Source organism: Mustela putorius, unplaced genomic scaffold, assembly GCF_011764305.1.
Source record: "Mustela putorius furo isolate JIRA1106 unplaced genomic scaffold, ASM1176430v1.1 tig00003834_pilon_pilon_pilon, whole genome shotgun sequence".
NCBI classification, from domain to species: domain Eukaryota; kingdom Metazoa; phylum Chordata; class Mammalia; order Carnivora; family Mustelidae; genus Mustela; species Mustela putorius.
In genome coordinates this window covers 63,985,684-64,092,172 of record NW_025421987.1, presented here as the reverse complement: position 1 = coordinate 64,092,172, position 106,489 = coordinate 63,985,684, and the positions used below count along the sequence as shown (strand labels likewise).

General features: G+C 36.9%; 2 protein-coding genes, 1 non-coding gene and 1 pseudogene across 9 annotated transcripts; 3 read left to right on the top strand and 1 right to left on the bottom strand.

The window, feature by feature from the left end:
- The first annotated feature begins 3,017 nt into the window (after positions 1-3,017).
- On the top strand, positions 3,018-3,261 carry LOC123394406 (annotated as a pseudogene).
- Positions 3,262-16,602: 13,341 nt separating this feature from the next.
- On the bottom strand, positions 16,603-39,691 carry LOC101693456 (vasodilator-stimulated phosphoprotein-like). Of its 5 annotated transcripts, none has more exons than XM_045088576.1 (3): positions 38,823-39,691; positions 27,136-27,203; positions 16,603-16,731 (listed from the first exon to the last, which is right to left on the bottom strand). In XM_045088576.1, exon 1 carries the CDS (start codon positions 39,689-39,691, stop codon positions 39,239-39,241), a length of 453 nt encoding a protein of 150 aa, XP_044944511.1. In that variant the 3' UTR covers positions 16,603-16,731; positions 27,136-27,203; positions 38,823-39,238. The 5 variants fall into 5 exon arrangements, with proteins under 5 accessions (XP_044944511.1, XP_044944513.1, XP_044944512.1 ...); XM_045088578.1 differs by having other exon boundaries at positions 39,153-39,691; XM_045088577.1 differs by lacking the exons at positions 16,603-16,731; positions 27,136-27,203 and adding exons at positions 33,467-33,596; positions 34,013-34,167.
- Positions 39,692-39,726: 35 nt separating this feature from the next.
- Positions 39,727-97,323, top strand: KPNA4 (karyopherin subunit alpha 4). Of its 3 annotated transcripts, XM_004755671.3 has the most exons (18): positions 39,727-39,863; positions 40,431-40,552; positions 62,716-62,760; positions 63,653-63,742; positions 63,854-63,883; positions 63,966-64,018; positions 66,087-66,182; positions 66,919-67,004; positions 72,719-72,805; positions 74,852-75,021; positions 75,114-75,158; positions 78,472-78,603; positions 83,477-83,605; positions 85,001-85,105; positions 88,475-88,546; positions 89,744-89,906; positions 92,640-92,734; positions 95,341-97,323. In XM_004755671.3, exons 2-18 carry the CDS (start codon positions 40,541-40,543, stop codon positions 95,437-95,439), a joined length of 1,509 nt encoding a protein of 502 aa, XP_004755728.1. In that variant the 5' UTR covers positions 39,727-39,863; positions 40,431-40,540; the 3' UTR covers positions 95,440-97,323. The 3 variants fall into 3 exon arrangements, with proteins under 3 accessions (XP_004755728.1, XP_004755727.1, XP_004755729.1); XM_004755670.3 differs by lacking the exon at positions 40,431-40,552 and having other exon boundaries at positions 39,735-39,863; XM_004755672.3 differs by lacking the exons at positions 40,431-40,552; positions 88,475-88,546 and having other exon boundaries at positions 39,735-39,863.
- LOC123394655 lies at positions 83,817-84,143 on the top strand. Its single transcript, XR_006609406.1, has one exon.
- Positions 97,324-106,489: the final 9,166 nt, after the last annotated feature.

Here is a 106,489-nt window from a genome sequence, read left to right as displayed (position 1 = left end):
ATTTTTAAAGTTGGTAATAGTATAAAGAAATACATTGCTGATATCATTGGTGTAGGAAAAGAGTCTTGACCATGATTCAGATTTTATGCAGTTCTGTTTCATTTTAGCTAAATTTTGACAATTATGGTTCTAGGTAGTAATTAATGAATAATTAATTATTACTCCCCTATCATATACTACCTTATTAACTGTGTCAATTGTCCCCTCATTTCCCAAATATTTAAGTGCCAGATGCTCTGCTACATGATGGGATCATTAACAATGAACAAAATAGATATAGCTCTTACTTCCACAGGGCTAGGTATTTTGGCAAGACAGAGAAATAAATCAGAAGTTAAAATTGCAGAGAGACAGTAGAGTGCAGAGGGGTGCGCATAAGAACACTTCCCCAAAGCCATTGGCTGGGAAAGTGAGAGACTGATTTTTGTGTTTTTGCAACCAGTGGAGCTCAAAGACAGGAGTTTGAGAGGTGGGTGGGCTTGGTTGGGGTAGAGACCTGAGGGTGCTGCCCTACTTCTGGAGAGAAGGCAGGCAAGCAACCCAGGACAGATGATGTGATCTGAGGATCACCTAAGGTCAATGGAGAGAGTGTTGTTCTTGGAGTGCATCTGTGGGAGGTGGCATTCGCAGACACACCTCTTTGGTGACAAAAGAGCCAATGGGCACCATTTGCCCCCCCCCCTCCCTAAGCACATGCACAGAGACACCTGCTGAGGGCAGCTAACCCAGACACTATTTAACCTGTTTGTTCCAAAACCTACGCCCTTGCACTCTGATGCCCTTCTCACCAAACTTGAATCCATTCTAGCACAAACAGACCTTTCCTTGGAAAACCAGCACAGGGCCCTCCACAGCACATTCCTCAAGTTTTTGTTTTTAAGATTTTAGTTATTTATTTGACAGAGAGAGAACACAAGTAGGCAAAGAGGCAGGCAGAGAGAGGGGGAAGCAGACTCCCTGCTGAACAGAGAGCCCAACATGGGGCTCGATTTCAGGACCCCCGAGACCATGACCTGAGCTGAAGGCAGAGGCTTGACCCACTGAGCCACCCAGGCGCCCTCAAGTTTGAAGTTTTAAAAGTCAGCAGACTTGGCTGGGATAGAGCCCAAAGTGTACTATGCTGCTTCAGGCAGGCAAAGACAGATAGTATGAAAACAGAGATCTGAAAAATGCCTGGGATGCAGGAGGGGGAAATTATTTACTCTTCTGGAGGGTTTCCCTGAGAGCAGCAAACCCTCTCTGGGTACAAAGGAATTGGTTGGACACATTTCCCTCCCCCATGCCTCAGCATAAACCAACTGCAGTAAATAGCACAGCACCAACACTGGCTCCCTAACCTGCTTAGAGAACTATACATCACAGAATGTATAAAGAACTATACATCACAAGAATACACTTAGGGAACTCACTGACTCCATCAAATGTAATAGCATTCATATTATAGCAATCCTGGAAGAAGAAGAAGAGAGAAAAGGGTGCAGAAGTTTTATTTGAGGAAATAATAGGTGAAAACTGCCTTATTCTGGGGAAGTAAACAGACATCCAAATCCAGGAGGCACAGAGAACTCCCATCAAAATGGCTGATATCAAGACATATTGTAGTTAAATTTGCAAAATATAGTAATAGGAAAAAATCCTAAAAGCAACAAGATGAAGTCCTAACTTACAAGGGAAGACCCACAGAGCTAGCTGTAGCTCTCTCCACAAAAACCTGACAAGCCAGAAGAGAGTGGCATGATATATTTAACATGCTGGATGAGAAAAATCTGCAGCCAATAATAGTCTATCCAGCTAGGCTGTCATTCAGAATAGAAGGAGAGATAAGGAGCTTGCCATACAAACAAAAGTTAAGGAGTTCATGACCACTAAAACAATGCTACAAGTAAAAGGGCACTCTGAATGGGACAGACCAAAAGTGACAGACTAGAAAGGAACAGAGAAAATCTCCAGAAACAATAACAAGACATGTAATAAAATGGTACTGACTACACATCTATCAATAATTACTCTGAATGTAAATGGAATAAATGTTCCAATCAAAAGACATAGGGTCTCAGAATGGATTTTTTATTTTTTATTTTATTTTTTATTATTATTTTTTTAATTTATTTAACAGACAGAGATCACAAGCAGGCGGAGAGGCAGGCAGAGAGAGAGGGGGAAGCAGGCTCCCCGCTCAGCAGAGAGCCTGATGCGGGGCTCGATACCAGGACCCTGGGACCATGACCCAGGCCGAAGGCAAAGGCCTAATCCACTGAGCCACCCAGGCGCCCCCAGAATGGATTTTTTAAAAGAAGCTATATATGAATATATATATATATATATTCATATATAGTTGTTGTTGTTTTGTTTTGTTTTTTAGTTTCTAGATCATCTATTTCTGCTCTAATCTTTATTACTTTTCTTCTGCTCATGACCTGAGCCGAAGGCAGAGGCTTTAACCCACCGAGCCACCTGGGTTCCCCCAAAATGGACTTTAAAACAAAGACTATAACAAGAGACAAAGACAGACACTATATAATAATAAAGGGGACAATCTAACAGGAAGACCTAATTATAAATATTTATGCAGCCAACATAGGAGGACCCAAATACATCAAATAGTTAATAACAAACATAAAAGAACTAATTGATATTTTACAATAATAGTAGGGGACTTTAACACCTCACTTACAGCAATGGACAACATTTAAGCAGAAAATCAACAAGGAAAAAAATGGCTCCGAATGACACATTGGACCAGATGGACTTAACAGATATATCCAGAACATTTCATCCTAAAGTAGCAGAGTACGTATTCTTTTCAAGTGCACATGGGACATACTCCAGCATAGATCACATACCAAGTTACAAATCAGGCTTCAACAAATACAAAGAGATTAAGATCATACCATATATTTTTTTCTGCCCATAACACTATGAAACTTGAAATCAACCAACAGAAAAATTTGGAAAGACCACAAATACATGGAGATTAAACAACATGCTACTGAAGAATGGATGGGTCAGCCACTGCCATGAATAGCATGGGGGAGGCCTGTACCAGCGTGAAGTGTGAGTTTGACCAATGCTTCAATTGGTGGTTTGCCAAGAAGTTTTAAAGCGTCGGCTCGGAAGACCCATACACCAACCCCTTCGAGTGCTATCAGCAGTATTCAGAAAGCAATAAAGGAGAGATTCCCACTGCAGGACTGGAATTCATGGGCCATGGCAAAGAAAAGCCCGAAAACTCTTCTTGAACTTGAAAGTCACCTTGACAGTCACTCCTCCAGTCAGGAAATTGAGGACACTAGATTTCATCAATTAAGACTGTGAAAAAAGTCATCAATTCGATGGGTTTAGGAAGGAGGAAGTTTCTCTCCTTCCTGTCCTCTCTCTTGTGAAAGATGATGAACCATCACTCTGCTTTGAGATGATTTCTCACTTGCTTTGGCATCCTTGCAGGAACTCCATGTGCTAAAACCAAACGATTTCTTGGATTATGGTTGCAATACTTGGTCTGGGATCAGCTTTAAATATCCTTTGTATGTAAATACTGATAAACTTGTCAGAATGATCAGGGTTGCCTGACCTCTTGAGTTTTGTGGTATGTTGTATATACAACCAAGTATATTGTATATACACTTGTATATACAACCAAATATATTGGTAGGAGGTATAATTCATGCAAGCAATTAATTAGGATCACTCTTTTCTCTCAGGGAGCTAAGGCTTTGAAAAGGGATCCCAGCCCAGTAGTTTTAACCAATGCTTGGGAGCACGATTTCATTTTCATATAATAACTTTTAAGATTGCTGGTGGATTGGGTTAGCCAAGAGGAAGACAGCTTAAACAGACAGTTCCCTGCCTTAAGAAGAGGTGTCAATTTCTAATTAAGTTGTGAAAGCTTGAAGAATGTTGCAGTATACACATTTCAGAGCTCATAGTGTAAGTTAGGAAATAAAATCCTTGGAGTAACAATGGAGGAAGATACTAAATTGCAAAATTTGCTATTGCCAGCTTTCAGATCAAGTCAGTTAATGAAGCCAACCTATATTATCATTAAAATTGCCAAAATGCTGCATCTGATTAAATGGAAGAAGAGTTTGTTTTATTTGCCTATGTACCCACCCTGTCCTGTGATATCTGTAATCATGAAGATGGAATAAATAGTAACATTTAGTTACAAAAAAAAAAAAAAAGAATGAATGGGTCAACCAAGAAATTAAAAAATACATGAAACCAAATGATAATGAAAACATGACAGTCCAAAATCTTTGGGATGCAGCAAAAACAGTCATAAGGGAAAGTATATAACAATACAGGCCTATCTAAAGGAGCTAGAAAAAGAACAACAGATGAAGCACAAAGCCAGTAGCAGAAGAAAAGTAATAAAGATTAGAGCAGAAATGATCTAGAAACTAAAAACTAGTTTTTAAACTAATGATCTAGAAACTAAAAAACAAAACAAAACAAAACAACAACAACAACAACAACAAAAAACCCAGTAGAATAAAACAATGACACCAGGAGCTGGTTCTTCAAAAAAATGAGTAAAATTGATAAACCCCTAGCCAGACTTAACAAAAAGAGAGAGAGGGAGAAAGAGAAAGGACCCAAATAAATAAAATCACAAATGAGAGAGGAGAAATCATAACCAACAATACAAACAATTATAAGAGAATATTAAGGAAAATTCTATACCAACAAATTGGACTATCTGGAAGAAATACATAAATTCCCAGAAATACATAAACTACCAATACTGAAAGAGGAAGAAATAGAAAACTTGAACAGACTGATAACCAGCAAAGAAATTGAATCAGTAATAAAAAATCTCCCAACAAACAAAAGTCCAGGGCCAGATGGCTTCACAGGATAATTCTACAAAATATTTATTTTTTTTTTAAAGATTTTTATTTATTTGCCACAGAGAGCGAGCGCAAGCGAGTACACACAAGCAGGCAGAGAGGCAGGCAGAGGCAGAGAGAGAAGCAGGTTCCCTGCCGAGCAAGGAGCCTGATGCGGGACTCGATCCCATGACCCTGGGATCATGACCTGAGCCGAAGGCAGTGGCTTAACCCACTGAGCCACCCAGGCGTCCCCTACAAAATATTTAAAGAGAGTTAATACCTATCCTTTTCAAACTATTCCAAAAAATAGAAATGGATGGAAAACTTCCAAATTCATTCTGTGAGGCCAGCATTACCCTGATTTCAAAACAAGAGAAAGATCCCACTAAAAAAGAGAACTATAGGGAAAGAAGGGAGGGAGGGAAAGAGGAAGGAACAAAGGAAGGAACGAATTATAGGCCAATATCCCTGATGAACATAGATGCAAAAATTCTCTACAAAGTACTAGTAAATCAAATCCAGAAGTACTTTTAAAAAATCATTCACTGTGATCAAGTGGGATTTATTCCTGGGCTGCAAGGGTGGTTCAATATTCACAGATCAGTCAATCAATGTGATATACCACATTAATAAAAGAAAGGATAAGAGCCATCTGATCCTCTCAATAAATGCAGAAAAAGCTTTGGACAAAGTACAACATCCATTCATGATAAAAACCATCAACAAAGTGAGGGTAGAGGGAACATACCTCAACATCGTAGAGGCCATATATGAAAAACCCATATCTAATATTATTCTCAATGGGGAAAAACTGAAAGCTTTTCCTCTTTTTAGGAACAAGACAGGGATGTCCACTCTCACCACTGTTACTTAACATAGACTGGAAGTCTTAGCCTCAGCAATCAGACATCAAAATTAAATTTAAAAAGCATCCAGATTGGCAAGGAAGAAGTCAAACTTTCACTCTTTGCAGATGACAAGATACTCTATTTAGAAAGCCCAAAAGACTCCACTAAAAAAAATTCTTAGAACTGATGCACGAATTCAGTAAAATCACAGGATGCAAAATCAATATACATAAATCTGTTGCATTTCTATACACCAATAATGAAACATCAGAAAGAGAAATCAAGGCATGGATCCCATTTACAATTGCACCAAAACCCACAAGATAACCAACGATAAACCCAACCAGAGAGATAGAAAATCTGTACTCTCAAAACTGTAAAAACATTGATGAAAGCAATTGAAGATGAGACAACAAATTGGGAAAACATTCCATGCTATAGATTGGAAGAACAAATATTGTTAAAATATCTATACTACCCAAAGCAATCTACACATTTAAAGCAATCCCTGTCAAAATACCACCAGTTTTCACAGAACTAGAATAAAAAAATCTTAAAATTTGTATGAAACCACAAAAGACCTCCAATAGCCAAAGCAATCTTCATAAAGAAAAGCAAAACTGGAGATATCACTTCCAGACTTCAAGTTATATTACAAAGCTGTAGGGACCAAAAAAGTGCCGCAAACACAGACACACAGATCAACGGAACAGAGTAGAAAACCCAGAAATGAACCCACAACTATATAGTCAATTAGTCGTTGACAAAATAAGAAAGAGTATCCAATGGAAAAAAGACCATCTCTTCAATAAAAGGTGTTGGGAAAACTGGACAACTGCATGCAAAAGAATGAAACTGGACCACTCTCTTACACCATACACAAAAATACATTCAGAATGGATAAAAGACCTAAATGTAAGAACTAAAACCATAAAAATCCTAGAGAAGAACACAGGCAATAACTTCTTTGACATTGACCATAGCAACTTCTTACAAGATAGGTCTTCTGAGGCAAGGGAAACAAAAGCAAAAATAAACTATTGGGACTTCATTAAGATAAAAATCTCCTTTGGAATTAAAAGGCAACCAATGGAATGGGAGAAGATACTTGCAAATAACATGTCTGATAAAGGGATAGTATCAAAAATATATAAAGAACTTGTAAAATGGAACACTCAAAAACCAAATAATTCCATTTAAAAATGGGCAGAAGACAAGAATAGACATTTGTCCAAAGAAGACACATACATGGCTAACAGACACATGAAAAGATGCTCAACATCACTCATCATTAGGGAAATACAAATCAAAACCACAGTGAGATGCCACCTCACACCTGCCAGAATGGCTAAAATTAACAACACAGGAAACAACAGGTGTTATTGAGGATGTGGAGAAAGGGGACACCTTTTGCACTGTTGGTGGGAATGCAAACTGGTGCAGTCACTGTAGAAAACAGTATGGGTGTTCCTCAAAAAGTTAAAAATAGGGACATCTGGGTGACTCAGTTGGTTAAGCATCTGCCTTCGGTTCAGGTCATGATCCCAGGATCCTGGGATCAAGTCCCACATGGGGCTCCTTGCTCAGCAGAGAGCCTGCTTCTCCCTCTACCTGCTGCTCCCCCTGCTTGTGCATGCTTGCTCACTCACTCTCTCGCAAATAAATAAAATCTTTAAAAAACAAAACAAGTTAAAAACAGAACTACTCTACTATCCAGCAATTTCACAACCAGTTGTTTACCCAAAGGATACAAAAATACTGATTCAAAGGGATGCATGCACCCCAATGTTTATAGCAGCATTGTCAACAATAGCCAAATTATGGAAAGACCCCAAATGTCTATTGACTGTTGAATGGATAAAGAAGAGAGGAGTCTGGCTGACACATTACTCAGGCATAAAAAAGACTATTAGAAATTCTTTTTTTTTTTTTAAGATTTTATTTATTTATTTGACAGAGAGAAATCACAAGTAGATGGAGAGGCAGGCAGAGAGAGAGAGAGAGGGAAGCAGGCTCCCTGCCGAGCAGAGAACCCGATGCGGGACTCGATCCCAGGACTCCGAGATCATGACCTGAGCCGAAGGCAGCGGCCCAACCCACCACTGAGCCACCCAGGTGCCCAAGACTATTAGAAATTCTTAAAGGTTTAGAATCTTTAGAAGAATTAGACTGCATCTCAGCTTATTGTGTATTCAGGAACCCACATTTTCACGTCTAAGGTACAGGTTAGGGTTGGGGTAGGGTTAGGTGCAGAGTTAGAGTAAGGGTATGTGCCTGGTATCCAGCAGTTCAAGATTTCTCCTGAGAATAAAACTCCAGACTTCTGCTGGGGTTATAATATATATGGCAGTCTTCTACCAAGCTGAGGCAATGAGGGGATATGTGTCTAAATACTCTTAAAAAAAAAAAAGCTACAATTTCATGTCACAGATGTATTATGGGGAAGTAGAATATTACTTCCCTGCTATTGGGGAATAAAGCAGAGGCAGTAACAACCAGAAGAAAAATACTTGCTAAAGAAAATAATATCTAAGCTGAAATTAGTTCCTTCAGAGCGGAAATAGCATGCTGTTCCACAAGATAAAGATTGCATGGTGTAGTCTAGGACCTGAGAGAAGTTCATTAAGATTGCATGGCGTAGTGCAATTGCTGGGTCATAGGGCAGTTCTACTTTCAACATTTTGAGGAACCTCCAATTGCACTACTGGGTATTTACCCTAAAGATACAAACATAGTGATCCAAAGGGGCACGTGCACCCGAATGTTTATAGCAGCAATGTCCACAATAGCCAAACTATGGAAAGAATCTAGATGTCCATCAACAGATGAATGGATCAAGAAGATGTGGTATATATACACAATGGAATACTATGCAGCCATCAAAAGAAATGAAATCTTGCCATTTGCGACAACATGGATGGAACTAGAGCGTATCATGCTTAGCGAAATAAGTCAAGCAGAGAAAGACAACTATCATATGATCTCCCTGATATGAGGAAGTGGTGATGCAACATGGGGGCTTAAGTGGGTACGAGAAGAATAAATGAAAGAAGATGGGATTGGGAGGGAGACAAACCATAAGTGACTCTTAATCTCACAAAACAAACTGAGGGTTGCTGGGGGGAGGGGGTTTGGGTGAAGGGGGTGGGGTTATGGACATTGGGGAGGGTATGTGCTTTGGTGAGTGCTGTGAAGTGTGTAAACCTGGTGATTCACAGACCTGTACCCCTGGGGATAAAAATAAATGTTTATAAAAAATTAAAAAAAAAATCAAAGATTGCATGGCGTAGTCTAGGACCTGAGAGAAGTTCATTATGTCTGGACCTAACGTGTGCTAGAGAGGGAGCAAGGAGTGCAATAAATGATGCTAGAGAAGCCAACCCAGGGAAAGCCCTATAAGCCCTATGAAAGTAGTAAAGATTTTATTATGTGCATATTATGTGCATGACTTGACATGTGTCCTAGACATAATATTCTGTCTCCAGTGTGACAAATGAACTTGAGGAAGGTAAGACTACAGGAAGAGAGACAGCTTGGGAGGCTGTTGCAGTAAGCTGGCTAGAGTGATGGTGTCTAACGCAATAGACATAAATGCAATAGAGATGAAATGAGAGATATTTAGAGAAGTAGAAACAATGGGACTTGAAGATTGTTTGGCTAAGCAAAGCAGAGTGAAAAGTGAAGGCTGACACCCAGTTTCTGGCTTAAGCAACTCTGTTGGCAGTGAAGCCATCCCCCAGGATAGGGAATATATAATAAGGAGTACTATCTTGCTAGTTTGCTAGTTCGAGGAATTTTGAGGAGGTGAGGGGGGAAGCCAATGAGTTCTGTTATGACTATCCTGTGTTTAAAGTGCTTATGAGACAGCGACGGAGAGATATTTAGAAAGTATTGGTGCTTAGGAGACATAACTGTCCTGAAGAAATAAATTTGGAGGTCAGCACTGTAGCAAGATTAACTAAAGCAATGAAGTAGAAACAACCTAAAATCACCCCTAAACAATATGTAGAATGGAAAGATCAACAGATACTGTATACAACACTGAGAAATACTCACCTTTAAATGATAAGCAGAAGAGAAAGAAGGTCTACTGAGGAGGAACAAAGAAGAAAGAAACCAGAAGATCATGTGTACAGAAGCTAAAGGAAGGAAGGTTGTTCCCCAAAAGAGTGGCAGGTGGGCAACAGGGCCAAATGTTGCCAAGAGGGACGCCTGGGTGGCTCAGTTGGTTAAGCAGCTGCCTTCGGCTCAGGTCATGATCCCAGGGTCCTGGGATCGAGTCCCACATCGGGCTCCTTGCTCGGCAGGGAGCCTGGTACTCCCTCTGCCTCTGCCTGCCTCTTTGTCTGCCTGTGCTCGCTTGCTCTCTCTCCCTCTGTCTCTGACAAATAAATAAATAAAATCTTTAAAAAAAAATGTTGCCAAGAGATTGTGTCAGGGAAGTCCTGGTGATCTTAACAAGAGTAGTAGCAGAGGAGGTAGCTGCCAAATTTCAGTGGTTGAGGACTGAATGGGAGGTGAGATGGTTATTTCTGATTCTCAAATATCCACCCACTTTTCCAAAATTGGAGAACCCTCTTCCTCTGGCATTTGAGTAGAGTACTAGTTTTAGACAACAACAGTACACGCTCACTAGTTTAAATAGAAAGAAATTTATTCCAAGATTTTGGTTAGTTTATAGGACATTAAGGCCAAGACACCAAGCTTAGTTATCGAATGGTCACTGGCAAGACAGCCAGGAAAAAGCCCAACTACAAGATGGGAACTTTCCAACAGATATGTTCTTTTTGTCACCACCTGATGCTTGATATCCATGAATCAGGCTCTGGTCACTAGGATCTCTACAACAGCTGCAGTAGAAAAAACAAAAGCCTCTATGATCTGCACTTGCCAGAACTGTTGCCTTGGCCTTGCCAAGCCTGGCAGGGGCACATCTGCCTGGCAGAAAGCATGGGTAACCCTTGCTGCACTTTATGGGAGTCTTGAAAACATACTCTTTAGCTTTCTATCTCCTAAAACCCAGAAAGGCATGCTACAATGGATTGGAAAGGTGTAGAATGAGACAACTGGTAGTGATTGCCACTGTCCATCCCTTTGCCTATTCAGCATCAATTCATCTTTCTCCCCAAACTTCAAATTACAAACCACAAATTGCAACAACGTATAGATTCCTGAAGTTTTTCCATTGCTTTTGCCCCTGGGCATGGTAGTAGAAGGAGGCAAAGGATACTCTCGGTTCTAGATCTGCTCCCCCTTGCCTTCATTTTGTGGTAGAAACCCTACTTCCCCTTTAAAATCTTAAATACTCCAGCCAGTACATGTAATCCCCCTCACCTTGTTCATGAAGCATGAGGAATCCAAATAGACCAGGTGTCAGTCTCAACCTCTACTTCACTGTAAGCCCTTTTGTTTCCTGATGGACTCATCCCTTCCTTGGATAGTAAGACTATTAAACCATCAAAACTGAAAGTTGTAGGGATAGAGAGAAAATTTTTGAGAATGGGTCATTAGGTTTATTGTAGGAGGTATCCCTCTTACTTCACATCCATTGTTTTCTGACCCTATGTATTGTGGCCATGAGAGATACATACTTAGTGCCTTCTGACTGACAGCTTTACAGCCGCACAGCTGGTACGTTCATTGGGTCTCCCCAAGGACTGTCTGCTTTTCTAAAAGCCCACCTGCTTTTGGGTGATGGGATACATGGTAAGATCAGTGAATCTCAACCGCATTAGCCCTATGCTATACTTCATTCATATATAAACAAATTCTCCGGTCAGAAACAGTAGTTAAAACAATACCATGACAACGAATTAGGTACATAATAGGACTATAGGTAATGATGCAGGTAAAATTTTGGCAAGCAGGGAAACTCAACCTAAATTTATAGTAAATACATATTTACAGTGAGGAGAATTGCTGCCCTCTCCATGATGGAAGAACCCTAGTTGTTAAACTGCCACTAGATGGTTGTTTGGTGTTCCAGAGCTGAGGGCACGATCAGGACGCAGCTGTTGATCACTACAGCAGATATGTTAGGCACTCAGGAGTAATAGTAGCCAAGTCAGTTCCAGCACTGGGGGGACGACAGAGGTAATATTGAACCTAGGAGTAATCTCCTTCCTTGCCACCACAAAGACTTTTTAAATGAGCCTACTGAACAAACACTTAGATGCCTGGGAAAAGGCCAGTTTTCGAATATTGCCCATCTCCTCTGTAGGAGTCCCTGGCAAGCATCCTTGTGGGACATAGTCCTCAGTCTGCGCACAATCTGAAGATGTCCATCTATGCATTTCTTTCTCCGTATCTCTTTGTTACAATCTTTCATCCTTGTTTTTTCCATGGTCCGACTAGCTCTTCACATGAATCAATATAGATCCACACCTCACAAGATGTCCTTCCAAATAAAATAGAACATAATACAATCCTTCCAAAACTTGCACGAATGCATCTAGAAACCAAGAGGATGATTTCTTTTTCCCTGTGAAGAAGAGGTAAAGTCACCTGCTAATACTGAGGGAAGAAAGTGACAGAGTCAGAGATTAATACAGAAGTATTAAAATACCCACACATGAGAGAGAGACAACTTGGAAAACGAAGAAATGAGGTGGAGACAATTGTAAAGAAGTCAGACTACATGGTTATGTGATTTTCCTCCAGAAGCAGCACTTTAAGCCACTAAAAGCAAAACCACCACAATGGACAAATAAAGCATGTTTCTTGCAACCTCAAGACTTCACTCACCTGCATTTAAAAATATTTGCTAGCTCACAAAATTAATGTACTGGTAATTGTAGCTAAATCAGGGTTATTATTTAGATATTATATTTGTTAATATAATCTTTTGTCCAAGAATATATAAGAATAATATATAAGAAAGTATTATTTGGGATAATCATCTTAAAAATCTGTAAAATCAAGTGATATCAAGTCCCTGAGAAGGGGGATTAGGGGACTGGAAGACAAGAATGGAGGGAGATATACTTTCACTCCATACCCTTTTGTACCTTTTGAATTTTACATCTGTATGAAAAATACCTATACAGTCTCTTGATGTATCCAGCTTCACTTGATATAAGTATGTTTCTCTGAGAGGACAGGGATCTCTGCAACTCTAGCCCATTGGGTCTGCTTTGTGCCAAATGGCACGCAGAGATGGTTTTCTTTACTGTGTGTGAGTGTGTGTGTGTGTGTGTGTGTGTCTAAATATTTTATTTATTTATTTGACAGAGACAGAGATCACAAGTAGGCAGACAGGCAGGCAGAGAGGGGGAAAGCAGGCTCCCCACTGAGCTGAGAGCCTGATGCGGGGCTCGATCCCAGGACCCTGAGATCATGACCTGAGCTGAAGGCAGAGGCTTTAACCCACTGAGCCACCCAGGCACCCCCAGAGATGGTTTTCTAAGCCATTTCTCAATATCAGCTAACCAGAAGTGTTTTTTCCAAAATCCTTGTGATGGGAATAAATATTTTGTCATGTATCTACTCATTCACTTGTCTATGTAGTCAACCAATTTTTATCAAGGCTTGTGTGTTTTCTAAAAATCCCTATAGAATATGTTCTAGGAAACACAGAGCTACAAAGAAAAGGCCTCTAGTTAGTCACCTCAGTCTTTTTGAATGGGGCAGCATGTAAGCAAGGAGTGATCCCCACCCTCCATTTATTTACAGACAGATATGTAGGAAAGTCCTCAATAGAACAGGATGATGTAAAGCTGTATGTGACAAATGTTGTGCTATAGGAGTGAAGAAACAATTCATTCTGGGCATATCAGGAAAGATTTCACAGGGAAAAAAAAAACACATATCTGAACTAGATTGTGAATAATTATTAGAATTTTAGAGAAGAAAAAGAGATGGAAAATGCATTTCAGATTGAGGGAACAGCTTAAGCACAGGCATAAAAACACCAATATGTGTGGCAAATTTGGGAAAACGGTCATCATTTAGTGAGATACGAATGTAGTGTGCATGGAAATACAGGAGCAGGATGCCTAAAGGAACAGACAGGTTATGTTGCCTGAGACATGAACTGGAAGCCACTCAAAGTTTGTGAAAAGGAACAAGTTTCCCTCATGTTTTAGGAAGACATTATATTTAGGCAGTGTGATAACCTAAGAATCATAGGCTTTGATGTTAAGCTGACCTAAACTTGAATCTTATCTTGTACTCACTAGAAGAGTCATTTGGGGCAAGTCACTTAACTGCTCTATTTTCAGGTTCATCGTATCAGACCCGAGTTAATGAATGAGCAAAGCATACTTGCATGGCACATAGCAGAGGGTAAATAAATTGTAGGTACTGTTGTTGTTGTTGTTGTTATTTTAAAGATTTATTTACTTATTTGAGAGAGAGGACATGACAAGTCAGGGGAGGAACAGAGGGAGAGGGAGAATCTCAAGCAGACTCCCTGTTGAGTGTGGAGCCTAATGCGGGGCCTAACCCCACGACCCTCGAGACCATGACTTGAGCCAAAATCAGGAGTCAGTCACATAACCAGCAGGTCCACCCAGGTGCCCAGTATTATTACATTTATGGCAATATGGAAGGTATATTAGCAAGGTAGAATATTGAATATATTGGCTAGTTCAGGGACTGAAATGGCATCTAGGTGAGGAGATGAGAGCCCCCAAATAAATGATGACTGTAGAAACAGAAATGGCTGAACATAAGATATTGGCATCTAGTGGGCAGAGGCCAAGGATCCTACAATGTATAAAACAGTCATCAAAAATGAAGACTTATTGGGCTCAAAGTTCAGTAGTGCTCAGGGTGGAGAAACCTTATATAAATGGATAGAGATCAAAGAACAGGTTGAATGACCTTTCCTCATTTTTTTTTAAATATAAACTATTCAAAACATATTTATTTATTTATTTATTTTTAAGGATTTATTTATTTATTTGACACGGAGAGATCACAAGTAGGCAGAGAGGCAGGCAGAGAGAGAGAGGAGGAAGCAGGCTCCCTGCTGAGCAGAGAGCCTGATGCGGGGCTTGATCCCAGGACCCTGAGATCATGACCTGAGCCGAAGGCAGCGGCTTAACCCACTGAGCCACCCAGGCGCCCCTTAAAACATATTTAAACCATAATAAATACCCACATGCTTATTACTAAAATTTAAGAAATATTCATAACATGGTTCATCGATATCAAGGAGAATTCTCGGTGGAGCCATGAGTCTGAATAATTCTTGAGAAACACTGTAGCCCTGTATGACAAAGAATCAGCTGTATCTGTTGGAAGAGTACTTAAATATCTTCAGGTAAAGGTCCTTTGCTCCCCCTTCATGGAACTTTAAAATGGAAAGTTTCTGAAAGGAATAATTTGTTAAGAGTAAGAATTTTCTCTGGCTCATTAAGCAATATTAACAAATATCATTAAGATAGCATAGTATCTGGAAAAGAAAGAAAAATTGCAGTATGCTATAAAGAAAACTTTCAGTAAGTGAAGTGTGACATTTCATGGGGACTTTGCTTAAATGGAATCAGACAGAGAACCTAATCTAGTTTTACAAGACCCTCATAGTTCCATCAAAATATGACATTGGGGAAGGATTCAGTCTTAGCATGGGCAGGACCCCAAGTCTGTATATTTCCACTACACATGTGAATCCTCCCCTAATGTGCCACAAACATAAATGATTAAAATTAACTGACTCCTTCAGGCTTTTAGTGAACATTAATGCTTGTGAGATAAGTAGAGAAATACAGACAAGGCAGGTCAGACAGGCTTATGCCCCAGCAAAGGGACTGCTCCTGTAATCAGGCCAATTCAGATTCATACCACAACAAATTTATAAGAACTCCAGCAAATTCACAAGAGTCTCTCTTGGGCAGGTATGAAATCTACACATGCCAAGGATCCATTGTATAACTATTACATCATTGTACTTACAATGTCTCCCTTCTTTGATCCATGCCTGCCTAGCCACTCAAATCTTGTTTTATTTACCTATGTATAAAGGAGATATGCATTTTTAAAGATTTGTTTATTTATTTATTTTAGAGAGAGCACAGGGAGGAGAAGAAGAGGGAGAGAGAAGCTTAAGCAGACTCCATGCTGAGCTCAGAGACCCATGCAGGGCTCAAACCCACGACCCTGAGATCAGGACAGCTGTTGAAACCAAGAATTGGACGCACAAGCTACTGTGCCACCCAGGCGCCCCTAGGACATGCATTTTTAATTCAAAAGAATCCAGCTGCCTTATGCAGAATTTTATATGGATTGTGATGTCAGTGGTTTAACATGCTCATGTAAAGCTCTAAAGTTGTGTTTGTTCAATACACACTACGTTTTTTATGATTATGCTCAGTTAGCCAACACATAATACATCATTAGTTTTTGATGTAGTTTTCAACAATTCATTAGTGTATTACATTTTTTGAAGATTTTATTCATTTATTTTATAAAGAGAGTACAAGAAAGAGCAAGGGGAGGACCAGAAGGAGAGGAAAAGGGAGGAGGAAAGAATCTCAAGCAGATTCTGGGCTGAGCAGAATCCTTCACAGGGCTTAATCCCAGGACCATGAGATCATGACCTGAGATGAAACCAAGAGTTGGATGCTTAACTGACTGTGCAGCCCAGGTGCCCCAACAATACATATGTTCATTAAGCATGTAAAACATGGCTAGTCTAAATAGAGATACACTGCAAATGTAAAAAAATGTGGAATTTAGGGACGCCTGGGTGGCTCAGTTGGTTAAACGACTGCCTTCGGCTCAGGTCATGATCCCAGCGTCCTGGGGTCGAGTCCCACATCGGGCTCCTTGCTCAACAGGGAGCCTGCTTCTCCCTCTGCCTCTGCCTGCCATTCTGTCTGCCTGTGCTCGCTCTCTCTCCCTCTCTCTCTGACAAATAAATAAAATCTTAAAAAAAAAAAGTGGAATTTCAAGGACTCACTTTAAAAAAAAAAAACAAACAAAATATCTCATTAATTTTATTAAATTGATTACACATTAAAATTATACTCTTTTGGATATCTTGGGTTGAATAAAATATATTATTAAAATCAATCTTCCTTTTTCTTTTTCCTTTTTAAGTGCAGCTCCTAGAAAACATAAAATTAAATATGTGACTTGCATTATATTTCTGTTGGATGGTGCTAACCTACAGCTTACCCTTACACATCTAGCCATTTTTAGGAATAGATACATTCTAATTCAGACATACAGCTAATGTAATAGGCATGGTATGGAACCAGACATTCAGACACCAGTTTTCCAGAGAAATAGCTTTAGACTGTATACTCAATAAAAGGCACTGTGTTAGATTACACTGTGCTAGCATGCCTGGGTGGCTCAGTTGGTTAAGCGCTTGCCATTGGCTCAGGTCATGATTTCAGGATACTGGGATCCAGCCCTGCATCAGGCTCTCTGCTTAGCAGAGAACCTTCTTCCCCTTCTCCCTCTGCTGCAGACACCCCAATGATACATATGTTATTGAGCATGTAAAACATGGCTAGTCTAAATAGACTAGCCCCTGCTTGTGCACTCCTTCCCATCAAATAAAAAAATACAATCTTAAAGAAAATAAAAAGGATGGACATTGGGGAGGGTATGTGCTATGGTGAGTGCTGTGAAGTGTGTAAACCTGGCGATTCACAGACCTGTACCCCTGGGGCTAATGATACATTATATGTTTATTAAAAAAATTTAAAAAATTATTAAAAAAAATAAAATAAAAAGGATTACACTGTGCTAGAGTAGGAGTTGTCCTATTCATGATAGAGATTTTGCCAAGGAAGGAGTAGCTGTAGTCCTATTTCCTTGAGACTGGAACTGATGCAATCAATTATGAAAGGTATTACTTTTGAATATGTACATACATGTGATCCCTGGGCACAGAAGGAATAAGTCTAAGCATTCTTTTTTTTTTTTTTTAAGATTTTATTTATTTATCAGAGAGAGAGAGGGAGAGAGAGCGAGCACAGGCAGACAGAATGGCAGGCAGAGGCAGAGGGAGAAGCAGGCTCCCTGCTGAGCAAGGAGCCCGATGTAGGACTTGATCCCAGGACGCTGGGATCATGACCTGAGCCGAAGGCAGCTGCTTAACCAACTGAGCCACTCAGGTGTCCCAAGTCTAAGCATTCTTAAGGCAAGAGTTATACTTGGTTAGACACTTTTTTTGTAGGTAAATAATTACATGTAGGAAAAGAAAGCTACAATATCTGTTTCCTCAAAATTCATTATGTCCAAATTCCATGCTGAAAGGTATTTAAAAATGATTGGGAAATAATGTCAGAAAAGCATCTCAGTCAAGGATAGAAGTATTCTAATACATCTATTATCTATTGCTGCATAAAAGTATTGCTATAAATTTAGTGGCTTAAAACAAGACACATTTATTATCTTTGTTTTGTGAGGTTAATATTAGAATACAGCTTAACTGGGTCCTCTGCAAGATGCAATCAAGGTATTTTCACCCAAGATTAGACTGAGGGATCTACTTCTAGACTTATGTGGTTGTTGGCAGCATCTAGTTCCTTTCAGAATGTCAGACTAAGATCTTCAGTTTCTTGCTAGCTGCTGGCTAAAAGCTGCCCTCCATTTCTAACTCTGTGATTTTCTCCCTAAGGAAGCTCACAACACAGCAGCTTGCAAGAAAATTCTTCAGTAAGATGCTATAACCTTAGTAAGTAATCACACCCATGTGACCAAGTACATCCCATCACCGTTACTGTGTTCTACCTGTTGGAAGCCAAGCCACAGATACCACCCATACTCAAGGGAAGGGGATTATGCAGAGCAGAATACCAGGAGGTAGAGATCATAGGGCCTCCTTACCATCTGCCCTATGCAATAGGGAACTGGCTTAGAGATAAAAACTAGGAAGAGGTTATCACAGTGGTGCCCAAAGGATGTCAAGACCATTTCAGTTAGTATGTTTCAAATGATCTGGAAGAGAGGAGAAATAATTTCATTTATTTCCAATGAAAATAATTTTCCAGATAGTGCATGTCACTGAGAACAAGTAAAGAAAGAGTGGTAAATGGAATCACAAGCAGCAACAGTAGCAGCATCACTGGCAGGCAGTCTGTGGACTTATATCTGAGAACCAAGGCACAGAAGCAATAATTGGAACAGTCTTGGTAGAGTCTCAGAGCAAGACAAGGTGGCTCCCTTCATGAGTGTCAGGTAATGCTGCCCAGAGAAGTTAGCAACAGTGGAGGAAAACATGCTGGGCAGACCCACAGCAGAGAAAAGTAGGTGCATGGTGAAGTTTCTCAGAAATTTAAAAAAACTTTCCAATGAAAGGCCAGACAAGATAGACTCTGTGACTGCTTTAAAAGAGACAGAAATAGGAGCACCTGGGTGGCTCAGTTGATTAAGCATCAGACTCATGATTTCAGCTCAGGTCATGATCTTGGGATTGTGAGATCAAGCCCCATACTGGACTCCATGTAGGGCCTGAAGCCTGCTTACAATTCTCTCTCTGCCCTCCCCCCACTGCTCATGCACATTCTCTCTCAGAAAAAAAATTAAAAATTGATAAAAGAGACAGAAAGATAAAAAGATTTGTATTTGACTCAATAAGACAGGGGTATTTGATATGTACAAAGTTGACTAGGCCATAGTCTGTGGCTCTCAAAGCTCAGAAAAGATAACCAATTGGTTAGTTTCTTGCTGATTGATTACAGACTCACTTCTTTTTTTTAGATTTTATTTATTTATTTGAGGGACAGAGAGACAGAACAAGTGGAGAAGGGGCAGAGGGAGAAGCAGGCTCCCTCCTGAGCAGAGAGCCCGATGTGGGGCTCAAGCCCAGGATTCTGGGATCATGATCTGACCTGAAGGCAGACACTTAACCGATGGAGCCACCCAGGTGCCCTTAGACTCACTTTTCTTTTTAAATTAACATATATAATGTATTATTTGCCCCAGGGGTACAGGTCTGTGAATCCTCAGGTTTAAAGCACTCACGGCACTCACTATATCACATTTCACAGCACTCACTATATCACATACCCTCCCCACTGTATAACCCAGGCACCCTAGACTCACTTTAATACTGCAATTCTCATAAACTAAACTCTACTGTGTTTTGGTATCTACCCTCATTTGTTTTCAACAAATATTTGTTGAGCAGTTTTTGTGCTAGAAAATGCTCTAGGGACTTGGAATACAATGTGAAAAAACAAACAGGTAAGGTCTCTACCGTCGGAGAGTTTATAATAGTGGGAAAGGTGGACATTGGATGAATAATTACATAAATAACCATATAGTTATTTTTAGTGACTGTTATAAAGAACAAGAATAGAGCATTTTGAGAAAAGTATAACAGGGGAATCCAATCTCGCCTGTAGGATCAGGATTAAAAGAAAAGTGACATTCAAGCTGAGATCTGACAAAGCGTTTCCCCACCAAGAGGTGGTGAAAAAACAAGGAAGCAGAGGAAACATTAAGAAGGTCCTGAGATGGAAAGGAGTTTGAGGGGTATGGAAGGAGGAAGGAGGTCTCTATAGCTGGGGGCATGGTGAACAAGGGCTCAAAATGACTGACAATTACATAGGCCCTGGAAAATCGTGTTAAGGATTTTAAAATTTTATCTTAAGGGCAATGAGAAGCCACTTAAAGATTTTAAGCAGAGAAATGACTACTATGGTAACCCCTCTACCCAATTCTTATATAAAATCCTAACCCTCAAAGGTGATGGTTATTAGGAGGTGGGGACTTTGGGAGATGATTAGGTCATGAGCCCTCCTGAATAGGATTAGTACCTGTAGAAAAGAGATTCCAGAGAGATCCTTACCCCTTCAACCCTGTGAGGGCACAGTGAGAAGGTGCAGACTATGAACTAGGAAGAAGACCTTTACCAGAAGGCCTTGATCTTGGACTTTGAGGCCTCCAGAGCTGTGAGCAATAATTTCTGTTGTTTATAAGCTAACCAGTCTGAGGCATTTTGTTACAGAGCAAGGGCAGGCCAAGACAAGTAACATACTGTGATTTCTCATCAAACTGTCACTCTCGTAGCTGTTGAGGATTGGATTGGAGAAGAGGCGAGTGTGAATAAGGAATAGCCAGTGAAGATTTTCACAATCATCCAGAGAGACACTTGTTGGCTTGGACTAGGGCAATGACCATGAAGATGGAGAGAGGTGGACAAATTCAACAATTATTTTGAAAGTAGAAAGGTCACTGATTGAATGTGAAGTACCCTTCACAAAGAGGTGGGATTTCCAAGCACGACAACCAAGTTTCTAGCATGAGCAACTGGATAGGTAGAGTTACCATTTACTGATAAAAGGAACAACTAAATGGGAATAAATTTGTGGAGAAGTTCAAGAGGCTTCAGTTAAAAGATGCAAGATGCTCCTTTCTTTTGCCTGTGGTGGTGGTGGTAATATTTTTTGTTTGTTTATTTGTTTGTTTTCTTTAAATTCAAGTTTGTTAGCATATCATGTATTATTGACTTCAGGGTAGAATTTAGTGGTTCATCAGTTGCATAAAACACCCAGTGCTCATTATATCAAATGCTCTCCTTAATGCCCATCAGCCCATTACGCCAATTTTGGGTACTGATTAGGTAACAATTGAAATACATGGTTTTTGCTTTTCAATACAAAATATGACTTAACATTTAGGAGGTAGAGTACATCTGCTACAGAAATAGACCATGATGTTACAGAGAAATCCTTGGACTTTTTCTACCATTTATTTCTGAATGGAAATACAAATGACACTCTTTAGTTTGGCAATGTTCTCCATAATCAACTCTGGCAAGTTAGTACTAAGCAAATGAAGTATGCCTAGTTACCCTTACTGAAGCAATAGCTACCCAAAAGGTAAAACCTTTCAAACTAGGACGAAAGAATTCTTTCAGAGTTCATAGAACACAAATTAAAATCATGAATGACCAAACATTGCTCCTTTAAATATAATGGAAGACTATTTCTGAGCTCTTGTCCAATTATCTGAGGATAGCAAGTATCTATTTCTCTAAAATAAAATAAATTAAGCTTATTCTGCCAACATTATTATTATGTTTCACTGTGATACCTATGGTGGGTGACCATATTTTGAATCTATCTTCTGTATTAACATTTTATAAAACTGATTCATTCAAGTATGTTTTGCTTTTCCGTGAGAGGGTTGGCCTCTCGAGCCAAACATTGTGAGGGTACTAGAAGTTGCACTATGTCAAGGTGCCTCTGTGGCTGTCTGTTAAGTGTCTGCCTTCAGCTCAGGTCCTGATCCCAGCATCCTGGGATCTAGCATCTGGGCTACCTGCTCACTGGGAAGTCTGCTTCTCTCACTTCCTCTGCCCCTCCCCCTGCTTGTGCTCTCTCTCTCTCTCTTGCTTTCTCTTGGATAAATAAATATAAATAAATAAAATCATAAAAAAAAAGAAAAGAAATTTAAAATACTTAAAAAAAAAAAAAAAGAAATGGCACTAGGTGTTATCCAACTTTGAGCCATGGTAGATATTCATGTTTGCTGGATAAAGAAAGGAATGTTTATAGTATGGATTGTAAAACATAGTTAAGAATAACAATGGCTGTAAAAATGCAGAAATATGACAAGTGAATTCAGTATAGATAAGTGTTAAGAGAAATGCACTGGAAGAAAATAATTCAAATCACACTAACAAAATATTGGGTTCTGGGCTACCAAAATACAACAACAACAACAAAACAAAAAAAACTAGAACAAATACAACTTTTTTTCACAGAAAATATCTATTCTATGTTCGCTCTAGGATTGTAGCTTAATGCAAGGAACTGTAAAGGGAGACTATATCCAATATAACTTAGAAATGTTGTTTTCAGATATCAAAAACAAGCAGATATTGACCATGAAAAGATAAGAAATTTCTTTTTTTTAAAAGATTTTATTTATTTATTTATTTGACAGATAGAGTTCATAAGTAGGTAGAGAAGCAGGCAGAGAGAGGAAGAAGCAGGCTCCCCGCTGAGCAGAGAGCCCAATGCTGGTCTTGATCCCAGGCCCCTGGTATCATGACCTGACCTGAAGGCAGAGGCTTTAACCCACTGAGCCACCCAGGTGCCCCAAGATAAGGAATTTCTTTTCTTTTTTTTTTTTAAGATTTTATTTATTTATTTGACAGAGAGATAAAGAGCACAAGTAGGCAGAGCAGCAGGCAGAGGGAGAGGGAGAAGCAGGCTTTCTACTGAGCAGGGAGCCCAATGTGGAACTCAATCCCATGACCCTGGGATCATGACCTGAGCCGAAGGCAGCCACTTAACCGACTGAGCCACCCAGGTGCCCCGATAAGGAATTTCTTATGTGAAAAAAATATATATAAAAAAATCAATGAATGAGGGGCACCTGGGTGGCTCAGTGGGTTAAGCCGCTGTCTTCGGCTCAGGTCATGATCTCAGGATCCTGGGATGGAGTCCTGAGTCGGGCTCTCTGCCCGGCAGGGAGCCTGCTTCCCTCTCTCTCTCTGCCTGCCTCTCTGCCTACTTGTGATCTCTGTCTGTCAAATAAATGAATAAAATCTTAAAAAAAAAAAATCAATGAATGAAAAGATAAACATTTACAATTAGACTTACACAAATAGAAACGAATTTATCTTTAATACACCTATCATTTTGAAACTCCTATCAAAGATAACAATTAAACAGTCATTCATAACAGTGAGGGTTGGGGAATATTCCATAAACCATAACTTCAAACCATAAACCAACTTTCATAACCATTATTTCATTTTAATGAAATTGCTTTAAATCTCTGATGCCTGTCCCACTTATCATTTTTTCCCATAGTTTGGTTTCTTTATCATAGTTAAATTGTAACCTGAATGGTACCTAGCAATGATCCATAATAGAGCATTCTAATTTTTATTGTGCAACAATTTGTAAACCATGGATCATGTCCACTTTAAATGTAAGCAACACCAGTGATGACTCTCAGGAAACGAGTGCTGTGTGGCTCTTTCCTACAGTGCTAAGATTTATAGCCCAACATGTTTTTGTTTTGTTTTTAAGTCTTTGAAAGACTAAGATTGAGTTGCAAAAGGATTAATGCACCACCTGCTCGTCAACCTTAGTTTCAGAAACTGTTGTCTTATTTAGAGGGAAACTTAGTTTGGGGAGATCTGGGAGGAAGATTTATTTTTTACTTGATAACTCCCTACTGTTTAATTTTCTTTATGTATTTTTACCATGTGCGTTATTTATTACATTACAATAACCACAAACCACATAAAGAAAACATAAAACACAGCAACAATTTAAAAAAGTACATAAGTAGGGGTTTTTTGTATCTGCCTTGGAGATAGTGCTTTCCCCAAAGGTCCATAGAACTTGCCTATATTCCTTTTTTTTTTTTTTAAGATCTTATTTATTTATTTAAGAGAGAGTGCCCACAAGAGAGCAAGCTTTAGCAGGGAGAAGGGCGGAGGGAGAGGGAGACAAGTAGACTCCCCATTGAACCAGTAGCCCAGACAAGGGGCACTGTTCCATCCCAGGATTGATCTTGGGATCACGACCTGAGCTGAATGCAAACACTTAACCAACTGAGCCACCCAGGAGCCCCCTAATATTCTTACTATAAAATTCTCTAGGGCGCCTGGGTGGCTCAGTGGGTTAAGCCGCTGCCTTCGGCTCAGGTCATGATCTCAGAGTCCTGGGATCGAGTCCCGCATCGGGCTCTCTGCTCAGCAGGGAGCCTGCTTCCCTCTCTCTCTCTCTCTGTCTGCCTCTCCATCTACTTGTGATTTCTCTGTCAAATAAATAAATAAAATCTTAAAAAAAAAAAAATTCTCTATTGTGTTCTGTAAAAACAAAGCCGAATGTCTACATAGTCAATAAGAACAAGTTAATTTTCTGTATTCCCAGGGTCATGGTATCAAGAATAAATCGGACTCTTCAACATTCAAATCTCATTTTAATTAGATATTTTGATCACACCCCAAGAAACTTTTTTTAAAGCTGCTAATGAGAAATAAACTGGGCTAAGTCAAATTGAGTTTAATTGTCTCATTTCTTAGCCTCCAAGGTCCAATGAATGTGCCATGAACAGTGAAAATGCTTTTTTTTTTTTTTTTTTTTTTTAGAAAAAGAGCAGAGAGCTGGACAAGTATTAGAGGGATTCAGCCACTAGGTGAGAAAGAATTGGCTGTGTTTAGGCTCTGAGGTTAAGGTGCTAGGAAACAAAGCAGGCACAACTCACCTGGAGTCCAGCGTCCAAATTTGACCCAGAAATGAAACCCAGATAAATTGACTAATGTTATCTGTACTCATGTGTGGCTCAATTGTACCGGTAAATTAACTTATTTTGAATAGTGGGCAAAGAGATCTAGTTCACCTTCATTCCTTTCTTGGTGAGGAAGACCCGCTCAGGGATCCAAAGACTGGCTCTGAAATTGTTCTGGAGAAGTCCATATCAGAGTCTCTTATCTCTACATTCATCAAAATCCAGTAAAAGCATTTTCTTTGCCCTTCAGTTCTATGTTGGTTCAGAGAAATGGAGCCAGTTATGGGGAACTTAAAAACAGCTTGCTGACAAAGCCATTGGTTTTCCTTTAAGACTTTTCAACATGCATTTAACTTGATGTTTTGTGTAACAAAATTCAGGGGTTGGAAAACTTCCCAGGATCATCTACACTAGAATACATAACCTCTGCACATAGTCCAGATATCTCTCCAATTCCCCTTAATATTTCATATTTGTGGTTTTCAGTTAGGATAGGATGGGCTTGACCTGTGTACTCTTAGTTTGGAAAATATCCCACGGTGATTTGAATATAGTAGGTCTGCACCTGCCCACCCCTGGTGTACACTTGATACACACACACACACACACACACACACACACCTGGGTCTATATCATTATGTCAGATTTTACTCTATTCCATTATAGTGCCTTCTCACAGTAGACAAGTCATCCACCAACTGAATGGATTTTATCAAGCTTATTTTTCTTGGGTTATATTAGGAAAACAAGGGTGTGTGGCTCAGTTGGTTAAGCATCTGCCTGCAGCTCAGGTCATGATCTTGGAGTCCAGGGATCGAGCCGCACAGTGAGCTCTCCACTCAGCTGTGAGTCTACATCTCCCTCTCTGATTTCTCTGGTTCTCAGTTTCTCTCAAATAAATAAATAAAAATCTTAAAAACAAAACTATTATGTTAGGAAAACAGTAGTCATATTCTTAAAATTGCATATGGTCTCCTACCCTGAGAACCACTGTTCTAAGTTTTCTATTCAGTTCTTCTGCTAACAGCATCATTGTCCTAAAGATATTCCTCACACCTTTATGATGGCAAAATTCCAATTCATAATGATGTAATATGACATTACAGAAGATTGCTCAAATACATTTTGAGTGAGTTTATACATAAGTATAATGTCTCCATAATATATTATGGAATTTGCCACCATTTATTGATTGATATTGCCACGACTTTTATGATTCTGGCTTCCAAAAAACTGACTCACTTTTCACAAAATTGCATTTGGCATAGGAAGGCACCACTTGTCTTTGGATGGCAATGACAGGGCCTAAGATTAAAATGATAATAAAACAAAATGTTCATATTTTATTTAAAATAAGCATCTTTACTAAAATTACTCCACACTTATTATTTTAAAATATTTTAAGGCCACTTTTAAAAGTAAAGAGATTTAGGACCTTTATTAATAAACCCAGAGGCAGCTGCCCCAGGAGTTCTGTGCTGGGTCCAGAGTGCAGAAGCCTTGTAGCCAGGCTCTTGAGGAGGCCCACCTGAACTCTGCTTCTTTAATTTTGAATTCTTTCTTGAAGTTTCTTACTTCCTTTATGAATTCTAATTTATTTTGGTCTTTCATTTCTTATATTATTTTCTTCATGCATTTTAACCTCATTTTGAACTAATATAGTGCTTTGGACCTGCTTTCTCAAACATGTCTTTCGGGTATGCCTTTATTGTCTGTATGGATGTCATTATACATCTTATTCTTTATTCTTATAACTTCAAATGCCATCAGACCTTGATTTCTTTCTACTGCTCATTTTTATGTGAATTTAAGTTTCTTGAACTTGAAGAAGGAAGGCTGGTATAGATAGTATTTATAACTGCAGTTGTTAAAAATAGGGCAGTTTGCTTTTCGAGGTTTCCCGAGTAGTTCCCTCTCCCATATTGGTCTGGACCTTCTCTTTCCTTCTTTGCTGTTCCCATCCTGCTGAATTTTCATTGTGTGCCCAGCCATTTTTCTTCACCGTGAGACCCTAGCCTCCAGATGAAACAAATGCATCAGTGTTGAGAGTTTGTGGCTTTAAACCACCCTAGTCCCTATAGGCCTTCCCTTGAGATCCTCAGTGTTATAGCCACCCACTAGCTGTGTGACCTTGGACAAACTGCTAGCCTCTGCTTCCCTATTTGAAAAATGGAAAAAGTAATAGCCTAAGGAGTTTTCATTCAAGGTGGTTAGAATACCATTTGACTAGCAGTGATAACTTTTTGAATGTTTAATAAATAAAATACCCATCTGCACCTTCTTTATGAACTCACCTTTAAGTTGTAGAAGCTCTCAGGTCAATTGATGGCAACTATCCAAAATCCTTGGTGCCTCAGGAAGTCTGTTCATGTGATAACCATAGTTAAGGCTTTGATTTACTCAGTCAACATACCTCACATTATTTTGGTTTTAATAAAAAAAAAAAAATCAAAAGAAAAAAAAGCTGCTTAGTGTCTTCTTACTGAGAACAAAGATGTCCTTGTCTCCAGAGGTTAGTCATTTCTCATTATATCTACTTCACTTTTGTTGCTCCCTAGACTCTCTAGGAACTAAGAGGTCATTTTATGTGTATATAATCAAATAGGACTTCTCAATACCTGGTACTATTAACAAATGTGTGGCAATCTTTTTAGAAAGGCCCTAAGACTTTCCTTAAAAACCTAGGGCATTGGGACACCTGGGTGGCTCAGTGGGTTAAGCCTCTGCCTTTGGCTCGGGTCATGATCTCAGGATCCTGGAATAAAGCCCCACATCAGGCTCTCTGCTCAGTTGGGAGCCTGCTTTCCCCCCTTTCTCTGCTTGCCTCTCTGCCTACTTGTGATCTCTCTCTCTCTGTCAAATGAATAAATAAAATCTTTAAAAAGAAAAAAAACCAAAAACAAAAACCTAGGGCATTAATGAAAGCATTTTGAAATTTTCATTTTTTCTAGTTAATGATTTACTGCTGCAGATTTCTATTATTTATCATCAGTATCCTACCTCTTTAACTTTTGGATCTTATTTTTCCTTTTTTAGCAACTTTACTTTAAAACATGTAAATACAAAACAACAAAAACAACAATTAACCAACCAGGTTTTTGAAATTCAGGTTGCCGAAAAGTATTTTTTTTCCCATCAGCCTAGTATTTACGAAAAAAGTATGTATGGTTAGGGACTCATGACAACTAAATGTAATGTGTGATCTTGGTATGAATCCTGAACCAGAAAAAATTTTTTCTTTTTCTATAAAAAAACTATTGGGAAAATTAATGAAATTTAAATAATGTGTACAAATATCAATTTTGAATTAATTTTCCTGATTTAGATAAATACACTGTGATTCTATAAGAGAATGAACCTAGAACATTTCGGGTAAAGAGTCATCATCATGCATGTAACTTATTTTAAGAGTTCAGAGAAAGAGCAAGATGTCAAAGCAAATGTGGTAAAATGTTAACATTTGGGGAATCTGGGTGAAGGGTATATGAAAATTCTGTGTATTGGTGTCTCACAGCTTCAGCAAAAATCTGAAATGGTTTCAACATTTAAAAAATGTTTTAAAAGTTTGGGAGGTTAAGAGCAGAAAAATAGCAAGGTCAATGTCCTGAGGGTTTATTTGAGCACTTACAACATCCTTTTTACACATGTTAATGTTACACATAGAACACAAAACCCTTATTTTGAAAGAAAACATGGGAACTTAGACTGCCTCAAATAATTTGCTCAGGAGACCTCTACAAAATCTCTCTCTCTCCCTAAAGGTACTCACTTTATGTTTGATGTTTGGTTCAATAAACTCCCATTCCATATTAGCAGAATCAATGATATCCCAGTGATCTAATAACTCAGGTTAATGCCATTAGAAATACCAGCAATATCAGATCAACAGAGGTGAAAGTGAGTTATTATGCTAGCATGGGGAGCAACAATGCAGGGTAACCATGGTGCCTATAACCTGTTGGTGGGATTTAGATTGATATAACCTAGTGTAATCTTTTGAGGAACAGTCGGGTTGTATGTGTCACATTTTAAATGTCCATACCCTTTGACTCAGCAATTCTACTTTTAGAAATTTATCCTAGGGAAATAGTGGGGCAAGTGAACAAAGATGTATGCTGAAAGATGTTCACTATCACAGCAAAGAATAGAAGACATACATGTCCATCAGTAGGTAGTTAAATTATGGTTTATCCATACAAGAGAGTATTCTTCAGTATATCCTTAATATATTAAATGAGAAAGCAAAACTAGTATATATAATATGATCCTATAATATTTACATTACTTATTTACATTTGAAATAGTATTTTATAGCCTTTTTTTTTTTTTTTTTTTTAGATTGAAGGAATACATGCTAAAAAGAGTTGTGGGTAGGGAGGTATTTAGGAGAATATACACTGCATTATCCAGCGCAGACTATATAATTTGCAAGGCTCAGTAGAAAATGAAAATGTGGAACCCCTTGTAAAAAATCACAACTTTCAAGATAGTGACAACTGAGCATTAAACCAAATGTGGGGCCCTTCTCAGTGCAGGGCCCTGTGAGACTATAAGCTGCATGCCCTGGAAGCTGACTCTGGCTATACACTCTGCTTTATACTTAGGTATATGCTACACTGGACCATACATTACAGGGTACGATATCACTAAGACACACACTACACTAGTGGTAACATACGAACAGGTGGTTAGAGATATATGTGTTATCTCTGCCCCACCCTACTCCTGTTATTTTGGGTATTATAGTAAGAGCAGTACTTTGTGATAAGGACAGTCCAAAGCGTGTTTAAATTATTCCTAAAAGAAGCTAGCACATTAAGGGTGCTGAGATTAACAATTTGCTGATGTACCTTTGGAACTCTTTGCATGCCACAAGAGTGCCTCCAAGAGGACTAGCAGAGATTCAATGAGACAAAGATGTGCAGCACTCAAAAAGATTTCTGTGGCAAATTTTAATTACTTTTAATGAGGTTTATGATAATGACTATCAGGACAGACAAATGATGGGTAATTTTTCCATCTTTTCGTATGACAAGTAGAAATAAAAGAAAAAAACAAGAACAAAAACTATAAAGGAATTTCCTATTTCTAGAAATTAAATAGGTCTCCTAGGCCACCCATACATGAATGTTTTTCTACTGTTCTAAATAGTTCTGTGATATCCTTGAATTAACTGAATAATATTACTCGTTATTTGTTGACTTGATCTGTCTACAAGTTAAATGCTTCCTCTGATGCTTCTATTTATAAATAGAACTAAAAACCTGGGAGGTCTAATTTGGGATCAGTATGGTAGCTTATGTTCTGCCATGTAGAACATCAGGGTTTGATTAGGCAGATCTTAGGGTTGAAGCCAAAAGGCAAGAAAACAAGACATTTTAATACCTAGTGGGCTCTAAATAAGGTGGGTTAACACCTACCGGGCTCTGATTTTCATTAGTTATAAAGACAAAAACTTTTAACAGGGCCTAATGATGTTGGTTTAAGTATTAAATGAAAGGACAAATGTTTCCAGGATTCAACCAAATGGGAAGGGTGAGAAAAACATTAAAAGATTTGTTGTTAAATACTTTTCTGCAGTCCATCATAAGGTAATCAGTGGTCAAAGTCTAAAATACTCAAGGAGCTACAGACCTTTGACTTCACAGGCATCGGGAGAATCTGCTGAAGCTATTTGAGTTCTCCAAGAGACTTCAGGGTTTTGTATAAGATAGTGACAGAACTGTAAATAGAAAGCTGATGAATTCTATGAGGTATTGTGAATTTCAGGACTAACTTCTGGACTTAAAATAAGTCTTCTATCTTGTATAGTTTTATAGTTCATCTTCCTGAATTATAGGTGTATACGTGGGTACCATATGCCACATATAATCTCTACTCAGTAATAAATAAAAATAACTAATAAATACATCGGAGTCCTCCTCATATGTGATAATCCAAGGTACTTGCCTCTTTTATGGCATCAGTTCTGTCTACTCAAGTTATTAAAATCATTCACATTCATGAGGATTTTCATCAGTCTGACTAGCACTACTATTCTCTCAAAATTCAAAACAGGGGTGGTGGGGTTATGGACATTGGGGAGGTATGTGCTATAGTGAGTGCTGTGAAGTGTTTAAATCTGGCGATTCACAGACTTGTACCCCTGAGGCTAATAATACATTATATGTTTATTAAAAAAATTTTTAAAAATTAAAAACAGGACCCAAAACCTAGATGTAATATATTATAGTTGGTAGAAATCTATCATTTTCACAAATGCAAAAAATAGCCCTATTTAATGCCCTTGCCCTTTGTATTCTCCATGGATGCCTATCTGGTTAAACCTTAAGTATCACAATGACTTTTTAAGTAATATTATATATATACTTGTTTAATATGAAGAACTTTGTAACGATATTCTCTGAAGACTGAATGGGCTATGATTCAAGAAATATTGAGCTCCCAGTTAATGAATATGTTGCACATGATGAAACCACAGAAGTCAGAATTCAAGCACAAATGAGGTGGTTGGTGTAGATAACATGTATGCTCTCTTCTAACTCATCATGAACATGAAACACTTCTTACCTTTCTTGAACAAAACAGAGGATGGTAGCAGAGAATAGGGAGAAGGCAAATGAGAGAAATACCATATTCTATTTATTCGATACAAGTTGCCACTCTTTGAACATGGAACCCAGGAGAAAAGAATAAAAAATCAAAAACAATCTTTTCAGTTTAAGAAACTACATATAGGGGCGCCTGGGCGGCTCAGTCAGTTAAGCATCTGCCTTCAGCTCAGGTCATGATCTCAGGGTCCTGGGATGGAGCCCCACGTCAGGCTTCCTGCTCAGCTGGAAGCCTGCTTCTCCCTCTCTCTGTGATTCTCCTCTGGCTTGTGCTCTCTTTCTGTCTCAAGTAAATAAATAAAATCTTAAGAAGGAAAAGAAAGAAAGAAACTACATGTAGATTAGTGCCATTAGGTTTTTTTTTTTTTTTTCTTTTTTTAAAGAAATCCATGCTGAACAGGGAGACTAAACCATGGAGATACTGGGATTTTCTTGTTTGTTGGTATCAGAGATGGTTCCTGGAGATCATTGCAGATGTGGCAGGGGACTCCATTCCGGACTAACTGTGAGGGCATGGCCCTAAGGTGGAAGCTAGTAGAGGGAAACCAGAATGCCTGGCAAATGGGCTGCAATTGAGCAGAAGAAGAACAGTTAAGAGACAAGTTTTGTCTCTTTGGGAAGTGACTCAAGAAGGGAGACACGGGCCTGAGCCTTCAAGGAATGAGGAAAGTCAGCAGCAGAGGATATGAGATTTAACTAACAGCAAGGAACTTGGACTAGACTTCATAGGATCAGTGGAGTCAGTCTTTTAAGAAAAATGTCATCAAGAAAATGGCATTTGAGAAAATTCAAGAGAAAAGCTTGAGAACAGAAAGGAACCCAGGAAAATATTGCATAAATCTATTTAAAAAGTGAAATGAAATTGGCTAAATTCTGTCCTTAAAACATTATTTAGCACATTTTTTTAGTTAAGTCTATAACCAATTTGGGTTTTCAGTCTTCCAGCTGGTTCTAAAGCACCTTAAAGTTTGAGAACCACTGCCTTAGACATTTCAGAACTAGACCTCTTTGGAGCCTGTTTAGGAAAAAAAAAATGTTTTCTGTCCAGTCACAGTACTATTCTCATTTCTGATTACCAATGTGTGGTAGTTTTTTCCTGCCCCAAACGATTCTGTGACACCAGCTGGGTGTCCTACAGATCCCACAGGTTAAGGGTTCAGCCGGACAAGACTCAGCACTGCCCCTGCCCCCGCAACTTCATACATCATCACAAGTTCAGGCTGTCACCTGTACATCTGACCAGCCAGCTATAAATCAGAGATCTATATACCAACCCCACTGGAGTGGGGGTTGATTAATTGCTAGAGCAGCTCACAGAACGGAGGAAAACAGTTTTAAGTATTGGACTACCAGTTTATTATAAAAGGATATAACTTAAGAACAGTCAAATGGAAGAGATGCACAGGGCAAAGTATGGGGAAAGGGGCACAGAGCTTCCATATCTGTCTGGAGCACCTCCACGAGTCCACCAACCCGAAAGCTCTCCCAATCCAACCTTTTTGGGTTTTTATGGAGGCTTCATTAAGTATGCTTGATTGATTAAATCATTGGCCAGTCCCTCTCTCCTCCCCAGAGGTCAGGGGCAGGAGTTGGACTGAAATTTTGAACCCTCTAATCACACAGTTGGTTCCCCTGGCAACCAGGCCCCAGGGTCCTTAGGGACTTTCCAAAAGTCATTGCATTAACATACACTCAGATGTGGTTAAAAGGGGCTTGTTATGAATAACAAAAGACACCCATTTCATTGTGGAGCTGTTTCAGAAGCTGAGAAGGAAAGATACCCCTGTAATTGTTACCATTTAAGAAATTACAAAGGTTTTAGGAGTTATGTGCCAGGAACCATGAAGGAAGACCAAATATATATTTCTTAATATAAACCACAATATCATAGAGGCCCAGGGGAGATCTGTGTTATAGGCCAGAGAGGCAGCATGGTGGTTTTGTCTATTCAGGCTGCTGTAACAAAGTACCACAGACCGGCGCTTATAAACAACAAAAATTTACTTTTTTTAAAAAAGATTTTATTTTCAAGTAATCTCTTCACCACTCAGTGTGGTACTGGAACTCGCAACATCAAGATCAGGAGCCATGTGCTCTTCAAACTGAGCCAGCCAGGTGCCCCCAGAAATTTATTTCTCACAATTCTGCAGGTTGGAAAGCCCAAGATCAAGGCAGTAGCCAATTTGATGAGAACACATTCCCTCATAGACCCCCATCTTCTCACTAACCTCACCTGGCAGAAGGATCTCTGAAGGGCCCCCTTTCTAAGGGTACTAATCCCATTAATGAGGGTTTTACCCTCCTGACCTAATTACTTCCCAAAGGCCCCACCTCCAAACACCATCACATTGAGGATGAGGTTTCAACACATGGATTTTAGGACACAAGCCTGCAGCCCATAGTAATGGTCAACTAGAAACAGTGGGAGTTTAGCAGCTAGTCAGACCTGAAATCAAACTGGGGCTCTAACACTTATTAGTTGCATAGGGTCTTGAGCAAGTTGCTCAGCCTATCTGAACTTTGGGTTCCTTATTTAAAAAGTGGAAGTAATAATGCCTACCTTAAAAAGTTAACCGTGAACTGTGATGTTTATGTGCCTATATGGTAATCAGGAGTGCTGGCTCTGGTGTCCACCCCAGTTCAAATGCCAGGTTTTCTGCTTATTCAGTGACCTTAGACAAGTCACCAATCCTCTCTGTTCTTCAGTTTTCTCACCTGTAGAGTGAGTAATAACATACTTGCCTTATAGTGTTGTTTGGAGGGTTTAATGACTTAATGTATATTAGTTGCTTAGAAGACTGCCTGCTACAAAATTGCACAAGGTTTATAATAGTAGGAATAAATAAAAACATGATAATATCAAATAAAAACATGATAATATCTCATGTACATAAAACACCTAGAATATGGTAGGTACTCAATATAATTACTGTCATTACAAAATCCTTTCTCATAAAGCATAGGGTTATAAGAAGTTCCAGTATATAGGCACCCCCTGATACTTTTATATGGTCTTTACATTCTAATGTCTTCCATCCCCCCTGAATAAGCTCTGTGTATTACAATAATAGCAATTTCCTGGTTTGGATAGTGTACTGCAGTACACTTGTATAAAATGCTACCATTGGAGGTGCCTTAGTGAGGGTTATATAGGGCCTCTTTGTACATTTTAACTCCTATGAATCTGAAATTATTTAGAAATAAAAAGGAAAAAATATATATATATAGGGGGAGCTTACCTGAAGTGAGAAGTATTGGGGCAAGAGGTTGAACCCATACCTTATCCACCCCCAGGTCTTTATTTACCAGCCCCTAGAATCCTAAACATCCTCTTTACCAGCATAAATTACTGGAAACGATGGGAGTCTGAATGGTAAGAGGCCAGGCCAGGCACCAGGTAAGGTATGAACTTGCAGAATGTCTGATGCATGGAATTCTAATGTAAGGAACATTGTAATCCTTATAACTTCAGTACCAAGACAGTTCCTGGTGCATAGAGGTAAAGATAAGAGATGTGCTCTTCCTTATCAAAATTGCAAATCCAGGGACACATGGGTGGCTCAGTGGGTTAAAGCATCTGCCTTCGGCTCAGGTCATGATCCCAGGGTCCTGGGATCGAGCCCCAAATTGGGCTCTCTGCTCAGCAGGGAACCTACTTCCTCCTCTCTCTGCCTGCCTCTCTACCTACTTGTGATCTCTGTCTGTCAAATAAATAAAATCTTTTAAAAAAAAATTGCAAATCCAAATATTTTCCTCATAGAAATACTGTCGCATAATGTGATTAGGCTCTGTGATGTTCATGGAAGTCCTTTATGGATTAAATAAGCCTTTGTAGGCTAACCTGAACACCTATCCACTAATCATGACCGTGTTTCTATGAATATATTTCAAAGAACTAATCTCAAAGCAAACTTCTGAAATACTAGCAATTTGTAAGTCATTATATGTAGTTGCTGCTATTAACACAAAAATGTTAAGAGGAGTGATAGTGATCATTCTAGGCTCACTAATTTCAAGTTTCCAAATGTCTTAATGTCTTAAAGTTCCCACTACCACTCACCTGTAAGTTCCTAAAACTGTTAAGACCAAGAAAACTTTTTTTTTTAAACAAACATTTACTAATACTGGGAAGTTCTGAGGAACTCTCTGTTTTGAGAGAAACTGCTCTAAGTCACATAATCAATCTTCTTGACCATTTGGCTTTTAGATGGCTCCTTCTGTAGTATTTATTTCTAAAAATTAAAAGCATTATTTTAGGCCAAATAAAAAGCAAGTTAGAAAATCTACTAGGCTTTCTGCCAGGTAGCAATACAAATAGATATCAATCAGTCATCAATGATTTGTACCCAAGAATTATAAGTTTTCTCCCATTTAATTAATCAAAACTGAACTTAAAAAAAAAAAAAGAACCCAAAAACTAAGTTAAAGAAAAACTATGTGGCTCATCTCTCTCAATCAAATCAATACCCTCAGGTTGCTTTTTAATTCATCATCTTTTACCATCCAGTCAGAGTAAAGAAGTAGTTTTTTTCCAGAGTTCTCAAGTTGTAAGTCAGAAAAATCCTGGCAATAAAGAGGATAGATGAAGCCCCCATTCCTGACAGCTATGTTTTCCTAAGAAAATAAGGTATATTACCAAAGGTCCAATGTTTTTTCTCTCAAAAAACAAACCAATCCAACTATAAAAAATACAAATCACATTTTTAAAAAAGATTTTATTTATTTATTTGTCAGAGAGACAGAGAGGGATACAGAGGGAGAAAGCATAAGCAGGAGGAGCTGCAGGAAGAGAGAGAAGCAGGCTCCCTGCTGAGCAAGGAGCCCACTGCAGGACTCCATCCTAGGACCCTGGGATCATGACCTGAGCCAAACGCAGATGCTTAACCAACTGAGCCACCCAGGCGTCCCACAAATTAAATTTCAGTTAAGATTTAGCAACAGATAAAATTGCTTCCTGTTTCAGCATATACTACCCAGTTCTGCTCAAGAAATCATACATAATTCTCCAAACAGAAACTGAAACTATAAGATCCATATTATAGATTAAAGAAACACTCCACAGTCTATTAATTTAATGTATGTATCATGAGAATACTCCAAATTGCTTGAGTGAATTATCAATTATAATTCTTTTTGAAATTACATTTGATCAACTAAAACCTGTGTAAACCTTCAAAATCCTTTCACAAATCTCTGCTGCAAAGAAAATTTCTTTATTCCAAAAGTGACCAAGAGGAGAATTTCATGACACATTCATTGAAAGCAAGGATCTCCATAATAATTTTAGACTTCTTATACTAAAGTAAATAAGTCAGGATATGATGTTACCTAACCTTGAATATCCTATTTGAAAATAGGTGTTATATATAGGTTTTATAGTTTGATTATAACTATATTTCATATACACAAAAAAGTCTGTTGAAATGGTATTGATGGCTGCATTTACTTCCTTAGTTCAGCAAGTTCAATTTCTGAAATCTCCTAACTACAGTTAGAGCTACCATATCTTGCCAATTAGGTTGCCAATATGCATTTAGATCTATTACCAACTCCTAGAAGAACTTCTTTACCCTTCTGATAAACTAGGTATGTTCTATCTGGGAAGAACCGAAAGTACAGAACAGACAGTTATAATTTCAAATGAAAAATTTAGGCCAGCAAACATAAGCATTATAATTAAGGATAATTGTTCCACTCTGCAAAGTGTGTCACAACTATTTTTAAACATATAGGGGGGTCTGCCCTGAAGCCTATGTCTGATCTACTTCCTGAACTTTGTCCCTGGACTAAGCATGACACAAAATTAAGAATTCTTAGAAGGGACCCAGTGTAAATTAAAAGCACTAACAACTTGAGATGCCTGGGTGGCTCAGTCCGTTAAGCGGCTGCCTTCTGCTCGGGTCATGAACCCAGTATCCTGGGATGGAGTCCTACATCAGGCTCCTTGCTTCGCAGGAAGCCTGCTTCTCCCTCTGCCTCTGCCTGCCACTCTGCCTGCCTGTGCCTGGGTGCTCTCTCTGACAATAAATAAAATAAAATCTTAACAAATATATATACTTAAAAGCACTAACAACTTAATCCACATTCTTAATCAAAAAGTGATGGCTTGTATTTTAACTTACGGAACATACATTAAAAAAAGCTGATATTCAGGACCTGTGTTTGACAAATAGTCACTGAGGGCATACCATATGCGAAGTACTACTAGGTGCCAAACACATACATGATAGGGAACAAAACAAGTATGTTCCTTGACTTCAGAGAAGTTGCTGTTTAGAGAGGAAGACCTTAGAAAGACATTAAATAATAATAATAAAAGAAAATAAATCATTTTGTGGCATTTCTTGTTTGTACTGCGGCCCTCTCAGTGGGTAACTGTGATCACGCCCTTCTCTTTAGGGGTATTCTGCAGAGAAACTCAAGTTTTTGTTTAATTACCAATCAGCTGTAGCTAGGAGAAATAGACATAGGATGATAGACAATTTGATAAACTTCATCATGAAAGCTATCACGGTATTTATACCAAGAAGTACAAAATATTCGTTTATATATGCATGTCGACAGGATAACTTATATTCATAGGGTGGGAATTCAACCAGTAATTTGTTTTATAGAATTCGGTTCATAACAAAAATCCATAATGGTGGCGCGCACGCACACACACACACACTCCATCTTTTCAACTGAACTTATCCTAAACTTTTTTTGAAAACCTCAGTGCTCCAGTGTGCAATGTTACTTCAATTAAATTATTATTTTGAGAATAGGATCTATAATGAACTTCATTTATATTTTAAGATCTGCAATGAATTTACATTCAGGTTAACCTTCAGTGTGAATTATTTCCAGGTACAGCTTCTGTTCCGCTAGGCGGTTGAAAGTACACTTTTGAAGGTATTCAGATCAGTAAGGAAGTGGGAGGAAAGGGGCGGGCGAGGAGTAAAAGTTCCCGAAAGATAACACCATACCTCGCCAAATTTAAACGCACCCAATATTCCTACACGGCCCCCTTTCCTTACGACCGGAGTTTTTTGCTGCCTACTTCGTTTCCTACATATTTGAAGTGATATTAATTGGTAAATATATTTTTAAACCATTCCTTCCCCCCTTTTTCTGAAATATTTGAACACGTTCCTTCGTAGCTTGTGTCATTTCTGCGTCTAGTAATAATATTCTGATACAATTGTATATCCTTGGGAATTCTTTTTCTTCCTCAACAGTTACAATACCACATTATTATGTCAGGTGCCACAGTCACCGCCTTACAGAAGTTAGTACTTTCTGGCCAAGTAACTTCTTTTAACTTTCTAAAACGAAATACCCAAGAGGCGGTATCCTTACCGGATCGTCCGCGTTTCCCAAGGTCCTACCTGTTGCGGGGACGTGGTCTGAAAGGATGAATCAGATTTGCCTACTGCGTCCTTTCCCTTTTCCACCCACTGTCCCTCTCGCTTTCCGCCGCGACTCCCGAACGCACGTCACCCCAGCCGGTCCAAACTCTATGGCCCTGCCCTCAAACGGCGGGGATCCCCAGCCTGGGAATGGACCTTGGGGAGTGGGGGAAGGGCGTGCCCCGACCGGACTGACCCAACGTGCATCTCCTACTTCCAGTAAAGTCAACGGAGCGCGCAAGCAATGCCCTGAAAGAGAAGGCGCGCCGGAAAACAAAACAAAACAAAAACTTTAACTCCGCTTCAAACCTGGAACACAGAGATCTGGGGCGGCCGGACAACAAGAGCAAACCAACTTGCTCCCAGGTTCTCTCCTTCTCCATCCCCGCCTCTCCTCAAGTGGTACAATTCTCTTTCGCTTCCTCCCGGTAGCTCCGGAGGCACGTGGTCGCTCCCCGCCCTGCCGCCGCCGCGCCCCTCCCAGCCTTCCAGTCCTCCGGCCCTTCCTCCCAACGCTGCTCTCTTCCCCTTTCCGTTTTCTCTTCCGCCCCCGCTCTCCATCGTCCTTTTTGATTGGTGGAGCGCACCGGAGCCTGGTTGGCCAATCGGCGAACTGGGCTTGCGGTGATGGGCGTGGCCGCGGCTCCGGGGCCCTCAGATCGAGGCTGCCTCCCCCTTCTCAGCCGGCAGCACATTCCGCCGCCGTTGCCGCCGCCCGGCCCCGCAGTTGTCTTCGCCGGAGCTGCGGTCGCGGTGGGGTTAGGGCGGGGGGGGCGGGCGGGGAGAGGAGGAGAAGGCCGCGGCGGAGGCAGGTGAGAGGAGGAAGGAAGCGGCGGCCCGGCGGGCATTGCAGCTCAGGCGGCGGCCCGGTTCCTGGGAGTGTCGGTGCGGCGTGGTGGTTGGGGCGGATCCCGCGGGGCCCGGGCGGGGGAAGGAGTCACCGGCCCGGCCATGGCGGACAACGAGAAACTGGACAACCAACGGCTCAAGAATTTCAAGAACAAAGGCCGCGACTTGGAGGTAAACTCGGGGGCGCCGGAGGGGTAGGGGCTGTGGGCCTCGGGCCGATCTCCGCCGGGACTCCCGAGTGTGGGGAGTAGGGGCGGGTGCCGCCGCCGGGCCGCGGGGGAATGGCGCTGGGGGCCGGCCAGTCCGTGACGCCTCTGCGAACGCGCCGGGAAGTTTGTGTCGGGCCTGGTTCACCTCCGCCCGGGAGCGAGGTGCTGGGGTACGGCCGACGCGGCCTAGGCCTGCCCCGGGAAGCCGGCCCGGCGCGGGTATGAGGGGCTGGGCCGCGCGGCGGGGAGGCCGGGCGCGGCGAGTGCGGAGGAGGCGTGCGTGTGCCGCGCTGCCCTGGCCGGGCTGCGGCCCCAGCCCCGGCAGCGGCGGCGATTCCGGCTCTCTCCCGGGCCGCGACGTCTGGCGCCGCGAGGAGGGCGGTGGGAGGTGGGGGGGACGAGAGTGTGGCGACCGAGTGGGGCTCGGAACTTCCCCTGCGGGGTCCGAGTCGTCTCCACTTAAAGGCATTTTTTCTGGTCTTCCCGACTCCCGCTTTACCCCTGCCTCCCCCCAATATCCAAACTACAGGAGTCAACTTCTCCGTTGAAAAAAACACCCCCGGCGTGAGAGGCCATCCTGATGATGCTAACAGTGCCTTCCAGCGGCCTGTGTTTTACTCTGGATATAGCTGATTGAAGATGTGGCTCACGGTGTGCCCTCTTCCAGGCAAAGAATACCCCTTATTTCAGCTTGCTCACAAATCTCTTTATCCCCTCCTGAGAGACCACCAGCTGCATTCTTACATATAAAGTCCACAGGGTTATACAAAGCTGTCATCCTCTAGTCTACAGTATCCTTTCCCTCCACCTGCTGGTGGTGGTAGTGGGGGATGGGGTGGGCTATGGAATGGCACCATCACGTTTTATTATTTTAAAAAGGTGAAAAAAAAACCCTTCACAGTTTCTTCGATACAGCTTTTCCCGAGGTTGTTAGGCTACATGAGGTGTGTGGGTAAAACATAGACAAATCACAGAATTTTGATAGAAGACTTCTTCCCTTTAGTTTTAAGAGTCTAGGTAAATCTTTTTTTTTTTTTTTTTTAAATGCTTGCATCCTGTATCTGAATCAGGAGTTTAGCTTATAAAAGATTAGTGGTCAAGTTGTATTTTTTATATTGTCCCTGTGTCCTTTTTAATACTAAAATCTTGAAATTCCCATCACCTGTTTCTAAACTTTGAGCATTTGCTTAACTGAGATAGTAATTATTTTTTGAGCTTTTCACAAAGCCATTCAATCTCTAAGGTAGTTTGTGTTGTTTTTAGTGGGTTTTGTAGTTTGAGGATGTATTAAATATCTGGGGCTGTGGCTGTAATTCTGTGATTGTTTTAAGGTTATTGTGAGATATCCTGTGATCCTTTTTTTAGTGAAAAAATTTTAACATTTTTATCGAAGTAATTCACATGCCATCCTTACTACTTTAAATGTACAATTTATGATTTTCTTCATTAAATTTACCTAGTTGTGTAGTGATGTAATGAAACTTTTTTGCTAATATCAATATTTAGAATGAAAAGAATTACAAAATTTAAAAACATAAATACCCTAGGTTATGAAATTCCAAAAAACAGCTATTAGATGCTTGACAGTTTCTAATCCTTTCCCCCATGTACATTTCTGGCTGCGTTTTTTTTTTTTTTTTTTTAAACAGCTTCATTGAGCTGTAATTCATATACTGTACAGTTCACCTATTTAAAGTGGCTTTTGGTGTTTTCACATAATTGTGCAACCATTAGCACAGTCAACTCAGGACATCTTTATCATTTCAAAAAGAAATCCTAACTCATGGGTAATCTCTGTTGCCCATTACTCTCTTGTCTGTCTTGATTTGCCTGTTCCCGGTATTTCCTATAAATGGAATTATACAATGTATGATCTTTTGTGACTGACTTCTTTTAGGTAGCATAATGCTTTCAGGGTTCACACATGTAACAAAAATATAACAATGCCTCCTTCCTTTTTGTGGATGAAAAATATGCTGAATAATATTCCAGCCTATGGATATACCACATTTTGTTTATCCATTCATCAGTTGATGGACATTTCCATTGTTTCCACTCTAACTGTTATGTGAAATGCTGCTATGAACATTTGTGTACACATTTTCATGCGGACTTGTTTTCAAGTCCTTTGGTTATATACCACTGAGTAGAATTAGTGGGTCATATGGTAACTTTATGTGTAACCTTTTCTGGGATTGCCAGACTGTTATAGTGGTCCTTTTTATTTGTTTGTTTTTGTTTTGTTTTGTAAATTGATATTTCCTCTTGCTGTGAATTTCTCATTACTTTAGTCAAAATAATATTGTGCTGACTGTTGAAACAATATTATAGGTGATTTTAAAAAATAACTATAAATACACATTAACCAGATTTTTTTGAGACGTTTATAGGGCCTATGGGCATCCCTGATGACTTTGATAACCCTGTGTGTACTAAAGGAATAGGGATCTTTTCACTTAAGGAAATGACTTGACTCTCATTGAAGTTATACGTTCTCCTCACTTAAAGTCACATATACCTGTAATGAAATAGCAACTTCTTTTAAAATTCTTACAAAACACTAGAATGGTCTATTTGTATTTATTAATTACATGTATATCTGTGTTCCTCAGAATACTTACTATGCCCATAACCATGCCCTCCAAATATGGTTACTCTGTTTTGCCACAACAGATTCTAAGAAAATACTGCTTTTGGTTTAGGTCTTAATGATGACATCTGTTTCATTGGGAGGTTTTGTAAAGGAGTATGGACCTGGGGCATCTGGTTAAGCATCTGCCTTCAGCTCAGGTCATGATCCTAGGATCCTGGGTTGGAGCTCTGGCCCATGTCAGGCTCTGCTCAGTGGGGAGCCTTCTCCTCTCTTTCCTCTCCACAAGTTTTCTCTGTTGCTGTCTCTTCCTCTCAAATAAATAAATAAATAAAATCTTAAAAAAAAAAAAAAAAGTATGGGCCATCACTGTCCAGTGAATTGTATTTAATCCAGTACATCCAAGATACCAGTATAACATCAGCAATGTAAACAAATATTGGGATTTTTTTTTAAATTTATTTGACAGACAGAGATCACAAGTAGGCAGAGAGGCAGGCAGAGAGAGAGGAAGGTAAGCAGGCTCCCTGCGGAGCAGAGAGCCCTTTGCTGGGCTTGATCCCAGGACCCTGGGATCATGACCTGAGCCGAAAGCAGAGGCCTTAACCCACTGTATTTTCATTTGTATTTTCATTTGTATTTGTATTTTCATTTAAAGTGTATCTCAATTTGTACTAGCTACATTTCGACTGCTTAATAGCCACATGAAGCTATTGGCTCTCTTACTGGGCAGCACAGATATAGAACAACATAGAATGAGGTAATCGTACCATTTTTCAGTTTGATCTGACATTGTTTGGTTTGAAATAGAGTACAGAGTCCGAGAGTTTAGTGTAATCTGCTGATCTCTAACTTTGTGGATGACCTTGAGAGAGTCCGTCAATCTTAGGATTCTTTAATCCGTTAAAATAGAGGTACTTGACATCTGCTTTATTAGTGTTGTGAAAATTAATAGGTTGATGTTAGGAGGATGCCTAGCCGTTGTCTGAGCATTTTATCACTTTTAGATTTTCTGCTTGGGGGTTAGGGTGATTTAATAGGATTCATTGCAGTTGATTCTTTTACTCCCTTGTTTGCAATTGGCTCTTTGTTTTTTCTCTGTGTCCATACAGAATTTAAGTTACATTGAATTTATAATTAAAGGGGAAAGTTTTTAATTACTTACTGAAGGGCAGTTTGACCACAGGGAATTGTTGACCCTTCTAAAGTCACAATTTCTAAGTGTTAGAAGTTGAAACTGATTCGGAGCTTTCAAAATGATACTCATTTTTATGTTTCAGTAAGGTACCTTTCCAAAATGTGGTCATGCTAAGTTTTTGAAACATAAAGCATTAAAGAATTAGGCTTTATGTCAGTATCCATGTAAAATAATTTATGGGAATTCTTAGATGATACTCAAAGCTAGGCAGCTTTCTTGCAGTTTGGTAGAGGATCATCATTATTAGTTTGAGAAAAGTAACTATAGACAGGATACACTGAACTCTGCACAGGAAATGGGTAGTGATCAAACTTCAAATAAAATAGTTGTCAGAATAGACCAAATATAGCTCATCTAGTTTGTTTTAAAACTGGAAGGGGGATTCTTTTGTAGACTTTCCAATAAATCTGTGTGTGATTTTTATAGAAGTTCTGAGAGTATCCAAGTTCTAATGGAGCATAAATTGTTGGACGATAATTAGATCATCTAAAATACAACTTTAAGGAAAAAACTTACCCTAAAAATAAAAGAATAATCAAAAATTAAATGGCTGGAAACTTGTGATTGTCCACACAACATAAAATATGCAGTGAGCTTGAATTCTGCTTGGTTGGTAAGAGTTTAATAAATTGATCAGCTAATTTGTTGTTGTTAAATGGCTTTGGTAGTTTATAACTATACGGAGTGAAAGGCATTGTTAAGCTGTTAAGTCTTGTTAACTTTTAGACACTGACCTCTCTCATCACAAATCTTGGAACATATTTGCTATACTTAAAATAACTACAGTCTAATTTTTCATATAATGGTCCAAGCATGTGACAATATGAAATATCTGATAGAAGTATAGTTAGAAATGAAATAATTGTTTTTGTGCTTCCCTGCCAGCTTTCCTGGTTTTATAAGGCAGTCAGTTTCAGAATTTCTTCATTGATAATTTTCTTTGCGATATCAAAATATCTCCATTTTTCATAGTCTCTAGTATGTCAAAGGAATATATATACAAGATGGGAAGAGTTGTAGGAGTGATTTAACTTTAAAGGGATGAATGTACTTTAGAAAAAATGTATATGTAGTTTTAAAGCATTGATCTTTAATTAATCTGATAGTTAATGTTGGTCCTCAAAAAATACATATTTTGGGGGGGCACCTGGGTGGCTCAGTGGATTGAGGTCTCTGCTCAGCAGGGAGCCTGCTTCCCTTCCCCTCTCTGTGCCTGCCTCTGCCTACTTGTGATCTCTGTCTGTCAAGTAGTTAAATAAAATCTTTTTTAAAAAAATACACGTTTTTCGGGGCGCCTGGGTGGCTCAGTGGGTTAGGCTGCTGCCTTCTGCTCAGGTCATGATCTCAGGGTCCTGGGATCAAGTTCCGCATCGGGCTCTCTGCTCAGCGGGGAGCCTGCTTCCCTCTCTCTCTCTGCCTGCCTCTCCGTCTACTTGTGATTTCTCTCTGTCAAATAAATAAAATCTTTAAAAATACACGTTTTTAAAATATTTTATTTATTTTTTGACAGAACGAGTCATAGCAAGAGAGGGAACATAAGCTGGGGGAGTGGGAGAGGGAGAACAGGCTCCTGTGGCGCAGGGAGCCCCATGCAGGGCTTGATCCCAGGGCCCTGGATCATGACCTGTGCCGAAGGCAGATGCTTAACAATTGAGCCACCCAGGTCCTCAAAATATTTTTAAATGTTTTCTGGAGCAGCATTTATCTACTTAAGGACTGTAGTGACAAAATGAGAGTTTGTTGTCAAGTCTAATCTTGAATGATGATTTTGGTACTTGCTGGTTTAGTTTGGAACAGAGAGGTATGATTGAAACACATACTGTATATGCTTTTAATTGTGTTCTCATTTCTCTCAGTGTAGTAACAGGAATGATTCCTTTTATAGAAGAAAAATCTCTAGTTAAGTGACATTATAGCATCACATTTAAGGGAATGATTTTAATTCAGGTATGTGTCAAAGTAAAGTCTGTATATTTAAACCGTAACATATTACCTATTCTTAACTTCTTTCAACCTTGACACAGGTCTCAAAGTTGGTTAAAAGATTATAGTAAATGCATAGTCCATAGGATATAGTAGGTATTCAGTGTTTCCTTTTTGTCCCAGAGATTTTTGGAAATTGTGTATCTTTTGTGGACTTTAAACTCTAGAGAACACATTTATAGGCTTTCCATTTAGATTTAGTAAAAGACAGGGTTAGGGGAGACTCTTTTTTTTTTTTTTATAATTAATGTAAGAACAATCTTTATATGGCACCTACTAAATAAGAAAAATATATATTTGCTTCTAATGGCCTTAATTTGGAAGTTTTCAAAGCTTTGGGGGCTGAAGACCTGTTCATGCTTGTTAAAAATTAGGGACCCTTAAAGAGCTTTGTTTGTAGGTTTATGTCAGTATTTATCATTTCAAAAGAAAACACCATTTCAGAAATTAAAGCTAATGATTTAAGAAATATTAACTCATAAAAAATAATGAAGCTATTTTATATATACATAAATTTGTAATGAAAAATAACCTAAAACTTTGGTGAGACTTTTTTTTTTTTTTTTCTCCAAAAACTTAGGTGGTGAAAAGAATGAATGTGTTTAACATTTTTTTGAGGTCTCTTTTATGTTTGGCCAAGAAAAGATAGTTGGATTGTCATACCTGTTTCTGTCTTTTGTGATCATGCTGTTTTGGTTGAAATATATGAAAAATACCCAACTTTACATAGGGAGTTGGAAAGGGAGGGTATTTAGGGTTAGAGTAAATAGCCTTTTCAGATAATTATGGAAATTTTTGTTTGATACTGTATTATAACTTCACCAAATAGTAGTTTCTCAGGTTTAGTTGTAATATGGAATGTTAAGCCATATCAGTGAGCCTTTCATACTCTGTTATGTTAAAATGTATAGGTCTGTCTTATGCTTGGAATCTTTTCTCATGGCCTGATTTTGTGACATGTATTGGTCATTTGGAAAATAGTAGTTCACAGAGTAATCTTCCAAATGCTGACACATTTTATTGTACAGTGAAAATTCACAATTATTGTCAATTAGTGTCACCAAACAGTTCATCAGAAAAATGTTAAATGTTGGAAATTGGTGAAGCTCACAGTGGTAGATACAGGTTTTCCAGAATTCTTATTTTCACTTGAAAGCTTTAATTTTATCATTAGCAATAAACACTATAAGTTTTTTTCCTTGAAGCCATAAACTCACTTTGCTCATTTTTGTGAAAACATCTGCTAGACACTGTCTGAATAGCTATAATTTGTCTGTCAGTCGTTCTTTCAAGTAAAAATGGTGTTCCATGAAAAAATGGTAGTTCAATTTGCAATTCAGTCATAAAAAACTTTTCTTGAGACAGTCATCATATTGCAGAAGTGGGTATGCTGCAGAAGTAGTTTATATGTAATCCCCATTTTATCACAAAATTTTAGAAAAGGCAGGTTTTTAGTAAAGGTAGTTTTTTTCTGTTTCATCAAGGACATTAAGTGAACCAGCCTTTTTTTTGTTGCCTTTTTTTTTTAAACTGAAATACAGTAATTACTCATACAGCATGATGGCATTGCTTTAATTCATACTGAAGCACCAGTAGTTTTACCCACTGCATTGCATTGCTATACAGATATTAGCATTATAATAAATAGTAATAGTAACATGAAAATAGTTTTGATCTGTGGACCCTCTGAAAAGGTTTCAGCATCCCCACAGGGACCTATTGATTGCACTTTGAGAACCTCTGTCTTTGTTTATTATTGTTGCTTCTATAAGAGGTGACCTTCACTTTTAATTAATAAAAGCCCTTATAGTATCACATGTGGAAAAAAATGAACTATTGAGTCAGTTACACCTGGATTTGAGTCCTGGTTCCTCCATTTAATAGTTATGGCAGGTAATCTCACTAAACCATTTATTTTTTTTTTTATTTTTTAAATCTCCCTAAACCATTTAAATGCTTAATAATGCCTGGCATATAGTATATACAGAGTGAATGGAGGGTCTTTTTATTTCTTCCAGCTTGCTTCATCATTCATTATATCCAAATAACCCCTTGTGTTCCCTGTCAGAATAACATTTTGTTTGCAGTTCCTTTTGTACCGCCGTGTACCATAATTCAAATCACATCACACGAATTGGGGAAGGCTTCCTTTTCTGTCCATTAGCATTCAAATAAAAGCCTTTCTTGTATGTGCTTCAACCAAATTGTGGCAAAATTACTAGTTTCTGACTTCATTTCTCTAATCCTGGTTGTAAGTAGGTTAGTAGATATTTTATGTAGTTTGTAACTGTTTTTCCACAAGATTGTAAATTTAACCAAAGTAGTTTTGATTCACACTGTTGAGTACCTGTGATGAAAAATGAGTTAAGATCACAGACATGCTGGCTTTACTTAAAACCCAAGGTTTTTCTATTACCGTTTGCTTACTATTAGACCAAAATTTTATTAGCTGTCACTTTTACCCTTAATTTAATTTACATTAAACCTAACATAAATTACGTTTTTAATTATGTGTTCTGAAAAACCTGGGAATTTATTACATTTTTATGAACAAAAGTCAGAATCCCAAGATAATGTGGGGTTTCATAATTTGGTGTGGTAGACATTTTTTCATATTAGAAAGCAAATCAGTTTCCTGTTCTTCTGTGGAAACTTAAGTTGCTCAGTATCTACTCTTAATATTTGTTTTAGTTTTTATAGCATGTCTTTGTATTCCTAAACATAAATTTGTTTAGTTAATGGTAGTTGTATCTTGATAGCTCTACAAGTAGTGTCTATTCGCTTATATTAAGTGACCCTGTCCTGTTTGCCACCCATCCTATCTCTTTACCCTTGTCCTCTGTGGTCACTTTCAGCTGCTTGCTCATTCAGAAAAGCAAGCAAAATGTAGTCTTAATATTGTCAAATCATTGTTCCATTATTCTTGGTTCTTCTGTAACTGTGAAACCCAGTATGTTTTGGCTCTTCTATCAGAATGTTCACATTTTTTCTGTTAATGTCTTGAATCATTTTCACCAGTTTCCTTTTCTTCTCCAGCTTCTCCTTTATCCTCAAGTGATGAAAAAGCTTAATTACGACCAATAAACAAATAAAAAATATGATCACCATTATTAGTCATTAGGGAAATGCATATCAAAACCGTAATGAGATACCACTTTAGCCTACTAAGATAGGTTCTTTAGTAAGTATGGAAACAAACATAAGTAAACAAAAAAATAGTAACAAGTGTTGGTAAGGATGTAGAGAAAGTGCAACCCTCCTACATGGCTGATGGGAATGTAAAATAGTGCATTCCACCTTGGAATGTAGTTCAGCAGTTCCTCAAAGTTAGAACACGTGACCCAGCAATTCCACCGCTAGGTATAAACCCAAGAGAATTAAAAATAACTGTTCACACAGAAATTTATACTTGAATGTTTATAGCAGCATTAAGCATAGTAGCCAAACCAGACAACCCGTTGTCCATCAACTGATGAATGGATAAATAAAATGTGGTCTCTACATACAATGGAATGCTATTCTGCCATAAAGAGGAATGAAGTACTACTGCATGCTACAGCATGATGAACTTTGAAAATATTTTGCTGCCTGAAAGAAGCCAGTCAGAGGAGATGACATATTCTATAATTTCAGTTATGTGAAATGTCTGGGATAGGTAAATTCCTAGAGACAGAAAGTAGATTAGTAGTTGCCCAGACCTTGGGGAATGACTGCTCATGGGTATAGGCTTTTTATGGTGAAGACAATTATCTGTAATTAGATGGTGGTGATTTATGTGCAACTTTATACTAAAAACCACTGAATTGTACACTTTTAAGTGGGTGAATTGTATGGTGTGTGAATTATATCTCAATAAAGCTGTATTTTTTTTTTAAAGAAGCTCAATAGAAATAAAAAGGGACCGTGACAACTCTCCACTACCTAAGTGTTAGGTGACCTCTGTTAACTCTTTTTTACTGACTTCTCCATTTACCCTTCCCTATTATTGAATTCATATGTTCAGTGAATACTCAGTTTCTGTGTCTGAACTTCGGTTGTAAGCAGTGAGGATAGAACAGTGAATAACACAGACTAAATTCTCATGGAGTCTACATCTAGTAGGTCAAGATCTCTCAGATCCCTGCTCTAAACGGACCCTGTGAAGATATTCAACACTGTGAGCTAGTGTTGTAGTAGATCTTTTCTCTTTCTTTCGTAAACTCAAATTTAAAATAAGTGATATACCTCAAACATGAAGGGAAAAGACATCCTAAATGTTTACTGTCCAGTAACTCTTCCCATGAGATTCGTATAAAAGCCTGATTTTTAGAGTGGGAGCTCCTAGGATTACATTTCAATAGATATATGCCATTAGGAAAGCTTAATCATTTTTTGTAACTTCAATTTCCGTAAAATTAAAATCCCACCTAATGGGTACTAGCTTTAATTAAGCTTTTAAGAGTGCAGGGAACACCTTTATCCAGACTAGGTCAAATAAGGGTGTGGGGAAAATTAAAGAACCATTCTCACATTATTCAAGATACTTGAGGTAAGAGTGTCTTGGTGGTAGGAGTTCATGGATCCTTTTTTTACTGCTCCACCAGCCACTAACCCAGTACTAGATTCCCCCCACCCTGCCGCCCTGATACTGTATTAGTCTTTATGTAATTTTGGGTTAAAGTTACTGAGAGAATCTGAGCCAATAAAGTTCTGCCCAAGGTGAAACAGATTGTTTTTTACTGCTGGTCTGCTTATGGATTGGCTTTTCCTGAGTCAGGCTTTCCCCTTCACCCCTTAGCCAGTCAGCAGTGGTGTGGAAGGGAGGATGTCACTGATAAAGAACAGCCTTTGCCTCCTTCTGCAGCAGTATCCCTGGAAAGAGAAGTTTCTTTTAGACAAGGTTGTAAGTGTGACATTATTTAGATACTGTCACTCCGTTCTTAATTTTCTGTTAACTTTCTACTCACTATTAAAATCTGAGGCACATCATTATAACCTCAGTATTAATCTCATCTCCATAGTGATTGCCTTATTTCTGCTTTTGCTCTTCTCCGGTTCATAAAACAGCTAGCATTGTTCTTTTAAAAAATGAAATCGTGCCTCTTCTCTGTTTCAGTAGGTTCCTAGCACACTTAGCTTCCGGACTCTTTACTGAGACCTTCAAGGCCTTGCCAGCTCTGGTCCCTTTTTCTCCTACCTCTGTCACTTTATTATCTCCTTTACTTATATTCTCATGTTCTTTTAATTGTTTTAACACTTCAATAGCTCTTTCCTCTTTAGGCCCATTACACGTACTGTTCTGTCTGAATGCTTTTTCCACCCCCCCCCTTTTTTTTAACCTTCGTCCCCTTTCCTTCACTGCTTGGTTATCTCTCATCCTTTGAGTCTTCAGTGTTATTTACTTAGAGATGCCATCCTTCCACCCCACTGCCCCTGTTGTTTTCCTTAAGAACACTGATGATAATTTGTTAGCATAGTCACTCAGTGTTAATTGCTCCCATCAGACTAGAAGCTCCCTGAGAGTAAGACCAGGTCTATTTTGTATACCAGTCTTTTCTTAATTTTCATTACAGAGACTGGCATATCAGTGGCAGGGAATTAAATGAAACTTTAAAAAATGTGTGTGTGCGCTCTGATTAGAATTAGTGACGAGGAACACTTGGGTGTCTCAGTCTGTTGGGTGTCTTCCTTCGGCTTAGGTCATGATCTTGGGGTCCTGGAATCAGGCCCCACATCAGGCTCTCTACTCAGTGGCGAGTCTGCTTCTCCCTCTCCCTCTGTGATCTTTCTCACTTTCACTCTCTCTCAAATAAATAAATGAAACCTTAAAAAAAAATAGAAGTAGTGACTCAATCAAATTTTTTAAAACAAGGTAATTTTTTGTCTCTTGAAATGGTTGGGGAATGGTAATTGTAGAAATTTTTTAGAAAAATGGGAAAATAAAGTAGTCCTATATAATCTTACTACTGCTAAATGTTTTAGAATGTTTACTTTTTCTTGTGTACATTTTTCCAAATGTATTTGAACTTAATTTGGGTTCTTATTAGAATAACTCACAATAGAATGCAGCCAAGTTTCTCCACCTTAACACTTTTGGTACTTCGAACCAAATAATTTTTTGTTCTGGAGAACCATCCTGTGCATTGTAGAATGTTTTAGCAGCTTCCCTTGTCTCTGGCAGTAGATGCCAGTACCATACCTCGCCCCAGTTGTAAAAGCCAATTACCTCCAGATTGCCAGATGTTCTCTGAATGACAAAAGTCACCCCAGACGGAGAACCATTGGAATTTAGTTAATGTACCCATATTTTAGTGTTTCCTTGTATAAGATAAATGTTTTTTACTTGTCATGTGTTTTGTAGAAGAGTATTGCAAAAGGATATGTATTACTTATACATCAACAAATTGGATAACATAGATAAATTCCTAGAAACACAACCTACCAAGACTGGATCCTGAAGAAACAAAATCTAAACAGATCTGTAACTAGTAAAGAGGTTGAATCAGTAATCAAAAATCTCCCAACAGAGAAAAGCTCAGAACCAGATGGCTTCACTGGAGAATTCTACCAAATATTTAAAGAATTAACACCTTTTTAAAGTCCCACTTAAACTCTTCCAAAAAACTGAAGACGAGGAAATATGTTTACATCTATTCTGTGAGGCCAGCATTACTCTGGTGCCAAAGCCAGAGACAGTACAAGAAAACTGCAGAACAATATCCTTGATGAACGGTGTTGCAGAAATTTTCAGAATACTAGCAGACTGAATTCAGCAGCATCTTAAAAAGATTATATACCCTGAACAAGTGGATTTAATCCTGGAATGTAAAGGATGGTTCAATATATGAAAATCAGTGTACTGTACCAAATTAACAGGATGAAGGGCAAAAATACCCAAAAAAGCATTTGACAAAATTAAGTACCCTTTCATAATAAAAACACTCATATCTAAGACTAGAAGGAAACAACCTCGGTACACTAAAGACCAAATACGAAAAGCCCTAGCAAATGACACTCAATGGTGAAAGATTGAAAGCTTTCCTTGGAAGAATAAGAATAGAAGGATGTCCACTTTTACTAGTATTATTCAGCATGGTACTAAAAGTCCTAGCCAGACTGGAAAGGAGTCAGTAAAATTCTCTGTAGATAGTTTGAACTTATATGTAGAAACCCCTAATGATCCTCCTAAAAAAATGTTAGAAGTAATAAATGATTCAGCAAAGTTACAGGATTTAAAATCAGCATTTACTCATAAGGAACAATTTGAGAAGGAAATTGAGAAACATTGAGTTACAAAAGGATCAAAAGGCATGAAATACTTAGGAAAAACCTAACTAATGAGGTAAGAGACTTTCACACTGAAAACTGCAAAATGTTGCTAAAAGAAATTAAAGAGAGCAAAAATAAATGGAAAGGCATCCCATGTTCATGAGTTGGAAGACCTATTATTAAATGTTAGTATGCCTAAAGTGATCTACAGATTTAATGGAAAAGTCCATATGGAATCTCAAGGGACCCTGAATAATAGCCAGAACAATCCAGAAAAAGAAGAGAAAGTTGGAGGTCTCACACTTCCTAATTTAACTTGAAGGTTACAGTAATCAAAACAGTGTGGTATTGACATAAAGTCAAACATATTCTACAGAATAGAAGAGAGAGTCTAGAAATAAACTCTTGCATGTATATTCAAAGATTTTTGACAAGAGCACCAAGACCATTCAGTGGTAAAGAGCAGTCTTCAAAAAATGGGGCTACGGGGCGCCTGGGTGGCTCAGTGGTTTGGGCTGCTGCCTTCGGCTCGGGTCATGATCTCAGGGTCCTGGGATCGAGCCCCGCATCAGGCTCCCTGCTCCGCAGGAAGCCTTCTTCCCTCTCTCTCTCTCTCTGCCTGCCTCTCTGCCTACTTGTGATCTCTGTCTGTCAAATAAATAAATAAAATCTTTAAAAAAAAAAATGGGGCTGGGAAAATTTGATAGCTGCAAGTAAAAGAATGAAATTGAACCCTTAACACCATATACTAAAAATTAACCCAAAATGGATCAAGGACCTAAGTGTAAGACCTAAAACAAAACTCTTAGGAGAAAGAATGGGACAGAAATTTCATGACATTAGATTGGGCAGAGATTTCTTGGATATGACACTATAGAGTGTGTGGGTGTGGGTGTGGGTGTGGGTGTGTGTGTTGTACAAGACAGACAAAAAACTGGAAATTGAACTTCTTTCTTTTCCTACATTTATTTTTTAACTTTTCCAAAGAGGTAAATATAATTTCTGAATTTAATAACATTTCTCTGTTGTTCAAATACTTAGTAGTGAAACTCTACTGTAATCCCATTCCTTGGAGTTAACAACTTTTTTTTTCCCCCTTAAGATTTTATTTATGCGGGGCGCCTGGGTGGCTCAGTGGGTTAAAGCCTCTGCTTTCGGCTCAGGTCGTGATCCCGGGGTCCTGGGATCGAGCCCCGCATCGGGCTCTCTGTTCAGCAGGGAGCCTGCTTTCCTTCCTCTCTCTCTGCCTGCCTCTCTGCCCACTTGTGATCTTTGTCTGTGAAATAAATTAAAAAAAAAAAAAAAAGATTTTATTTATGAGAGGGAAAGAGCATGCACATGAGCAGGTGGAAGGGCAGAGGAAGAGGGAGAAGCAAATTCCCACTGAGCAGGGAGCCTAATGTCGGGCTCAGTCCCAGAACCCTGAGATCATGACCTTAGCTAAAGGCAGACGCTTAACAGAGTGAACCACCCAGGTGCCGCTGGAGTTAACAGTTAATAATTTCTCACATTTTTTTGTGGTTTTTAAATTATATTTATGTACTAATTGTTTCAGTGCTTATAACTTAGATGTGGATCATTTTAAAGTATTATTATTTCTGGTAGAATTACTTTAAATTGTTCAGTAACTTGCCAAGGTTAAATCTGGCCGCCTGTTTAATTTACTTTCAAACTTCTCTATTACTCAATCTTGAGTAAGCTTTTTACTTGTTAGAGGTAGAAATTTGATTGACTTATGAAGACTTGCCCATCACTAGTAATGCATATAGCTACTACTATTAATAAATACTATCTTGAGAAATCACAGTTTGAGTAAGCATTTAACATTAAGCATTCAAAATTTCACTTTTTTTTATTGTCATAAATGGGAAATGTCATAAATAAAGTTGGAATTTATCTGCTAATCACAAGCAGTTTTGCCAGCATACGTGAATACTTGGCAAACGCATGAATAAGCACCTTGATGGCTGCTGCTGGAGGGATTAGCAAATGGAAATGAAAGGAGGGAAAAGTAGGAAAGGAATGGGAAAATGAGCTTTTTTTTTTTTTAAGATTTATTTGAGAGAGAGAATGAGCAAACGTGCAAGTAGGAGGGAGGAACAAAGAAAGAGGGAGAGAGAGAATCTCAAGCAGACTCCCCACGGGCAAGATTATGCTTACATTCATTTTTACTTACTGCAGACTTTCTACTGTCAAGATCAGTATATGCATGTTATAACACATTACATTTACTAGATGAGTAAAATCAAGTAATGTGTTATAAATGGTGTTTGGCACCAAATGTTTACTAAATATTAGGCTTTATTATTAACTTATTATATTTCTCTGTCATAAATACTACCTCCTTAAAGCCAAGGATTTCCTGTGTCTGGCCCATCTTTGTATTTCTGGTGTTTAACAAATAGGTGATTAATAAATATTTGATTGAGTAAATGCTTCCCAGCAGGCTCTAAATAATAATACAGAGGTAATCCATGTTGTGGGGAGGGGAAGGTTATGTATGTTTGTGTGTGTATATATAATGTTTTAAAAATTGCTTTATAGAGATAAAATTTATCTTACGTAAAACCCATTTAAAGTGTACAATTCAGTGATTTTTTTAGTAAATTTTCAGAGTTATGCAACCATTGCTACAATCCAATTTTAGAATATATTCCATCACCCCACAAAATATCTCGTGCCTGATAGTCTTTTACATTTTTATCTTCTTTTGTTTTTTTTGTGCTGTTACCTAAATATTAACATTCCTAAGGGATGGAGATGGGCTGGATGAAGTAAAATCAAAGTATTACATTCCTTATCTTTTGTATGACTAACTTCTAAAATTTTCTCTAGTGAGATTAAGTCAGCTAAACTCTCATATTTTACTCAAAAAATAAAAAAATATTCAGGTTTCATACAGTATGTTATTACATCATCATAACTTAAACTAGTATTTTGTAGAGGTTTGTTTTTAAGATTTTTATTTATTGGACAGAGAGAAACACAGCGAGAGAGGGAACACAACCAAGGAGAGTGGGGGAGGGAGAAGCAGGCTTCCCGCCGAGCAGGGAGCCCAATGTGGGGCTCGATCCCAGGATCCTGGGATCATGACCTGAGCTGAAGGCAGATGCTTAACACCTGAGCCACCCAGGCACCCCTAGTTTTTAGAGCTTTAAAGAAAAACTATACATGGGTAAAAAGTGACTTAGAAATTAAGTAGCCACTAGTTAGAAAATAGCCATAAATTGGAAGAGGAAGGACTAAACCCTATCCTCAGTGGACGAAAGTGTTTAATCCCTAGGATTTAGGATAGTGATAGACACAGTAATCATTTGTTAAATTAAAAAACTATATTCTGGGGGTGCCTGGGTGGCTCAGTGGGTTAAAGCCTCTACCTTCGGCTCAGGTCATGATGCCCCGCATTGGGCTCCCTGCTCAGCAGGGAGCCTGCTTCCACCTTTCTATTTGCCTGACTCTCTGCCTACTTGTGATCTCTGCCTGTCAAATAAATAAATAAAATCTTAAAAAAAAAAAAAAAACAACTATATTCTGTAACATTCACTTGTTTGAGTTTTTTGACAATTTCTTGTCCCCCTTTGCCTGAATTTAGGATTTTGTATCTGTATTTATTACAAGCAAAGAAGTACAAAAATACTGGATGATCTGCCTAAACTCCACCCCTTACTCAGTCTCTTTCTCTGCCTTTCCCCCATCCCCCCATTTACAGCCTTTGTCCTTTAGATAGCTCTTTGGCCTATAAATAAGTCTGGCCAGTTTGGCAGCCTTTTGGAATTCTAATTGACAGCTCACTGCATCAGTGTAAGTCATGTGAATTCACAACTATTACATTTGTATATAGTATATAAAACCTCTGCTTTTTGAGTTAAGACTTAGAAAAAATAAGCCTTATATACCCCTTTCATGGGACCCCAGAGAGATAGTCCTTTATTTGAGTTGGACTTGTGATTTGGTAAATGTCTAAAAATCTAATACCACTTTAAAGACTTGGCAAATAAATGCTGCCAGGCTGCTGCTTAGGGTGTCTTTCTGCTAGTTAATTCAGTCTTCTCTTTACCTTGAAGGTAATAGCCTTTTCTCAAAAGAAGAAAATTCTTTTCTTGCTTTCTTGCTCTGTAATAAAGAGATTGTCAAATCTCTTACTTTGCAAGTAAATTTCTGTGGGTAGGAATAGCCCGAGGCATATGTCACTACTACCATGTGAAATTGGTTTGATAAATCCTTTATTAATAGTTCCAAATTATCAGAAACTCCAGATTTAATAAGTAAGATATACTGTATTGGTAAAAAATTCTTTGGGTGTAAATAAGATATTTATATAAATGTGATATTTATTTATTTAATATCTTATTAATTAAAGATTTTATTTGATAGCACAAGAAAGGGGGAGCAGCAGGTAGAGAGAGAAGCAGGCTCCAATGAAGGGCATGATCCCAGACCCTGAGATCATGACCTGAGCCGAAGGCGGACAGCCACCCAACGCCCAGGCGCCCCAATATTTTATTAATTTATGTAACATTTTACTTCATTGAAAAGAAGTTAAAGCCCACTATGACTTCACTCTGCTTCTTTAGGTAGAAGATTTACTCATAGAACTTTTTTTTGACTTCAGCTATCTATTCCTCAAAAGTCTACCTTTTATTGAACAATTTTACAAGTTTTATTTTCTGTGTGTGAGATATAGGGCCTAATTTTTTGTTGTTGTTTACTGAAATTCAGTGTTTTTGTACTGTGTTACAGTACAAAGCCTATTGTCTTGATAATATCTTTTTCTTTACTATGAACCATAAGCTCCAAGATTGGCTTAAACTTTAAGACTTGGGGGAGAGGGCGTGGCTTACTGGTTAATTGGCTTTGTAGGAGACCATCTGAATTCTGATCCTAGCTATCCCACTTCTAGCTGTGTGATCTTAGCCAGGTAATTTAACTTGTCTACACCTTAGTTTTCTTATTTATTAAAAAACAAAACAAAACAAAATTTTTTTAACGTTTTAAGGCTGTAATAGTTAAAGGATAGTGAATGTTGAAATTTTTATTGTAGTACTTGGCTAAGTTTTTTTTATTCATTTTGCAACCTGTCTTGTTGGTTGTTTATTTATTTATTTTTTTGTATATGTGTTGCCGAAGCGAGCACTTGTTGGTATTTTTTTATTGAGTTTTTTTTTTTTTTAAGGGCAAAGGATTCCAAAAGACTTTATGAAAGAAAATGTAAGATAGAAAATAAATACAAGAGGGGCACCTTGGTGGCTCAGTAGATTGAGTGTCCAACTCTTGATCTTGGCTCAGGTTTTGATCTCAGGGTTGTGGGTTCCAGCCTTGCGTTGGCATGGAGCCTACTTTAAATAAACAGTGGAAAGAAAAAACACGTGAAAAGTTGCTCAGTATCATTAATCATAAGGGAAATGAAGACCACCACATATCTGTTAAAATTGACTACATGAAAAAGATTGACCATTTCAAATTTTGATAAGAATGTGAAGGCTAGAACTCTCAGGTACTGTTGTTGGGATGGACAGTTATATAACCAATTTGGAAAACAGTTTCCAGGGGTTTTGAGTTTTGTTTATATATTTTTTACTCAAATATAATCAACATACAATGTTATATTAGCTTCAGGTGTACAATATAATGATTGAACTATTCTCTGCTCATCATGGTATGTATACTCTTAATCCCCTTCACCTGTTTCACCCATCTCTCACCTAACTCCCTCTGGCCGCCAGCAGTTTATTTTCTGTTTTTTTGTTGTTGTTGTTGTTGTTGTTATTCATTGTTCATTTGGTTTGCTTCTTAAATTCTGCGTATGAGTGAAATAATGTATTTGTCTCTCTGACTGACTTCGCTTAGCATTATACTCTCTAGCTTCATCCATGTCATTGCAAATAGCAAAATTTCATTCTTTTTTATGGCCAAATAACATTGTGTGTGTGTGTGTGTATGTGTGTGTGTGTGTGTGTGTGTGTATCTCATATCTTCTTTATCTGTTCATTGATTGATGGGCACTTGGGCTGTTTTCATAATTTAGCTTTTAGAAAGTAATGCTCCAGTAAACATAGGGATGTCTGGAGTTTTGTGTTTTGGGGGGTAAATATCCAGTAATCCACTATTGGATTGTAGGATACTGCCTGGATTGTATGATACTGTAGGATACTCTTGGGTTGTGAGGAACCTCCATACTGTTTTCTACAGTGGCTGTACCAGTTTGCATTCCCACCAACTGTACTCGTGGGTCCCCTTTTTCCAGTATCCTCACCAACACTTTGTTATTTCTTGTGGTTTCAATTTTAGCCATTCTGACAGGTGTAAAGTGATATCTCATTGTGGTTTTAATTTTCATTTCCCTGATGATTAGTGATGTTGAGCATCTTCTCATGGGTCTCCTGGCCATCTGGATGTTTTGGGGAAAATGTTCATTCAGTTCCCCTGCCCATTTTTTAATTGGATTATTTGTTCTTTTTTGGTGTTGAGTTGTAGATGATTTTTTTAATGTATTTTGGATATTAACACCTTATTGGATATATCATTTTATCTTCTCTTGTTTAGTAGGTTGCCTTTTTGTTTTGTTGATGATTTCCTTTGCTGTGCAAAACTTTTTTATTTTGGTGTAGGTCCCAGTAGTTTAATTTTGCTTTTGCTTCCCATGCCAGAGGGGACCCATCTAGTGAAATGTTTCTATGGCTGATGTCAAAGAAATTACTGCCTATGTTTTCTTTCTAGAGTTCTATGGTTTCAGATCTCACATTTAGGTCTTTAACCCAATTTGAATTTATTTTTGTGTATGGTGTAAGAAAGTGGTCCGGTTTCATTCTTTGGGTATTTTTTAAATACATATCTGTACCAAAACTGAAATGATCATCAGAAGTTCACTTAAACAGAGATTGAATAAATTGGTTTGGTCAAAAATTGAAGTAAAGATTTCTGGACATAAAAGATTACCCAGTACATTTTAAGAAGGAATAATATTTATTCCTTGTGTTGTTCCTTATATAGTGAACTTACGTTCTAGTTGGGAGAGGATAACAAAGTTTTATATAGCATATTGGCATGTGATACGTAGTATGGAGAAAAATAGAAGAGGAATAGAGAGTACCCAGCAGGAGAATTGCTGGTTGGGTAGGAAGGGAAAGACCTTACCATGGAGGTGACATTTGAAAGATGAGAGTGAGCACTGCAGATAGTGAGGGAAGAGCATTACAGCCTGAGGAGTTAGCAGTAGTAATAATAATGATAGCTAACACATACACTGTTATCTGCTAGGAGCTATTTAACTCCTTTACATATATTAACTTACTTAATCTTTATAGTATCCTGTGAAATAGATATTTTTACTATCCTCATTTTATAGATAACAAAAGGCATTGAGAGAGCTGGTAAGTAATATGGCTGAAAATTGAACCCAAGCTGTTTGGCTCTGGAGCTCATCCTTGGGAGTTGCTGCATAGTGTGTTAGTGAAGCAATAAGAGAGAGAGAATTGAAGAGGAGAATTTCCAGAATGTTAGAGGAATAGCAAAGTTAGTGTAGATACTGCAGAGTGAATCAGGAGAATGATAGGGGCTGAGGTCTGAAAGGTGGTTATTGGAGAAGGAATAATAACATAGGAAGATTTGAGTGGACTTAAAGCATTTTTATGACTGGGCTTTTACTCCAAAGTGGAGCACCATTGATGGTTTTGAACAGGCAGGTGATACGATCTGACTGACTTCTTAAAAAGTGGTTCTTTACTAAGTCCTTCCTCAGAGGCTATGGGTAGAATTCAGGAGGACCTGGAGACTTAGAAAAAATTACTTCTTTATTTTCACTAACTTTTAACAGTTCTTCTAACTTTCCTTCATTTAATAATATAGCCAGTAAATAGTAGTTATTAAAGTGACCTGTGACTTTTGTCACCACCAGTAGAACATTATTGTTGCAGGATCTCTTAAATCATTTAAATCATCAACATTACTTTGAAATTATAGTACTTACTAGACTCACTGTTAGATCCCACTTAATGTGATAATGAATTATATATATTATAGTTTGTCTTTTCATATTTATATATTTTTCACAATTATATATCAATATAATTGTTTTTCTTTGTAATCTTTATCTATTTCTTATCTCTATTTAGAAAGTATTTGGGGGCACCTGGATGGGTCAGTTGGTTTAAGCTACTGACTCTTGATTTTCAGATATGTTGTGGGATCAAGCCCCGTGTTGGGCCTTGCACTCAGCATGGAATCCACTGGAGATTCTTCTCTCCCTCTGCCCCTTCCTCTGTTTGTGCTCTCTCAATTAATAAATCTTTTAAAAAATAAATAATAAATAACACTATATGGAAGGTGTTCATTGATTTCACCAGATTGTCAAAGGAGACTATGGGACTCAGAAATTAAGATTACCTGTGAGGATTGCTTTGGTTATTGTGATAACAACAAATACGGAGGAGGGCAAGAACAGGAAGAGGGGTACAAGTTCAGAGACTTTTGCAATTATCTAGGTGAGCGTTAAGGGTGAGTTGGACCAGAGTAGTGGCAGAGAAGGTATATGTAATTGGATTTCAAATAAGGTTTGAAGGTTGAACCAGTGGGAGGATTTGGTATAATCGAATGTGTGACATGGGAGAAAAAGAATCAAGGATGGCTATAAAGTTTTTGGTCTGTGCATCTTGAAGGATAGAGCTGCCATTTGCTTAAAAATCCCTTTGAAATTATTAATAGATTTATAATGCTGAATATGTCTTAAAATTTTTTTAAAGATTTATTTAAGAGAGCCCATGAGTGACGGGAGAGGAAGAGAATCTCAAGCAGACTCCCCACTGAGTACAAAGCCTGTCACAAGGGCTTGACTTCATGACCCTGAGATCAAGAGTTGGACACTTAACTGACAGCCAACCAAGTGCCCCGGCATAAATTTTTTAAACAGTAACATAAGCCTTATAAAAATAAAGATACAGAGGATAAAAGAACTCTCAGTCTCTCCTCCCATATGAATCATGTGAGATGAGATAGAGTTATGTATGTTTGTTAAAAATTAAAAGTTCGGTTTTGGATAGAAGTTTGAAGTCTTTAATCAGATATATGAGTATTACTTTGTTACTTGCTGTTTCTACTTAATATGCCCTGGCATATGCAGTCACTAGAAAGAATGAGGAGAACTTATACTTAGAGCTTAAACTTGTATTGTTTCTGAAAGTTTGAATGTTTTACAGTAAGCATGAATCTGTGTACTAGGGAGGTTTAAAATGAGCAAAACGCATGTTAAGAAGTAAGAGAATGGTTACAGTATGTGGTAGAAAAATTTTGTGGTCATTAGAAATAATGAAAAAGATTTACTGTATTATACCACCATGGAAGGGCTCTAAAATCTATAAATTAAGTAAACAAAAGTAAGGTAAAAACAGAATAAGTAGATAAGTGTGTCAGAATCACAGTAAATCTCACAGTCTTTCCCTTTAGAGAAAGAGACTGGATGGATAGGAAGACACCTTCCCTCCTTTTAAGCTGCTGAATTTACTAGCCTTGTACATGTATTACTTCTTTAAGTGCCATGATTCATATGTGAGGTGAGCTTATGGGTTGGTTCTTTCATTCTTTGTATCTTTGTATTCTCACACATTATGGTTTTAAAATTTTATATCTAACATAGAAAGTCATGTCTATAATATGATCCTTATTTTGAGTAAAATATGACTTTATTTACATATGACTAGAAGAAAAGATTATGGGATATACATTGAAATGTTAATAGTGGTTTTCCTGGGTGATGGAAATTGAGATCGTTTCTTAAAAATATTTTTCTTTAATTTCTTGTAGACTATGAGAAGACAACGAAATGAAGTTGTAGTTGAATTAAGGAAGGTGAGTCTGACTAATATTGAGTACTTCCAAGCATAATTCTAACAATATTACAGCATATATAGAAGATACTAAATGTATATTAATCGCAAGTGTTTGCTATTTCTTTTTCTTTTGAAAACTGAAGGATTTTAACTAAACTTAACCAAGCTATTGAAGTTGGCAAAATACAATTTGGCCACTCTCCCAAGAATAGAGATAAATGAGTTATATGGTGTTTTTCTTCTGTAATCTTTAATAATTTATAGAAAGTGAAAGTCTTATCTATACAGTTATACTAAATATTTCAGCTGCTTGCAGGTGTAGTTATACACAAGTTCTGAAAAGAACTTATTCCATTTACAAATTTCATCAACTTTTCAAGTATTAAAATAGGTTATATTTCATGTGTGTAAAAAAAAGAAGGTTATAGTTGGGAGTATATCTTTAAATTTGTCCTGCACATTTTTTAGTGAAATTTGAGTGGGCCTTGATTTTTGTAAGGCATTGTTGATTTTAGTCTGATTTTGAACTGCCCAACTTTTGCTTTGACTTTGTTTTTAGGTGATAAAGAGAAGCTCCCAGATGATGTATAAAATGGTTTAGTACTTTTAAATAAATACATATATGTTTGGTTCTGGCTTAAACTACACACTGTCTTTTTTAATCAATTTTTTGTTTTTTAATTTCTTTTTACATAGTTCACGGTTCATTAAAAATGTAATATTTGGGGCTTGGGACTCAAATTTTGTGTTGCTTAAATATTTGAATCACAGTTTGGTTTAATTTTCTGCATTTGCATTTTACTTTTAAAAGGCACTTCCCATTTTAGTTTGTAGGCACAGGATTGCCTAAGCTTTTTGTATGAAAGTATTTAGCTTTTTTTTTTTGATACATATCTTTTTTTTTTTTAAAGAATAAAAGAGATGAGCATCTCTTAAAGAGAAGAAATGTACCACATGAAGATATCTGTGAAGATTCTGATATAGATGGCGATTACAGAGTGGTAAGTTATTGTTATTCTAGTAACTTAAAAACTGCCAGTGAAAAATTTTACATAAATATAGAATTTTAAGGTGACTTTTTAACTTAGTTTTTTCTTTAATTTTTTTCACAGCAAAATACCTCTCTAGAAGCTATTGTTCAAGTAAGTTGAGTTTTTCCCCCGTCTTCATTTGTATTTCTAATTATTATGTATCTATATCAAAAATTGTTTTAATTTTTTATAGAATGCTTCAAGTGATAACCAAGGAATTCAATTAAGTGCAGTTCAAGCTGCTAGGTAAGTTAAGTTTTGGGGACATATTTTAAATTTATAACTTACCCAGGAGTTCTGTTTGAGTTTTCAGTGTACAGTAGTACTGTCACTCATATTTAACTTTGATGACAAGCTGTAAAGAATAGTCCATAGACCAACTACATTTACTTCAAAAATTTTTTCTGTGATCTAGAGTATTAAAATTGGTAGCAGTTTTCTAAACTCACAAATAAATAAACTTAAGTTTCAGCTTGCATAGTACATACAGATGCTAGGGAAGAGTTGTGTTGACAGGTTATTGCTGTCAACTAATAGAAAAACATTATTTATAAAACTTTACTTTTTATTAACAGGTTTAATTTTATAAAAAGATGTTTCATCTCCTTCCCAGGTAGCTAATTCTTTTCACAATCCCTATTTTAATCAAATAATAAATTGAGTTACAAGCTTACTGTAGCAGTGTACAGGCAAGTAGACATTAAGATTTAGGGCTTTAAAGTTGGCCAGTGTACTTCCAGGTAGGAATATTAACTTATGTTGCATATTTCTGCTGTGAAATCTATATTCTAGAGGTGGATGCTCCTATATTTTAAGGGGAGGACCAGAGAAACTTCTGAGACTTTTGTATTAATGAGTATGTCGGAAAACGCATGGTTGTCTCATAATATAATACAGTCTTTCCTTTCTCTATTTATAAATATAAGAATAATGCTCTGTGTTATTATTAGTAGGACAGAGACACTTAAGTAATTGATCCTACTCATAGAATTTCATAGCGAGAGAAGATTTCACTGGTCCATCCAGTATCTTAGCCAGTATACAAATCTTTTTTATTAAAAATATTTATTAGAGTTTCTCTACTTTTGTGTATTCATTTTAAATAACCTAGAACAGATAGGAAAATTACAGAACTAACAGTATTGCCAACTATAGGTAAAAGAACTTCTTGGGACTTGGTTATATTGGAAGAAAATCATAGAAGTACTCACATCTCAAAATGGCAAATTAATGTTTACAGATAGGATGATTAAGAAATTTTGATATATTATTCTCACTATTTCCAGAGTTGATTATTTGAAGTTAGTTTGGACCAGCTTTTCTCAGTAGACATTCTAAGGAAAGCCATAAGGGCCCCAAGGCCAATATTCTTGAATTATGGTCTTTGGATCCCTAGGGGAACCTGAGACAACTTTATAAGTATATAAGATCAAACTCATTTTCACGGTAATACTAAGACTTTGTTTGCCTTTTTTTAACATGTTATGAATTTACATTGGTGTTGGAAAAGTAACTGTGACTAGAATTGCTAGTACCTTAGCACAAATCAATTAGTGTCATCAAACTGATTTTGTATTATATTTTGTAGATATTGTAGGCACCATTGTGCACTCAAAAGAAAGGCCATTTTAAATCTTGAATGTCCTCAGTGAAGTAGTAGAAGAAAGTTCTTTTATTAAATCTGGAACCTAGGTTAAGAAAGACTGGGTTATTTCCTACTTTGTGCTAAGAATTGTGCCATGTGCTCTGGAAAATACTGTGAAAAAGCATGTGTAATTCTTGCTTGATAAGAACTTTAGAACCTAATAGAGAAGGCAAGGGTATATTAAAATTAGGGTGATACTCAACAACAAATGTAAGCATATTCTGTGTAAATGTTCTTGGAATTCAGAGAAGATATTGTGAAAACATACAAATTGAAATGGACTTTGAATAGATAGAGCTTGAATAGACAGAAAAGAGGGCATTCCAAGTGTGGGAAATAGAATGTGAAGAGCCTGGAAATGAGATTGAAATAGTGAGACAACTGATTTATTGTTGCATAACAGAGAATAAGATTGATTAGTTAGGTAAGACAGAGCCAACTTGTGGAGGGTCTAAGCTAGGGCAAGAAGGTTATATTTATTGGGTAGTAAATATGCAGCCATATTCTGCTGCTTGGTTTATATAGGAGAATGAGCTGATTAAGTTTTCATAAACATTGCTCTGTATGGTACTCAGATAGGTGAGGATTTGTGTAATCTTTATGTCAAGTATGAATTTGAATTTAATTATATATCATTAAATTTCACAAGATTATGTATGTTTCTTATAGGAAGCTTTTGTCCAGTGATCGAAATCCACCAATTGATGACTTAATAAAATCTGGAATATTGCCTATTTTAGTCCATTGTCTTGAAAGAGATGACAAGTAAGTACATTAAGAAGTATTTTAGAATGTATTCTTTGCACAAGACAAGATTTTCTGGTAGTTTGATTTTTAAAGAAAAAAGAAAAGGGCTATGTGATGGAGTTGAAAAGCCAGTGAAAAACAGTGCAAGGTGTGTTTACACCAGGAGGTGAACATAAAGGCCAAAGAGGAACTTGAGAATGATACATTGAACTTTTAAGCTTTGAAAATTCGCAAAAACTAGTTTGGCTGTTAAGTGCTTGAGAAAACTGTTTGGGTAGTCATATGCAGCTATCTAAATAAAGAGTTTTTGAATGCCTGGATGGCTCAGTCAGTAAAGCATCTGCCTTCAGTTCAGATGATCAAGGGATCATGATCCCTTGATCCTAGGGTGGAGCTCCCTGCTGAGGAGGGAGCCTGTTTCTCCCTCTCCTTTTGCCCCTCCTCTTAGCCCCATTCAGTTTGTGTTCTTGTGTGCTAGTTCTCTCTCTCAAATGAAGAAATAAAATTTTATAAAAAGAAAAAGGTTTTACTAAAAATGGATGGGACACCTGAGGAAATTGTAAGCTTTTTATACTGAAGAGATACTGTAAATAGTCATTGGAGGTTTTAAAAAAGTGCTGGATGCATAGATCGATCACTTTCAAACAAAATATTTAATGCTTTAAAAAATGTTTGAAGGGAGGAATGGTTGGTAGATATTAGATTTGGGCCAATGTAAAAATCCCTACAGTTCAACATTATTTGTTTTTTGTAGTCCTTCTTTACAGTTTGAAGCTGCATGGGCTCTGACAAACATTGCATCTGGAACCTCGGAACAGACTCAAGCAGTAGTTCAGTCCAGTAAGTTGGTGATTAACAGATAAAATTGTGATTTCTAAAAAAGAAGTTAGTAAAAAAAAAAAAATAGTGATTCTCTTAAAAGAATAAAGCTGTTTTTATTAAAAAGTAATAGCTATCCAATTACAGGTTGGTTGAAATAGGCCAACTGAAGTATGTTATTTTGATCATATCATTCCAGTGACTGACATTTTCTATTTTCAGAAATTTATTTGTTGCTAAATCTGAGAACATTTTCTAATTATGGTAGCAGATTACATTATTGTAGTTACATTTTACTTATAGGACATCATAGAAATAAAGGTGTTTTTCCCATTGTCATACTACCTCTTGGCATCTCTTAATGAGAGTTTCATCATACGGGTCAGAGAAATTTTGTATAAAGTAGTCCTGTTGAAAAATGGCTTGAAATTTTTTCATTGTTACTATTTCAGGATTGCTTTTCTTATATGTTCCAAGAAATATAAGTGGGAAATTATTATTGGAGGTAGTAACCTGAATGTATCGTTTTCATAAATACTGTTTAATTCTTCTATCAAAGAAATTAATAATTTAAAGAAGGTACTTTTAAAGTGCTCTTCACAGAGTTGTAAACAGTATACTTGTATAAGCTTATTAAAATCTTAAGCACTAATTTCTACATGATTTTAAAGAGGAACAAAGGTATTCAAGTAAACATTTAATTATGTAGACATTTCTGCTGTAATATAATATAGAGTATTAATATTATCTTAAATCATGATAAAACTGGCTTAATTTAGGGTTTAAATAGACTTTGGTTTTGTGGGGGTTTTTTTGTTTTATTTTGTATAATTGACTGTTTACTAAATTTTATAATCTCAAGACAATATTTTAAGCTCTCACTCTTTTTCCTTTCTGTTTTATGTGCTTTTTTCAGGATTAGAAGGATCCTTAGAATTTAATGCTGCCAGTCTCTCTTATTTTACCAGATATAATAAATGAATGAATGATTTTTTGAGTAAAGTATGACCTACATGTATGGAAATAGCATTTTTCTAAGTACTATCAGAAGAAAGTAAAAATAGAATAATCATTTGTTCAGTGTAGTAGTATTCTGTTCAGATACAGACCTTTCTCTGTGTTTCCCATCCTTGTTATAAAGAAAGGGTGTTGTAAAGCAACAGAACCACTTTCTGATTCAGGAGGTCTTATATGGTATACAGGTATCACTGGCCTGCCTAAAGATCTGTGTGACGTTTATTTTTTTAATTGAGGTGTAATTGACATATATAGCATTAAATTAGTTCTAGGCATACGACATAATGACTCAAAGTATATACACCAAGACATGATACAATAAGTCTATTTTCCCCTATCCTCATATCAAATTATATGATATGCAGTATAGTATTACTGACTACAGTTACCATGCTATACACTTAATTCCCATGACTGACTTGTTTATGATTGGATGTTTGTATGTCTGGACTCCCTTGTACTTCACTCATCTCCCAAAAGCCCTATCCTCTGTCAGCCATCACTGTTCTCTGCATCTATGAGTTTTTGTTTTGTTTGTTCATTTGTTCTGTTTTTTAGATTCCATATATAAGTGAAATCATACATTATTTGTCTTTCTTTTTTCTTACTTATTTCACCGAGTATCTCAAGGTCCATTGATGTCCTATATACAAGTATTTCATTCTTTTGGTAGTAGCTAAGTAGTATTCCATTGTGTGTGTGTCTGTGTACGTACACACATCTTATCCATCCATCATCATTGGACACATCGGTTGTTTCCATATACTGCCTATTGTGAATAATGTGGTAATGAACATAAGGGTGCATATATATTTTCAGAGGTTCTGAGTGGTTTCATCATAAGCATATTTGCTGAACACATTTTCCCCACTTGACTAATTGGTCATAAGGCAATTTCACCATTAAAGATAGAAGAATAACTGGTTGACAGTTTGATTTGATGGTTTGTTGATTTCATCAGCTAGTTGACAGTTTACTTTCATTTCTGCATTGACACAGTACTCCCATTTTTATAGTAAATCTTAGCCCTCATAATAGTCTGTACAATGCCATAGAGTTATGAGCCCACATTTTTCATAGAACTTTGGAACATCTGTCAATAAACATGTGGTAATATGCTAAGAACAAAGAGCAGTGTAGAAGACTTTCACAATGTAATGCAAAGCTGTTACAAATATGCATCCTTGTATTTAGAAACTGATACCTCTCTTAAGGAAGAAAGAAATTTTAGGAAAAAATGAAAACGTGATGCCAGATGAAGAGATGAATCAACAAGAAAAATAAATGTATAATATTATGAAAGGAAAACTTTGAGGACAAGTGCTTAGGTACAGTCTGCAAAATAAAATCAGTTATTTGCATAGAATTGCATGAATCTACACACATTTTAAATGTATTCAAATGTTTTATATTTTGCAATAAAGTCTTGTTAATTTTGTCAGTGCATTTTTCATGTTTCATTATGTCCTTTTTAATGGATATCCCTCTTTTATTTTTGTGATTTTATCTTTTATGGCATAATTGCCATATGGCCAATTAGTTATAGAGTGAAGATGTTTGTGGCAAAGATGCTGATGGTGAATATACTGGGCACTGTTCTTAAATTTATTGTCATTTGCTTCAGATAAATACCCAGAAGTGGAATTGCTAGATCCTGTATTTCTAGTTTCTTTACTAGTTTCTTCTTTTTTTAGTTTTTTTATTAGCCTCCATACTGTTTTCCATAGAGGCTGCTCCAATTTCTATGCCTACAGGCAGTGCACGAGGGTTCCCTTTTTTCCACATCCTGTCTAACACTTCTTATTTCTTGTCTTTTTGATTCAAGCCATTCTGACGGTGTGAGGTGGTGTCTTATGGTTTTGATTTGCATTTCCCTGATGATCAGTGATGTTGAGCATCTTTTCATTTGTCTGTTGGTCATCTGTATGCCAGTGCTTTCAGTACTTTGAATATATCTTACCACTCCTTTCTGCCCTGCAAACTTTATTCTAAAAAACCTCTGATAGTCTTATGGGACTTTTCTTGTATGCAACAAGTTGTTCTCTTGCCACTTTTAAGATACCATCTTTATCTTTAGATAAACTCTTGCCATTTTAATTATAATGTGTGTTGGTATGGCTCTTTTTGGGTTCATTTTATTTGTAATCTGACTTCCCAGATCTGGATATCTCTTTCGTTCCCCAAGTAAATAAAGTTTTTAGCCATTGTTTCTTCACAAGTTTTCTGTATCTTTCTTTCTCTCTTCTCCTTTTGGGACCCCATTATGGGAACGTTGTTCCCCTTGATGTTGTCCTACAGGTCCCTTAAGATATCTTCACTTTTTTTAATTCTTTTCTGTTGGGTGCCTGGGTGGGTCAGTCATTAAGCATCTGCCTTCAGCAGAGGTCATGATCCCAGGGTCCTGGGATCGAGCTCCACATCTGGCTTCCTGCTTTGTGGGAAGCCTGCTTCTCCGTCTCCCCCACCCCCTGCTTGTGTTCCCTCTATCCGTGTCTTTCTCTCTGTCAAATAAAAGATCTTTTTTTTTTTTTAAGATTTATGTATTTATTTATTTGACACAGAGAGAGAGAGATCACAAGTAGGCAGAAAGGCAGGCAGAGAGAGAGGAGGAAGCAGGCTCCCCACTGAGCAGAGAGCCCCATGTGGGGCTCGGTCCCAGGACCCTGAGATCATGACCTGAGCCGAAGGCAGAGGCTTAACCCACTGAACCACCCAGGCACCCCAATAAATAAAATCTTTTAAACAAAATAAAAAAATTCTTTTTTGTTTTGCTGCTCTGTTTAGGTGAATTCCACTGCCTTGTCTTCCAGGTCACTGATCCTTCCTTCTGCTTTATCCTTATCTGTTGTTGAATGCCTCTACTCTATCTTTCGGTTCAGTTATTGTGTTCTTCAGCTCTGTGACTTTTGTTTGGTACATTCTTATATTTTCTGTCTGTCTGCTGATATTTTTTCGTGTTCGTCCATTTTCTCCCAAGGTTCGGGAGTACCTTTATAACCATTGTTTTGAACTCTTTATCAGGTAAACTTTCTCCATTTCAGTAAAGTGTTTTTCTGGGGTTTTATTTCATTCTGTTCTTCAGTTTACTTATGTAACTTGACTTTCTGTGTTTGTTTTTATGTATTAGGTGAAATAGCTACCTCTCCCAGTCTTGAAGGAATGGTCACTGGAAGCATGTGTTTCAGTCAGCTGTCTGTGCTATCCTTTGGGGGTGGTAGCCTGCCAGAGATTGTTTCACTCCTGTGGAGCCCAGAAATGCAGAATACCCTCCTACTCCCAGCTACCAGTGCCAAGCATTCAAGGGGTGTCCCTTATGTGGACTTTTGTGCTTCTGCCAGCTTTGGCAGGGCCACAGGGGCATGCCAGGCCCAGATGAACTATCCCACCGGGTTTGGTGGGGAAGAACTGTAGTAGTGCTCTGCGCCTGAGGTGCAGGGGTGGTGCAAGTATCACTAGCTAGGTAGAGTGTATAAAAAATGGCACCTGTCAGCACCTCCGTCCTGGAGGAAGTTCCAGTAGACCCTTATTCCTTAGGCAGTTGCTTTACAGTTGGCCAGGGAACCTCTTTCACATATGCTCTAGGCACTTTTCAGCCCACTGCTTTTGTGCTGGAGCCTGGAGCATGTGGGTAGGTGGTCTCTTAAGAGCATAGTCCTGGTTTTCTGCAGCCCTTTGGGGCTCTTGGATGATAGTCCTGTTGGTTTTCAAAGCCAGCCGTTTTGGGAGTTTGTCTCTGGTGTAGGTCCAAAGGGTTCAGGTGCCTATTTTGGTGCTCTAACCTCTCACTCTTCAGGGATATGCTCCGTATTTATGAAATCCCTCCGCTTGTAGGTCGCTGCTAGGTTGTAGGGCATAGCTTTGTTAGGACCTTAGTCTTTGCCTCTCCTGTCCATCTCAGTGTGACTTTTTTATCCTTTGTTGTGGAGGAGCTGTTGGGCTGCTTCTATGAAGGCATTATTGTATATGTAGCTATAGATTTGGTGTCCATGGTAGAAGCTGAGGTCAGCCACCATCTTGAACTGCACCCTCCTGCTATTTTTTTTTTTTTTTTTTTTAAAGATTTTATTTATTTATTTTGACAGAGAGAGATCACAGTAGGAGAGAGGAAGGGAAGAGATCACAGAGAGAGGAAGGGAAGCAGGCCCCCTGCTGAGCAGAGAGCCCGATGTGGGACTCGATCCCAAGACCCTGAGATCATGACCCGAGCTGAAGGCAGCGGCTTAACCCACTGAGCCACCCAGGCGCCCCCCCTCCTGCTATTTTAAATTTCTGTATTCAAAAGGTACTTCCAACAGTTGGAGTCCCTTTTTTTCTCTGAGTTTGAGAATAATGCTTGAATCTATAAGGAATGAATTAATCTACTTTATTTTTAGGAATTGATTTTAATTTGGAATTTTATTCAGGTTTAATTATGAATGAAAATTTACCAGCTTGATTTGATATTTGTATCTTAAAACTGTCATTTTGATGCTGGGTAAGTGGTTTGCTAATCAAAAGTTTTCCACTACTGTTATTCTAGAGAAAATCATTTAATAGATATATATGTTAAATATATTTTTGATAGGTTCCTTTCTTCTTAGATTCAGCAAAGAAAAGATTGACTTTTGGTTTAGAGTATAGTATCTTCAATCCTTTTTTTCCCCCCAAGATTATGAGATGTAATTGGCCTCTAAGACTGTCTTTAACCTTAAATGTTAATTTATGTTTTCCTCCTTCAGATGCCGTGCCACTTTTCCTGAGGCTTCTCCATTCACCCCATCAAAATGTCTGTGAGCAAGCAGTGTGGGCACTGGGAAATATCATAGGTTTGTATAAAACTTGTAATACTAGTCCAACAATTGTTATCAGATACTGTATAATAAAAATGACTGCCAGTAGTTGAAAAAGAAAAGCAATGTGTCTTTTTAGTACTGGTTTTTGTGCAATAATTTATAGAAGTTAGAGCTGTTTTAAGTATAAGCCTATAATAAACAGAATGAACATTTTTGTTGCTTATGATACCATAGTATCTTTTTGTATATAGTCAACTCTTTTTTAAGTATATAGTCAACTCTTAATTACTTCAATAATTATGAAGTAATTATGTGATAATAGATCTCCTCTCCCTCCTTTATTATGTTAATGGATCTATTTTATTCCTTAACTTTCTCCACTGTCATAGAAACTAGTAAAAAGGAATATGCACAACATAAACCAACACTTTTTCTCCATAATGACAGTTCTAAAAAGAGTCTTAATTGAAATTTTTACTGTCTTTCCTGAATTTTAGTACAGTAAAAGACAGTAATGTTATCCATTATCATCATGAGGAGGTATTTGTAGCTTTATAGACAGGGTCATTAAATATTAAATACCATGATTACTCTACCTCCCAGATTTTCTCTGACATAATTGTAAGAATAATTAAAGACAATTCTAATATTTCAAGATATGTTTTTAAACTATAAACAGACTTTACCCAAACTCAAAAATTTGAAGAACTATCCTTCAGTGAGTAAAGAATGGAAAAAAATCTGGGGTCAGAATGTATTATGTCCCTTGATGTTAAAGTTTATTGTTCTTGCATGGAAGTAGTCAGTATTACTTTCATGTACCTCTTCTATATTACGCTTTGGGGGCAAGGATAGAATGCAGGGGATGGTTAGCGTTCCATAATTAAAATGGGAGAATTTCTCTATAAACTGTTCTTCACATATGGTATATTGCTGTTAGGAATGCTATCATTTGTGTATCTAGATTCCTTCACCCCTTTGCTTTTATACCAACTTTAGATTTATAACTGTTAATGCAACATCTTGATCTTTGGTTTTTAATTCCAGTGACATTATAAAATAATTAGAATACATGGATGCCAAAAGAATAGGCATTCTTATCTTGAAATATTACAGTGCAAGGAAAAGGGTTTTCATTTATAGAATGTAATACTTATTATGGTTTTAATGCTAGAAATTACAGTGATGCTATAGATACAGAAATTACATTTAACAGTTCACTAAGGCAGCAATTCTCAAACTTTAGCCTATTTTCAGAATCATATGAAGGGGCTTATTAAAACCCCAATTTTGGATCCACAGAGCTTGTTTAACAGATTTGGTTAGGGCCACTGTGGGAACCCACGGCTCTAGTGATACTGATTCATCCCCTCCTTTTGACATAGTTTTTTATTTCTGAATTTTATTTTGGGCGTAGTCTTTTTAATGTGTAGAGTAATTTATAGTTAATACTTTTGGTACTCTGATATTAGATCATAAGTATAAATTCTACAACTTTTTTCTAGTAATATTTTGATATATATGCATACTTTTTTTTTAATTACATAAAAGTTTTTTAAACTGAGAGTACCATTGAGAGAAAATAAAAGCAACAGTCCTCTGCTCAAAAAGTACTCTAAAGGATCCTTAGGCTTCTAATTTTTAATGGCACAAAAACATAGGTGAACAATTTTTTTTTTTTTTTTTAATTTGACAGAGATCACAAGTAGGCTAAGAGGCAGGCAGAGAGAGAGAGGGGGAAGCAGGCTCCCTGCTGAGCAGAGAGCCCGATGTGGGGCTCAATCCCAGGACCTTGGGATCATGACCGGAGCAGAGGCTTTAACCCACTGAGCCATCCCGGTGCCCCATAGGTGAACAGTTTATAAATCTATTGAATAAGTGAATAATGTGCAAAAAATATCTTACTACTTTATGTTGCTTTTCTTGTCTCGGAGACCTAAAATGAGAACTTGGTTATTGTTGTCTAAAACTTCTATATAAAACTAGTGTGTCTGGTTAAAATACAGAAAGCGACATATTCAACCCACTGCTTTATGTTTTCTTAATTCCTTATTAGTGTATTTTCACTCCTTCCTACAGGTGATGGACCACAGTGTAGGGATTATGTCATAAGTCTTGGAGTTGTGAAACCTTTACTTTCCTTCATAAGTCCATCTATTCCTATAACATTCTTAAGGAATGTTACTTGGGTAATGGTCAACTTATGTCGCCATAAAGATCCACCACCCCCAATGGAAACCATTCAGGAGGTAAACAGATGTTTTGTGTTTTGTCTTTTTGTTTTTTAACTAAACTGGATACCATTATGTATGTTTTTAAATCTATATATTTCTCTCTTCAGATTCTTCCAGCTCTTTGTGTCTTAATTCATCACACGGACGTAAATGTAAGTATTTTTTATGTGTATAATATGTATGTCTATGGTTACCCCTATGACTTAGGGAAGAAAATGTTGTACTGGACATAATGTTCATGTACTCGATTAGGTTTTTTTCATTTCAAGAGTTGTAATAACATAGCTTACTATTATTGTATTTACTTTGTCTTTATCACAAATATAATTTACAGTGAAGAAATCAAGCCCAACTATATTTTGGTCTGGGATATAATGTATGTGGAGAGTTGGGGCAGTTAAAAACTCATTTTGGAAGTTCTTAAAGTTGCCAGTTAGTGATCCATCTCACTAAAATTATATCTTTGATTGGTCAAGAGCTTTTTATGGAAGCTCATTTTGATAGCCTGGCCAGTGTTTGAGAGAATATATAGGCCTAATAATATTTCATATTTTGAAAGATTAAAAAAATACTTGTGCCTTATGCATGGGTTTGTGTTGATACGCATACACCAATCCAAGAATATCAGTTGGTCTTGAATTTGTTTTTACTATATTTTTCCATCTATAGTGACTGATAGTGGTTTCACATGTTGTAGAGAGAACTCATAAATATCCAAACAAGAAAAAAATTTGTGCAGACTAGATTTTAAGCATAATAAATATACCTTATTCATTCTAACCAACACAGATGGCAAAGGAAAAAGCACCTCATAAAGTATGAATGAAGTGGGAATCTGACTGCTTATAAAACCAGCTTTGTCGTCATTGTGTTAGAAAAGCTAGGAATATGACAGGTAAAAGAAATCACAGGAATACAGTGTATAGCAACATTCAGGAACTTGGGTTCCTTAAAAGCAGCTTGGGGTGATGACCAGTGTTTGATAAGCTGCTTCATTCCTTTTCAGTTTCTGGGGTAATACATTTTTCCAGGATCTCTCTAAAGCATATAGAACAAACTAAAGTTAGAATTCCACTACATCGTGCAGTGATAAAATTCATTAGGTGAACATGATCGTTGCTCTAAAGATACTTGGTTTTAGATCCCGTTAGTCTAGAATCCTTTAAAAAAAAAAAAAAAAAATATATATATATATATATATATATATGCATGCTATTTGGGGGTTTGCTCCTTAGTGCCAAGTATTTTTATTAAACCAGAAATTTTAATATTTTACTTTTAAATGAGTTCCAAAGAAGATTAATCTCAAAGTTTATACCCCTACCAAAAACCAGACATCTTGGTTGACCTTATTCAGAGTTGTATTATATTCTTTCCACCTGTTTACCCCAATCCAATTGAAATTATAACTCTGTTATCTTGTCTTTTAATATATTTTGAATTTTTCAAGCCAGTGTCATTGTTTTTCTGTAGTAATATAGGTACTGAGTAGTTTACTGTATAATAATGTTTACTGAAAATGCAGTCTTCTTAGGTAAACACTTAGCAGCAAATTCTTAAACCAGACCATGAAAGAAGTAAAAAATAAATAAAATTGCTTCTACAAATCATAAGTGAAATGCTTAAATTACAGTATAGTTATGATTAGTAAATTCATCCTAGACTTTTAACTTCAATACAAGAAGTATATAAGAGGTCAAGTCTATTTAAGTTGTGATTTTGATGTGAGCATATTCATGATGTTTAGTGTTAGGCCTTTAAAAAAATTGTTATCTAGATTTTATGTACAGTCCTGGAGAAGTAACTTGAAATTTTTTGCCTCTATCAACAAATTTTGGCATATGTTGGTACTCTGAAAAAAAGATTCACATTTGTAAATTGAAATTTAGTTCTTTCACATATTTTGATAACCACTTAAATGTGTGTGAATTCTTTGATTTGGTGTCTTGTTTTTAGATTAAAAATAGCCTAAGAACTTTATTGAGTTTTTGAAAGAAACAGTGACAAAGTATTGTTTTCTTCTTCTAGGAGATTCTCAGATTTTTATTTATTTATTTATTTATTTATTTTATGAACATATAATATTTTTTTATCCCCAGGGGTACAGGTCTATGAATCGCCAGGTTTACACACTTCACAGCACTCACCAAAGCACATTCTCAGATGTTTTAAACCTAACATTAGTTTAGAATTTAAAAGGTTTCAAAATTTTCTGACTTGTCTTTTGACAAATATAGTTCGTATTCCAGAAAAGCTTCAGAAGTAAAATTCCAGGCACAGTTATTATTCCTGTGTATTTGTCAGTAACTATGCTGTTTATGCAACAATTTAACAGTTGTCATACTTTTTTTTGGTTATAACTTCTAGTTATGACTTAATACAAAAGAAAGGTGAAACACAGTGGCCTGCTGAACTTCACAATAATGTTCATTAAGAATTCTAACATTTAAAAAAATAGTTTAATTTTTAGTCTAATTTAATTACAGAGGAGTTTTTTTTATAAATAGTTTTGGCAGATGCTGTAAATGATACCTTTTCTTTTTTTTTACTAGAATGTTTTTAATTATAGATCACACAGATTGACCTATGGTTGCTTTTAATGTCTTGATCTGCAACTGTGGGATGCTTCCACTATGAGAAGTTGCCTCCAGTTTTTTAAGGCAAAGCAAACTGATTGGAAAAGATGAAACTACTATACTCCTCTAATACTGAAATACTGGCTTTAGACATACCTACATTATACCAATGATACTAGAAAACAACTTGAATGTTTACATCTAGCCCCAATGTTTTGAATCACTGTCTATGTTGAATACATATAGTATTTACAACTGTATGTACTTACTACAATGTCTTTGGACCTATTATGCCTCAGTGTGAGCATTTATGAAAGATAGTGTCTTTTTCTCCTATTTCATGAACCATGTATCAAACTCTTTGTGAGTTAAGACTGGAAACTAAAAAGAAAAAAGAAAAGACTGGATACTGACCTGTGCTTGGGGTCATAATTAACTGAGGCATCCTAAATATGGCTAAAAGATGCACATACTCGACACAGACATTCAGAGATAGATGATGGTGTTTAGTATTATAGAGCAGATTAAGATTTCAGTGAATTGAGGTGAGACAGAAAAGGAAGAAAGGTAGTGAAACAATCATCGATTAGTTATCCTTAAGTTAACTATAGTTAAGAATCATTAAAGTGAGGGGCACCTGAGTGGCTCATTGGGTTAAACTGCTGCCTTCGGCTCAGGTCGTGATCTCGGGGTCCTGGGATCGAGTCCCACATCGGGCTCTCAGCTCAGCAGGGAGCCTGCTTCCCTCTCCCTCTCTCTCTGCCTACCTCTCTGCCTACTTGTGATCTCTCTCTGTCAAATGAATAAATTAAAAAGAAAAAAAACTTAAAAAAGAATTATTAAAGTGAGAAAATATTCAAAGACTTTGAATTTTCATTTTATCCATTAGATATTGGTAGATACAGTGTGGGCCCTCTCTTACCTTACTGATGCTGGCAATGAACAGATACAGATGGTAATAGACTCTGGAATAGTCCCTCACTTGGTTCCTCTGCTCAGCCACCAGGAAGTTAAAGTTCAGGTGAGTTTGTTGTTGATTATAATATATGTTATTTTGCTTTGTTTACCGCTAATTTGCTTTAAGCATGGCATTCAGAAATGGACAATTTAATTAGTTAAAGTATATTTCTAGCCTAATAACACATCTTTTAAAAAATCTTTTATTTAGGGGCTCCTGGCTGGTTTAGTGGGTTAAGCCTCTGCCTTCAGCTCAGGTCATGATCTCAGGGTCCTGGGATCGAGCCCCGCATTGGGCTCTCTGCTCAGCAGGGAGCCTGTTTCTCCCTCTCTCTCTCTCTCTCTCTCTCTGCCTGCCTCTGCCTAATTGTGATCTCTGTCTGTCAAATAAATAAAATCGTTTAAAAAAAATCTTTTATTTAATCTTTTTTATTGAAGAATAGTTGACACACAATGTTACATTAGTTTCAGGTATTCAGCATAGCGATCCATCTTCTCTGTAAGTTATGCTGTGCTCATTACAAGTGTAGCTCCCATCTCTCACAGTATAATGCTATTATAATAGCCCTGTCTATATTCTTTATGCTATACTGTGTATCCCTTGACTTATTCATCAGAGTACTGGAAGCCTTTCTCTCCCACTCCCCATTTTGCCCATCCCCCCACTCTGGCAAACATCAGTTTGTTGTCTGTATTTATGGGTCTGTTTCTGCTTTTTTGTTTATTCCTTTTGCTTCTTAGATTCCACATATAAGTGAAATCATATGGTATTTTTCTTTCTCTTATTTACTTCATTTAGCATAATGCTTTTTAGGTCCATCCACGTGGTGTTGTACATGACAAAATCTCATTCTCTTTATGGCTAATATTCCATTGGTGTGTATATACACAAACACACACCACATTTTTACCCATTCATCTATCGATAGACTCATGGGTTGCTTTCATATCTTGGCTATTATAAGTAATGCCACAGAAAACATAGGGGTGCATATATCTTTTTGAAATAAAACAAGAACATATCTTTGATGAAAAGAATGAGGTATTAAGTCCCCATTTTAAAGATGGAGAAAATGAGGTACAATCACTATAGGTCAACAAGAACCATTCCCCCTCCCCTTCCCTTTTCTTATACCCCACCAAAACCCCACCCGAGGCATCTCCATAGTAGATTACTAATTTTTAAGGTAGACCTAGGAACTTCACATGGTAACTTGGGTGGCATCTGAAACAAGTACTGATACTTTGTTTTTTTCTATGCTTCTTATTTTTCTTCATTTTTCCTACTCTTTTCCTTTTCTGCCCTCTTTTTCTTAACTCTCCATATTGCACTGGGCAAGCTTAATATTTAGTTTCATTGGCACTATCTATGATCAAAGGCTTTATACTGAAACATGCTGATTAGGGGTTTCCTAAATTTCCTTTTAGTTATTTAAAATATTTTTTTAATGGGGTGCCTAGGTGGCTCAGTTGTTTAAGCATCTGACCTCATCTCAGGTCTTGATCTCTGGGTCCTGGGACCAAGCCACCAGGCATTTCCTTGCTCATTAAGGAGTCTGCTTGTCCCTCTGCCTCCCCCACTATCCCTCCCTCCCCCCAAATAAATAAAATCTTTTTAAAATAAATCTTTTTTAAAATTTGTTTTATCCTTTTATTTTTAAATCCTTCCACATAAATATTTATCCCAAACCTGCATCTAGAAAGAGCCAAAAAGAGAGGGTGAGAAACTCAGACAAATATTAAAAGGAATAATTGTCAAACTGCAGTGGTAAAGGGAGATACAGCAAGCTTTAATTATGTGATGACTTAAGAGCGTATTTAGCAGTAGCATAAAGAAAAACTGTTAACCTAATTCCCTGTTTCTCAATCCTGGGTGGACATTAAAATCAACTGTGAAGCTTAAAGAAAAAAAAATACTTCCCTTGACACCTAGAGATTGTTTTAATAAATCTGGGATATTTCCTAGAAACCTGGGCTTCAAAAAGCTCTTCAGATGATACTTGTGTACAATTGGAATGGAGAATACAGACCGTAAAATTTAAAGTAGTTTAAGGAAAGAGAAAACACTTAGGTGAATTCAGGAATAGAGTAAATACTTTGCTATTTATGGGTATTTGTGGCACATTTAAAATATTTTAATAGGGGTACCTAATTAGCTCAGTCAGAGGAGCATGCGACTCTTGAACTCAGGGTAGTAAGTTTAAGCGCTGTGTTAAGTGTAGAGATTACTTTTAAAAAAAATAAATAAAGTTTAAAAAAAATAAAATATTATTATTAGATAATAATTAAGTTTACTTTTCTTAAGTGTAGTACTTATGTCTTGGTATGGGTATTTGGTTTGGTTTTGGTTATTTTTGTTTTGTTTTTTCAGAATGCATCATTAGTATTAATATTGGATTTCATTCAGAAATAGGGTTGAAATTTTTCTTTAGCAGCTCCCAATGCCCTCTGTACTTTACATGATACCTAGCAGAGATTTTTAAAATTTTTTCAACTTTAACCCCATCATTCAGGAAAAGAGAATAGTTGTAATGAACTACCATGTAGGTTTCCTCTACATCCCTACTTGCTCCGTCCCAGCAAATTACTTTCACACATCCCAGATAGCATATAATTTCATCCAGCTTCTCTTAAAAATAAGGTTATGTGTTTTTACATATCACAGTGGTGTTAGAGTATTTCTTAATTTTAATATTAAAACCCAGTCAGTATCCAGATTTTACTGATTGCTTCATATTTTTTCAAAGTTTGACCAAATCAGCCTCTAAACAAGATTAACACATTGCATTTAGTAGCTTTGTCTTATGTTTCTGTTACTCTATAATTCTATTTTTCTTTGCTCTTTTAAATTTATTTGTCAAAGAATCTAGGTCACTACAAAACATTTTTAAAAGAAATTAAAGAAGACTTAAATAAATGGAAAAACATCCATGTTCATAGATTAGAAGACAGTGTTGTTAGGAATGCAGTGCTTCTCAAATTTACCTACAGGTTAAATGCAGTTCCTGTTGGGGCACCTGGGTGGCTCACTGGGTTAAGTATCTGCCTTTGGTTCAGTTCAGATCATGATCCCAGGGTCCTGGGATGGAGCCCTGTCCTATGTCAGTCTCCCTGTTCTGCTTCTCCTTCTTGTTGCTCTCTCTCTGTTCGTTCTGTCAAATAAATAAATAAAATCTTAAAAAAAAAAAAAAAAGACTCCAGATATAAACCCATATGATCAATTGATTTTCAACAAAGGTGCCACGAAAGTTCAATTAGCAAAGAAGAGTCTTTTCAAGAAATGGTAATTAAACAAACGGAGCTAAGACCACTGAATATCTACTTGTAAACAAATGAAATTAGCTCCCTATTTATAAAAATTAGCTCAGAATAGGTCAGACACCCAAGTATAAGAGCTAAAAGTGTAAACCTCTTAGAAGAAAACATAAGCATTAATTTTCATGACTTTGTATTAGACAGCAGTTTTTTAGATTTGATATAATAAGCATAAGCAACCAAGGAGAAAACTAGATCAGTTGGACTTCATCAGAATTAAAAAACTTGTGCTTCTAAGGAGACTGTCAAGAAAGTGAAAAGAAAACCCACCGAATGGAAGGAGTATTGGCAAATAATGTATTTGAAAAGGGACTTGGGTCCAAAATACATAAAGAATTCTTAACAACAGTAAAAAAATAATCCAATTAAAAATTGGCAAAACATTTAAATACAGTTATCCAGAGAAGACATTCAAATGGTCACTAAGCAACATGAGAAGATGTTCAACATCATAAGCCATGAAAGAAATGTAAATCAAAGCTGCAATGAAATACCACTTCATAAACACAGGATGTATATAATCAAAAAGAGGTTAACAAATTTTGGCAAAGATGTAGAGAAAGTGGAATCCTTATACATATATAGAAATTAAAATGGTACAGCCTCTTTGGCATACAGTGTGATAGTACCTCAGAAAGTTAGGTACAGAGTTACTGTATAACTCTGCATTTTCCACTCCTAGATATATATATATAACCAAGAGAACTGAAAGCAGATGTTCACACAAGAGCTGGCTCACAAATGTTTATGGCACTATTACTGTCAATAGCCAGTGAAAACAAAATGTTTATCCACTAATGAATATTTAAATAAAATACATTCCACTTATATATAACTGGACTATTATTTGGCTGAAAAGGAATGAAGTATCAACACATGCTACAACATGAATGGACCTTGAAAGCATTACATTAAGTGAAGGAAGCCAGACAAAAAAAGGCTACCTACTGTCTGATTCCAGTTATATGAAATGTCTGGAATAGACATCCACAGGCATCGTAGCTGTCAGGAACCGCCTTCCCCAACCATTGAGGGAAAGGCGAGTGACTGCTAGTGGATACAGATACCCCTTTTTGATGTGATAAAAATGTTCTGGAATTACATATAATGGTTGCACAACTTTGGAGGTACAAGAACCACTGAATTCTGCATTTTAAAAGGGTGAATTTTGTGTTATGTAAATAATATTTCAATTTGGGAGGGACACTGAGTCATTTGTCTTATAAATGTTAAAATTAGCCCCCCGCAAAAAGCTCTAACTTGAGAGAAAATGACCTGATACAACTATAAAAAAAATTTATAATTCAAATTCAGATGATAGTGAAATCTCATACAGGTTCCTGCCCTCCTTCAGAAGAGCCCTGTGTTTTTGTTTGTAATTTATTGAAACACTGAATCAAAAATTCAAAGTACTTATTGTCTTTATGGCCCTAATTACTACTCAAAATTATCCTTATTTGTTTGTTTATTGACTGTCTTCCACAATAATGTAAACTCCATAACCCTGTCCTGTTTACTCCTTTGTTCCTAAATTGGTATCAGTTACTCAAAAACAGTAGGTTGGCATGAATGAAAGAGCTAATCTTTCATAATAGAACATGTCATTACATCTTTTGTTTCAGACTGCAGCACTTCGAGCTGTGGGCAACATTGTTACTGGAACTGATGAGCAAACACAAGTAGTTTTGAACTGTGATGCTCTTTCACACTTCCCAGCACTTCTGACACATCCCAAAGAGAAAATAAATAAAGTAAGTATTTTTAAATACTACCTAATAACACATAAAGTATCAGCAGTTTTCATTCGTAAAATTAGGGATTCAGAAGTATCTATAATGATTATTAATGTAAACCATCATTTAGACATCAAGAGAAGTTAGAATATTTTATTCTTTCTAACATGGATTTCTGTAATTTTTTTGTATATAAAAGCAGTTGTAAACAATGCAAATTTGGCTCTCTTGGAAATGATGAAATAGAGATAATTGGGTGTTGAATGTTGTGTGATTGGAAAATTTTAATGTGTGAGTCATGTAATTAAGCTTAATATTTTATAGATACTTAATAGTGTGTGTGTTTGTGTATGTGAGAGAGATCATGGAGGCTATTGAAAGGGGGCACTGATTGGTGATGCTGATATTGGAGTGCATCTGAGGCTGTTGTAGAAATACACGGGCTGTTGATTACAACATTGCCGATGATTATAACCCAAGAACAGCTCACCTAAGTAGCCTGGCACCCTAACATCTCTAACAGGTTCATTAAACATGGTCCTGTGATCTGATCCAAAGAGCCTGCTTGACATTAGCTAATACTAATACTTTAGGGAATAAAATGTGTTTACTAATTTGTTTTAAATAGAGAAAATGTTTCCTTTTACGTTGAGTAATGTAATAAATTTATTTTATATCTGGTAAATGACAGTAATATCCTACATAGGATATGAGGTTGATATTTTGTCTTATTTCATGCTAACTGGTCTTAGTGTGCATTTGTTGTTTGTGAAACTTGTGAACCACTTGACCGCCATCATCTTGTCAAAAGCAGTAAGCACTACTAAAGTGTAAAGGGTAGCATAAAAAGATCATTAAGGTAGACCAATGAAGCAATCAAACATCTGGTTCCACTTTAGCTCTTGAGAGAAATGGTGCAGTGAATGACTTATAAATAAGTATACTAAAATACCCCACTACTTAAATGTTCTTGTCTCCATTATCATGGATAATTGAGATTTACTGACTTTGACTAGCATTCTTGATCACAATAAAATAGAGAATAAAGCACATTATGTGAGGGGGATGCTAAATCTCATTTACAGTAGTTTTGGGATTTGTATCTATATTACAGCTCATGGATTCCTTAGTATTTGTTCAGGCAAGCTTCTTTTGAGTCTTATGTTTGGGAACATTGTTTTGAAGAATTTTCAGAAGATTTGGTTGATTATGACTTGATATAGGGCCATTAACAATTTGTTCAGGGTAAATACAGAAGGTGGGGGGATAGAGGAGTTAAGATTCCTGAGATTTTTATTATGGAACTTGTTCCATAATAAAATCATTTGGACATTGTAACAAATGTAGTGAATTTAGTTCAGATGTAGATTTTAATTTTTAATGAGAAATATTCAAGGGGTCCTTGTTCTGCAGGAAGCAGTGTGGTTCCTCTCTAACATCACCGCAGGAAATCAGCAGCAGGTTCAGGCAGTAATTGATGCCAATCTTGTACCGATGATAATACACCTTTTGGATAAGGTAAGAAAATCATCTTGTATTATAATCTGAGTAAGAGGAAAAGGATTTAAATTTAACAAATTATGTGAATATATGCCTCTGTTTGTTTAATTAGAACCTATACAGTGGCATGAATACTACAGTAAAGTAGTAGTAACGTGAAAACTTTGAACCTAGCAGTTTTTATATATGAAAAAATATTTCTTTTTAGGAACCCCTAGCCCTTCTTCTGTATCATTCCTTTACCAATAATTACTATTACTCTGGGATTTATTAAAAATACATTATTATTTTAAAAAACTCATTACTGATTATAATATTCAAAATTATAATTGTTACTGCGGATTTAAAATGCTCACATACTATTCTCACTCCACATCTGTTACTTCATGTAATACTGCAACTCCATGAGCTTAAGAATTATTCCTTTTTGACAAATGAAGTAACTATGATATAGACAAATTGTCCAAAATCAAACAGTAAGTAAGTGTGCTATTTAATCATATGCTGTATCATCTCTCATACTTACATTAATGTTTGGGAAAGAGACAATTTAAAATGTCACATTCACAGCATGAGGGTTTTTTCTGAACATTGATCTGTAATTAGAAGATAACTCTATCTTCTTTCCCTCCATGTGTTCTACAAACTGTTAGTAAAGACTTAGTTTCCTATAAACTGGTAGATCTGGTTCAGTTTTTTTAGGCAAGGCTTAATGTATTACTCTGTATTTCCTAATGATTCACATCAGAAGACCTATACTGTTTTAACCTTATCTCCAGTTGTCCTACATCTGTCCTCTTCAAATTGATGAGTAAGCTCAGTTGCACATGAGCCTGCTCCAACTGATTGTTATAAACCTGTCCATTGGTCTTTGCCTAGTGGTTTTCAGGTAGTGATTAATGATGATTGTGTGGATCCCTTATTTTACTAGGAACTGCAAAATGGTGACTTTCTAATTCTGTCATTCTTTATTAACTGTGACTTCTCAATAGAAAGCTTTTTTCTTTATCAGCTATTGGCTTACTCTGAAATATGTTTCATATAAGAAAAGCAAGATAAATTCTCATCACTTAGTTTTTGTTTTGTTGTTTTGGGTGTGTGTGTGTGTGTGTGTGTGTGTGTGTGTGTGTGCAGGCTCCATGCTGGGCTTGAACATTGAAACCTGAGATCAAGACCTGAGCTGAGATGAAAAATCATACGCCTAACAGACTGAGCCACCCAGGCATCCCATTATTCACTTAGTTTTTAGAATAACATGGTTCTCTAACAACCTCAAAAGGATACTAGGGGGTAGTTCTTAGTGTTATTAGGAAATTAGGAATTTTTATCTGTATTTTGTAAGTTTTTGTCCATTGTTATTTTTTCTAACACTAAGGTTGTCCCTAACCATGGAAACTTTAAATTTAGCGCCTGAGTCTTTATTCCATTGCCTTCGTAGTTTTTGAGAGCTTCCTACCTTTGGAATATGACATAGTTCTCAAGCTTCTTTTACGTATTTTCTGACCTAGACTCTCCAGGGTGTCCTTTTAGGTAGCAGATAATATAGAAGTGTCATATGCTACAAGGTTGTCATTGTTTCTAGGCCTGAGTGAACAAAATGGGTGATAATATGTTTAGTTTTGTTTTTGTTTTTAGAAAATAGAAAATAGGGATGCCTGACTGGCCCAGTCAGTCAGTAGAGCTATGACTCTTGATTTTCAGGATCATGAGTTCAAGCCCCACATTGGGCATGAAGCCTACTTAAAAAAAAAAAAAGAAACAAGTAGAAAATATATAGTAATTTTGTGAACATGAGAATTCATAAGAAATCATGAATGAAAAGAAACTATCAGATATCACTGGATATTTAGGATAAGCTTTTTATTCTTTGATTTGTAGTTTTATCTCTTATGCTGGAAATCCTTCTAAAATATTACAATATATTAAGATACATAAAATTTATTAAAATAAGATCATATTGCCACTAACAACATGACTACTTCACTGTTAAGATTTCCTTGAGGGATTTTGTTTTTAGGATGTATTCCATCAGTGGTGCACTTAAAATGGTGGTGTGTCACTTGAAATAACTTTTGTATATGTGATTAAGTCACCAACTTGGTATACAGTTATGTTACTTATTTCTGTTTCTTTCTTTCTTTCTTTCTTTTTTAAGATTTTATTTATTTATTTGACAGACAGAGATCACAAGTAGGCAGAGAGGCAGGCAGAGAGACAGGAAGGAAAACAGGCTCCCTGCTGAGCAGAGAGCCTGATGCTGATGCAGGATGATACAGGATGTAGGGGCTCCATCCCAGGACACTGGGATCATGACCTGAGCTGAAGGCAGAGACTTTAACTGAGCCACCTAGGTGCCCCTCTGTTTCTTATTTGGGGAAATTACTTTAGTATTTTTGTTTGTTTGGGGTTTTTTGGTTATATAAAGGCATATATGTAAATTTTGCTGTATAATATTATTCCCTTTCTGTAAGGATTGTACCATTTTACAATCCTACCAGCCTCACTGATAGATATTTGCATTTTATCAGTCTGATATATAAAAATAGGTATCCCACTACAGTATTAATTTTTGTTACTCATATTTATATAAGTTTTTTCTTCATTGTAAGCATTTTTCCAGGTTGCTAGTCTTCTTTATATTTAACAACAGGTCGTTATTCTATTCAGCAGATTTATTGTAGTTGTTTATTCCACTGTTGTTGAGAATTCTAGTTGCTCTACTTTTTGTCTAGTTAATCTGCTACTAAGATAATATCTAGAAGGATACATAATACTCCTTTGCTTTAAATTATTTCTTGGTAAATTCTCAGAGATTCTCACCTCTGAGAACCTCATGTAGTCATTAGATGTATTACTAAGAATGTTACTGAATCATAAAATGACTTTTTAAATGATTTTTAAGTATATTTTTTCAATTTGTACTTGAAAGGAATTGTAGGAGGGTAATGTTTTTATATAATAGTCTCATTAATGGTGGAAATCAGCATTTTTAAAACTTTGTTTCGTGTTTAAAAGAATTACTTGACATTTCTTTGATTAAATTGAAGTGTATGTTTTCCTTTTTTTTTTTTTTTTTGACTTCTTATTTTATCACTCACTTCATTTCATCTGACTTAATTGAACAGTAATACCAAGTCAGTTTGTTGCCAGGAGAGTTTACAAAAGGGAGTCTGCATTTGTTTAGGGTTAATGTGTTGTGGGTTTTTTTGTTTGGTTGGTTGGTTTGGTTTAGGATAAATTGAATTCAAAATCTTCTCTTACATAAAAATATGTATGCATATAGAAAGGCTAGAAAAAACCTGGAGAAATAAGCAGTTGAATATAATTTCAGACAACATTTTTCATCAGTTTAAACTATGTTGCAATTTGTATCCTTGGCTTTTACAGGGAGATTTTGGCACTCAGAAAGAAGCTGCTTGGGCCATAAGTAACTTAACAATTAGTGGGAGGAAAGATCAAGTAAGTTCAGCTCTCACTTATTTCTCAAAACTGGTAAAATAACAGTACAGATGATTCTAAGATTTAGAGCTCAATTAAATCATAATATACAATGTAGCAAGATAACAGGCATTCTGTGATTTCTTTTCCCCCCCATATAAAAGGGTCACCTTGACTTCCTTTAATTATATTTTATAGATGAGAAGTGTTATACCGCCTTGGCCTACAAAATTTATATAGGTCATGGTAAGATCAAAACATATGTAGTCAGGGTTTATTTGGGTTTAGCAATAGGAAAAAACAGGACTTTTTAGCTTAATAGGGCAGACTGAAGCAACATCACAGATTCTCATAACAATTGAAGATAACCAAAGAGAACACAAAAACCAACAAAAATTTACCAGTAGCAAACAAAGCAAGGAACTAATGTAAACCAAAAGGATAGGTCTGGGAATTAAGGAAAAGGAATATAAGGAGCCTAGGGTGTAAAGTTTAAAGAGGCACTCATTCTGGAGTTGTGTGGGTGACAAAGCTTAACATTGTGCCAACTGGCAAAAAAAAATGAGTTTCAAAGGTTCCAGGTAAATTTCACAGATAGGTAAAAAGAGTGAACTTAAAGCTGGTAAACAATAAGCTGAGAATTGTCACAGATAAGCTATAGACTGGTGGTGAGTAATGAATCCACTTAAGTCTGAATACAGAGCAGAATATACATATAATACATGGAAATGACAATATGACAAAATATAAAAATGATAGAAAATATTACAAAAATATTACAGAACCAATTAAACAATGAATTGAAGGTGGCCAGGTATTTGAGTGTTATAAATGTTACAGCACTCTTACATTGGATACCATAACATTGAACAGTTGTAGCTTTTAAAAAATATCATCCAGCCTCTGTACAGATTTCACAATTTTTTAACCTAAAGGGGAGGAAGGGGCCTTTGAAAAGAGTACTCCTTAAGGCAAATGTTTCATATGACGTTGAATGATTCCTTCATTTTCATTTGTTTTTTTCCTAAGTTCAAGAAAAGCACTACATTAAAAGGAGAAGGAATCTCATAGTAAAATAATAAAATAATCTACTATGGTCTAACATAACATGTGAGACATGTTTCCATACTCAAAATTTTAAAGTTAGAATTATTTCAGTGAGATCATATGGTACACAAAATTCACCTGTGTTTATTTTATCATGGTGTTTTTCTTCAGGTGGCCTATCTAATTCAACAAAATGTTATTCCACCCTTTTGCAACTTGCTGACTGTAAAAGATGCACAAGTTGTGCAAGTAGTACTTGATGGACTAAGTAATATATTAAAAATGGCTGAAGATGAGGCAGAAACCATAGCCAATCTTATAGAAGAGTGTGGAGGTAAGTTTATTATAAGCTGTTATTTCACACTTTAATGTTCTTTTTGTAGCTACATTTATTTTCTGACTTATTTAACTTAGCATTTATGTTCTTTTTGTAGCTACATTTATTTTCTGACAATGTAGCACTTCTGTATTTTTCTGTCTTAGATTATCAAGTAACAGAATAAACTAAATATTATATGCTATATGTACAGTCCTGCTCAGCTTCTTGCATATGCATAGGTAACTGAATTGCTGCCATGTATTGAACAGGCACTGTGCTAAGGGTACTGGGGAAACAGTGGTAAACAAGACACAGTCCTTGCCCTCAAGGCATGTAGTTCAGTCATTGAGATAAATATGAACTGATTTAATGTGCTAATTACCCTAATAGAAATGTACAACAAAATGAAATACCTGGAAGAAGCAGGAAGTGACACCTGAGCTGGATATTGAGAGATGAATAAGGATTAATAAAGTAAAAAGGGATGAGAGGTGTTCCAGGCAGAGATAACACCATGAGCAAAGTCTGAGGTGAGACCTAGCATTCAGCAAATTATAAGTAGTTCAGTGTTGCTGAATCACAAAGTATGGGGTAGAAACTGGAGATATTGCCACCAACCAGGCCCCTGCAGTCTTACAAGTTTGGTAGCACAGCAGATTCTTTATTCTATAGGGCAGTAGTTCCCAAATCTGATTCTGTGCCAGAGCCACCTAGAATGTAAACAGCACAGCTGAGCTTTCAGCACCTAGAATTACTGTGTAGATAGAACATGGAAGACTCAGTTGTAGCTGTGGACCAAAATGTAAATGTGACCAACCTGGATAAGCACAAAAGGAAGGTTATTTCTGACAGATGTTGAGAAGTAAATGAAAGGAAAAGTAACTGTAAGAGTAGGAGAACCATATTCTCAATTTGCTTGTGAAGGGAGTTCAGAGTCTTGAAAGAAAGAAGTATTTTTTTTTTTTAAAGATTTTATTTATTTATTTGTCAGAGAGAGAGAGAGAGCACAGGCAGACAGAGTGGCAGAAGGAGAAGCAGGCTCCCTACAGAACAAGGAGCCCGATGTGGGACTCGATCCCAGGATGCTGGGATCATGACCTGAGCCAAAGGCAGCCGCTTAATGAACTGAGCCACCCAGGCGTCCCAGAAAGAAGTATTTTTAAAGTGACAATAGAGAGCAACAGAAAACACCTAACTATGAAGTTAGGAACAGGAGGTGGAGAATAGTGTTAGGGAACCTAATTGGGAAGTTGAGTACCAGAAAAATTAAAAACAAGTATAGTTTAAAATTTTTTACTAGTATTTTTTCCCCACATAAACATTTTAATTACTAAAAATTTTATTTTTATAAAAAAATTAAAATCCAGATCTGAGCCTTGCCCTTATCACTGGCGGTAAGGCCAGAAATCTATATCATATAAGCTTCCCCAATGAATTCTGCCCCAGGGTATTACAAGCCACTGAAAGTTTTTACCTAAGGGATAGGCATCTTTAAATGGAGCGTGGATATCAAGGAAATGAGACTGTTGGAGACAAGAGGCAGGAAACCAGTTAGGAAGGTATATAGCAGTCTGGGCCACAGTAAATGATGACAGGATTCAAGAGAGAGACTTTGAGGTTTTTGAGATTTGATGATAGAGTATTGAGGGAAAGGGGAGCGTATTAGGCTTTGTCTCCAATTTCAAGTTATTAATTATCATGAAGTAAGGATACAGTAGAACAAATAGGTTAATTGAGGAAAGGCAAGGAATAAATTGTGTTTGGACATTTTGAATTGTAAGTACACATGAAACATCTGGTGGAATTATCATGCAGGCATTTTAATTTTATGCTTCTGAAGCCCAGAAAAGAATAAGTCCTCACCCTATCATAGTGGCTAAATTCTTTTTTTTTTTTTTTTAAAGCAATCCCCATACCTAGCATGGGGCTCAAACAGCTCTGAGATCAAGAGTTGCATACTCCACTGACCAAGCCAGCCAGACGTCCCTAGCTAAATTCTTTACTTAAGGCGGGCTCACTACATAGAATGTGTAGAGTGAAAAAAGAAAAAAAAGAATGTGTAGACTGAAAAATGAGCCCAAAACAACTTCTCCCATGTAAGGAATAGATAAAGAACACTCAAGAAAGGGCAGTTTTCACTTCATTTTGGAAACCTTAAAATTATTACTCCTATAAAGCAAAATAAGATGCATTTTGCTTATCAGTTAAGTTTATATATTCTTTTTAATATTTTTGCCTGTGATTTAATAAGCTCATTAATGTTTATGGGGAAATTCTCCTTCCCCCGAAGTACTGTGGTTGATCTTGATCATTTTCCATAATATTTAACAGATGTCTTAACATTCATATTTATTAATCACCAGTTTTTTCATTATTTTTATACATGTATCATTAGAAAAACTTGGCAGAGGCTAGAAAGTAAAAAGAATCTGCTTTTAACTTGTAACAAACAAAAGTAATCCATGTTATTATTCCTTATAAACATTGGTTATACGTAAACCGAATAGAGAGGTGTCCGTTGCTTGCTTAAACATACGAATTTAAACACTCAGGTGGTTAACTTTTTAAGATAAATATGCTATATCTTTGTGCATAAAGCCTTTTTAAGATTCACCTTTAGTATAGAGTCCCAAAAATCACAGATTGACTGTCCAAAAATTGGGATTATGTGGTCCCAAGATTATTGTAAATTTTTTGTTCTTCTGTTTTAAATATTACCATTGTTTCACTTCATAAAATTTCTTGCAGGACTGGAGAAAATTGAACAACTTCAAAATCATGAAAATGAAGACATCTACAAATTGGCCTATGAGATCATTGATCAGTTCTTCTCTTCAGATGATGTATTTAATAATTTTATGGTTTTATTTGTTTTATATACAAACATAAGTCTAGAAATAATATAAGCTAGGACATACACTTTTTTGGAATGTAATTAAAATAATATCACTTTCAGAAATAATATTTTAAAGTCCCTCAGGGCATTAAAAAGTACTGGTTCTAAGGGCAAAAAAAGAATTAAGGATTTTTTTTTCCTTTTACGGATTTATTGCCATTAGTAGTTAAAAACAATGAGGATTTTTTATTTTACAGGAATGCTGAAGGTTTGCTTGTAAAATAGCTTTTTTTTTTTTAATCTCACTATTGGAAGTTCATAGTTTTTGACCACCTTCCTCCACTTTTCTCTGCTTGTACCCTTTACCCATGGTAACCACAAGTTTGATCTTTCCTATGAGCTTTTTTATTAGGATTCCACATATAAGTTAGGTCATACAGTATTCGTCTTTCTGTCTGACTTATTTAACTTATCATTAAATGCTCTCAAATGTTTATACATGTTGTTGCAAATGGCAGGGTTTCCTTTTAGTCTGTAATATTCTACTGTGTATATATATCACATTTGCTTTATCCATTCATCTTTTGGTGCACATTTTAGGTTCTTTCCATGCCTTGGCTATTGTAAATAATGCCACTGTGAACATAGGGTTAGAAATGTCTTTTTAGGTTAGTGTTTTCGTTTCCTTTGAGTATATTGTTAGAAGTGGAATTGCTGAATAATCATATGATAGTTTTATTTTTAATTTTTTGGTGGAAATACTGTTTTACATTTTTGGTGGAACTACTGTTTTCCATAGTGGCTGTACTAATTTACAGTCCCACTAACAATGCACAAGATTTCCCTTTTCTCTATATCCATACCAGCATTTGTTAACTCTCGTCTTTTTAATGGTGGCCGTTTCACAGGTGTGAAGTAATACCTCATTGTGGTTTTAATTGGCATTGCCCTTATTACTAGTGATATTGAGCATCTTTTTATATACCTACTCATCTTTTGTATATCTTTTGGAGAAATGTCTGTTCAAGTCTTTTGCCCATTTTTTTTTTTTTTAACAGATGATTATTTAATAAAAGCTTTTTATGGTACCTATATTGCAGCTTGATAAACACTGCTCTAACAACATTTATAGCAAGTGTTATATATAATACATAATAAAATTTACATTTGCTGACAAGATATGAGACATCCACATATAAATCTGACTGAATGACCCAGCATTAGCTGCTGTTCTTTTAACCTTCTTTTGCCCATTTTTTAACTGGGTGGTATTTTTTGCTGTTGAGTTATGATAAGAATTTTTCGACACTTGACAAATCAGTCTCTATTTTCACTTGATGTCTTTATAGTTCTCAAATTCTATATTGTTAATAGCATAACATATTTATAAGCAAAACAGTGATACTGGTATATTCTGTAATAAATCCTTAATGACAGTAGTTCATCTATATTTGAAGATACTATCACTGTTATTTTTGTTAGATGACCAAAAATAAATTTGAAAGTACATAAAATGGAAAGAGTAAATCATCAAGAAAGATAAGTTACATATAATGTAAGGTATAGTATGCAAGAGTATCTTCATATTGTCCGTATATGGTAGTTGAAATTAAAATATTAACTTATTTTTAATGTTGCTCCTTTGGAAAAATAAATCTAAAAGCAGCTATTCCTTAGAAAATTATGATTAGATATAGCCACCAGTGGATTTTTGATAATTCTCATGTTTTCAAAAAATAATTCATATACCTCAAACTTTTCCACATTATCAAAAAGTGGAATGTTACTAAATATTTTCTTAAGTGAATATGATTTAAACATGGCATAGAGACAGTACTAGAAAAGAAAATCTGTGAACTGTTTCCTTATAGATAGTCAACCTAAGTCCTATTTAGAATATAATGCTAGTTAAATCAATCAGAAATAAAATTTAGAAAAACATACTCTCTTAAGGGAAGCTTTTATCACATGTTCTAAAGTTGGATTTTTGGAATTCCTAATTTGCAGTTAGGTATACACAAGACATTACGATTTCTAATACCTTAACATGAAGTTCTCTGTTATCTCTTAACACTGTGAAAAGAATAATTCAGACGATGAGCATATTTATAAGAACTGTACTATAGGTCAGTGATTTTTGTGGTATTTCAAAAAAGAACCTGCATATATATTATACTCATTATAGCACAGCTATTATCTTACTGTTTTAAGCCCAGATGTCATTTGTCTCCAGTTGCTAGTAAAAAATTAACTAAAGATTACATTTACTGTCCAAAAGTGACAGCATTATGTTTTTTAATGTCATCAACTTTTATCTCTTTGCCTAGGTAAAAGGGATATTAGAGTATCCTCTCAGTTTGATGTGTAGGACCATCTCGTTTATTACTTATATTTCACTCTTTTGGAAGATACCTATCTTGCATATTCTCTTAAGTTTCCTCTCATTTTGGTGTCCTCCAAGAAAGTCTTCACGAAGTGTTTCTAAAGAGGTGGTAGGACAATGTTGGCTTTCATCATCTCTCTTAGTTTTTTATGGAAATGAGAATATTTCTATAATGTTATTTATGTAACCTTTAAAACTAATTATCACTTACTTTTTCTTTTTTTCTTTAGATTGATGAAGATCCTAGCCTTGTTCCAGAGGCAATACAAGGTGGAACATTTGGTTTCAATTCATCTGCCAACGTACCAACAGAAGGGTTCCAGTTTTAGAAAGATGTTGTGGAAGTTAGGTACAATGCAGCACTGAGATATATATATATATATACATATATATAAAAAGGTTTGATCCATCAAGCTTGGCTCATGGGATCTGCTGCTGCATTAAATCGGGAAAGAAAATGTGAAGATTTCATTTGGAATCACAGAAAATGCCCAAATGAGGTCAAGATGGCGAGTGGGTGCGAGTGAGAATGAGTGGCAAAATGTAACGAAAACTTTACATGAATGCTTATTTAGGTTGTTCAAAGTAAAAAGGGCTACAGGTCACAGATCTTCAGTGCCTGAGAAGGAACATTGACTTACTCTGTATCAATTGAGGGGAAAGTGCAGTACTGTCATCTTCAAGCCTTGTAAGCATAAAAGAGGATATGATGCCCATATAAGTCAAAGGAAACCGAGCCCAGGCCTTGCTATGAAGCAGTGTGTGAGTGGACAATGTTGAATGAATGTCTGGCTCAGTGATAGGGAGTCAGGTTCATCTTTCAAATCTAGGGCTCTTCACTCATGAAGCAGACTCCTAGTCCTGGAGTGACTGTGTACGAGAGTATGGTTGTGGTGCTGTATGTGAACGCATGCAAGCTTGATTCGCCTTCAGGGGGCTGATAACAAACCTAGTAAATCATCAAAGTGAGATCATAAGTGTTAATGTACACTGGACATGAAAACAAAGACCGGTTTAGCAGCAGACATTGGTTTACTCTGCAGCCTGTGTTTTCTACTCCCCTCTTCCCTTTACCCACCCCCCTCCTTTATTTTTTCTTTTTAGTTTTTATTTACTTTACCTAGTATGGCTTTTTAGTTGCTTTTCAAGTCAGAAAACTTTTCAGGAAGGTTTCCCTGTGCATTTGCACCAGATGAATGTTTGATGCTATGAAAAGCTTTCCATATCATCAAAACTAATTTGTGTAGATTTTTGCATGAAAAAAATCATAAATTTCCCTCAAAATAGACTGTGTTGCAGTACACAAGTTGCCATAATAGTATAAAACAGTAAAATGTGCTTTAAAAAGCCATCCTTTTCATTTTCAGAGATAACATAAAGATCTTTGCATGAGGTAAATCTACAGCATAGTTCATTTTTAGATTTTGTTGAGTCCTGTAAAGAAGAAGAAGAAAAAAGTTTCAGTTGTGGTAGAATACCGTGCTGTGTTTAAATGTTACTTGTTTTCAAACTTTGTTTTCTATGAAAATGATATGGAAACTTCTAAAATGGAATTTGGTGCATATGTACTGCTGAATAAAGACCGATGAAGAGGTTTGAGTAGATGTACAAATCAAGTAATGGTTTGAACACCTTTAATAATATGCCTAATCTGTTCAATTGTTTTAGAATCTTTTTATCTTAGATGTAGGCAGCCATGAACAATCTATTTTGAGCCACTTTAGGGAGAAAACTTTGTATTTTTAAAACTTGCATAAAAGTTATGCAAGTGGTTTTTATAAATTGGAATAATACCTCAGTTTTGAGGTTATGCACACTAAATTAAATGTGACATAAATTAATTTGTACAAAAAGAACTCTTTATAAGGTGGCTCATTGTAGGAAATCCTGTGCCTTCCCCTTTGAGCACAAGTGTTGCATGAACAACAGTTTGCTATAAGAAACATACCAGATTAGCCACCATTAGCATCTATATCTACTTTGTGTTTAAAATCAACTGGTAATTCTGAAACACTGTAGAATGGATAAAAATTATTTTGTGATCATAACTCTTTGTTGAACTAGAGTATTTTTGCAGCATTCCTTGTCATCAGAAACATGGTTAAAGTTTAAAACTAGAAGCAGCAGAAAACTAGCTTGTAAAATTTATCCAAGTAGAATGCAGGCTAGGCTGTCTTGGGGAAATAAACATTAAAACTTAAAGCAATGTTTTACATGGGGTGTGTGTGTGTGCTATTTGGATTTTAATATATATAAATATAAACGTAAAGTTAGAGTGTAAATCAATGGCTTATTTTAGATTTTCCTTAGGCGTTTGACCTAGAACCAACATAACAGGAAATTTCTTCAATTTGTACTTTGAGTATAGACATACTAATATTCTAACTCACTGGATCTGTTCAGGTGACACAGTCTTTGGTTCTGGTTTCTCCCTGTCCAGCCCAACATTTTGACCTCTTTATTCTTCTAGCAAAGTGGACTGAGAGAGACTATTTGAACTATATTTTACATAGTATTATAACTTCAACACATGGCTATAAATGGCAGATTACACACAGAGCTTGTTTTTTTACGGAAGGTTTAAATTAGCAGAAGTTGACCATAACAGTAGTTTGTATAATCCATGTTTCTTAGTAAACAGATCTAGCTCAAAGTAAGGTTATAATAGGCTAAATGAGTCCATAAAATAGTTAATCCTGTAATACATCCTAGTTGTGGATGATAATCAACATCTGTGAATACAAGGGGTCCCTGATAGTCTAAATACTTCATTTTTCTACCTGTGGTCTCATACAGGACACTGATTTTGTAATAGAATGCTTGGAGGGATTTTTCATTGTCTGAAATTTGTTTCAGCACAGTTAACAGTTCATCATAGTTAGCAGATTTAAACACAACTCTTTGTTTATTCTCCAGTGATTAAGAAACTTTATTCATTTTTAACATAGAACATTATTTGTGAGGAGGGGGAAAAATGGAATAGTAAGTCTTTAATAAGCTTAGTTTTCCTGGCTTTTCATGTCTTAAACTACATTTTCAGAGCATCAAGTCCTTCTCAAATTGTATAAAAATGAGAATGTTCTATTACAAATGTGTGAGTAGCCCTAGTCTAAAATATATCTTTAAAGATATTTTTTCTTCTCTAACTTGTCTCATAATGGAATAAGTACTTTCCACATTACTTTGAACCAAAACTAGAACATTCCTATAAGTAAAACTATTAACTAATCATTAAAAATAGATTTGGAAGACTTTTTAACTTTCAGTTTAGGCTTACCTGGTGACTGCATTTCGTAGGTTTTTTCTTTCTTAAGAGGTATCATTGCACTGCAAAGTGATGGGCTTTATTGTAACATTAATTTGTGGAGTACCCTATTTGGTTTCTCCATTGCCTCAGTTCCCTCAAAAAAAGAGAACTTGAGCTAAGCTCTGTAATTTAAGAAGTGATGTATCTTCTGTTGCTGTATAACAAATTACAACGAACTTACGGCTTAAACCAACATATATTTATTATTTGATAGTTGCCACAGGTCAGGAGCCCAGATGCAGTTTTGCTAGATCCAGTGCTCAAGGCCTCACAAGGCGTCAGTCAAGTTTCATCCAGAGCCACAACCTTTGAAGGTCAGGGTCCTCTTCCATGCTTGTATGGCAGAACCCGTTTCCTGGCAGCTGTAGAATTCAACGCAGCTTGCTGCTTCAAGGCTTGCAGGAAAATCTGATTTCAGAAAAGGCCCTAAACCTTTTTTTGAGGGCTTACCTGATTAAGTCAGGCTCACCCAGGATAATCTCCCTCTTGACCACAAAGCCAGACTGATTGGTACCTTAATTAACCTGCAAAATCCCTTCCCCCTTGTCCTATACCGTAACTTATAATATCTATCATATTCACAGATCTTGCCCACACTTGGGAAAGGGGATAATAAAGGGCATGTGCATCAGGGGATCTTGGGAGCCATCGTAGAGTTTTGTCTACCACAATGGAGTATCAGTCTTTAGATCCCAGAGCAATTTAGAAGTGATCCTCTAGTATATTGCAAGTTTGTTTCTGGACAACCTATTCGAATTTAGTGCAAGCTCTGGACCAGCTTCCTCCCAAAATGCATAAGCATAACAGCTTTAGGGACTCAGGAGTCTGTGAATTTCTGAGTAGAAATGGTCTGTCATAATCCTCCCCTTTAAATGATTGCCAAGAGGTGACTTGTCCAGAGTCCCACAGAGTTTTGAAATTACTTGATTGCTTTTTGAGTTTTTAAAATTAAATCATTTGTTGTAGAAATTAAGGTGGTGAGCTATAAACAGGCCAATTTAGCTTCAATCAAAAGCAGTTACCAGTTAACTTTTGAGGTTTGGTGAATTATTTACTTCCTAAGTGTAAAAGTTCTCTTGTTGACTATTTTCAAGGTCATGATACCTGGTAAATTTTTGTACCTTTTTACTTCTTGATTATTTTATTCCTTGGCAAAATTCATTAAATGTCAGCTAGTAATTTAATAGGACTTGGAAAGAAAAATTTGCCCAGACATCCATTCCCATACTCCGAAATAGCAAATCCATTCCTAACTTGATGTTTTGAATGTTTGAAGGAGAAAATTATTTTCTTTTTAATAAATAAGCACACTGGGTTTCCTGGCTGGCGTAGTTGGTGAACCATATCACTCTTGATCTTGGGGTCATGAGTTCAAGCCCCACCTCAGGAGTGGAGATTAATTATAAATAAATGACGGATGTCTGGGTGGCTCAGTCAGTTGGGTCATGATCCCTGGGTCCTGGGATTGAGTCCTGACTTGGGCCTCTTGCTCAGCGGGAGTTTTTTGCTCCAAATCTGCCTGCTGCTCCCTCTTGTGCTATTTCTGACAAGTAGATAAAATCCTTTAAAAATAACCCATACTTTAAAAGTTCATCTACAAACCTTTAAGAAAATAAGCACATTAAAGTATGTTTTTAAAAACAGAAGTAGGGTAATAAAAGTTATACTAGATCCTTTTAAGCAAAATCAAGGTGCACATTGATAGCCTTATAATCCAAATTCCTAAATTAAAGGGAGACTTTAAAAATGAAGATTTGTCAAGCCTGTGTTAACGGTGTGACCAGAAGCAAATGGACTGAGTACAGTGCCGAATTGCATATTAGAACAGCAGAAACGTACAAGGAAGATAGGTTTAGTATTTTTCCCTAAGACTTAACCTAGCAGTTCCATTAGTTTTTAATTACTCCCTTTAAATTCAGGCCCCTTAGGTGGCAAATTTGGTTGAGAATATCCATCTTAAATTGTGCTGTTTATAAATATGACAGCTGGTAACTTGTGAATAAGGGCAGCTGAAAGATTGTTTCTGATCTACCTCTTACCAGAAGACTACTTTATCATTGTTTATATTTTTGTGTTGGTTTCTGCCTTTACAGATTTTGTATCTTGCAGCTCTAAATACGCTGCTTACGCCAGGTTACTTAGCTTTTCCAAACCATCAATTCTTCCAGTTTTATTCATGAAGAGTTTTTAAAGTTTTTATTTATTTGACAGAGACACAGTGAGATAGGGAACATATGCAGGGGAGGGCTGGAGAGGGAGAGGCAGGCTTCCCACCAAAAGGGAGCCTGACGTGGGGCTCGATCCCAGGATCCAGGGATCACGACCTGAGCCAAAGGCAGACACCCAACAACTAAGCCACCCAGCTGCCCCATCATGAAGAAATTTTTTACAATTTTTTCCACTTTAGTTTTTCTGTTACTCTGGAAAGCATGAATTCTATTTTCCTGCCCAGATCGTACTTCTATTTTGTATAGCTGATGGATTTCTTGATATTCTCTAACTTTACCTGAGATTTTATCTGTTTTTATTCCAAACAACTGTTTAAAATGCCTAATCAAAAAATATATACTTTTATAATATATATATCTATATTATAGATATATATAATATCTATTATTTTTGTGATGTTCCCTATCTCCAGTTGTTTGCCTTCTGGATAATTCATTCAGCATCCTGTCTTCTCCATTCCTCTGTCTTTGGAGCCTTGTGAGAGCCACCTTTCCCCCTTCCTCTGTACGGAGTTACCATTTCACTCTGTACACATACTAATCAATGCTAAATATCCAGCTCTTGGACTCAGGGGAGGGTGTTTTTCTTATCTCAAAACCCTCCCATTTTGGCTTATAATTATGGGATTGGGAAGGAATCAACATAGGCTTATTTTCTCCCACCATAATACCATACTTTTTTTGTTTTCTTCAAGTTGGCCCCTTGTTCAACTCATAAACATAAAACTTCCCTATTACGGATATTTTCTACCTCCAACCACTTCTCTTTGTAATGCCACTGTGCTCTCTCCATAAAAGTTAATATTGTGCCTCAAATCTTTAGATCCCAGGGTGGTCTTTGGGGTGTCCCACTTTTGTAACTGTAACTGGTGCATTAAAACTGGTCTTTAGTTCATTTTCGCCCCCTTTGAACCAATTTAGGATGGTTATAGGATAGCTGTTAAGCTGTTGAGGTACTTAAGTTCAGTAACCTTGTTCCAGTATGAGTCAACTAGTGCTCAGTGATGCTAAAGAGAACTGAAAGGTTGCTTTCCTGTTCTCTCTATCCCCATGTTCCTCGTTTTGCAGTTTTGCCCAGCTACCAAGAGGCAGTAGTTTCTGAGTGTCTTTTTTGCATCCTAGTTTTCTCAGCTCCACAGTTCATACCTTGAATTTTCCAGATCTCTGTCTCCTTCCAGAAGCTGAATTTGTCCAATACTGTCTGCTAACCTTGCCATCCCCATTAACTTATTTTGTAATGCGTGTCTTACATTTATGGAAATTTTTCAGTCTGTGGAGTCTGTCAGTCATTGGTCTTCTCACATCAGCATTTCTCCATCTTCTTTTCCACCGGGATTGTAAGCTTCTTAGGGCAAAATCTGCATATAAACAAAGCTCCATAAGCCCCCATGAAGGTGCCTTGAGTTCTGTGAAGGTTTACACTGATAATGATGCATCCTCTCTGGCAAACTGATTGTAGGGACTACTTCTAAAAATCATCCTTCTATCTGGAATTTAAAAATTTGCTTCATTGCACATGAGGTTCAGAATGCTTCCTGTCAGAAGGAAAGATACTCCATCCCTTGCCAGATGAGTGGTCATTTCTTCATTTTTGATGTTTTACCCAATGTAGGATCTGGATATCTGACATACATAAGGTCTTGAAAAGGATCTTTGTGAGTTTTTCAAATACTGATTTTACATACTATGAAGCAGAAGCAGCCAAATATCTTAATACTGATGTAATTTTTTAAAACATGTACTTTATTGAAATAACTTTGCATCGTATCAATAGCTGTTTTTACAAAGAAGCTATCCAAACCTATGGTTTATCCAAACCATAAAGGTAAGTGGTTGCTGTTTTAGTCTATCTGTAGAACAAAATTAATAGAATGCTATTTTGGTTATTGATGTTGCAGTATTCATTGATTGAAACAATTGTATAAGATTTCTTTTGCCTGAGTAACAGTTATACAAATTTTAGTTTCTAGAAATAATTAGGAGCAAGCACAAGAACTCCCTCAATTTTGTCTAGTCCCAATCAGAACAATTCTAATAATCATCATGGTGTTTACCCATTCTTTTCCTGCTATCGCAGAGGCTTTTGATACAAATTAAAACCTTGGACCATTTGGTAATCTGGCTTCATTCTTAATTATTGTGGGACCTTGTAAAGTTATTTTATCACTATGTGCTTCTGTTTCTTCATCTGAAAAGTGGAAAATAATCATAATGCCTACTCAGTGGGTTATTTGACAGCTTAAAAGAGTTATTAGTCCATGTAAAACGGGCATCTGGGTGGCTCAGTTAAGTATGTGCCTTTTGGCTCAGGTCGTGATCAGAAGGTTCTGGGACCGAGTCCCTCATTGGGCTTCCTGTTCAGTGGGGAGTCTGCTTCTCCTTCTGCCCCTCCCGCTCCCCCCTGCTCTTGCTCTCAAATGAATAAATAAAACATCCTTTTTAAAAATTTCATGTAAAACACTTTGAATATCCTAGGTAGATAATAAGTACTACAACTGCTAGGGGAAATTGCCTTTAACTTCAATTGCAAATAAACAGAGAAGCTCTTTTCATCTTTATATTTGGTAAATATCTGAGAACCTACATTGGACTAGGCATTAAATCAGTAGCTTGGGATACAAAGCCAATTAAAATGTAGCATTCGCTCTCGGTTTATGGGGAGAGACACAGTCATAAGTGGATAAATGAAAAGCAGTAAATACAATGATAGATGTACATGATACCTTTGTTAGACCCCACTGTTTGGAGACTGTATGACAGCATTTGATGGAATACACAAAATTAGACTTATTATCTCTGGATTCACTTATTTCCACCTTCAGACCTTTCTTGACCTATTCAGACAATTTTATTCAAACCCTCAACCCCTGCCTCCCCCTCATTCTTAGTAGATGGTCTTTCCTATTTGGGAGGTGGAGGGGGTTGGGGGGGTGGGTGGCAAAGAGAACTATATGGGAGGAACTCCTCAGCTCACTTCCAGATTACAAATCCACATATAGGGGGACCTGAGTGGCTCAGTAAGTTAAGCACCTGACTCTTGATTTTGGCTCAGGTCATGATATCAAGGTCATGGGATCGAGCCCCATGTCAGGCTCCATGCTGATGTTGAGTCCACTTGGGATTCTCTCCTCTCCCTGTGCCCCTTCCCCTGCTCCCTCACGTGCTCTCTCTTTTAAATAAATAAAATCTTTTTTTTTAATCATATAGATAATTCATCCATTTCTGCTCTGTTTAAGAAGATATCTCTCTTCATAACCAGGGCAGTCCCATTGTCTTGAATTCTATTTCTCGCTATTTCTCAGGAATCTCACACTATGAATTACAGCTTTTCTTTCTATCCAGCTATTCTTCAGTGTGATTTTTTTTAATGTGATTCTATCAACATTTAAACATGCTCAATTATTTCCTGTCTTAAAACAGAAGTGCAACACTACCATTCCAGCTACTACACCATCCTCACTTTACTATCAAAGCCAAAGTTCTCTTGAGAAGTTTGCTTGCTCACTCCAGTTGCTCACATCTCATTCACTTTCAATCTCCTTACACAATCTTACAATCTCCTTTACCCCATAATTTTATAAAGCCCTTGACAAATCACCAGTGCCTACATTTCATTAAATTAAATGGGCAGTTTTTCTCTTTATCTTGACTCAGAAACATTAGACGTTTGACAACAAAAACAATGCCTCATTATTTTTCCTCTTTGATCATTGCTACCTCTTCACATGCCATATCAGACCTTAGCCAACATTTTATCTCCTTTCTAGAAATCTTTCTAGTCATTAAGTGCTTAAAAGAGTTTATAAATATTTTATTTATTTATTTGACAGAGATTACAAGTAGGTGTGCGGGAGTGGGGAGCAGGCTTCCTGCTGAGCAGAGAGCCTGATGCAGGACTCGATCCCAGGACCCTGGGATCATGACCTGAGCCAAGGGCAGAAGTTTTAACCCATTGAGCCACCCAGATGCCCTGCTTCAAGAGTTTAATTCTCAACTCAGATTCTCCTCTCACACTTTATGCAGACACAATAGCCAAACTTAAGTGACCATCTATGACATGCCCACTGATCCTTAAGTTAGTGTCAGCTTTCTCTGAAATCACCGTACTGCCTCCTAGTTCCCATTGTATATTCTTTCCTCCTTTGTTGAAGATTAATTGACCATATAATTGTGGATTCATTTTTGGGTTTTCTATTCTGTTGATCTATGTGTCTATTTTTGTGCCAGTACCATACTGTTGATTACTACAGGTTTGTAATATAACTTGAAATCTGGAGTTGTGATACCTCCAATTTTATTTTTCTTTTTCAAAATTGCTTTGGCCTTTTGGGGCCTTTTGCTTCCGTACAGATTTTAGAATTGTTCGTTCTAGTTCTGTAAGAAATACTGTTGGCATTTAAAAAAAATTTATTTATATATATATATATATATATATATATATATATATATATATATAAATAAAGCCTTAGGGCACAGGTAATTCAAGAATAAATACTCACTGAAGGCTACCAAGGGTAGAACAGGACCTTTACATTTTCAGAGGCGAATCATGTGGGGACAGATTGTTGATACAGGGCATTCTTGGCCAAGGGAATTCTGAACCCACATACAAACTTGAATGTGGAATAAACATGGTGCGTCCTATCCGGGGCCTGGTTAGTGAGCATATGACCTATGGTGCCAGTCCCATACTCAGCAGGGCCTGTGCTTGGCCTAAAACAGTGCTGTTACCACCTGACATTTTCATCATTTTTTTCTTTTTGTAATTAACATATAATGTATTATTTGTTTCAGGGGTACAGGTCTTTGATTCATCAGTCTTATACAACAACCGGCACTCATCACAGCACATACCTTCCTCAATGTCCATTACTCAATGATCCTATCCCCCAACCTACCTCTCCTCTAGCAACCCTGAGTTTGTTTCCTAAGATTAAGAGTCTTATGTGGTTGACAAACTGTTGGCATTTTGATAGGGATTGCACTAAATTTGCAGATTGCGTTAGGGAGTATAGACATTTTAATAGTATTTGTTCTTCCGATCCATGAGCATGGAATGTCTATTCATTTCTTTGCATTATCTTGAATTTCTTTCATTATTATTTTATAGTTTTCAGAGTACAGGTCTTTCACCTCTTTGGCTTTTTCCTAGATTTTTGGTTTTGGTACAGTTGTACATGGGATTGTTTCTTAATTTCAGATTCAGCTCCTTCATTATTAGTATATAAGAATGCAACGGATTTCTGTACATTGATTTTGTATCCTGCAACTTTACTGAATTCATTTTTCAGTTCTAGTAATTTTGGGGTGGGGTCTTTAGGGTTTTCTATGTATGGTATCATGTCTTCTGCAAATAGTGGAAGTATTACTTCTTCCTTACCAATTTGGATGCCTTTTATATTTTTCTTGTCTGATTGCTATGGCTAGGCCTTCCAGGAGTACTATGTTGAATAAATTTGAGAGTACACCTCCTTGTTTTGTTCCTGAACATACAGGAAAAGCAGTTTTTTTCCCTTTGAGTATGATGTTTGCTGTGGGTTTTTCATATATGGCCTTTATTGTGTTATGTTCCCTCTAGACCTACTTTGTTGAAGGTTTTTATCATGAATGGATGTACTTTATCAGATACTTTTTCTGCATCTTTGAAATGATCATATGGTTTTTATCCTTTGTCTTACTGATGTGATGCATCACACTGATTGATTTGTGAATACTGAACAACCCTTACAAAAGACAAACTAATACTCTTGCATCCTGGGAATAAATCTCACCTGACTGTGATGATTTTTTTTTTTTTTTTAATGTATTGTTGGATCAGTTTGCTAGTAGTTTGTTGAGGATTTT

Coding starts and splice junctions, on each gene's coding strand:
- LOC101693456 (XM_045088576.1), bottom strand. CDS start 39,691: ATGCCCGCCGGGCCGCCGCTTCCTTCCTCCTCTCACCTGCCTCCGCCG.
- KPNA4 (XM_004755670.3), top strand. CDS start 39,795: ATGGCGGACAACGAGAAACTGGACAACCAACGGCTCAAGAATTTCAAG. Junction 75,022..75,113: donor CAATGGAAACCATTCAGGAG/GTAAACAGATGT, acceptor TTCTCTCTTCAG/ATTCTTCCAGCTCTTTGTGT. Junction 83,606..85,000: donor CCAAAGAGAAAATAAATAAA/GTAAGTATTTTT, acceptor CTTGTTCTGCAG/GAAGCAGTGTGGTTCCTCTC.